This window comes from Pelophylax lessonae (assembly GCF_965119305.1).
Source record: "Pelophylax lessonae genome assembly, chromosome: 12".
In the NCBI taxonomy this organism is placed as follows: Eukaryota; Metazoa; Chordata; class Amphibia; order Anura; family Ranidae; genus Pelophylax; species Pelophylax lessonae.
The window spans coordinates 72,377,428-72,521,606 of NC_138779.1; positions in this window are offsets into that span (position 1 = coordinate 72,377,428).

Consider the following 144,179-nt stretch of genomic DNA (forward strand, 5'->3'; position numbering starts at 1 on the left):
AGCGGAGAACAGAGGAAGAGTTCACATTGGTTTTCTTGTCATGGAGTCTTTACTTAGGCAACAGAAGAAAAAGGCCGATGGTGAGGATGGTGAAGCGTGGTAGTTGCGCTGCCTCTCGCTCCCTCCGGTAGTTCCCGAGCCTCCGCTTCAGCCTCCGGTTTTTCTGCCTCCATCTTCTTCCATTGATGGGTCGGGTGACGCACTTCCTCTTCCGGGTTCATCATCGGTCACCACTGACGCAACTTCTTTCCGAGGCCTGCCTATGGCTGCTGTGGATCAGTCTGACCCTGATGACAACGTCTGGTGTCGTCACGTCCACCCGGTGTCTATTGCCGGAAACGCAAGAGGAAGACAGCGGAGGGTCTGCAAGGGTTCCAGAAGATTTGGTTCGGTCCCCCCATCGATAACGAGCGTCGCAGAACGGGCACGTACTAAGAGGTACTGTTCGTGCTCTGACTTCTTCTATTAGTGACTGCAATGCTTTTAATGTTATACAGGGTGAAGACTTGCCGCACACGGTATTACTGGACGCTCCGAATTTTCCTGGGTTTCAGCAGCCTCTTCAACCGGTTCCGGTTCTGGTGCCACCAGTTCCTTCAAGTCTCCAACCTTCAACGGCTTCTACTGTTCCTGGTGACGCAGCTACTAGAGGTGAGCTTGGTGACTGCACTATTTTAAGACAGTTTGCACACTTGTTGTCAGAATTTTGTACAAAATGCCTCCTATGTCTAATGTTAATGTTTTGAATAATGTTGTTAGTGATCCTGTCTCTGCAGCTGCTTCTACTTGGGATAATGATACACTACCTGGCATTTCACATGTAAATAATCTTGCTGTGTTTGTTCCTAGTTTTTCTGGGCCTGTATCTACTGTTATTGATAAACCTATTCATAGTGCTCTGGTCCCTGAAACATGTTTTAAGGAAGTTTTGACTTGTAAGCTGTCACCCTTAGGATTCCATTTAACCACTTAAGCCCCGGAAGATTTTACCCCCATTCCGACCAGGGGGTATTTTGCGATTCGGCACTGCGTGACTTTAACGGACAATTGCGCGGTCGTGCGACGCTGTACCTAAACAAATTTGGCGTCCTTTTTTTCCCACAAACAGAGCTTTCTTTTGGTGGTATTTGATCACCTGTGCGATTTTTTGATCATGCGCTATAAACAAAAAAAGAGCGTCAATTTTGCAAAAATAGCATTATTTTTCACATTTTTTTATATGAAATTCCCCCCCAAAAAAATGTAAAAATCAAAAATTTTTTAACATTTTCGGCCAATTTGTATTAAAGCGGTTGTATCCCGCTTTTTTTCACTTTTACCTACAGGTAAGCCTATAATAAGGCTTACCTGTAGGTACAAATAATATCTCCTAAACCAGCACGGTTTAGGAGATATTTACAGTGCATGCAGCCGCTCGCGCGAGCGGCGCATGCGCTCTGAAGGTCCGGGGGGACCTTCAATTAACTTGCCGGGAGCTTGCCGGAAAAATCACTCCCGCGCGCATGCGCGGGAGTGACGTCATCGCGGCTCCGGCCAATCAGCGCGCTGGAGCCGTCTCTTCCGGCCAATCAGCGCGCCGGAGCCGCCGAACCCGGAAGAGACGACGAGGGATCATGGCAGCGCCCGCATCGATGTCCGGGGGTCCGTGTCGGGGCTTCGTTTTAAGGTAAGTTAAACATAATGGGCTAGTAAGCGATGCATACTAGCTCATTATGCCTTTGTCTTGCAGGTTTTTTTTTTTTATTTTTTTTTTTCATAGGGTTTACAACCGCTTTAAGCTACCTATGTTTGGTAAAAAAAATTGCAAAAAGCGTATTTTGATTGGTTTGCGCAAAAGTTATCGCGTTTACTAACAAAGGGAAAGATTTTTGTCATTTTTGTTGTTTTTTTTTTAACGCGTAATGGCGGCGATCTGCGATTTTTTTTTTTTGCGGTACTGCGACATTGGGGCGGACAGATCGGACCCTTGACTGACATTTGTGACACTTTTGGGGTTACCAGTGACATTTCTACAGTAATCAGTGCTATATATATATGCACTGTTACTGTAAAAATACACTGGTAGTGAAGGGGTTAACTTTATTTGGGAGGGAGGGGCTGTGTGTATCCCTAGGGGCGTGCTTTCTACTGTGATTGGCTGTGGCTTGAGCTGTAAGGACACTGATCAACGGATCTACATACTAGATCCGTGTGATCAGTGTCTTTACAGCGAGGAGAATGACAGGTGGCTTGTTTACACAAGCTGCCTGACATTCTCCCTCTCCCCCGCCGATCGCAGAGTGACCGGCGGACATCGGGTCCGCTGGTCACACGCGCGGGGGGGGGTCCGTGACCACTCGGGAGTGGGAGCGCGCCACCGGCGGCGTGCGCTCGCTCCCTAGACCCTCACAAGCTAGTGACGTAGCCCTACGTCACTTTGCCTGTGAGGGGCTGACTGCCGACGTAGATCGGCGTTAGGCAGTCGGCAAGTGGTTAAGCAACGCTTTTAGAGGAAAAATCTGGGGGGGGGGGGGAGGACAATTTATTGATTTATTGTCTTTATTACCACATAATAGGCTTCAGCAGAGTGAGACCAAGGACTATGACAAGTCTAACAATGATAAGTCTTAAGTTTTTTCTACATAATTTTAATAATTGGCTAGTGTTTTGGGTGAGAAAGCCTTATTTGTGTAGTGGCCTTTTCCAACACCTTGAAATCATCCTTGAAGCTTACAAAAACTTTCAAGGTTTATCTTGGTTTTATTATGACGAGTCATTCCGTCAAAAATTGTCTGTACATGATTCTTTGAAGTGGGGAACTTTGCGCAAAGGTGTTTGTTTCAGCTTTAATGAAGGGCAATGTAAATGGCCCAACAATTGTAAGTTCAGACATGAGTGCTCCCCCCATTTTGCTGGTTCTCGCCCTGCCTTGCGTTGTTTTAAAAGATTGGCTACAATTAATTCCCAACCTTCTAAGGACCAGCTTTTTCTTAAAAGCGGAAACTCGGGTGAAATTGGAAAGAATGCTTCCGTGGCTTCAAATTTATCAAAATAGTGATGATGCCACTGCTTTATTTTTGGGTTTTAAATATGGTTTTAGTTTACCCTCTTTTACTGGCGTAGGTTGTATGATTCCGCCTAATTTACCATCAGTTTTGAATTTTCCTGATGTTGTTAGAAATAAAATTTTTAAAGAAATTTCTATAGGTAGGGTTGCTGGTCCTTTTCTTTTCCCTCCTTTTGCGAATTTCAGAATTTCTCCACTGGGTGTGGTTGCCAAGAAAGAACCTGGTGAATTCCGGTTGATATACCATCTATCATACCCCAAGAGGCTTTCTTTGAATGATGAAATCGATCCTTCCTTGTGTTCGGTTTCTTATTCAACATTTGAAGATGCTTTGCAGAAGATGACAGGTTGGTGATTCCGCGCTGCTAGCGAAAGCAGATATCAAATCTGCCTTTCGTTTGTTGCCTATACATCCCACAGCTTTTAATTCTTTAGGTTTCTTTTTTGAAAAACAATTTTTCTTTGATAAGTGCCTCCCCATCGGGTGTTCGCTTTCTTGTAATTATTTTGAACTTTTTTTGACTTTTTTAGAATGGGTTGTTTCGTATAAAGCCAAGTCCTCCAACGTTCTACATTATTTGGATGATTTTTTATTTGTTGGGAAGGCAAATTCTTCTGACTGCATGTATCTTTTTACTGAGTTTAAGTTGGTCTGTAGGGATTTTGGTAAACCTTTTGGCTGATGAAAAGTCTGTTTTTCCCACAACTTCCTGAGAATTTTTAGGAATCCAAATTGACACTGTTTCCATGGAATTCAGACTCCCTATAGATAAAATTATTAAGCTAAAATTCTTGCTTGATTTTATTTTGTGTAAAAGAAAGTTTCAATTGAGAACTATACAATCTTTGTTAGGTTTGCTAAATTTTGCTTCTAGGGTAATGCCTATGGGGCGTGTTTTCTCAAAACGCCTCTATCATTCTATTTCTGGTGTTTTATCACCTTCACATTTTATTAGGATAACACATGATATTCGTGAAGACCTCTTGGTTTGGTTTACATTTTTTTGAGTTTTTAATGGTTCCTCCTTATGGCAGGCTCCTTTTTGTATAGCATCCGCTCTTCGTTTATATACTGATGCTTCTGGAGCACATGGCTATGGAGCATTTTGGAACGGGCATTGGTCCACGTCCGCTTGGTATCCGTCTTGGTTTTCAAGAGGTTTCACAAAAAATATTGTTTTGCTCATATTGTTTCCTGTTTTAGTTGCCTTGGGGGTCTCATTTTAGTAATAGAAGAATCTTCCTCCATTCTGATAATAGAGGAGTGGTTTTCGCATCAATTGTTTGTCTTCTCGCTATTTGCCAGTTATTTCGTAGGCCTCTCTTGTCCTCCACATGTTTGGTTTCTAATCTGACACATGTTTCAAGGGCATTGTCTCGTTCTCTGGCTCCTTCTACTTGGCATAATTACCAAGCGGCTTGGGACCTTTGGTGTTCCTTTCTGTCCCAACATGGATTGCCTCAATTTTCTTTTAATGAAAATCTTATTTTTTTTTTTGGACAAATTGATGGGTTCTAATTTGTCTTATTTTTATATATTAAAGACTTTAGCTGGCATCTCTTTTTATGTCGGTATGTCTGGGGCCCCTTGTATGAGCTTTTTCTCCGTCAAGACAGCTATGAAAGGGTATCGTAAAGCTCATACAGCGAAGGTCAAGAGATTCGCTATATCAATTCCGCTTCTGAAGGAATTGTATCTGGCCACTGACTATATATTTGTTTTTCGAAATATGAAGCATTATTGTTTAAATGTGCTTTTTGTTTCTGGTTTTTTTTTGGGGGCTTTTAGAATATCGGAATTTCTAGCTAATAATTTTCATGCCAGTAATGGTTTGGCTTTTAGAAAAGTTTATTTGTCTGGTGATACTCTTCGTATTTTTCTTGCTAGAAGCAAAACAGATCAATCTGGTTCTGGAAAATGGATTGAACTTTTACGTAGTTCGGATCAATCCCTTTGCGCTGTCTCCTTGGCTGAGAGATTTTTATGTCTTCGGCCTGTTGTGGTTGGCCAATTTTTTATGCATCAGCATGGTGTTCCTTTAATGGTTTTTCAATTTAATGCTGTTCTTAAAAAAGTGTCTAACTTACCTGCATTTAGGTCATGTGCCTATTTCATCACATTCGTTTAGGATTGGCGCTGCTACTACTGCGGCGAATATGGGTTTTTCTGAATGATTTATTAAACGCTTAGGTAGATTGCAATCAGACTCATATAAATTGTATATTCGACCAGTGTTTCTCAACTCCGGTCCTCAGGGCACACTAACAGGCCAGGTTTGCAAGAAAACTGAAATACATCACAGGTGATATAATTTGCTGCTCAGTGATTGCAGTATTCTAGTCTGCATCTCCCCAAGGTAATACTTAAAACCTGGCCTGTTAGTGTGCCCTGAGGACCAGAGTTGAAAAACACTGTATTAGACCGAATACCTTCTTGGGACCTGTAAATTAAATAATGTTGATTTGGATCGTTTGTCATTCTTATGTTTTTTGGGCACATAGGAAAGCGGAAAAGAGGAACTACGGCCTGAATTTGGGTTTTGATCCTTCAGATTTCGTGATTTTTTGGTGTGGTGTCAGAGGTATGACTTTAGGAGACTTTTCTCATGTTTTTTATTATTTATTTGAAAAATGGCCTACTCCTGATGTTTTCATTTTTCATGTTGGTGGTAATGATGTTAATTGTAACAAAAATGTGAATGTTATTTTGAACATTAAATCGAATTTGATGGTTTTTAGTTCTTGTCTTCCTAATTGTATTTTTGTTTTTTCCGAAATTGTCCCACGTTTGATTTGGCTTTCAGATACTGCTAAGTATCTGGAGAAGATTTGAAAGCATGTTAATAGGGCTATTTCCAAATTTATGCCTTCTTTAAATGGCCTGTCTTTTAGGCATTCCAATTTGGAAGCTGGTTTAGATGGTTTGTATCGCTCTGATTTCGTTCATTTGTCAGATATAGGCAATGATATTTTTAATTTGGATCTGCAGACCTGTCTTGAGTTGGCCGTGGGCTCTGTGGTGGTGCCATGCTCTAAGGTTATGAGCATGGCTTGTGGGTGTGTTTTTAATTGGTCGTATTTTGAGCTGCTTGGCTAAACTACATGGTTTCATCTATATTTATTAATTATTATTTAATAAAAGGCCGCAGCCTATTATACCCACATGTCTCTTGTCCGATCTCTTTTATTTTTTAAATTATAATTTAGATATTTAAATTTGAGTTAAGATAGCTGTTCTGTCTGTGGCTGCGGTACCATGACAGACGGCTGTGTTTACATCTGCGGGAGATTGCGAGTGGCCGGCGGCCATTGGAGCCGCAGGTCACACGCACTAACTCCCCGGCTAACGAGCAGGAGCGCTCGCCCCCTACAGCCTCCTGAGCAATCGACGTAGTACTACGTCATTTTGCCCAGGAGCGCCTGCCGCGGTATAACTGCGGTGGGCGTGGGTTAAAGTGATTAATCCTGCAAAATCTGTGACTTTGTTTAAGGCCGGGTTTACATATGTATGGCTGCGGTTCCTAGCATGGGGTCCGATTGGGGTTGCTACCTCATCCCTTTAAACCAGGACACACATTACACAGGTTCTGTAGCTGATTAAGGTGGTAATTAAACTCACTTGGTGCCTTATGTGCATTATATCAGCCTCAGAACCTGTGTAATTAATGTGTCCTGGATAAAAAGGGATGAGGTGGCAACCCTAGGTCTGGTGCGTCCATGTTCACCAGGTTTAGGTGCAAATTAGGCTTGAATTTTTGCCTGAATTTGCACCTGAACTGGACCCAGAGATGCACAGGACCTTTTTGGAATGCAGAACGTGGCTGCCCCGGACCTGTGTGATTCAGCTGCATTGCGAGCCGGGCACACTCGCATGTAATGCAAATTGGGTGCGGGTAAACCCACATCCAGATCTCACATATGTAAATCTGGCCAAAGTGTGCATGTGTAAAGCTTCGTACACACAATCAGAATATCAGACGAACTTTTGTTCATTTTTTTGTTGCATGCTAGTCATATCAAAAGTGAAGAGGTTACTTTCATACAAAAATTCTCGTAGGACAGAATTCAACTTCAGAAGTAATATCATGTGTTGAATTGTTTTGTATTGTGTTCTTTCGATTCTAAACATGTGTAGTCTTGCTCTTACAAACGTACGAAAACTACTAATGAAACGAAAACCAGACATTGTGATCACGTACAATAACAATTTTATAGCCTGCACATCCAGTTTTTGTTGTACGAAAATTCGTAATCGACTGTCGAAAGCACCATACTAACAATCTGAAAATTGGCAGATCGTTCGTCGGACTAAATTTTACTTTCGATTTTCTTATCGTGTGTACTGGCCTTTAGAGTTGATGCTGGTTTGAAGGCAAAGGGTAGGCATGCCAAATAGTGATTTGATTTAGATCTTTCTTTTGTTTGCTTACATCTTTTGTTTGCTTGCATTATGTAAACTGATAAAAATAAACAAAATTTCTCTTACGTCCTCCGACAGTCGCCGCCTCTTCATATTCGTCACATATGGGGTATTAGACTTTGCTCCGAAGGAGTAGCTAGGCAACAGAATATGTTAACAATAAAGCTTTAACATATCCCACCCTCAAGGGGTGGTCCCCTCAGTCAATACCCTCCTACTTCCTGCAACCATATCTCAGTTTTAATGTCTAGCTTGTCAGGAGTGGCTGGCTCTCTCTGTGCTGGGACTTTCTGTCCCAGACTCTTTCTTCTTTTTAAGATTTTATTTGAGTTTTTCTCTCTACCTTTAATTAGCTGTTATTTTGTCAGCGTTAGTTAGTTCTTCGGACGAAGAGGATCATGCGGACTGGGTCTCGGGCTGATCCCCCTGGTCGCAGGTCGTGGGTCAGTGGCTTCCCAGTCTGCCATCGAGCGTTCAGCCAGGTAACGCTCCTGGCATAGTGAACGACCCATCCCTGTTCGGTGCAGGGATGATTGGTGAGGTGGCTACCTCACTGGACGCTGTGCGGTTTCTTAACCCCCATTTTGTGCGTCTTGAATTGCGACTCTCCCTGCCTCATGTGCAGCGGCTTGTTCGCCTGTGCGGGTCCCCCACGCCATGTGAGGTAAGTGTATTTATGTGGGGACCTGTCTGTCTGGGGGGGTGTCAGTCTGGGACTGTGTAACCTGCCTCTATTCACACTGCTTGTCTCCCTATCTCTCGGCTGCATGCTGTGGGCTGCAAGGGGGGGGGGGAGCTGTATGACACTGTGTGTGTCAGGCTGGGCAGTGTGAGAAGCTGTGTGCTGTGGGGCATGTTTCTTTTGGCATGTTTGGGCATATACAGCGATCGCTGCGGCGATCTAACATGTTTTCTCATATTGGAATGTAATGTGTGTTTTAATGCACTGTGGAGCGGCGTTTTCGGCGCCAAACGACGCCATTTTGCCTGCACCCGCTCCGGCCGCATGGTTTACATGCATGGCGGCCATTTTCTTGTAGCCTCCATAGGCTTACATAGAGCGCCCTGGCAGCATCACTTCCTCTTTCCAGGAACACCGATCGAGGCAGCAGCAGCGGCGAGGGTCTCCTCAGGTTTTATCCTTCTGTTCTTGCTATCCATTGCCTGTGTTCAGTTTGCATATTCCCTGTGGGGGTCTCATTGTGCTTGAGTGTGGTGCGGTGGGCTGCGCTTGCCGCGCTTGCTAGAAAGGGGCAGTTAACCCTTGGTTGTCTGGCATTACAGGGGCAATGGATTCTCAGGAGGGCAAATTTCCTACAGTATTGGTGGAAAGCCAGGGGACCGCTGTTTCCCCCCCAGGGGGGGATTTAGCCACTATTGTGGCTGGCCTTGCTGCTCAGGTGCAAATGCTGGTGGCTGCTCAATCTACTGAAAGGCCCAGAGTTGCTCTGTCCTCTGATTCTGAGGGTGAAGGTGATGGGGCTGTTCTGGCAGGGGCCTCCTTATCGGGGTCCCGCTTCTCTCTTGATCTAGTGGGGTCTGAGGTGGAGGCTGAAGTTGAGGGGGTCGATAATTCTCCCCCTGGCTCGCCTGAAGAGCTTGCAATCATGGATGAGTTGATTGCTTCCATTAAGCAAATGCTGCGTTTGCAGGACGAAGTGTGTCCCCCCGCTGCCTTGGCGGCTTATGGGACGCAGAGAAAACGCAGGACGCCGCAGGTTTTTCCCTGCAATGCTGATTTTCAGCGCGCTGTTAAGGATCAATGGCGCGATCTGCGCAAACCTTTTGCGGTACCAAGTAAATTCAAGCTGCGTTATCCTTTTTCGCCTGCCACTGATGAACGGTGGTGTGTGCCTCCACCAGTGGATCATGCAATTGCGGTTTTGAACAAAGCCACTGCGATTCCTGCAGAGGGTTCCCCTGTTTTCCGTGATGCCACGGATAGGAGACTGGAGTCTCTTGCCCGTCATACTTATTCTGTTAGGGGGTTCTATGCTTAAGGCTCTGTTTGCTTCTCTCATGGCGGCCCAGGCGATCGCAAGTTGGACGCAGATGCTTAGGCGCGTTCTAGTGGCCGATTCGGCCTCGGCGGCGACCCTGGATATGGTGGATCAGATCCACCAGGGTGTCATGTATCTGTGTGATGCGGACCTGGACCTGATTCCGTTGGCTGCACGTGTGCACAGCGTGGCGGTGTTGTCTCGCCGCCTGGTTTGGTTAAAATGTTGGTCGGTGGACCAATCTTCACGTAAGACCTTAGCCAATCTGCCTTATGATGGGTCTCGCCTTTTTGGGGAGTCCCTGGATGTGTTGATTAAGGGGATCACCGGGGGTAAGAGCACTCTCTTGCCCCATTTCCCCAAGGCTAAGGGGGCTTCTGGGAAGAAGCATGCAAATTTTCGGCCCCCTCAGGGGTCCTTTCGTGCCTTTCGGCCGCACTACAAGGGCAAGCCGTTCAAAGGTCAAGGCTCTCAGAAGAAGCCCTGGTCTGGGAAACAGAAGTCCGGCCAATCCGGACCTGCAGCCCATAACAGTTCGGCCTGAAGGGGCGCCCTCACCCAGTTTTGGGGTGGGGGGACGCTTGCTCGGTTTTCTTCAGCCCTGGTTGGCCCGTGTGCGGGACAGATGGGTTCTGGAAATCGTTCGATCTGGTTACAAGATCGAGTTTCTCTCTCGGCCGGAGAGCAGATTTTTTCCCTCAAATCTTCAACTGTCTCCAGAGCGCCTGCGGCACCTGCACCTGGCGGTGCGGGACCTGAGGGCTCAGGGAGTGGTGGTTCCGGTGCCTCATCGGGACAGGTTTCGGGGGTTTTATTCCAATCTGTTCACCGTGCCCAGAAAGGAGGGCAAGGTTCGTCCGATTCTGGACTTGAAGGCTCTGAACCGCTCTGTGCGGGTTCGCAAGTTCCGCATGGAATCCCTGCGGTCGGTGGTGGCTGCCCTGGTTCCGGGGGAATTCATGGCCTCCATCGATTTGAAGGATGCGTACCTTCACATCCCCATATTCGAGGGTCATCAGAGGTACCTTCGATTTGCCATTGCGGAGGATCACTACCAGTTCGTGGCGTTGCCCTTTGGTCTCGCCTCGGCTCCGCGGGTCTTCACCAAGGTGCTTGCACCGGTTCTGGCATTATTGAGGGCCCAGGGCATTTCAGTCCTGGGGTATCTGGACGACATTCTGGTTCGGTCTGCGACCAGACAGGGTCTGGAGGAGGACCTGTCTGTCACAATGCAAACTCTGCAGGAGTTTGGTTGGACGATAAATTTTCCAAAGTCGACACTGAGTCCGTCGGTTCGTCTCTCCTATCTGGGAATGATACTGGACTCGGTGCAGGCGAAGGTCTTCCTGCCGGAAGACAAACTCAGGACTCTCCGGGAGGAAGTCAGGTCCCTCAGGGACGTTCCGAACTCGTCTCTGCGGACGTGTATGAGATGTCTGGGATTGATGGTCTCGGCCTTCGAGGCGATTCCTTTTGCACAGTTTCACACGCGGGGTCTCCAAGCGGAGATCCTGTCCAGGTGGGACGGGCGACCTCAATCTCTGGATCTTCAAATCTCGTTGAGTCTTCGCACCAGGGAAAACCTTCTGTGGTGGCTCCAGTCCCCGTTGGTGTCCGGGGGCAAGTCGTTTCGTCCGATCTCGTGGACGGTAATCACCACGGATGCCAGCCTGTCGGGCTGGGGTGGAGTTCTGGGCGTTCTGTCCGCTCAGGGGACTTGGTCGGAGGGGGAGTCTTCCCTTCCGATCAACATTCTGGAATTGCGTGCGATAAGGCTCTGTCTTCATCGCTGGACGGACCGGCTGCAGGGTTGCCCGGTTCGGGTGCAGACGGACAATGCCACGGCGGTGGCCTACATCAACCACCAAGGGGGCACCAGGAGTGCCCGAGCGGCTCGAGAAGTGGCCGACATTCTATCTTGGGCCGAGACTCATGTCCCGGCGATAACGGCGGTTCACATTCCGGGAGTGGAGAACTGGCAGGCGGACTATCTGAGTCGCCAGACCCTGGATCAGGGGGAATGGTCTCTCCATCCGGCTGTCTTCCAGACGTTGTGCGTGAAGTGGGGTCTTCCAGATGTGGACCTGTTCGCGTCTCGCCTCAACAACAAGGTGAAGAGGTTCGTGGCAAGGACGCGCGACCCTCGGGCAGACGCGTCGGACGCGTTAGTGGCCCCGTGGCATCAGTACAGGCTGATGTACGCGTTTCCACCGATTCAGTTGCTGTCCAGGTTCCTTCGCAGGTTACACTCGGAACGCAACACAGTGATTCTTGTGGCACCGGACTGGCCTCGCCGGTCCTGGTACGCAGACCTCGTGAATCTGGCGGTCGACGCCCCGTGGCGTCTGCCTCTTCGAGACGATCTACTGTCTCAAGGACCGATATACCATCCTGCTTTACAGTCGCTGGCTTTGACGGCCTGGCTGTTGAGACCGAGGTCCTGAAGGAGAGGGGTCTCTCTCCGGAGGTCGTTCATACTTTAATCAGCGCGAGGAAGTCTTCCTCGGGGAAGGTTTATCACCGTACTTGGAAGGCCTATTTTGCCTGGTGTGAGTCCAGGGGGTTTTCACCCCGCACGTACTCGGTGTCCCGTGTGCTGTCTTTCCTTCAAACGGGTGTTGATCAGCGTTTGGCGCTGGCTACGATAAAGGGTCAGGTGTCTGCTCTGGCCGTTCTGTTTCAACATCCCGTGGCTTCCAACCCATTGGTTGGCACCTTTGTTCAGGGTGTGCGGCGTCTGGTTCCCCCGAGGCGGGATCCTCTGCCCCCTTGGGACTTGAATCTCGTTCTATCTGTGTTACAGCGTGCTCCTTTTGAACAGATCAGGGAGATCTCGTTGTCTATGTTGTCCAAAAAGGTCGCCTTTTTGGTGGCGATCACTTCGGCTCGCAGGGTGTCGGAGCTGGCGGCTTTGTCCTGCAAGTCTCCGTACCTGGTTATTCATTTGGATAAGGTGGTCTTGCGACCTAATCCTTCTTTTCTGCCGAAACGAGTTTCGGAATTCCATCTTAATGAGGATATTGTCTTGCCTTCGTTGTGCACGAAGCCTAAACATCCAAAGGAGGTGAGATTGCACTCTCTGGATGTTGTTCGGGCGATTAGGGTTTACCTTGAATCGACTGAGTCTTTTCGAAAGACGGACTCCTTGTTTGTTCTTCCAGAGGGTCCTCGGAAGGGCATGGCGGCTTCGGCCTCTACCATCGCCAAATGGATCAGGCAGACCATTGAACAGGCCTATGCTTTGCAGGGGAAGGTTCCCCCTGTGCCTGTGAAGGCGCACTCTACTAGATCTCTGAGTACGTCCTGGGCCTGTCGTCATGGGGCTTCTGTAGCCCAGGTGTGTAAGGCGGCGACTTGGTCGACCGTGCACACTTTCACAAAATTCTACAAAGTAGATGTTCAGGCATCGGCGGATGCTTCCTTTGGCCGCAAGGTTCTTAGTGCGGCTGTTCCCTAGGGTCCCTTGTTGGGGACTCCTGGCTGTTGGGATAAGTTTTGTATCCCCTGGTTTTTTGTCTTTTCCTGGGTTGTTGCTCCTGTTGAGCACTTATTTTTGCTGTTGCCCAGCTGGTTTCCTTCCTTTGGTAAGGTTCCTTTCTTTGATGTGGAGACTGCGTTGCCTTTCGGCGCGGATGCGTTTCCCACCCCTCATGTTTGCACTGCTTTGGGACGTCCCCATATGTGACGAATATGAAGAGGCGGCGACTGTCGGAGGACGTAAGAGAAAACGGAATTTTTGTAAAATCTTACCTGTAAAATTCCTTTCTCTGAGTCCTCCGACAGTCGCCGCCCCCGCCCCTCTTTTGGGGTTTGATTGTATACTCTACTGCTATTCCACTAAAACTGAGATATGGTTGCAGGAAGTAGGAGGGTATTGACTGAGGGGACCACCCCTTGAGGGTGGGATATGTTAAAGCTTTATTGTTAACATATTCTGTTGCCTAGCTACTCCTTCGGAGCAAAGTCTAATACCCCATATGTGACGAATATGAAGAGGCGGCGACTGTCGGAGGACTCAGAGAAAGGAATTTTACAGGTAAGATTTTACAAAAATTCCGTTATTTTTTAAAACCTACCTACTTTACAGTATTCCTTCACACCTGCTGAAAATGTTTGCATACTACTGTACATTAGGCCAGACCATGTCATTTTCACTATTATAAAAAACAGAAACAAAAACATATATATATTTTTTTTATATCACATTGTTAGGTTTATTCTGTGCCTATAGTTTTTGATGTTAGTAGTTTTCACTTGGCACTTGGAAAATCAAACTAGTTCTGCTAAACCTGATTATAAAGGGTCAACATCTGATTAGTTGTTAGGAGTACAACACAAAAAACATTACACATTAGGCCTCATGTGCACTGGATGTTATTACAGATGCTGTTTATGGCGTCAAACTTTTTTTCTACAACCAATAAACTCCCCAGCATGTTATCCTTTGTGTCCATGCACACACAGGCTGCTCTCAGCAGTTTTTGGCAGGGGCGTTTTCTGTCTGTAAACAAAGCCGAAAACTAGTGGGTTTTGAGTGGCGTTTTCAGCTGTAAAAACGCTCTAACGTCAATAAACGCAGATAAACACCAAAAAACGCTGCTAACTGGTGTTTTTTGGCGTTTTTTTATTCCCATGTTTTTTTTTTAGGCCTGGGTTCTGTTTCGAGGTGTCGTTCATGGAACATAGCCTGGGTTCACACTGGTGCATGCTGAACACCGCATGTGATTTGCCCCAAAAACACACCGCATTCCTGTGCACATCACATGTGATGCCTGTGAGGTGCAATTTTAGCCATATATTTTGTATGGCTCAAATTGCATCACATTTGCATCAAAATGTTGTAGGACCCTTTTTTCCCTGCACCTAAATCTTATCGCACCCATGCAATGCAATTCTGGCAAGCATTGCATTGTGGGAAAGTCGGAGTTACTAAAATAGCAGAGAGGTGATTTTTAGCTACAAATTACAAAAAAACGCTAACGCCGAAATATGCTGAAAAAATGCTGGAAAACTCTCTACAAAGCTACTGGCGTTTTTATTAGGTCCAGTGTGCATGAGGCCTTATTGGTCACAGCTTCTGATGCAAAAATTGTTAGTCATTGTTGTCATTAGCAACCTTTTTCCTCTTGTCACTATTGTCTGAACGTTAAAATGCAAGTGAACTGTGGCAATGCAAATTACTTGACAAGCAGACCTTGTTTGGCTTTTATATATATATATATATATTTTTTTTTTAGTTCCTGCCTTTTCCTTTTTCTTATTTCCTTATAACACCCCACCCTTAGATCTGATTCATTCATGTCTATTGACTCTCAGTCTATTGCCTGATAAGTTCTCCTTCCTTGTCTGATGGTATTTGATAAGAGTATTTTCTCTTGGAGCTCAAAAAATTTGTGCAGAATCATAGATGAAAAATTAAACCACCATTTAAATCATTAATGACAGATTATGTTCTACACTGAAATAATCTTTCTTTTCATCCTGCTAGAATAAAAGACTAATATGTCATTAGCTGCTATTAGGGGATTTAGAAGGGTATCCTTAGGCATAGAAGGCTGAAGCCAGAAGGTATGCAACTAGTGGCGGCTGGTGCATTGGGGGCGCAGGGGCTCCACCCCCCTATCAATTCGTTTGGCCCCCTAATCTACATGCAGAGCGCTGGATGCATGGGGTGCTATGGGGCTTTTTGTGATTAGAGTCAGAGGCTCTAATAGGCTAAAAAAAGGGTGGGTTTAGGGCGCAGAGCACTGCGCCCTGAGCCCACCCAGTTGTGTGACAATAGCGAATGAATATTCGCTATTGTCACACGGATCCTCTTCCTGGCCAATCAGGAAGCGGGTCTGAGATCGGGGAGACTGAGGGGGAAGAAGCCACCGCCGTCTGCTGCTGCCTGCCCTCCCTCCACATATCCAGGCAGGGTGAGTGAGCCGGCGAGGGGGGGGCGGGTATGGTGTGCGGTCTGCCTAAAATGTCTTAGTCGTACAGTACAGGAAACAGGATCTTTAGTCTTTAACATCTCAATACTGGGCACTTTGACCCCCCCCCCCCCTTCCTTCCTAGGCCAATTTTCAGCTTTCAGAGCTCTTACAATTTGAATGATAATTACGAAGTCATGCAACACTATACCCAAATGAAATGTTTATCATTTTTTCCACACAAACAGCTTTCTTTTGGTGGTATTTAGTCACCACTGGGGATTTTGTTTTTTGCGCTACAAATGAAAAAAGACTGATATTTTTGAAAAGAAAATGTATTTTTCTTTGTTTCTGTTATAACATTTTGCAAATAAGTAATTTTTCTTCATAAATTTTGACAAAAGTTTATACTTCTACATTTCTTTGGTAAAAAAAAACCCAAATCAGGATATATTTTTTTGGTCTGAGTGAAAGTTAGAGTCTAGAAGCTATGGTACCAATCATTGAAAATTCATTACATCTGATGTACATCTCATTTTTGAAAGTAGACAGTCCAGGGTATTTAGTAAGAGGCATGGCAAGATTTTGGAAGTTGTCATTTTTTCCCACAATTCTTTGGAAAATTAAGAATTATTATTATTTTTTTTTCACAAAAATGTCACATTAGCAGGTTATTTCTCCCACACGGCATTGCCGTACTTGCAACTACAACCCAAAACACTACTACGAAGTATGGCGATACTACACATGTGAGACTTTTTCACAGCCTGGCCACATAGATAAGCGCAACATCCAAATAGCACCTTCAGCCATAATCCACGTTAAGACCAAAGCCTTCTCCTGACCCATTTTGAAAATCTGTATTTTTGCTAGAAAATGGCTTAGAACCCCCAAACATTATTTTTGTAGCAGAGGCTCTGGAGAATAAAATGGTGGGTTTTGCAAATTTTATGTCACATGGTATTTGCGCAGCAGTTTTTACACACTAATGCAGAAATACATTTTAATAAATTTCAGTGTACACAGAGATAATAAAATACCCACAATTTTGGTAAAATATGGCGTTGTGCTGGGTTAATAGATACCAAACATATCCCACTTTAAAATTGCACACGCTTGTGAAATAGTGCCAATTTTTGGTTACCAGTTTAGAGTTACACAGGTGGTCTTGTGCTAGAATTATTGCTCTTGCTCTGACGTTTGCGGTGATACCTCACGTGTGGTGCTATCGCTGTTTATGTATGCATACGGGACCAACGTGTGTGTTCGCCTTTACACGCGAGCGTGGGGGGAGGGGGTTTAAATGTTTTATTTATTGGTGGGACACTCGTACACTGACAGATGTTGATAGGCTACCGACAGACATCGACAGATTTTGATGTCACATGGGTACACTATTGCTCTATTGCAGATGTTTTGTGCACTGGTGCAGATGTGATGGGGGACTGACCGATGTTTTGTGCACTGGTGCAGATGTGATGGGGGACTGACAGATGTTTTGTGCACTGGTGCAGATGTGATGGGGGACTGACAGATGTTTTGTGCACTGGTGCAGATGTGATTTGGGACTGACAGATGTTTTGTGCACTGGTGCAGATGTGATGGGGGACTGACATATGTTTGGTGCACTGGTACAGATGTGATGGGGGACTGACAAATGTTTTGTGCACTGGTACAGTTGTTTTATAGAGACACTGGCAGATGTGCACGGAGGCAGGGGTGACAGTGGTGCTTGTTGTACAGTTTGTGGGAGATCTGTGACAGTTCTGTGTGTAAAATCATCCTAACACTGAGAACTGTAAGATCTTTCAGATTTCCCCCCCCCCCCTCGCACTGAGCTCTCACTGAGTTCAGCGGGCAGAACAGTCAAAGAGACAAGCGTTTCTGTTTACATCATGAAGGCTGTGATTGGACACAGCCTTCACGTGATCCAGAGGGCCGATCATAGCGCCCATATCCCGACCTTCTCTTGGCTGTGTCCTGTGATCACAGTCTTCACGGGATCTCGCCGCTGTTTGACCGCGAGGACATGATCGTTCTGAGGGACGTACAGGTACGTCCACTCAGAACGGCGGAGCTCCCACCCGGCCGTTTATATACAGTGGCGAGGTGGTAAAGCAGTATTAAACTCAAAATAAAAAATGTTCTATATTGCAGCTTACCAATCATTAGATATGGTGGCTGCGTTTGTTTTCTTTTTAGGCTTTTTTCCCCCTTTGGTTTTCCCCTGGTGATTTGGCAAGTAACATGCCACCTGTATTAAGCTGGATACACACTATCCAACTTTTGTGGTTAGATTTCCTTCAGATTTACCTTTTCTATGTAGTGCAAGGGCCTGCCAGATTGCATACAAATTGAAAGTGTTTAGGTTTGACCTCATATATGCTTTTGGTAAGTCCAAAGGAAAAAGTCTTCAGAAAATTGTATAGTGTGTATGGCCCATTAGAGTGCCCCCCACTCTGGATAAATGAGCACAGAGGACACAGCAGACAGCAGCATTGGCAGTCTGGGGGAAGGGGAGTGTTAGTTGTACTACCAAATTTAAATTCAATAACAAGTTGAGGCCAAACTCCAGCTCACACTTTATAATCAATTACAGCAAGCAGGTTTTTACTTTTGAGATAAAGGTTTTACATGAATAAATAAATTCTGATCATTGGAAGCAGCCCTGCCAGTGTTCAATGTTTTTTTTTTACCATCTATGTAAATTGGTTCATCTGGAGAACTTGTTGTTTTGAAAAACAACAGACTTAGCCCCGGTTCACACTAGGGCGACCTGTGAGGCGACCTGGTCGCCTCACAGGTCGCCGCAGGTCGCCTCCCATAGGAAAGCTGCGGACCCGTTCTAATGGGAGCGACACAAGTCGCTCCGACCTAGAAAAAGGGTCCGGAGCTTCTTTGGGGCGACCAGGAGGCGACCGCCATAGACTTCAATGTTATGAAGCCCGTGGCGGCCGCTCCGAGGTCGCGGCGCGCTGCTCGCACCGCGATCTCGGAGGTCGCCCCTGAAAGTAGCGTCGCTCCTATGTGAACCGGTGCTTACTGGCCAGATCATTAGATGAAAATAAAAGAAAGCCTCAAAGAGAACACATACAGCCATAACTTCTAAGAAATTGTATGCTGCAAAATAATAAATGTTTGCTTTTGGGTTTAATACTGCTTTACCAAGCAGCTACCTTTTAGGTGACTGGACATGTGCAAAAATAAAAAAATTTGGGGTCATCCCCTATATAACCCCTCCCACTACCACATAGCCTCGATTTTTTGCTAGCGTCCTTACGTGATCGATGTCTCCTCTCTACTAAGAGAGGTTTACCTCTTTCATGTGGGGGTTTTATTATTTGAAAGATTATTCTATCAAGCTTTCTGGCTGACTATAGCCACTGTGGCTTCTGTCTGCAGCTTCTAGAATGGTCGACTCCTCTGCATTGTCTTGGAGGACCTTTGCTGGACCCCCACTGGAATGGAGATGTGGAGCTGGCCAGTAAACTTTCTTCTAGCACTGGATCCTGCATGGGTGCTTACCTTGGCATGTGGTGCACTGTACTGAGTTTACCAAAGGATGCTATACTGTACAGGGCAAAGTCCCATCAGTGGTATGCCAAATGAGGAGGGCAAACTCAGGATGGGGTCTGGTCCCCTCAATCCTGCCCAGATGTAAAGCCCTAGTACGAGGCTGGTGTCCTTTCAAATCTGTCTGAGGGTGCAGGCACTTCTATGCTTAGGTTATGGTTGTGTTGTTGCTCCTGCTCGGCCTCCTTCTGTGGCTTTACTGCGCACACATGTAAAAAAATGTTTTCCTCTTGGTGGTCTCAGCTGGCCCTGTTCTATCTGGGATCACACAGTGCTGCATCACAATCTCTGGATAATTTCTGGGGTCAGCAGCCTACTTTTCCTGGCACAGAGGGCTTCACCATTCTATGTACACAGTAGTGGAGGGGACACTTTGCAGCACACATGGCAGATCATAAGCTTAGGGGCAGATGGCCTCACTAGCTCAGACTCCACACATGGTTCTGGTGGCCTTAGTTTTTCTCAACAGAGCCAAAGTATCCTCTGTTTGGACTGTTGCCTCAGTCAGACACCTTGCTTTCGTCTGAGCATTGCACTGCCCCTTCAACCACACAGCCTATCTAGGGAGGTGTTTTCTGCCACCATGTCTGATTTTTTTTTTTGGGCAGATTAAATTTTCGAGTGTGAGGTATCACAAGCTGCTCCCTGAGTATGGTTGAGCCCTTCTTGAGCTTTTTGTTAGGTGGGCCTGTTGGCGTTTGTTTGCTGTCTTGCCAAATTCTCAGCTAGACTGCTTTTGGACATCCATGGTTAGACTAAAGATATTGGGGTTGAATTACGAAAACTGCAGAGTGCTAAATCTGGTGCTGCTGTGCATGGTAGCATGGTAGCCACTCAGTTTCTAACTTCAACTTGTTCAATTAACCTTTGACAAAAAAAAAAAAAACTGGAAGCTGATTGGTTTCTGTGCAGAGTTGCACCAGGTTTAGTAAATTAGCCACCTGTGTCTTGTACTGTTCGACTAAGAAAAAAAGGATTTTGACCTAGTAGCAAAAATCCTTTTCATGGAATGCGGTACAAGACACAGGTCCCTCCCCTCTGTTTTTATGATCTTCCTATTGCTTGCTACAAAACGAAGGTTACCTAGGAGTGGGAGGGGTTATATAGGGGATGTTTCTGAAGGTATCTACATTTAATCCATGGTTAAACACTAAAGATCCGGTGTCCTGTGCTGTTCTGTACTCACAGAAACAGATTTTACTAGGAAGTAAAAAAAAAAAAAAAAACTACTTTCTATCTGCTTCTCCAAAAGTCAGATTACCTTAACAATTGTCCACCTAAGGTCCAATCAGCTTTTTCTTTTTACTGTGTGATAGTAATACTCTCCTGCCCTGATGGTGGCTCTGTAAGTACAAATATCACAAATAATATTGCATTCTGGAAAATGTGGGCAGTTACAGTGACCGGTTGCCGAAATTTGCCATTGTTTTCCCAAGAAAATATGTAGTAAAATATAAAAAAGGTAATAAATAAATTAAAAAAAACATTTCTGTACAGAATATTGCAAGATACCATCATTTTGTGTATTCAACGCATAACCGTATAACAATTTTTTCATGAGGTTCTTTAAGCCACCCTAAACCATGCAATACTCCTCGTCAGTGTCACATTTATAAATACGGTGATGTGACTCAGCACTCAAGAATAACAAGCATTCATTAATAACTGTATGTGACAATCCCTGAACAATCTAATATGATTTGCGTACGAGTGATAACAGACAAATCTTTGTCATGTCACTGCGGAAGGCAGGGAGAGAAGCTCTGACCCCGGCAAACAGACACCATTATTGAGAACAATTTCCATAAATGTTTTTTTCCACAACCTTACCACAGAGATCAGAAATGTCTTGCCTATATTAGGCCTCATCTGAAAGTCAAACAGAAAACCCCAGGTGTACCTCACACCAATGACCTTCTTTATATTGTTTGTGGTAAAGCTTGAGAACACTCTCAGGGTGTTACTGCTGTCTGTGATCCCATTCTTGCCCACGTAACCACTGTCAGGGTTTGGCTGGACATCAACTCACTTATGAGGGGTTGTAACACTCATTTAAAATGTGTTTATTTTGCCAAAAAAAGCAGATTTTTGCTTAAAGGTGAAGTACAACCAAAGCTCATTTGACTGTACTTCACCTGTGGATCACAGTAGTGCAGTTCGTTCTGCACTCCTGTGATCTGTTTTCAGCAGACAGCGGGGCTGAAGCCCTGACGTCACAGAGCCGACCCAGGCTAGGGAATGATCACGACAATATGGTCGGGATTCGCCCACAACCCTGGAGCGGCACCAGGCTCAGCCTCTCAGCAAACAGCTGAGAGCCTGAGCCAGCTGCTCCTGCCCCCTCCACAGCCCAGCGCACCAGAGAGCCGGGGGGGGGGGGGGCACAGCAGACAGTGGTGACTGAAAGCTGCTCTCTGCTTATGGAGCTCTGAGAACCAAGCCATCAACTGTGTTTACTCGCTCAGTTCTCAGTCTTAGAGCCAGCAGGGGACAGATGCAGCATCACACTGGTGCTGCATCCACCTAGGTAAGTATGATTCTTATGTAGCGGGTGCCTCGCATCTCCTGCGCCGTGCCAAGCTGACCGAGGCTCTCACTGAGGGAAAGAATGCTTGTCAGCCCCTGTGCAGGATTTCTCCCCCCTCCTCCTCACTGACACTGATTTGGTTTGTTATGCTCCCTCCCCTGCATCCTCATTAGCAGGGAGAAGAGAGCCAATCAGGAGTAATCATTAAAGCATTCTGGGGCATGTAGTCCCCACCAAAAATGGCTCCATAGCCTTATATGAGAACAGAACTACACACCCCAGGATTCTCTGGCAAGAGGAGGAGAAGAGGCACCCATCTTGCCTGCTAAGCAGTTCAGTTCACAACGAGGCAGAGGAAGAGACTGGATGCAAGAGAGGTGCTATCTTCCCGGTCAGCACACCACCTTGTTCCAGACATACAGCCTGAGAGAGGGGGATCCCAGGTGCATATCCAGGCGCACCTGTATCGTCTGTGTGAAGCGCTACAGAGTGAGGTGATCCAGGAGGTTCATTTGGGCCTTGACCACAGGATTGATGAGAGGGCACTGCCCACCTGCAGGAAACAAGGACACTGCACGTACACAGATTTATTTCACGTTGCCCTCACTTGCCAGAACCTGGGTCTTGTTGAAGCCCTGTTAAGCAGTCACAGTGTCTGCCTTGCTATCCGGATATCGTCAGCATACCACACTTCCACTTTGTCAAGCAGGAGTTCTAAGTGCACCAGCTAAAGTGGCTTGCCAAAGAAACAAGGCCTCATCCTTCTTCCAAGGGACTGAAGTTATTGGTGCCATACGGGCACGCACACATATACTTAGAGCTCTGTATATGTAGTATATGTGCAGTGTAGTCTGACTTGGGAGTTAAGCCACTAAGCACTGAATTAGGTACAGTGTTTGTAGTTGGGCCTGTGGTGTCAAGGGAGAGAAGAGAGAAGTCTGACATAGGATAAAGTCATTATTCTGCTCTCCTTCTGCCTGGACTAAAAGCGCCAATTTTAACCGGTTGCCGACCGCCGCACGACTATATACTGCGGCGGTCAGCCCCGGCCAGGCAGAGTGACGTATCGGTACGTCACTCGCCTGTCACTGACTTGCGAGCCTATCGCGGGCGGGCGCGCGCCCGCCGAGGCGCGCGCCCGCCGCGGCTCGTTCACAGGCAAGTCAGTGCGTGTGACCGGCGGACTCGATGTCCGCCAGTCACACTGCGATCGCTCCTGTGAAGGGAGAAAGACAGAGCAGCTTGTGTAAACAAGCTGCCTGTCAGTTCTCCCTGTGTAAAAGTAAAGATCTGACCGTTCTACTATGTAGAACGGTTGATCTTTGCTTTTACACCAATAGGAATGTCCCTACACAGTAGAAAGCACGCCCCTAGGACACACTTAACCCCTCCCTGTCCAATAAAGTTAACCCCTTCCCTGCCAGTGTCATTTTTGCAGTAACAGTGCATATGTATAGCACTGATTACTGCAGTAATGTCACTGGTAACCCCAAAAGTGTCAAAAATGTCAGTCAAGGGTCCGATCTGTCCGCCGCAATGTCGCAGTACCGAAAAAAAAACGCAGATCGCCGCCATTACGCGTTAAAAAAAAAAACACCAAAAATGACAAAAATCTTTCTCTTTGTTAGTAAACGCGATAACTTTTGCGCAAACCAATCAAAATACGCTTTTTGCGATTTTTTTTACCAAACATAGGTAGCATAAAACAAATTGGCCGAAAAATGTTAAAAAATTTTGATTTTTACTTTTTTTTTTGGGGAATTTCATATAAAAAAATGTGAAAAATATTGTTATTTTTGCAAAATTTACGCTCTTTTTTTGTTTATAGCGCGTGATCAAAAAATCGCACAGGTGATCAAATACCACCAAAAGAAAGCTCTGTTTGTGGGAAAAAAAGGACGTCAAATTCGTTTAGGTACAGCGTCGCACGACCGCGCAATTGTCCGTTAAAGTCACGCAGTAAAAAATCGCGAAAAAACCCCTGGTCCTTTAGCAGCCAAATCCTCCGGGGCTTAAGTGGTTAAGAAGAGGAAACAAAGCTTGTTTAACCGGTTGCCGACCGCCGCACGACTATATACTGCGGCGGTCAGCCCCGGCCAGGCAGAGTGACGTAGGGGTACGTCACTCGCCTGTCACTGACTTGCGAGCCAATTGCGGGCGGGCGCGCGCCCGCCCCGACTCGTTCACTGACAAGTCAGTGCGTGTGACCGGCGGACCCGATCGTCCGCCGGTCACTCACGATCGCTCCGGTGAAGGGAGAAAGGCGGACGGCTTATGTAAACAAGCCGTCTGTCATTCTTCCCTGTGTAAAATGAAGATCAGACGGTTCTACTATGTAGGATCGTTGATCTTTGTTTTTACACCAATAGCCATGTCCCTTTACAGTTAGAAACACGCCCCTAGGACACACTTAACCCCTCCCTCTCCAATAAAGTTAACCCCTTCACTGCCAGTGTCATTTTTACATTAACAGTGCATATGTATAGCACTGATTACTGCAGTAATGTCACTGGTAACCCCAAAAGTGTCAAAAATGTCAGTCAAGGGTCCGATCTGTCCGCCGCAATGTCGCGGTACCGCAAAAAAAATCGCAGATCGCCGCCATTACGCGTTAAAAAAAAACACCAAAAATGACAAAAATCTTTCCCTTTGTTAGTAAACGCGATAACTTTTGCGCAAACCAATCAAAATACGCTTTTTGCGATTTTTTTTTTTTTTTTTTTTTTACCAAACATATGTAGAATAAAACAAATTGGCCGAAAATGTTAAAAGATTTTGATTTTTACATTTTTTTGGGGGGGAATTTCATATAAAAAAATGTGAAAAATATTGTTATTTTTGCAAAATTGACACTATTTTTTTGTTTATAGCGCATGATCAAAAAATCGCACAGGTGATCAAATACCACCAAAAGAAAGCTCTGTTTGTGGGAAAAAAAGGACGTCAAATTCGTTTAGGTACAGCGTCGCACGACCGCGCAATTGACCGTTAAAGTCACGCAGTAAAAAAATCGCAAAAAAACCCTGGTCTTTTAGCAGCCAAATCCTCCGGGGCTTAAGTGGTTAAAGTTGTTATATTGTGATTCATTGTTTAAGTGCTTGCCTCTGCTTTTTGGGTTATTTACAGTTGTGGAATCCCCTAAAAGCAGCCTGATATAATATATTGAATCACATTGCTGTTGAATTTAATTATTGTTCTTCAGCTAATTTGTTCATGAATATACTATTATTTGCTACCCTTTTTCACAGAAAGCTTATAGTAAAGATATTTCTGTGTTTCCATATAACCTGCGTGTTTCCATTGGTCTTTGCTCTATCACCAGGTGTGCCAGAGGGGCTGAGATTGATCTTGGGGTTGGGAGGCAGAGTGCAGAACCCATCTTACTTAAGCGACTCCTGGAGGGGGGGGTAGCACTACACCTAAAAAAAGAAACAACCTGAACTTCTCTTTTAGGCTCGGTTTCCACTAGTGCGGCTACGAAGTCGTGCTACTTCTAGCACGACTTCGTAGCGAAAGTAAACTGCGGCTTCAGTGAGACTTGTCCCTCATATATAGAGGGAAGTCGCACTGAAGACGGCTCAAAAGTAGTGCACGATCTACTTTTGAAGTCGCCGCAACTGAAGCCGCGGCAGTGGAAACGGGCCCCATTGAAAACAATGGGTTTTGACTTGCTGTGCGACTTGACATGTGTCAAGTCGCACTGCAAGTCGCACTAGTGGAAACCGAGCCTTAATGTCTTGTAAATGCTGATGAGACATACCTTGGCCCACAGCTGTCCCTGATTTCGAGGGACTGTCCCTCATTGCGGAACAATGAACTCTTTCCTCCTCATTTGTCCCTTATTTTGTTCTGATCTATATAGTTGTATACAAAACGCATTACTTTTTATATTTTTAAAGTGTTTTACAGTGCTAAAACTTTCATCCAATTTCTGAACTGTTGCATTTGTAAATTCTGAAAGCCAATGTAAAGCAATGGTAGTGGTTAAAAAAAGCACTTGTGGGTTTAACCAATCATTTTTTTTGTATAATTCTCCTTTAAGGGGGCGTGTGAAGGGGTGTGTCCTATGCACACATCCTTTTTCTAATAGGTGTCCCTCATTCTAATCTCAAAAAGTTGGTAGGTATGGACATAAAGTAAATATTTAAATTTTTTTTTTTTTTTTGGTGACCGCCTCACTTACATGTACAGCGGCTGTGCAGCCTCTCTGCACACTTCCGAGTAGGGGCTGCGCACGCACAAACGCCGCCCCGGCCGTACTGTGATTCATTACAGCACAATCGGATCAGCGGGTGCCAGCCAATGATCACCTGCCGGCACCCCCTGATGGGCTTCGTCATTCAGGGAAAGGGAGCTCTGTGTTTTAAACACAGAGCTCCGAAAAGTGACAGGCGATCTTATTTTTTATTCTCTGCAAAGCAGTAAAAAAAACAGCAAAATTGCTTAATAAAAGCACCACATAATACACACCTTACACATAATTAGGTACAGTGGCAGTATACAGCATTATCACTGATCACTGCATTAGTGTCACTATTGATGCTGGCTAGGGGGTATACTAACTGACGTCAGCTAGTGTCAGGTTGTCTGCCATACTATTACAGTCACACTAGAAGTTGCTGATCACCGCCATTACTAGTATAAAAAAAATAAAATAAAAAAATTCCAGTATCTATACCAGGCGCTATAACTTTCACACAAACCAAATAATATACAGTTATTGGGATTTTTTTTTTTTTACCAAGGACATATAGCAGAATATATTTTGGCCTAAATTAATGAAGAAATTTGAGGTTCTTTAAATTTTTTATTGGATATGCTTTACAGCAGGAAAAAAAATATATATTGTTTTTTTTATTTCACAATTTGCTGCCTTTTTTCATTTATATCGCAAAAAATAAAATACTCAGTGGTAATCAAATACCACCAAAAAAAGCTCTAATTCCGTGAAGAAAATGACATAAATTTCATGTACGTACAGTGTGGCATGACTGCGCAATTGCCAGGTAAAGTAGCACAGTGCTGAATAGCAAAAGATGCTTTGGTCATGAAGGGGTAAAACCTTTCAGATGTCAAGGGATTTTAAGCTGCTGTAAACTACCCCTTGCCTTCCTGAACTAACCTGCGCTAACAACTCCATCCCAGCGTCCTTGATTTGTGAGCCAAGACCCAGCAGCTGCTCTCAGAACTGACTAATATAAATCTATGGGGCTCATTGCCCAGACATGGCCATTGGCCAGCTTCGAAGTTCAAAGAGGACTTCTGATGCAGTTGCAGTATACAGTGCATTAGGATGTGTCTGTGCTATAAAGCTAAGTAGGGAGTTTGATTGGGGATGTTAGTATATGTTAGCAGGAGAGAAGTTCATTTTAAAAGGTTTAAATGTCATTTAAATCTGCAAACTTTTACTGAAAGCAGCATACACCCTGCAGGACCCTACAGATAGATTTTTAACTACTTGCCAAACACAATATGTATATAAACGTTGCGGGTTTCAAGTGGTTTGCCGGGGTTAAGGTTGAAGCCATAACCATAGTATTTCTTTTTTCAGCCAACACATCGGTTTCTCCTTAAAATTATCCTAATGGCTGATTATCCGCTGGATCGCTTTTAGAGACTCCCCCTGCTTCTCTTGACAGGGTTTCTCAGGCTTACCGTTTTTACTGGCGAGCCCGATAAAAGATCTAACAGTTGGCACAGCTGGTCACAGTGATGAACAGAGACCAGATCATCTCTGATCACCTCTATGATCTAGGAGGACTGGAGCAACGTCATGACCACACTTCCGATCTAGGGCAGATGTAAACTATTTTTTAAAGCAAAATATCACATTGTTTTTGTTTTTTCATCTTTTGCCTTTAAAGGTGAAGAGATTTGGTGTCTTATAGATCCCAGATTTCTCCATAAAGAGGACCTGTTGTCCCTTATTTCTATTGTAAGGGTGTTTACATTCCTTGTAAAAGGAATAAAAGTGACCCAAAAAAAATGAAAAAGAAAGGGACCGTGTAAAAATAAAAAATTAAAGTGCACCCATCCCTCCGTGCTTCGCGCGCAGAAACGAAAGCATACGTAAACGGTGTTCCCATCACACATGTGAGGTATTCGCCGCGAACATTAGAGTGAGCGGGAGCAATAACTCTAGTGCTAGACCTCCTCTGTAACTCTAAACAGGTAACCTGTAAAAATGTTTAAAACGTCACCTATGGAGTGTTTTAGGGGCTGTACTTTGCCGCCATTCCACGAGCGTGCATAATTTTAAAGCGGGACATGTTACTTATCTATTTACTCAGTGTGAAGATTTTTCCAAAAAAATGGGGACAAAAAAAAATTGCAACGATCACCATTTTATTCTCTGGGGTCTCTGCTAAAAAGAAAAATATAATGTTTGGGGGTAAACAAAAAGTGTCAGGAAAGGCCTGGAGCTGAAGTGGAATATAGCTGCACCCAAAGTGAATTTTGTTTGTTAGCACCTGGCAGGACTACATACACCTGGATTCGCTGCCAGCAGTAAACTGCATGTTTTGTACATTATTAGGCACTAGTAAATACATCAATCAGTTGTTCCTTGGCTAGGACTAATGATCTGCATTCCACACAAGGTACCTCTGGCAGGACAAGTGCTTAAGTCACTCACATGAGTCTCTACTCATCACAAAGAAATAACTATGCATTACCTGGACAGATATTCACATATGCATCATACTGTACATTGCCATTTGTTTATTATCGAGCATACTATACAGTACATGACTCAGCATAGCTGGTTGAATGTTCATACAAGGATCCCCGCAGGATCAGCATCCATACATATTCCTCTATCTGCTCTCTACTAGTGTTGAGCGAACACGGACTGTATTATTCGTGTTCGTACCGAATAATTGGATTTTTTGTACCCGAACACGTACACGGACACTTTACTGTATGTTCGGGTAAAAATCCGTGTTCGGTCGTTTTATTTCCGGGTTTTGCATGCTTTGGCGCTCTTTTCATGGCGGGCTTTCAACAGCCAATAAACAATCGTTTAACTGGTGTGCCTTAAGCCATCCCAGCCATGCCTGCAAATGTCTCAGTAGCTGTGATTGGCCGTCTGAAGCATGTGACTAAGTCTTTATAAGTTCCAGGCAGCCGCAGCGTCTTCATATTGCTGCTTAGATCAGGGACAGAGCACACATCAACGTGCTGGCTGCTGATTAGGGAAAGACAGGCAGGAAAAAACCATTTGTGTCCGGATAGAATTGAGGGACAGGTCGGAGTGTTTAGGCAGGGCGAGTTGTAGGCATTTTAGGGATAGAGTCTGCTGAATTATAGGGTCAGTGTCTTCTACAAAGTACAATCGATATTGCTGTGTGGGGGGTGGGGTGACTCTGCACTCAATCCTGATCTACGATCTCTTCTCAATCCTGTTAGGGAGAGGCTGCTGCTGCTGAATTTTAGGGAAACTGTGTTCTACAAACTACAATCGATATTGCTGTGTGGTGTGGGATAGGAGATAGGCAGGTGTCAGTGATCCACATCCATTTTTCTGTGTGTGAGCTGCAGTGAACACAATCTTTTTGGGGTGCAGTGAACAACGTCCTTTTTGGGGTGCAGTGAACAAAATCTTTTTGGGGTGCAGTGAACAAAATCCTTTGGGGTGCAGTGAACAACATCCTTCTTGGGGTGCAGTGAACACAATCTTTTTGGGGTGCAGTGAACAAAATCCTTTGTGGGGTGCAGTGAACACAATCTTTGTGGGGTGCAGTGAACACAATCTTTTTGGGGTGCAGTGAACAACATCCTTTTTGGGGTGCAGTGAACAAAATCCTTTTTGGGGTGCAGTGAACACAATCTTTTTGGGGTGCAGTGAACAAAATCCTTTGTGGGGTGCAGTGAACACAATCTTTGTGGGGTGCAGTGAACACAATCTTTTTGGGGTGCAGTGAACAAAATCCTTTTTGGGGTGCAGTGAACACAATCTTTGTGGGGTGCAGTGAACACAATCTTTGTGGGGTGCAGTGAACACAATCTTTTTGGGGTGGAGTGAACAAAATCCTTTTTGGGGTGCAGTGAACAACATCCTTTTTGGGGTGCAGTGAACAAAATCCTTTGTGGGGTGCAGTGAACACAATCTTTGTGGGGTGCAGTGAACACAATCTTTTTGGGGTGCAGTGAACAAAATCCTTTGTGGGGTGCAGTGAACACAATCTTTTTGGGGTGCAGTGAACAAAATCCTTTGTGGGGTGCAGTGAACACAATCTTTGTGGGGTACAGTGAACACAATCTTTGTGGGGTGCAGTGAACACAATCTTTGGGGGGTACAGTGAACACAATCTTTTTGGGGTGCAGTGAACAAAATCCTTTGTGGGGTGCAGTGAACACAATCTTTGGGGGGTACAGTGAACACAATCTTTTTGGGGTGCAGTGAACAAAATCCTCTGTGGGGTGCAGTGAACACAATCTTTTTGGGGTGCAGTGAACAAAATCCTTTTTGGGGTGCAGTGAACAACATCCTTTTGGGGTGCAGTGAACACAATCTTTTTGGGGTGCAGTGAACACAATCTTTTTGGGGTGCAGTGAACAAAATCCTTTGTGGGGTGCAGTGAACACAATCTTTGTGGGGTACAGTGAACAGAATCTTTGTGGGGTGCAGTGAACACAATCTTTGGGGGGTACAGTGAACACAATCTTTTTGGGGTGCAGTGAACAAAATCCTTTGTGGGGTGCAGTGAACACAATCTTTGGGGGGTACAGTGAACACAATCTTTTTGGGGTGCAGTGAACAAAATCCTTTGTGGGGTGCAGTGAACACAATCTTTGTGGGGTGCAGTGAACACAATCTTTGTGGGGTGCAGTGAACACAATCTTTTTGGGGTGCAGTGAACACAATCTTTGGGGGGTACAGTGAACACAATCTTTTTGGGGTGCAGTGAACAAAATCCTTTTAGGGTGCAGTGAACACAATCTTTGTGGGGTGCAGTGAACAAAATCCTTTTTGAGGTGCAGTGAACACAATCTTTGTGGGGTGCAGTGAACACAATCTTTGTGGGGTACAGTGAACACAATCTCATACTTCTGAAGATTTGAGGGTGCTGCCTGTTCCATACTCCTCCTCCTACTCCTCAACCATCCTTTTAGGGGTACAAACAATAGTAATTGGGGCCTAGTGTGGTGGTGTACGTGTGAGATACATACACTTTCTTTTTGATCATATTTTCTATTCCGCTATTCAATTAAAACCTTTGGGGATCAATTAAATTGCGTGATAGTCTGTGTCGGTACGTGTGAGATCCACCTTTCCAAGTTTTTGGGGTTCATCTCATACTTCTGAAGATTTGAGGGTGCTGCCTGTTCCATACTCCTCCTCCTACTGCTCAACCATCCTTTTAGGGGTACAAACAATAGTAATTGGGGCCTAGTGTGGTGGTGTACGTGTGAGATACATACACTTTCTTTTTGATCATATTTTCTATTCCGCTATTCAATTAAAACCTTTGGGGATCAATTAAATTGCGTGATAGTCTGTGTCGGTACGTGTGAGATCCACCTTTCCAAGTTTTTGGGGTTCATCTCATACTTCTGAAGATTTGAGGGTGCTGCCTGTTCCATACTCCTCCTCCTACTGCTCAACCATCCTTTTAGGGGTACAAACAATAGTAATTGGGGCCTAGTGTGGTGGTGTACGTGTGAGATACATACACTTTCTTTTTGATCATATTTTCTATTCCGCTATTCAATTAAAACCTTTGGGGATCAATTAAATTGCGTGATAGTCTGTGTCGGTACGTGTGAGATCCACCTTTCCAAGTTTTTGGGGTTCATCTCATACTTCTGAAGATTTGAGGGTGCTGCCTGTTCCATACTCCTCCTCCTACTCCTCAACCATCCTTTTAGGGGTACAAACAATAGTAATTGGGGCCTAGTGTGGTGGTGTACGTGTGAGATACATACACTTTCTTTTTGATCATATTTTCTATTCCGCTATTCAATTAAAACCTTTGGGGATCAATTAAATTGCGTGATAGTCTGTGTCGGTACGTGTGAGATCCACCTTTCCAAGTTTTTGGGGTTCATCTCATACTTCTGAAGATTTGAGGGTGCTGCCTGTTCCATACTCCTCCTCCTACTGCTCAACCATCCTTTTAGGGGTACAAACAATAGTAATTGGGGCCTAGTGTGGTGGTGTACGTGTGAGATACATACACTTTCTTTTTGATCATATTTTCTATTCCGCTATTCAATTAAAACCTTTGGGGATCAATTAAATTGCGTGATAGTCTGTGTCGGTACGTGTGAGATCCACCTTTCCAAGTTTTTGGGGTTCATCTCATACTTCTGAAGATTTGAGGGTGCTGCCTGTTCCATACTCCTCCTCCTACTCCTCAACCATCCTTTTAGGGGTACAAACAATAGTAATTGGGGCCTAGTGTGGTGGTGTACGTGTGAGATACATACACTTTCTTTTTGATCATATTTTCTATTCCGCTATTCAATTAAAACCTTTGGGGATCAATTAAATTGCGTGATAGTCTGTGTCGGTACGTGTGAGATCCACCTTTCCAAGTTTTTGGGGTTCATATCATACTTCTGAAGATTTGAGGGTGCTGCCTGTTCCATACTCCTCCTCCTACTGCTCAACCATCCTTTTAGGGGTACAAACAATAGTAATTGGGGCCTAGTGTGGTGGTGTACGTGTGAGATACATACACTTTCTTTTTGATCATATTTTCTATTCCGTTATTCAATTAAAACCTTTGGGGATCAATTAAATTGCGTGATAGTCTGTATCGGTACGTGTGAGATCCACCTTTCCAAGTTTTTGGGGTTCATCTCATACTTCTGAAGATTTGAGGGTGCTGCCTGTTCCATACTCCTCCTCCTACTGCTCAACCATCCTTTTAGGGGTACAAACAATAGTAATTGGGGCCTAGTGTGGTGGTGTACGTGCGAGATACATACACTTTTTTTGATCATATTTCCTATTCCGCTATTCAATAAAAACCTTTCTAGGGCAAGATCTTAAATTACAGAAATATGAGGAGACCGTCAAATAAGGGCCGTGGCCTGGGTCGTGGTGCTGCTGGTAGAGCTCCTGTTGCAAGGAGAGGACGTGGTCGATCTGTGCCAGCTACACGCACAAGTGAAACACCTTCCTCAAGTGTGAGTAGGCGACAGAACCTGCATCAGTATTTGGTAGGGCATCATACGCCCCTAGAAGTGATGAGGCCAGAACAAGTGGAGGCGATAGTAGATTGGTTTGCTGCTGACAGTGCCTCCAGTTCCTTCACATTGTCTCCCACCCAGTCTACTGCAGAAAGGTCACAGTTGGCACCTGCAGCCGATGTCCAACCGTCTTTCACCTCACCCCCTTGCAAATCAGGCAAGCAGTCTGAGCCCCAAGCCATACAGCAGTCTCTTCTTCTTTTTGATGACTCTGTCAGCAGGGTTTCCCAGGGCCATCCACCTAGCCCTGCCCCAGAAGTGGAAGAGATTGAGTGCAGCGATGCCCAACCACTTATTTCTCAAGATGAGTACATGCAAGGATCATCGCAGCACGTCTCCGATGATGACGAAACGCAGGTGCCAACTGCTGCGGCGTTCAGCATTGTGGAGACCGACAAGGAGGGCAGGGGTGAAGACTGGGTGGAAGATGATGTGGAGGACGATGAGGTCCTCGACCCCACATGGAATGAACGTCATGCAGGTGACCTGAGTAGTTTGGAGGAAGAGGCGGTGGTCGCACAGAGCCACCAGCACAGCAGAAGAGGGAGCAGGGTGCAGAAGTGGAGCGGCCGTGCCCTAGACACTACGCCCGCTACTGCCCAACGCAGCAAGGGAACGAGCGCACCAAAGTCAGCTCAAAGGAGTTCTCTAGCGTGGAAGTTCTTTAGAAAATGTGCTGATGACAGGACACGAGTGGTTTGCACCCTGTGCAATCAGAGCTTGAAGCGAGGCATAAACCTTCTCAACCTGAGCACAACCTGCATGATCAGGCATCTAAGTGCAAAGCACGAGCTGCAGTGGAGTACACACCTTCAAAACCAAGAAACGTCTCTGGCTCATCCTGCTTCCTCTTCTGCTGCAGTCTCGGCCGCTCCAGCCACATCTGTAGTGATACCGGCACCTGCCACCCCGCAAACAGACGATCTGTCAGCAACACCACCACCTGGGTCACCAACAACCATCTCCACAATGTCCCGTGGAAGCGTTCAGCTTTCCATCTCCCAAACACTTGAGAGGAAGAGGAAGTACCCCCCTACCCACCCGCGATCCCTGGCCCTGAATGCCAGCATTTCAAAATTATTGGCCTTTGAAATGCTGTCATTCCGTCTGGTGGAGACGCACAGTTTTAAAAACCTTATGTCGGTGGCTGTCCTACAGTACGTCGTGCCCAGCCGCCACTACTTTTCCAGGCAAGCCATCCCTTCCCTGCACAACCAAGTGGGGGAAAAAATCAGGTGTGCACTGCGCAACGCCATCTGTGCCAAGGTCCACCTAACTACCAATACGTGGACCAGTAAGCACGGTCAGGGGCGTTATATCTCCCTAACGGCACACTGGGTAAATGCAGTGGCGGATGGGCCTGAGGCGGATAGCAATTTGGCGCATGTCCTTCCACCACCGAGGATTGCTGGGCGCTTCAGTTTGCCTCCTGTTCCTAACTCCTCCTACTCCGCTTCCTCATCCTCTACCGCCTCCTCATCCGGACAGCGTAACACCTTCACCACCAACTTCAGCACGGCCAGGGGTAAACGACAGCAGGCAGTTTTACAACTTGCCTGTTTGGGGGACAAACCACACACCGCGCAGGAGTTGTGGAGGAGCATGGAACAGCAGACAAATGAGTGGTTGCTGCCAGCGAGCCTCAAGCCCGGCCTGGGCGAAATCTCATAGCAGCTCTGGGCCTAGCCGGTTTGACGCACATCCCTTGCCTGGCGCATGTGCTGAATTTGGTGGTGCAGAGGTTCCTTAAAAACTACCCCGATATGTCAGAGCTGCTGCAGAAAGTGCGGGCCGTTTGTGCGCACTTTCAGCGTTCTCACCCTGCTGCTGCTCGCCTGGCAGCGCTGCAGCGTAACTTCAGCCTTCCCGCTCACCGCCTCATATGTGACGTGCCCACAAGGTGGAACTCCACCTTGCACATGCTGGAAAGACTGTGCGAGCAGCAGCAGGCCATAGTGGAGTTTCAGCTGCAGCACGCACGCGTGAGTCGCTCTGCGGAACAGCACCACTTCACCACCAATAACTGGGCCTCCATGCGAGACCTGTGTGCCTTGTTGCGCTGTTTTGAGTACTCCACCAACATGGCCAGTGGCAATGACGCCGTTCTCAGCTTAACTATCCCACTTCTATGCCTCCTTGAAAAAACAATTCGGGCGATGATGGAAGAGGATGTGGCACAGGATGAGGAGGAGGAGGAGGATGAAGAGGTAACATTTCCAAGGCTTTCAGGGCAGTCATTCGCAAGGGGCTCCGAGGGTGGGTTCCTGCACACACAAACGCCAGGGACACAATTGTCCAGCAGGGGCACAGTTCTGGAGGATGAGGAGGAGGAGGAGATGGAACCATGTTCACAGCAGGGTGGCACCCAGGCCAGCTCATGGCCATCACTGGTGCGTGGCTGGGGGGATACAGAGGACACGGACGATACACCTCCCACAGAGGACAGCCTTTCGTTGCCTCTGGGCAGCCTGGCACACATGAGCGATTACATGCTGCAGTGTCTCCACAACGACCGCCGAGTTGCCCACATTCTAACTTGTGCTGATTACTGGGTGGCCACGCTGCTGGATCCCCGTTACAAGGACAACGTACCGTCCTTAATTCACTCACTGGAGCGCGATCGCAAGATGCGCGAGTACAAGCGCACGCTGGTAGACGCCATGCTGCTGGCATTCCCATCTGACAGCGGGGCCGCAGTGGAAGCACAAGGCAGAGGAGGAGGAGGAGGAGGTCGCCAACGCAACCAGGGCACCGCCAGCACCTCAGAAGGCAGGGTTAGCATGGCCGAAATGTGGAAAAGCTTTGTCAGCACGCCACAACAAACAGCAGCACCAGCAGCTCAGATGGAACGTCTTAGCAGGAGGCAGCATTTTACCAACATGGTGGAGCAGTATGTGTGCACACGCCTACATGTAGTGAATGAGGGGTCTGCCCCCTTCAACTTCTGGGTCTCCAAATTGGGCACATGGCCTGAGCTTGCCCTTTACGCCTTGGAGGTGCTGGCGTGCCCTGCAGCCAGTGTATTATCTGAACGGGTATTTAGCACGGCTGGGGGCGTTATAACAGACAAGCGCAGCCGCCTGTCCAGAGACAATGTGGACAAGCTCACGTTCATTAAAATGAACCAGGCATGGATCCCACGGGACTTTTCCATACCTTATGCAGAATAGCAATGGATACCGACCTTACCCACCCATTGTTCCATTTTTGCTCTTTCTCACTCTTTTGGGGTGTACCCTCATTTAAAATTTGTGAAAAGAAGCAGTGTTGGCTACCTCGTCCTCCTCCTCAGGGCCAGATTAACGTAGGGGCTATTGGAGCTGCAGCTCCAGGCCCCTACCTTTTATATAGGCCCCGGGTTGGCCATATTCACTGTTACCGCTCTTCTGTCACTTGTAAACACAGAAGTCTGGCTTCTATGCTCGCTTCCCCAGGCAGCACCCTCAGAACCTCCCCACACAGCGCGAAGGCCGGACAAGGAGGGACAGTTGCCGATGCATGGATGTGTTTATGGGCTTCAGAGACAGCATCCCATGTTGAATTAGGCATGTATGGCTGCACCCTTCCTCCTCTGGGTGCATGGCAAGGCACGGCCCTTAAGGCCCTTCAAAATCCTCAGCACCAAGCCCATGATGCTCTTAATCCGGCCCTGGTCCTCCTCCACCGCCGCTTCCACCTACACCGCCCATAGGTGTGCGCAGCCTATTGCATTAAGGTGTGCACCCCAAAGTTGAAATACACATGCATGTGTTTGCCAGCAGGGAGAGTAATGTATCGGGGCCATGTACCTGTAGGCAAAGAGAAATAGAGCAGAGCAGGTCCGAGGGAGATCTTTCCCATCTCCTCACTGGCAATGCTATGTGCCCTAGGTGATTAGGGTGTGCCCAGGCACACCCGGCACACCCTGTGCGCATGCCTATGTCACCGCCACATCCACCACCACCTCAACCTCCCTCCTACTCCATATGGGCCTCGTCCTTCAGAGATGAAGAAGAACATTGTTTTATTTTTCTGTTTTTTTTTGTTGTTTTAAGTTATTTCCCTATCCACATTTGTTTGCAGAGCACTTGCCATGCTCTTAATTACGTTTTGCTGCCATTTGCAGCACTCTAGCCCTTTCCTTTGGTGTTTTAGAGCCATTTTAGTGCCTTAAAGTTCGGGTCCCCATTGACTTCAATGGGGTTCGGTGTCCGGGAAAAGTTCGGTAAAAGTCCGGGACACGGACCCGGACTTTTTTTTAAAGTTCGGCCGAACCCGTCGAACACGGACATCTAGGTGTCCGCTCAACCCTACTCTCTACAGATTGGCAAAGTTCTAAAATTTAAAGCAGTTGTAAACACTTACACATAGCCAGTGAAGCGACTGGCCTCAGATGATACACAGAGATTAAACAAATTATCCTACGTAAGTTGTACCTGTTTATCTGCAGCGATCTTTTCTCTACATCTTTTCAAAGTGCAGCATTTAAAGCTTGTGAGAGCTGTCAAAAAAGGGGTGGAGAGTTGAAGTTACATTCTGCAGAGCTCAGTGGGGAGAGCTCTGAAAGCTGATTGGAGGAAAGGGATACTCCCCACTCCCACTGCTTGTAAACGCAATCTAGGGGCTAACTATCTGCTAGGATTGTATGATAACATGAAAGCTGACCTCTGACTGTAAAAAACGATACCAGAAAGTGTGCGGCATGCCCACCATTAGACCTCCCAGCATCCACCCACTTCTAATAATGGGCATACATCAGTGTTCTTTTTTTTGCCTTCAGCCCATGGGCTGAAGGAAAAAAAAGAATGTAGCAGATTCCTCCATTCGCATCGATCGATATGGATGAAGAAATCTCTGCCAAGAAAAGTGTTAAAAAATATATGGCAAAGCATAGGGGAGATCAACTCTCTGTGTCCACCCCATCCCCTATGCTTCGCCATATATGCTCTTTTTTTAAAATGCGGTGGTAAAATTACCTTCTACTGCGCTGCAATCATTGATTTACGTATATGCTGAGAGCAAACGTTCTTTCTGTCAGAATAAACAAATCAGTGCTGCAGCTGATAAGCGTACCTGCAAAGCAAATAATGGTTAACAATAGAACACAGTAACAAAAAAACATTACAGTATAACAGTATGTTATAAAGTATAGTAAAAATAGAAAGTAAAAAAGTAGAGTAAGAACAGAAAATGAACTCAATAAAACGACAACTGTTTTTGGCTTTTTCATTTTTTTTTATAACTTTTTTTATACTTTTTTTTTTTTGTAACTGTAAAAAAACTGTTCCAGGCTAGGTCGTTGAAGTCCAACCCTCCCATATTAAGGTTATATTCGTGGACACAGCGGGGCTTCTCAACACCTTTCGCCATTGCAATTTGGACTGTCGTATCTGCGTAAATGGAGGACAAAGCGAAAACATTCCGTGTGTCCCTCCACTTCACTGCAAGCAATTTATCAGATTTCAAGCGGGCTCTCTCCCCCCAGTCTAAGTTGGGAATCTATAAGCAATTGGGGGAAACCCTGGCGATTAGGTCGCACAGTGCCACATGTGCCAATTCCAAAATCAAAAAAGGGGTCTAAAAAGTTGCACGCTTGTATAGAAGTTGTCCACAAATAAATGGTACCCCCTTCCGAATAAGGGTGACACCGAGTCCCAAACAATCTTGCCACTGCTCCCTATGTAGTCTGGGCAGTTGGGAGGCTCCACATTGCTTTCTCTTCCTTCATAAACCCAGAAACTACATCTATAGCCTGTTGCCCTGTCACCAAGCTTATACATCTTGACCCCATATCTGGCACGCTTGCTGGGGAGAAACTGTTTGAAAGCAAGGCAGCCAGAAAATTCAATCAGGTACTCATCCACACAGATAGCTTGTTGGTGCATATACAAGGCTGAAAACGTTCAGTTGAAGTGGTTTACGAGGGGGCGAATTTTGTGGAGCCAGTCATATCCAGGGTCACCCTGAGGATGACAGAGTTCATTGTCACTGAAGTGCATGAACCGCAAGATTTGCTCGTATCTAGTCCTGCCCATGGCAGCGGAGAACATGGGCAAATGATGAATTAGGTCAGTGGACTAATATGACCGCAACTCACTCTTTTTAATAATGCTCATGAGGAGGAATAGGCCCAGAAAAGCTTTAAATTTGGAAACCGTGATACGTTTCAATGCAAATTCTCTGGAAAGGGTCAAATTTGGATTTGCGGCAATTAATTGATCTAAATCGTCATCTAAAATTACTTTGGTCCACAATAGATCGTTAAAGATCTTCCATGAAAAACCGCTCATAAAAATTAAGGAAAGTAAAATTGACTGTTTCCATCTGAATTCCGGGTTGGCCAGTGAATGGGGGAAGTAGGGGCGCTGCAGAAGTGGTGGACTCCCAATCAGGATTTGCAAGCGCATCCGGAAGGACACTATGGGTTCTATGGGCCGGTCTTCGAATTCTTGGTGGCTGCGGGACACTACTTGTGCTAGACACTGCACCAGCTTAAACTGCAATTATGGGACTCGCCATGTCACCAAGTGTTACTGCTGTGCTGGTTTGACTATGACCAGGATGTACTAGGCCACTGGTGCTTGCCAGTTCACCAGAAGGTTGAGCGACACTAGTACCGACACTCCGCTACATACGAGAACCCTGCGGTTGTTGCACCTCAGCAACAGAAGAACGGGGTCCGGTATGCCTGACCTTAACTACTACTCTGTCGTCAGAGCTATCTGTCAGATTGCTGTCTACAGGTTTGTATACTGAGCCTGATTATGTCAGTGATGCTTCCCCATCGCTCCCATCTGTCATGCTCAGAATCGTGTAGGCCTCTTCACTAGTGTACCTCTGTTTTGGACATTTTGGCCAATACATTTATAGGTACCTAGTGTGACTCACAGATAAGAAAGCACCTGGTTGTCAAGGACTGTTTGAACTGCTACCAAAAAATGTAACTGCTAGTGCTAGCAGAGATCAGGCCTGACTCTGCCATTGCTGCAGTTTAATGTGCTGTGTATTAGAAGTGACAGTAATATTCTGATTCTGCACTTCTTGGGGGGGGGGGCGTCGAGGGTCCTAATTGCAGGTGCTGGCAGGTGTCGAGTCTTATCCTGCTAACGCTGCGTTTTGGGGATACTATACTAAACTATTGGAGACCTGCGTATAGTTCTGATCAGATCAAAGATATTGATCCGTTCAGACACTATACTAGTAATGGAGGTGTTTAGAGTGTTTGTGTGTGAGTGTGTCACTGGCAATCAAAGGGTTAAAATGTATTACTAAATATGTGGCAGGCAATCTGACACTGTCCTGAATTGACGCTAATGCTAAAAGATCAGTACTGCCTCTCACACTATCTGAAGTCACAAATGACACTAATACAGTGATCAGTAAATTGTATCTGTACTGTATATAGTGTGCACTGTGACAGGGAGTGAAAGGGTTAATGTCATTCAGAAGTAATAGTACCTAGTTAACCGGTTGCCGACCGCCGCACGACTATATACTGCGGCGGTCAGCCCCGGCCAGGCAGAGTGACGTATCGGTACGTCACTCGCCTGTCACTGACTTGCGAGCCTATCGCGGGCGGGCGCGCGCCCGCCGAGGCGCGCGCCCGCCGCGGCTCGTTCACAGGCAAGTCAGTGCGTGTGACCGGCGGACTCGATGTCCGCCAGTCACACTGCGATCGCTCCTGTGAAGGGAGAAAGACAGAGCAGCTTGTGTAAACAAGCTGCCTGTCAGTTCTCCCTGTGTAAAAGTGAAGATCTGTCCGTTCTACTATGTAGAACGGTTGATCTTTGCTTTTACACCAATAGGAATGTCCCTACACAGTAGAAAGCACGCCCCTAGGACACACTTAACCCCTCCCTGTCCAATAAAGTTAACCCCTTCCCTGCCAGTGTCATTTTTGCAGTAACAGTGCATATGTATAGCACTGATTACTGCAGTAATGTCACTGGTAACCCCAAAAGTGTCAAAAATGTCAGTCAAGGGTCCGATCTGTCCGCTGCAATGTCGCAGTACCGAAAAAAAAATCGCAGATCGCCGCCATTGCGCGTTAAAAAAAAAAACACCAAAAATGACAAAAATCTTTCTCTTTGTTAGTAAACGCGATAACTTTTGCGCAAACCAATCAAAATACGCTTTTTGCGATTTTTTTTTACCAAACATAGGTAGCATAAAACAAATTGGCCGAAAAATGTAAAAAAATTTTGATTTTTACTTTTTTTTGGGGGGAATTTCATATAAAAAAATGTGGAAAATATTGTTATTTTTGCAAAATTTACGCTCTTTTTTTGTTTATAGCGCGTGATCAAAAAATCGCACAGGTGATCAAATACCACCAAAAGAAAGCTCTGTTTGTGGGAAAAAAAGGACGTCAAATTCGTTTAGGTACAGCGTCGCACGACCGCGCAATTGTCCGTTAAAGTCACGCAGTAAAAAATCGCAAAAAAAACCCTGGTCCTTTAGCAGCCAAATCCTCCGGGGCTTAAGTGGTTAAGCACTCTTTGCTGACCATAACATTGCCAATCCCATAATTATTTTTCCATATCTTCCCACAGCCTTTTCCTTTCTTTTTCCAAAGTTTACTCAGAACCTTCCCAGACTGTGTTCACATTAAAGCAGGATTCAAAAGACGAACATTCCATGTACCTGTAAGGTCTTAAATAGATGGGCTTTGGTTTTATGCATTTGATTTGAATTTGAAGTGCACTAATTCCCCAAGCTCCAACACACTTAGTGTGTATAAAAAACAAGACATATAAAAATAGTGCTGCGCTATAAACATAAATCAGATCACTATAAATATATAAAATAATACAAAAGACACCTGAGAAAATACAGATGTGTATGAAAAATTATGCAAACAAGTGCATAAAAAATCATCAATAAAAAAATATACCATACATGGTAAACAAAGAGTGGTCTTCAATATGCAGTACAATAGGGAAAATTCAAATCTGAAACATCTGATAAGGCCACCAACAAGAACCCCCAACAGTATATGTTCACCTGACAGATGGGACCTAAATACTAAGGCAAGTGGAGCCTTATACAACCAAAGATTTGAACAGCAACTGCAGGCAGAAACATAGAATGTGTCGGCAGATAAGAACCATTTGGCCCATCTAGTCTGCCCAATATATCTGAATCCTATGAATAGTCCCTGGCCCTATCTTATATGAAGGATAGCCTTATGCCTATCCCATGCATGCTTAAACTCCTTCACTGTATTTACAGCTACCACTTCTGCAGGAAGGTTATTCCATGCATCCACTACTCTCTCAGTAAAGTAATACTTCCTCATATTACTTTTAAACCTTTGCCCCTCTAATTTAAAACTGTGTCCTCTTGTGGTAGTTTTTCTTCTTTTAAATATGCTCTCCTCCTTTACCGAGTTGATTCCCTTTATGTATTTAAAAGTTTCTATCATATCCCCTCTGTCTCTTCTTTCTTCCAAGCTATACATGTTAAGGTCCTTTAACCTTTCCTGGTAAGTTTTTTCCTGCAATCCATGTACTAGTTTAGTAGCTCTTCTCTGAACTCTCTCTAGAGTATCTATGTCCTTCTGGAGATATGGCCTCCAGTACTGCGCACAATACTCCAAGTGAGGTCTCACCAGTGTTCTGTACAGCGGCATAAGCACTTCTCTCTTTCTACTGCTTATATCTCTCCCTATACATCCAAGCATTCTGCTGGCATTTCGTGCTGCTCTATTACATTGTCTTCCCACCTTTAAGTCTTCTGAAATAATTACTCCTAAATCCCTTTCCTCAGATACTGAGGTCAGGACTGTGTCAAATATTCTATATTCTGCCCTTGGGTTTTTACGCCCCAGGTGCATTATCTTGCACTTATCCACATTAAATTTCAGTTGCCAGAGTTCTGACCATTCTTCTAGTTTTCCTAAATCCTTTTCCATTTGGCGTTTCCCTCCAGGAACATCAACCCTGTTACATATCTTTGTGTCATCAGCAAAAAGAGAAACCTTACCATCGAGGCCTTTTGCAATATCACTTATGAAGATATTAAACAAGATTGGTCCCAGTACAGATCCCTGAGGTACCCCACTGGTAACATGACCTTGTTCTGAATGTTCTCCATTGACTACAACCCTCTGTTGTCTGTCACTCAGCCACTGCCTAATCCACTCAACAATATGGGAGTCCATGCTCAATGACTGCAGTTTATTGATAAGTCTTCTATGTGGGACAGTGTCAAAAGCCTTACTAAAATCTAGATATGCAATGTCTACTGCAACTCCACCGTCTATTATTTTAGTCACCCAGTCAAAAAAATCTATAAGATTTGTTTGACATGATCTCCCTGAAGTAAACCCATGTTGTTTTTCATCTTGCAATCCATGGGATTTAAGATGTTCCACAATCCTATCCTTTAATAGGGTTTCCATTAATTTGCCTACTATTGATGTCAGACTCACTGGTCTATAGTTGCTCGATTCCTCCCTACTATCATTAATGATGCCTTAATTAATGATCAATTTGGCAATAGACACAGCTGCAAGCTGAAACTCAGCTCTAAGAGAAAAAGTCTCATGGTGTAGACCGTAACAGAAATTATTTATTAAAAATATCTATGCACTTACATTGGTATGTTAGCGCAGCAGGCTCATTACAGTACCACCTCGCCTCATATCTTAGTCAAACCACACCAAGGAAAAAACTATAAAGGTGCCCCTGATGATGTCAATATGGCAAAATGCATAGTGTGGAGCCTCATGGACTCAGGAGAGAGAGCATAGTTTTCTATATGCTGCCGGCTTGTACTGTTTTTCCCTTGGTGTGGTTTGGATGTATCATGGACTGAGACTTGAGGGGAGGGAGCGATTTGGTACTTTGATGTGCCTCCTGCTCTGGCATGCGAATGTGTTTGTTAGCACCTGGCAGGATTCACTGCCAACAGTAAACTGCATGTTTTGTACATTATTAGGCACTAGTAAATACATCTATGAGTTGTTTTTTGGCTAGGAATAATGATCTGCATTCCGCACAGAGAACCTCTGGCATGACAGGTGTTTAAGTCACTCACACAAGTCCCTACTCATCACAGAGAACTATCTATGCTTTCTAATACCTGGCATATATTCATGTATGCATCATATTGTACATGCCCATTTGTTTCATAGAGCATACTGTACAGTACATGACTCTTAGCAAAACTGGTTGCATGTTTATACAAGGAACCCCACAGGATCAGCATCCATATACATTTCCCTGCCTACACTCTACAGATTGGCAAAGTTCTAAAATGTAACTTTCCTAAATAGTCTACTCACAACTCATGGTTGAGTTATGGATGATGCTGTATAGTCAAAAGAGGGGGTTTACTAAAGCTGGTGCACACAGAATCTGGTGCAGCTGTGCATAATAATCAATCAGCTCCTAACTTCAGCTTGTTTAACCACTTTACCACCGGAGGATTTTGCTGTCTTACGTCCAGGCCACTTTTTGCGATTCAGCACTGTGCAACTTTAACTGACAATTGCGTGGTCGTGCGATGCCGTACCCAAACGAAATTGACGTCCTTTTTTTCCCACAAACAGAGCTTTCTTTTGGTGGTATTTGATCACCTGTGCGATTTTTACTTTTTGCGCTATAAACAAAAAAAGAGCGTAAATTTTGAAAAAATAATATTTTTCACATTTTTTATATGAAATTCCCCCCCAAAAAAATGTAAAAATCAAAATTATTTTAAATTTTTGGCCAATTTGTTTTCTGCTACCAATGTTTGGTAAAAAAAATCACAATAAGTGTATTTTGATTGGTTTGCGCAAACGTTATTGCATTTACTAACTAAGGGAAAGATTTCTGTCATTTTTGGTGTTTTTTTTTTTAACGAGTAATGGCGGTGATCTGCGATTTTTTTTTTTTTGCCGGGACTGCGACATTGCAGCGGATAGATCGGACCCTTGACTGACATTTTTGACACTTTTGGGGGTACCAGTGACATTTCTACAGTAATCAGTGCTATAAATATGCACTGTTGCTGTAAAAATGGCACTGGCAGGGAAGGGGTTAATTTTATTGGAGAGGGAGGGGTTAATGTATGCCTGGTGCTTACTGATGTGTGTGGGGGGAGGTGACTGAGTGACACAGGGACAGATCGCATGTTCAGCGATGCTGAACCCTGCAATCTGTCACTGTTTGTCACTTAGGAGATCCTCCCGTCTATTTTGCTGGACGGAATCGAGCCACTTTGCCGCAGTACAGTCCCAGTGACTGGTCGGCAAGTGGTTAATTTAGCTTTGACAAAAAAAACCTAGATTGATTTTTATGCACAGATGCACCAAATGCTGTGTGCACCAGTTTTAGTAAATTTTTACAATTGTCATTATAGCAAAAGTATAGAAGATATCTTGCAATAGGGGACACCTACTCTACCTGGCGTGGGATTCCCACCCTTTTTTGACACATTTCCTCTCACCTCCTCAAACAATAGATATGTTCAGCTCCAGGCTTTGCTTTGTTCCTCATTCTGATTGCAGTCTTTAGCCAAAAGATGCCTATCGCTGCCTTAGAGTCCAACATACAAAGAAATGTAGGCCACACACTAAGATGCCCACCATGCATAAAACCCTACTGATTACTCCATCTGCCTGAGTCCCTCCATTCTCTTTGCGCCCTTGTTCAAACTCTTGGTACAGTCATTCTCCTCAGGACTACTACTACATCAGCTTCCAACATCCAAAGAAATGTAGGCCGCATACGAAGATGCCCACCTTGCATAATGTCCAGTGAATAATCCATCTGCCTGAGCCCCTACATTCTTTTTGTGCCCTTGTTCTAACTCTTGATGCAGTCGTCATTCTCCTCAGGTCACCTATCGCTGCCTCAGCATCCAACATCCAAAGAAATGAAGGCCCCATACTAAGACGCCCACCTTGCATAGAAACGTTATAGATCTAATGATTACTCCAACTGCCTTTCTACCTTGCCTTTCTACTATTTCCCAACTCTAGGTGCAGTCTTTCCCCTTAGGACAGCTATCGCTGCCTCAACTTCTGAAGAAATAGAGGCTGTTCACCAAGAGGCCCACACTTTGGCAGTGCCTGCATGCCTTGCTGCCCTTGCTATGCTTGATAATTAGCTATTGCAAGTTAAATGGTTTGACACAATTTAGATCTACAGGACTTTAATTTCTCAATTTCTCTATTTCAAAAAGCAAACACGGAAACACCCTGTAGCCCAAGAGGGGCACAACAGAGTCAGGAATATGGTGCAGAGATCATGCCACTGGTATACCAAGGGGTCACTTTACCAAGATCCCTTTATAATTAAAATTTACAGGGTTTTTTGACTGGCCTTTTTATGTTCAATCTAATTTTTGTTGAAAAAAAAAAAAAAAAAAAACTAGAAGTTTAGCATACAAGGTATTAAAACCTAGATACAGTATAGGCCCCAACAATCTGATGTAAGTACAAAAAAAAAGAGTCACGAAAACAAAGACAAAATTCAGTGGATTGTGCTCATAAAAACAAAAAAACAATATCAAGGAGAAATATAGCAATAGTTTGGCTAGCCTTTAAAATAAGCAGTTTTCTTGACAACAAGTAACACAAACAAAACAACTCATTTCTTTATTGATATACTTTCCCTCATTTTCTGGTCTGGTCTGGTCTAGTATCATACAAGAACAATAATAAAATGATGGTGCAAGACTGTGCTGTGACATTTGTCCATTAACGTCATTCAGAGGTAACAATATCTATCTAAGAACTATTTGCTGACCATGACATTGCCAATCCCATAATTCTCTCTCCATATCTTCCCATAGCCTTTACCTTTACTTTTTTAAAGTTTACTAAGAACCTTCCTAGACTCTGTTCACATGAAAGCAGGATTCAGAAGAAGAATATTCAATGTACCTGTAAGGTCCTGAATAGATGGGATTTGGTTTTATGTGTTTGATTTCCAGTATTATAGAAATAAACATAAGCAACAAGAAATCCCCAAGCTGCAAACACACTTATTGTGTATAAAAAAGGAAACATATAAAAATAATGATACGCTATAAACATAAATCAGACCACATTCAGATGTGTATGAAAAACTATGCAAACAAGTGCAAAAAAATAAATCATCAGTAAGTAAATACTACATATGCAAATCACAATTTATGGAGTCCATATTAAAGTCCCAGTGTGTAAACAAACAGTGGTATTCAATATACAGAACAATTGTGCAACTTTAAATCTGAAAAATCCCTGAGGACCACCACCAGGGACCCCCAAGAGCATATACCTAACTCGCAGATAGGCACTAATTATTAAGGCAAATGGAGTCTTATACAACCAAAGATCTGAAATAGCAACAGCAGACAGATGCCTCTATGGATGATCTATGAATCTGGTGCAGAATGAGAAAAAGCTTTAAAGTGTATACTTTAACAGAAATTGTTTATTAACAACATGTATGCACTCACATTGGTATGTCGGAGCAGCAGGCACATTACAGTACCAAGACGCCACCTCCCCTCAGATCTCAGTTTAACATGCAGCCAAATCGCCCCAAGGGGAAAAACAGTAAAAGGTGTCCCTGTTAATGTCAATATGACAAAACATGTAGGGCGGAGCTTCACAGACTCAGGAGAGAGCATGGTTTTCTATGTGCTGCTAACTTTTACTGTTTTTCCCTTGGTGTTGTTTGGCTGTATAATGGACTGGCGGGGGGGTGGGGGCAGCTTGGTACATTAATGCGTCTGCTGCTCTGACATACTAATGAAATACATCTTTTTAATAAATACATTTCTGTTACGGTCTACACTATGAGGCTTTTTTCTTCTTGAGTTTAAACTTGCGTCTGTGTTTGTTGCCAAATCCATCGATCATCCATGCAGGCATTTACCTGCAGTTACTATTTCAGATCTTTGGTTGTATAAGGCTCCAGTTGCCATATTAATTAGGGCCTATCTGTGCAATGAGCATATACCCTTGGGGGTCCCTGGTGGTAGGCTTAACAGATTTTTTTTAGATTTCAAGTAGCACTATTGTTCTGGATATTGAATACCACTGTTTGTTTACTGACTGGGACTTTAATAATCACATACCCTATAAATTTGAATGTATGGTATTTATTTATTAAAAAATTACAACTAAAGCCAACACTTTTTTTCAGCTTTGAATAGAGTGAAGAGGGTTTAGAAACTCTGTCTGGATTTTTAATTGTTGTCTTTGTTCCTGTTGTAGAGATTCGCTCTTTCCATTTGTCCTGATTATTGTTATCACCAAGAATGAAAGTAAAAGAAGGTCACAAATGTCAAGTTGTAACCAGAATAGGTATAAAAGGGGAAATCTTCCAATGAGAATATAGGTTCTGATGACCCTGGTAGCAGCTAGGAATTTCCCTTTACTTTGTGTTTCACGCACTTTCTGCTGTGGCTATGGGACAGAAAGTTAAAGTAGATGTAAACCCTCACATATACCCAGTGAAGTGAACAGCCTCAGATGATACACAGAGATGAAACAAATCCTCCTACCTACGTTTTACTTGTATATCTGCAGTCTTGCCTTTTTTACACTCTTTGAAAAGTGCAGATCATGTTAGAAATCTTTCTTCCTTATTCAGCAGTGGGTGGAGAGTCTGGGTTTACACAGTGTGTGAGCTAATTGGAGGAAAGTCACACACCGCTCCTCTACATAGGTGGAGGAACGAAGGGACATGCAGAGCTGTAGCCTGAATAGACCAGCTCTCTGCTAATCTACCTCTAAGCTCCCTCCCCAACACAAATTTTCAGCTACTGTAATCCCATGTGTTGGAAAAATTGTCAGAAGTGACTCTGCTGATAACAGAGGAAAGAAGCACCAAAGACAAATGACACTCAGAGCTTTGGAGAGAGATAAGTAAACACTACAGATACACGTGCCTATGTCAGATTTCAGGACACGTATTGGAAAAAGAATGACATGGGTTTTAACCCTACCTTTACGCTAACTAAAATAAAAAAAAAAGTTTAGTCTTCAGTTCTACTTTAAAGCATACCTCCAGTTTTGCCATCACATCAGCGACATACAGTATACAGATTTGAGTTCTGACCGCGATACAGGGACTTCCCATCTGTGGCCGTAACAAAATAAAGTCAGGGTGAGTGCTGCTCGGCTATTTACAGGAACCCTTGTATTTTTATGAATGGATGCAAGGTTTTCTCTGCTTAGTTGAGGTGGAGAAGCAAGCAGATGAAGCCACAATCTCCACCTCAGCCTTTCAGAGAAAGCTATGCATCCATTGATAAATTATAAGGCTACCTTTGAATGGCAGAAAGTTCCCATACTGCTGCCAGAATGCAATGCTGTATATTGTCTGCAGGTGATGCTACATGCAGTTTTACAGCATTGACAGTGGCTACAGGAAATAGTTTATTTGGGCCATCTTGGCCCAAACAAGCTATTTAAAGTCATAGCAAAGCTGAATTCTGTAAGGTAAAAAAAAACCTTCTGCATGCACCTTCCCTCACAGCCCCCCTTAATACATACCTGAGCCCGATCTCGATTGAGTGATGTGTAGAGGCTCTCTCAGCTCTCTCCCTCCTCATTGGCTCGGATACAGCAGTGGGAGCCATTGGCTCCCGCTGCTGTCAATCAAAGCCAATGATGAGAGGGAACAGGGTGGGGGTGGGGCTTGGGAGCAAGCCAACCCAAGTGCCTCCATAGCAAGCAACTTATGATGGGGCACTCAGCGGGTGAAAGGAGCCAGGAGCATCAACGGGGGACCCAAAAAGTGGAGAATCGAGTCTGCTTCGTGCAGAATCATTGCACAAGGCAGGTAAGTAAAACATGTTATCTTAATTAAAGAATAAAAATAAACTAGCCTTTACAATCACTTTAAGTCTGCAGATTTCTAAGCTGTATTTACCTTAAATAAATAGTGAGGATGATAGTTTGATGTTGTGCTTGATCTGTTTTGCATCTCTTTGGATGCAGCACATCCTATTGACATCCGTTTATGATGAAGGCAAAGCAGGTCAGACACAGCCCCTGCTCTGTTTTATGATTAAGCCCATATGTTTGCGTAGCGCTGCGTTCAAAATGAAGCAATCATAAACAAAGCCCATCTATATAGGTCCATATTGAAGTAGAGTTCTGCTTATACCTTAAAAGAAATAAGCAATGTGGTTCTATTGCATATGTGGCCTGAATGGTCAGCGTCATGCAAGTCACAGCTGATGAAGGCATAAAGGGGTTGATTTAGTAAAGGCAAAAAGACAGTGCACTTTGCAAAATGCATTTGCACCAGAGCTTAGTAAATGAGCAGAAGCTTTGCTGACTTCCATCATCTAATCATGTGCAAGCATAAATGCTGTTTTTTTATTTTCCTTGCACGTGACTGGGTATTCTTTGCAAAGTGAAGCTTTACCTCATATACTAAGCTCTGGAGCAACTGCACTTGCAGAGGGCAATTGCGCTTTGCAAAGTGCAGTCTATTTGTCTTTAGTAAATCAACTCCAAAGGCAGTGGCGGCCCATCCATTGGGGGCGCAGGGGCGCCGCCCCCCCATCCATGTGTCCGGCCCCCTAATCTACATGCAGGGCACCGGACGCATGGATTCCAATGTTTTTTTTTTTTAAAGCACGTGATTAGAGCCAGAGACTCTAATAGGCTTCAAAAAAGGGTGGGCTTGGGGCACAAAGCACTGCGCCCTGAGCCCACCCAGTTGTGTGACAATAGCCCCCCCCCCCAACCCATGGAGCACCAGTCGCCACTGTCCAAAGGCTCTTAATACTTTTTCTTACCTAGAGTTTCAGCAGGTGTCCAACATATGCCCCCCCTCCCAATTATTGTTTATTGGAACACAACTTCCACTTCATGACTTCTCTGATTTCCTTCAGAACAGAAACAAGTATGAAACGGCTATAAAGTTTGCTTATTTCCTTGTAATGTGTGTAGTTTACCTACATGTTTTTTTTCCGAAGGAAAAAAGTTTCACTCTAGTATGTCATACTTGAACAGGTTTGAACCGGAGCTGCAGTCTTATGATGTAATGGGACATTTTTCTGTTTTGATCCTGCAGTAGGAGAAGTTTAGTATTGACACCTAGATTTACTGGTTCAAAGAATGTTCACTTTTCTACTAAAATGAGCAAATCCAACATGTTCTTCAAATTTCTTTGAATGATCACATGCAGCTCAGTATCAAAACCTATATCAACCTATATTTAATGTCTGAGTGAGTCATTTATACATTTTTAAGACATTTAATAGCTAGCTGCAGGGTTGCTTTATTGATTTTTGTAGTCAACAAGTGAATTACTAATGCTTTCCACAATCCATTGCAATGTTGCTGAATTTGGAAGAGGAGGACCATTCAGTTGCCCTGTAAGGCCCAATTCCGGTGCTGTGGCTGTAGAAATTGTCTTACTGGCAGCAAGCATGCATTTAGCTTCAACTTTGCTACTTGTTTACATGCTGAGACATTGAAAACAATTCACAGTTCACCAGACGTGTGTTTCCTTTCATTACAAATTAGAATTTGGACAACATTTTTGTTGTTCGGCGATTCGGGTGTTTGAATCTCCAAATGACAATAGAATTCAATTTAAACAAATCAGAAAAGAAATTATAACCAAAAACAACAAATAATTTGTTTCATTTGTTTGCGACTTTAGATAGTTTTATAAGTTCAATAATATGTGTCACAATCTGTCTTGTTATTATTAGCAAAATTCCCATGAAAGTTGCATTGATCTCATAAGCAAGTTACAATGCAAAGTTGCACTGGAAGTCGCACAGCTTTAGTGTCCCAGCAATGTGAACCAAGCCTTAAGGCCCGTACACACGTACCGATCGTCGGCATACAAACGTCGGCGGACGAAAGATCTGCCGATTGTACGCGTGTTAGTATGGTGCCTCCGACAGATGTCTGCGCACAATCCGCGGACAAAAGTCTTTCTTGCAAACATGAAAATTTTTGTATGCCGACACCAGAACGGACGATTGTTCGCCTGTCAGTACACAATTCGGCCGACACACAGCTACAAATCCCAACACGCATGATCAAACCAAATGAGTTCCCGGAAGTATTTTCTCTAGTAAACTCAACATTTTATTCAGAAAGAACTTTCGGCTCGCGGAAGTCCAAGAAATAGGTGAAATGCGGAGCACATGCTCATCTTGATAAATGTGAGAAGAAGGAAGATGCTGCTCATAATGCCATACTTTTCTAATAAAAAGGCATGTGTTCTGTTATGATGAAGATAATGTTTGTCTATTCTATCTGTTCTATCAAATTTTATAATTAAATAATTTGAACTCTTCACCATTATTTTTGTATTTTCACACCAAAGATCTAACTATTGATATGACCCTTTATTCTTGTCTGAATTAATGTCTAAAACATATTTTTCAGGTTATGCACAATATTAAACATGTTAACAAATTCAGATAGGCCATTTTTTATTTTCATTTTCTTTATTTTTTGTATCTCAGCAAAAAAAACCAAAGAAAACATCAATACTTTCCGTATAACTAAACATAAAAAAGGTCCATTTGGACAAAATTAAACTAGAAACTGGCAAACAGGGGTAAAATAAATAATAGGGGGTTACAAAAATTAAAGTTGCTGGTAACTGTAATCAGGTTGCCATGAGGGCAGGTTTGGATCCTGCTGGCCATATTGCCACTGGCCATGTGGCATTTGGCGAGGTGGTGGGTGTTGTGGAGGTGGAGGTGGAGGTGGAGGGCACGGGTGCTCCTGGCATGCATGGCTGTGCTCATTAAGGATCCCGTTTTCAGCCTTTTGCAGCACATCAAGAATAATTTTTCTGGCATACTGACACTGCCTGAGGTCCACCTTATCCAAAATTTTTGCCGTCATGTTGCCGAAGGACTCATTGGCCTCCGGTTTCCGACGTAGGGCTATGGTGGCCTCCTGGATAAATTCATCGGTTATGTCATCCACGTGCTTCCTCTTTTGCCTCCGTTTGGCAGGAGGAGGTGGTGGTGGAAACAGTTCCTCAGGCTCCGCAGGCTCCCCAGGCTCCTGGCTTCAACCTGGCTTCTCCTCAGTGACACTTCCCTGTTGATGAAATGAACAATTGATTAGAATGTTATAGTGTATATAAAAATGCATGTTTGTTATATTATTGTGAACAAATAGCAGACTTTACATACAGTGGCGTATCTAGGGTCTCCAGTGCCCTTGTTGAGGAGCTGTATTTGGCAACAACCCCCCCCCCAAGATCAATGTAAAACTGTAACCCACCCCCCAAAAAAAAAATTAAAGGGCATTAAAAGTTTCTAATTTGCCCCTTGTTTGCCCAGTGTAGAGCTCTCTAGTGGGCAATCATTGTCTCAGGTGTGAAAAAGAAAGAGAGGGTTGAGAGATAGAGAGAGGGAGAGAAAGAGGGGGTGTGAGAGAGAGAGGAGGGGGTTGCAGAGAGAGAGGGGCCTGAACTTGCAGAGGGCTTGATGTAGGGCATTGAGGGTGAAGCAGTGCAGGGAAACAGGAATAAGGAAGCCACCTGCCTTGCTGACCCAGAGTGAGAGACCAGAGACATGGAAGCAAGGATGGATGTATCATTTGCAGGAGCTGTTAGTTTTGTATTAAAAAAGGTTGAGCCAGAGGAATGCTGAGGCTACAGCAGTGTTTGTTAGGACCGGAGGTGTGCTGGGGATGCAGCACTGTTTGTAAGACCGGAGGTGTGCTGGGGATGCAGTGAGAGGCAGTCTCAGTCTCCTGGTCTTTTGGCTCAGCTGCTCTCAATGTTTTACACCTGCATGAAGCAGCTCTCAATGTTTTACACCTGCATGAAGCAGCTCTCAATGTTTTACACCTGCATGAAGCAGCTCTCAATGTTTTACACCTGCATGAAGCAGCTCTCAATGTTTTACACCTGCATGAATCCGCCTGCAAACTGGGGGTTCTGGGGTGTGCAGGCTGAGTGGATTGTTAAAATAAACAATAAAACAATGCCAATGTTTTTGTGACCCACCCCCCTTGGCCTGCGCCCCTGGCGGTTGCCTGTCATGCCAACCCCTTGCTATGCCCGTTTACATAAAGGGTCAATTATGGTTTAGCTTATAATTTTGTTACATGATTACATTTTAGCAGACAATATATTGTGAAATGCCATACCTGAGTAAAACTCTCCTCCAGGAAATCCTCATCCTGGCTTGGATCAACCGACACTGAGCCCTCTGCCGAAGTAGAAGGCAGTGTTGAAATTGACGGCCTGGATTCCATGGTGTCTGCCAGGAATCGCATGTTATCATAGTACCACAGCCGTGGTACATATACATTCCGTGCACCTGCTCCAGACTGGGTGGACTCCTCTATTTTTTTTAACTCCCGCCTGTAGGCAGTGCGAATACTGTTTATTTTTTTGCGTATATACTCAAAATTTGCCCCAGGACAGACGGGCTTGTAGAAGGCCACCAAATGTTCCATGGCCTGTTTTATGAGTTTTCTATTTTTATAATCTGCGGACTTCACTTGCCACAAACACGGCAGTTGCCTGAACTCATCAATAAAACTTATTAGAAAGTTGTGGCTGGTGTAATTGTCCACCATATTGCAGGACAGTATATGCCTGCAAGACACAAAACAACACAAAACATATTAAAATAGCATGTATTTTGGCACATAATAAAGATATTCCTAATAAAAGCTGTATAGGGCCCAAAACACACACTTTCTATTAAAAGAGTCGTACCTTTGTTTGTGGGGAAAAGTCGTGATTCGCCGCTCGATCGTGCTCCAACTCTCGATATGTCCGCTAGCGAATCGTCGGCCGAACGATCTGGCGTCCTTTAAATACAGCGCAGGCGTCAACTCCTCCTCCCGTGGCGGGCTTGTGCAGGGGTGTGTACGTGCCGAAGATCAGGCCTACATGCGACACTCACACCTGAAGCAGTGGAAAAATCTTGTAATCAAGAATAATGTCTCAACAATCTGGGAGCTCAATTAGTGTGGGCCGAAGTGATTGGGCCACCCGAAAATCAAGGGCTACACCCATGTCAAAGCCAGAAATGGTGGAGATGGTCTCCATTTTAGAAAAAATGGATTATGATGGCAAGTTGGCAAATTACGATCGGCCCAATGCCAGGAAAGATGGCATCATGGATAAGGTGGTGGCCTGTTTGGTAAAAAAATTCGGTGTGGAGCGATCGAAAGATCAGATTCGGAAACGGTGGTCTGACCTGAAACACCGTGAGCAGGATCAGCTTTCCCAAATCCATCGGATTTTGAAAAAAAGTAAGTTTTTTTTTTTTTTTTTTTTTTAATCATGCAATATGTTTTTTATAATTTTGTGTATGTTGTATTAACATGTCTAGATTATAATGTCTATGTAAAAAGTTAGATTACTCATTTTAGTTGTCATGTCGTGATTTGATCGATCTATTGTTGATGTTTTAGTATATGACATTAAAAGTCAGGAAGCCATAGTTAAAAATATATGTATTGTGTTGCAACGAACGTTCTTTCCTGCACGAATCTTCTCAGCAAACATTCCTATTAATCACAGATTATTATTCAAACCTTTAAATAGGAGAAAAACGTAAACTCCGTGCCAAACAATGGGAAAGGAGGAGGAGAGGTTTGGCAGCTCCATCGGCAGTTGTGGAAGAAGAGGAGGACATGGGCCCAGATGGTGGCACAGATTCCACTAAAGGTAATTGGTTCCTATGCACTGTCAAACATTAATGTACCATATTTTTCGTAGATAACCATGTACATGTCTTCATATTTGTTACTAAAAGAGCTATCAAGCAGGGCACCATGTCCTAACAAATGTACCTCTTGTGACTTTTATGATATGGCCAATGTTTTGTATTATGTAGATGAAGACATTATGCCTGAGGTGATTCTGGTGGAGCCAACAAGTGACCAGACACCAGAGCAACAAGAAGGTTGGTAGTCACAGATTTTTGTGTAGTGGGATCATAGAAATATGTGTATTTGCAATGATTGTTTAACCTTATATTCTTGTATTCCCTTACAAATTTACATTGCAGATGTTGCATCATGCCAGGATGTGGCATCCCCAGCCATGTCAGAACCCCGATCTCCTGGCAACTTGGCAAGCAGCGTGGAAGCCACTTCCGAAACTGTGGAGGAACCAGGACCAAGTGTCCAAGAGCCAATTGTGTGCCCACGTAGGTTTTTTCAGAATGATTTTTATCAGTGTTATTTTTAGCCTCCAATTTACAACACTAGTTCCCTATGGGAGCCTCTTTATTTGAATGGAAGTTGCACCGTAAGTCGGATCAGGATGCTCTGACTTGCGGGGCCACTTGCGTTGTGAAGATTTTTGAGGGGGAACTACACCAAAAAATTGAAGAACCCACCGTGGGTGTCCACCCCAAGTTTACAACCAGGCCTTTTGTGTGTGGTATTGAGTTTGAGGGTATGCCCACAACAAAAAGACAGCGTGGGTTACCCCCAAAACCCCTACCAGACCCTTATCCAAGCATGCAGCTTGTCAGGCCAGGAAAGAGAACGAGCAAGCGGACCAAACACCCCCTGGACCACAGCAGGACACATGCCCTCAACATGGGGGGGTTTTGTTGCTTTGGGCCAGGGGGCCTCTGCACCGCACACACAAAAGCACCTTGCTCCCATGTAGAGGAGGACAAGGGCCTCATCCCCACAACCCTGTCTGGTGGTTTTGGGGGGTCATGCGGCCAGGGGGTTCCTAGGACTTTGGAAGCAACCTTTAACAAAGGGTGGCCCCCAGATCCCAGACCCCAATCCCTATGTGAATGGGTATGGGGTACATAGTACCCCTACACATTAACCACATAAATGGAAGTGTATGTGAATAACGACAGGAGACGTTTATGAAATGTTCTTAAATATCTTCATCCGGTCTTCTCCACTCTGCTCTTTGGATCTTCTCCTCTCCACTCTTCTGCTGTCCAATCTTCTGCTCTTATGTTGTCTGCTCTTTTGCCCTAGGCTCTTCTTCTTCCTCCTGTCCTCCTCCGATGCTGTTGCCGTGCATTCTGCCCGTCTCTGGTCTCTGCATCTTAATATATATACATTACGACCATGCCCTCACAATGACGTCATCATGCGTTCACACCCCTAATAAATCTATAGTAAGCTCAGGAGACCGGCAGAATCATCAGCAACAGCATCGGAGGAGGACAGGAGGAAGAAGAAGAGCCTAGGGCAAAAGAGCATAAGAACAGGGTAGGTATTAACTCGAGAGGAATTTAAGATTACCTGGACACCAAATGTTTCTCTATTATTATGACCTCATGTAGGTGATTCACATTGACTCATTTTTTTTTTTTTTTTTTACAGACCATGTTTTACATAGTTGCACATTAGCCAAATTGACCCGTGAGGCTCTCCAATGCTGCGCAGACCTGGAACAAATAAAGGAGACTGCAACGGCATTACAAATCAAAATGCGCAATTTTGTGGACATGATTGGCAAATTTTAAGCCACAATTTTACTACGTTTTTAATGTTTGTATTGGGATGTTCCTGATGTTACAAATTTTTTATAATGTTTTATGGCATTTTAATTACACTCAGATGTTAAAGAGTGTACCCAAGTTTGGGAAAAGCACTTTACAACACCCTAACCCTAACCCTAACCCTAACCCTGTGAATGTTTGATACTAAAACATTTTTACATTCAACAATGTGTGTTCAATTCTTTATTAGACTTTCGTTGGGGGGTCGAGGTCTAAAGCTGTGTAAAGAAACACTAAATGTATGATGGCTGTCCTATTCACATATTTACATGTTAATGAAAGCATTTTGGACACTGCCATATGCGAGTTGCTGGAGGTGTCAATGAAATGTTAAAGATACCCCCAGTTTTAACGCATATCACAGTGCGATCTGACATTTCACACAGGATCGGATCACACAAGTTTGAACGACTGTGCGATCCTATCCTGATGCGGCTGAATAAATGCATCATGTGCGACTTTTGTGCGAGTGCAGTGCGAATTGAGCCATACAAACTGTATAGCTGATTTTCGCATGAACATCTGATCGCATGTAATAAAGGAGCAGTGCGCTACGATATTACATGCCATCAGATGTGCAGTGTGAATTGAGACATACACTTTGTATGGCTACATTCGCACTGAACACGCATACAAGTCGTACATGACCCTTTATTTCTGATGTATCTGGATTGGATCGCACAGTGCTTAACACTTGTGGAATACAATCCTGTGCAAAAAGTAAGTGGCGGGTCACCCTTATGCAATGCTGGAAGGCTGCAAAGTCGCAGACTTCCCGCATCGCATAAGTGTGACTCAACACTCAAGGTACTAGCAGTCCTAGGATTCAATATGGCATTGATATTGCCAGTAGCAATCAGTGTAGGGAGATCAGTGTAATCTATAGTGTATTGCTTGTTCGTTGCTCTAGTTCACTTTCCATTACCTATATATATAACACTTTGAGATGAACAATGATCAAGTTTCACATAACACTGACATATCCTAACATTGGTGGGCAGTGAGAAGGATGTCATAAATAGGGATGATCGAACGGTTCGGGTCTACCATCGGTTCGACCCGAACATTGGGTGTTCGAGGTTCGGCCGAATTTAGAACTTTTTGCCCAAAAAGTTCGGAATTCGGCAACCAGAACCGCCCAAAATGCAAGGAAATGGGCTTTAAAAGCCTGTGATTGGACCAGAACCATTAGCAAAAGCCAATTGAGGGGGCAGGAGAATGCTAGGAATGTGATTGGAGTGACTAGGGGGTCCCTAGACCAATCATTAGTGAATACTATATTCATTAGTGAATATAAGATCGCCCCCGCCATATTCCTAGCATTGTTATACTGGACATGGAAGAGAATGGAAGCAGTTCTGTTAGGCTTCTTTCACATGGTCCGCCTCCGCAGGCGGATCCGTGTTGCTCAGCGGGGATCGATCCGCGATCCCCGCTGAGCCGGGCGGATGACAGCTCCGTCTCCGCTTGAAGAGCGGAGAGGGAGGTGTCTCAGCACCCGCTGCCCTCTATGGGGGATCGGAGGAGAGCGGACCGCTTGTCCGCTCTCATCAGATCCGCTCCGCTCCGATTACTGAACGGATGGAAAAATAGGGTTTCCATCTGTCCAGATTTCAGCACAGGATCGGATGCGGATGGCAGCGGGTGTCAGCGGAGGTCACCTCCGCTGACACCCGCTGCCCCATAGAGCTGCATGGAGGATCCGATCAGATCCGCCTAAAAAACTGACAGGCGGATCTGATCGGACCGCCCGTGTGAAAGAGCCCTTAATTTTACTTTAAAAGTGTCATTTAGCTATTTTTAGTGTGAGGAAAGGGATATCTAGTGTAGTTAGAGTGCTCCTTTACACTTAAGTTAGCTTAAAAAATTGAGTTTCTGTAGGGAAAGTGTTAAGTGTAAGGGGACCGTAGTGTAGTGTAGGGTTAACTGGCAGTGACTGCTATGGCAGGGTGACAAAACCCTTCCATAGCAGGGTGACCGCTATAGAGAAAAGATAATTTCTCTGAATAGCTTCATCACACCCATATGGCTTCTCACCAGCCAAGCATTTTTTATGCTGCAGGGGCTGCCACTGCCAGTGCTTTTTTGAGGACATGTTTGATGTCAGACATGACATCTGAACATGTGTATAGGGGGTATATATAGACATATATGTCTGAATATATACCCCTAGACATATATAGGTGTGATAGTAGCAGAAATAAATGCTTGCGCTAATGAAATCATTTACAGTAATATATTTCTGCTACTATCACACCTATATATGTCTAGGGGTATATATTCAGACATATATGTGTATATACCCCCTATACACATGTTCAGATGTTTTGCCTGCCTCAAAAGAACCCAAAAAAATGCCAAAAAAACGCTAGCGTCAAAAAAAAAAAATGCCCAGGTGTGTTTTTGCTGGCATTTTTTGGGGGGTTTTGGAGGCAGGCAAAACATCTGAACATGTGTATAGGGGGTATATATAGACATATATGTCTGAATATATACCCCTAGACATATATAGGTGTGATAGTAGCAGAAATAAATGCTTGCGCTAATTAAATCATTTACAGTAATATATTTCTGCTACTATCACACCTATATATGTCTAGGGGTATATATTCAGACATATATGTGTATATATACCCCCTATACACATGTTCAGATGTTTTGCCTGCCTCAAAAGAACCCAAAAAAATGCCAAAAAAACGCTAGCGTCAAAAAAAAAATGCCCAGGTGTGTTTTTGCTGGCATTTTTTGGGGGGTTTTGGAGGCAGGCAAAACATCTGAACTTGTGCACAGTACCACTATACACAAGTTCAGATGTTTTTCCTGACTGCAAAGATCCCAAAAAAATGCCTTCTATTAAACCGGCAAGGTGTTACAGGAGCGAAGCAAACCCCCTGTCAGAAAGTTTTCTAATACAAACGATCTTTTTTTATGGTTCTGGACATGCTACAGAGCTGAAACTTCACATGTACACATTTTAGACCCCCCAGATCTGAAATCCAAAGTAAAAATCTAAAAAAAATCTCTTTTTTTTTTTTTTTAATTTTTTCAATAATTGGCTTTTTTTATCAAAAATGACAATTTTTAAGAACTTTTTTTTGTGTGATTTTGTGTCTGGGGGGGTCTAAAAGGTGTACCTGTGAAGTTTCAGTTCTGTAGCATATCGAGAACCAGAAAAAAAGATCATATAGGTGTTAAAGTTAAAGGAGGGTCCCGACCCACATCCCTGTTCTACTGAAAAATTATCTTTTTTTTTTTTCATGGTTCTGGACATGCTACAGAGCTGAAACTTCACATGCACACCTTTTAGACCCCCCAGATACTAAAAATCAAAAAATCTCTCTTTTTTTTTATTTTTTCAATAATTGGCTTTTTTATCAAAAATGACAATTTTTAAGAACTTTTTTTTGTGTGATTATTAGTTAATGGGGCATGACCCAGAACCCTAGGCACTTTTTAGGGGCATTTATTGGGTTTTAGGGCTTCAAAATGGTGTCCCATTGATTTCAATGGGGTTCTGAAATCCGAACCGAACTTTTGGAAAATTCGGGTGTTCTGGTTGAACCGAACTTTTCAAAAGTTCGATCATCCTTAGTCATAAATGAACACAACATAACAGGTGTAGGTACTTTGTTAATACCCTAATGTATTATATGAAATATATAGTATGGGCAACTTCTGGACAATGAACACCAATGTAAGGTGACATTAGATGAACCTTGGGTGTGACCTAGTTCTCAATGTGACAGGGTTTGTGTACATTTTGTGGGGTGAAGAAGGCCCTTGTATTTACACCACTGGCTAAAAAATAACACATGGCCATCATCACTTTGGATCAGCTGGTGAGAGACTACAGTCAAGAAACACACTGATGAATGTATTAACCCTTCCAAAGTCACACATATATAACACATGATTAACCCAAATAATTGTGTTTGGCATATGTGCCCAAATGATTATAATCCACAATACAGAATCATTGCAATTTTTGTTTAATGTGTTGAAAAATAATATATCTCTGACATTTATCTTGTGTGTCCAATCTTTAACAAGATTAATGGGTGTGTGACAGTGATTGCTGCCAGGACACAGCTCCTCTCCCCACGAAATAGTCCATATATTCCTGGCGGATCTGACGGGCCCTGTGTGATGCCAATGCTGACCGTCCAACTTCCATTGACGGCATGGACTCCACTTGGTTAGAAGGTTGGGCCTCTCCACTTGTACCTGGCATAGCAGGGTCAGTATCCAGTTGCTGCAATACATAATTTTGTGCATTCCTGCGTAGGAAGTTGTGCAAAATGCAGCAACACAAGACCACATTATCCACTTTGTACAGTGCCAGGTTTATGGACGTCAGGAATATCCGGAACCGGTTGGCCATTATCCCGAAGGCATTCTCCACAACTCTGCGAGCTCTGGACAACCGGTAGTTGTAAATCCTTTGGTCTGGGGTGAGGTTCCTCTGAGGGTAGGGCTTCATGAGATGCTCCCCAAGCGCAAAAGCCTCATCTGCGATAAACACAAAGCTCATACCCTCAACAGTTTGCTCCCTGGATGGCAGGTTCAGAGTGCCGTTCTTTAGACGACGAGCGAACTCCGTCTGATCAATAACTCCCCCATCCGATTTGCGGCCATTTTTGCCAATATCCAAAAAAATAAACTCATAGTTTGCATTAACTATGGCTAGCATGACTATACTAAAAAAACCTTTATAATTATAAAAAAATGTGCCGGAATTCGGAGGGGGGACAATGCGGACGTGCTTCCCATCAATAGCACCCCACAATTGGGAAAATTCCACTTCTCCAGAAATTGATCAGAAATCTCCAGCCATTGCTCTGCGTTTGAAGGAAACTGTGGGGAAAAAATAAAAAAAATAAAATTAGTGCTTGAGCACATCACATTATTAATTACACACACAGTTGTCTGTTAAATGCTTATGCAACTTGCTAAAAAAATATACAACAGGAAGGCAAAGGTTTGGATATGGGGATGTAACATCTACATACATTTATTTTCAACCTCCTATTGTTCTTATATTGTAAAGGGCCATACACACTAGAAGATTCTCTGAAGACTTTTTCGTGCAGATTTACCTTTTCTATGTAGTGCAAGGGCCTACCAGATTGCATAGGATTTGAAAGTGTTTGTTGGACCTCATATTATTTGGTTTTGGTAAATCGGAAGGATAAATTGTTCTGACAATCTTCTAGTGTGTATGGCCCATTATACTCACCAGCTAGAGCTGAGATTTACAAACTACGGCCATCCAGCTGTTGCAGAACTACACATCCCATGAGGCCTTGTAATTCTCTGACATTCACAGACATGACTAGGCATGATGGAAATTGAAGTTCATGAACAACTGGTGGGCCATAGTTTGAAGACCTCTGAACTTGAGCTTTGGTATATGCTGACTTTGAGATTTAGCATGTGGGTGGGGGATGGGTAAGTAAAACTGGGCATTTATACATCAATAAGGGCTTGTGGTCAGTGAAGGTTTTAACATCATTACATAAACATACAGAATCATAGGTGGGAATGGATGGACTGATGTATTTTAGATAAATCATTAACTAGGTACTAAAACATTGGCCAAGGAATAATTGTTTGAGGGAAAGCAATAAAATTAGATAAATTCGACATACTGTTAACAGGCAATGCGTTTAGGGACACATAGGAGAGAATGGTGGGGTGGTTAGTGGGTAATTTTACAAATGGTTAAAGATAATCTACATCTTTACTACTATGTGCATGCGGACAGAGGGTAGTTTACAAATAATGGCCTGTGTCAATTGCTGTACATCCAAAAACATCATAATTCGGGTGAAACTAGTAATACATGTAATGTAATGTAAAAAATCAAACATACCTTGATATAGTCCTTCTGCAAGACCTTGATGATGGCAGAGCAGGTCTCAGGGATGATGATACCAAGAGCTTGGGGGGAGATGCCTGTGGTGAACTTCAGATCCTGCAGGCTTCTCCCTGTTGCAAGATACCTCAACGTCGCAATTAACCTTTGCTCAGGAGTAATTGCAAGCCGCATACAAGTATCCTGCTTCAGAATATAGGGGGACACCAGGGCAAGAAGACGGTAAAAGATGGGATCCGTCATCCTCAAATAATTCCTGAAGTCATCAGGATTATTTTCCTGGAGCTCCCTCAGCAAGGACATATGAGAAAATTGATCACGGTTAAGCAACCAATTTTTCGTCCAGGAGGTCCGCTTCTTCTTCCTATTGCTCGTACGTCGTCTCAGAGCCAAAACTCCAACACTAACGACAGCAACGGACGAATTCACGGTCGCCATAATAAATTCTCGAACGATGTCTCGGAAAATAGCGAAATGTCGTCAACCAAACAAATGCTACCGAAATCAGCGCGAGATGCCCAGAAGGGTCACGGCCAAACACTCACTTCCTCTTTTGTAGCGGCGAACGTGCGTGGAACGTAGTGACGTCATTTTCTGTCGGCAGACAAATGTCCTGGGCAAGTTTTGAGCACTTTTCAACAGACAAACAACAAACACACCAGCCGCGAACATTTGTAGGACGTTCTGTCGGCCGACGATCGGTACGTGTGTACGGGGCTTTAGTGTTTGACGCATCCGAAATGACATAACAACATAACTAACTAATAAGAATTTTCTGAAATAACTTCCTAAAATACAAATTAATTTGGAACAACAAATATATAAAACAAATTCAAATATAGGAAACAAACTTTGAAAACAAATCATTCTAACATAACTAATATAACAAAACAAAATGATTGACTTAATGAATGTATGCAAAATGAAACAAAGCACATTTCTTTCGTCCTGCACATCTCTAGTTTTCACCTTCTGATAATCACAGCTGATGCTTGCATTTTGCTAAATTACAACCACAGAAAACACACATATAGAGATTACACCTTTAAATTTACTGACTGGGACTTTAATAATCACAGACTCTATAAATTTGCATGCATGGTATTTATTTATTAAAAAAGTACAACTAAAGCCAACACTTTTTTTCAGCTTTGAATAGTGTGGAGAGGGTTTAGAAACTCTGTTGGGATTTTTAATTGTTGTATTTGTTCCTGTTGGAGAGATTCGCTCTCTCCATTTGTCCTGATTATTGTTATCACCAAGAATGAAAGTAAAAGAAGGTCACAAATTTCAAGTTGTAACCAGAACAGGAATAAAAGGGGAAATCTTACAATGAGAATATAGGTTCTGATGACCCTGGTAACAGCTAGGAATTTCCCTTACTTTGTGTTTCACTCACTTTCTGTTGTGGCTATGGGACAGGAAGGTAAAGTGGATGTAATCTGCAGTCTTCCCTTTTCTACACTCTTTGAAAAGTGCAGATCATGTTAGAAATCTTTCTTTCTCTGTCGCTCATTGACAGACGTAGTCTTCTTGATTCACAAGAACTGGGTTATGTTGTCTCCGCAGGAGCAGGACTAGGCAGAAAGAAAAAACGTTCTGGCTCCACCTTAGGGGCAGTCCCTGAGGGTATATCCTCCCTCTCTCTGCTACAAGGCATCAGTTTTTTTCTGTCTAGTCAGGAGTAAGGACCTAAGTTCCTTGCTGGGATCTTTTTGGTCCTGGCAAGATTTTTTCTTTAGAAAAAATATTTTTTAGGTAGTTTTCTCCAGTGTTTTTTTCCTGTGAGATCTTCAAGCAAATACGCCGGACTGGGCGACACTAGTGGTCACCCCAGCCGACCTACGAGCGCGCGCAGACCATTGCATTGCGCTTGGTCGGCCGCGACACATTCAAGTAAGTATGCGGGGCCGGGCGACGGGCTGGATGTTGAGATCCAGTGGTCACCCCGGTTTCTGCCTACGAGCGCGTGCAGACCAGAGCTCCGTGCTGGGTCGGCCGCGACGGAGTCCCATTGGAGGGACTGACCTTGCGAGTTAAAAGTCTCGCTTGGACGCCAGGAACCAGAGAGTCGAGGCGTCCGGAGTGGTCCACAACCCCCCACCCCGGTGGAGAGGGTATTGTGAAGAGAGGGTGCCTGTCGGTTCGGTATGGTGAGTAAACGTTCCCTTTTTTTCCTCGTTATGAGGCAGTATGAATTATGGGCCCCTCCATACATGGTCAGTATATATCTGACACTAAAAGTCCCCCTTGTAAATACAGTATGTGTTTGGTGGGAAGTGGACTTGGTTTGAGAGCTAACACTCTACCCAGCAGACTGTAGTATTACAGCTGACATAGGAGGTATAATCCTACCTTAATTGTAGTGTACCTCCTGCAGATCGATAAACCGCCACTTAGCAGAGATGCAGGTGGATGTGCTGGGAAAAACGATTTCGGCAGTCCGCCGCCATTTTGCCGTAGACCGGGTGCATGAATGTCCTCAGGTCACGCCGGCCGCCATGTTTTTGGAGTCTATTGTCTCCCGTATGGGGGCGGCCATGTTTGATGAGCCCAGCTACCTCGTGGAGAGCTGGGAACGCCGGAAGGCGTACACAGGGGGCGGAGCCACGTCCTTCTACCCGGGAAAACTAACACAGCTCTTTCCAGTCTGTAAAAGACAGACGCTGACTGCAGTTGGTTGGAAACTTCTCTGCATCGGGTGGTGAGCCTTGGGGGTCCCTCTCTCTCTCTGTGGGGATCGAGAAGCAGGTACTCTGAGGGGCGCTATTGCGCTAGGGGGAGACACATAAAAAAAAAAGAGGTATTTTTTTATTTAAAAAAAAAAAAAAAAAAAAGTTTTTTGTTTTTTCTGGCAGAGGTGTCCTGAATTAACATGGACCCTGCCACTCATGTATCTCCACCGGATCCCCTCGAGGTGTCTGCAGGATGCTCCAGCACCCCACTGACGGTTGAATCATTGTCAGCTATTATGGAAACTTTTGTGTCCCGGGTGGAAGTGGCTTGTCAGGGACAGGGCGCAAGAAAGCGACCCCTGCCTAACCCCTTATTATCTGAAACTTCGGATTCAGAATCTGAGCCTATTTCTGCAGTTGCAGGTACTTCATCTGGGATTGGTGTCTCGGGTACTGTCTCTTCAGACAGTGAGGAGGATGTTTCTGCATCAGCCATAGCCCAAGAGGAAGCGTTGGTAAACGCACTCATTGTATCTGTTCAAGAAACCTTAAGATTACAGGGTATTCCGTCGGAAATAGCTGAAACTGAAATCCCTTTTGGGACTAAAAAACGCATGAAAGTGGCGAAGGTTTTTCCATTGCCCAAATGTTTTGGCAATCCAATCAAAGAAGAATGGAGTCTGCCAAAACGCACCTCTGCTATTTCTAAACGCATTAACAGGCGTTATCCGTTTGAGGAAACCCTCATTAAGAAATGGACAGAACCACCTGTGGTGGATTCACCAATTGCTAGATTGAATAAAGCCACGGTTATTCCTTTAGAAGACGCTCCGTCTTTTAAAGATCCAGTGGATCGCAAGATAGAAGCTATGTCTCGCACCATGTTTTCCTTGATTGGATCAGCTTTCAGACCAATAATTGCTATTGGTCTGGTTTCGCAGACTGTAACTGAATGGACCAAGTGGTTACGCCGGGACTTAGAAGAGGTCCCTCAGGCGGTATCAGATTTGTTGGAACAAATGATACAGGGGTTACAGTTTGTGTGTGATGCGGCGTTAGACGCCACTCCATTATTGGCGCGAGCATCAGTTTCAGCAGTGGTTCTCAGGCGTACACTGTGGCTAAAAGGTTGGTTAGCCGACCAAGGTTCCAAAAAAGCATTGGCTAATATCCCCTTTTTAGGAGAGCGTCTATTTGGAGCCAACTTAGATGAGATCATTAAGGATCTCACGGGTGGAAAGAGCACCTTTTTACTGCAAAATGTTAAGGGTAAAGGAACTCGTCAAAGACTAGGGCCTTCTTTCTCTGCTCACAAAAAGTTTTTTCGTCCCGCGGGTGAAAAAATGAAGTCCTCCAAAGCTCCTTCAGGAGGCTTCAGGGGACGTTGGTCGGGCAAGCAAAAGCCCGCCCCCTCCAGACCTGAAGATAAACCGTCCAAAGCCTGAAGGTGCGCCCCCACCCATAATTGGGGTGGGGGGACGTCTTTGCCGGTTCCCGGATCCATGGCTTTCCAGAATCCCGCACAAGTGGGTTTGCGAAGTCATAAGGTCAGGGTACAAGATCGAGTTTCGATCTCTCCCATCGGCGCGATTCTTCCCTTCCAATATCCGACTATCCCCGGATCGTTTAGAAGATCTGCGGAGAGCAGTCACGGATTTACTACAACAAGGAGTGGTAGTCCACGTTCCTTGGACAGAACGTTTTCAAGGGTTTTATTCAAACCTATTTACAATACCTAGGAAAGAGGGCAAAGTGCGTCCAATTCTGGACTTAAGGGCACTCAATTCCTTTCTTAACATAAGGAAATTCAAGATGGAATCCATTCGCACAGTAGCAGCCTTCCTGCATCCAGGGGATGTCCTAGCGTCCATAGACATCAAGGACGCCTATCTTCACATTCCCATTTTCGCAGGACATCAGCGGTTTCTACGCTTTTCCGTAGAAGAGAACCACTATCAGTTTGTGGCGTTACCTTTCGGTCTCGCCACGGCTCCTCGGGTCTTCACGAAGGTGTTGGCCCCAATGTTGGCACTACTGCGCCAAAGAGGCATTTCGATTCTAGGTTACCTAGACGATCTCCTGCTTCATGCAGAGTCTCCTCAGACCCTGCTACAAAACATAGAAATTACTATAATTTCTTTACAGGAATTCGGGTGGCTGGTGAACCAGCAAAAGTCATTTCTGGTTCCCACCCAGAGGCTCGAATATCTGGGTCTAATTCTAGACACAGTCAGGTCAAGAGTTTTCCTTCCGGTAGGGAAACTCCGGAAGATTCAATCAGCAGTCCAGTTGTTACTATCCAACAGCTGGTCTTCTCTTCGAACTTGCATGAGGGTTCTGGGGTTGATGGTGGCTTCCTTCGAAGCAGTCCCATTTGCCCAGTCCCATACCCGAATTCTTCAGCAAGAGATTCTTCTCAGATGGAATCGGAATCCGGAATCCCTGGACAATCGGATCCGATTGAGCAAACAGACCAGAGAGTCTCTGGTCTGGTGGCTTCGGTCTCCGATGCTCAGCCAGGGAAAGTCATTTCTGCCAATATATTGGACGATAGTGACCACGGATGCCAGTCTATCCGGATGGGGAGGAATTCTCGGTCAGTTATCTGTCCAGGGACTTTGGTCCCTGGAAGAATCCAGGTTGCCGATAAATGTATTGGAACTGAGAGCGATCAGACTTTGTCTGATTCACTGGACCGAGCAGCTCCAGGGCAGCCCGGTTCGGATCCAGTCGGACAACGCCACGGCCGTGGCTTATGTCAATCACCAGGGGGGCACCAAGAGTGTCCGAGCGGCCAAAGAAGTGGCTTGTATTCTTCGCTGGGCGGAACGATTTGTTCCAGCTATCTCTGCGGTGTTCATTCCGGGGGTGGAGAATTGGCAGGCAGATTATCTCAGCCGTCAGACTCTGGATTAGGGGGAATGGTCCCTCCATCCAGAAGTTTTCCACCAGTTGTGCCTACGGTGGGGCACCCCGGATGTGGATCTGTTGGCATCACGATTCAACAGGAAAGTACAGAGATTCGTGGCTCGCTCCCGCGATCCTCTAGAGAGACCGCAGACGCACTGATCGCCCCGTGGGGGCAATACCAGCTAATGTATGCCTTCCCTCCTCTCGGGTTACTGCCAAGACTTCTTCGCAGGATAGAGGAGGAAGGAATTCCAGTAATCCTGGTAGCTCCGGACTGGCCTCGCCGAGCTTGGTACGCCGACGTGGTCAGACTGGTGGCGGACGTCCCGTGGAGACTTCCTCTCAGGGAGGACCTACTGTCTCAGGGACCCATCTTTCATCCTGCTTTACGATCGCTGGCTTTAACGGCCTGGCTATTGAGACCCAGGTGCTGAAGGACAAGGGATTGTCAGCTTCAGTTATTCCTACTCTAGTTAAAGCAAGGAAAGCGACTTCCAGAAAGATTTATCATCGTACATGGAAGTCCTACATTGCATGGTGTGAACCTCTGGGGTTCCGTCCACGGTCTTATTCGGTTAGTCGAATATTAGCTTTTCTGCAACAAGGGGTTGAGCAGAAACTGGCCTTGAGCACTATCAAGGGTCAGGTCTCAGCATTAGCTATCTTCTTTCAGAAGCCTTTGGCTACTCATTCCTTGGTGCAGAATTTCATCCAGGGGGTGCGACATCTGGCTCCGCCAGTGCGCGCGCCGTTACCACCCTGGGATCTTAATTTAGTATTGTCGGTTCTTCAGAAACCTCCCTTTGAAGATATTAGGGAGATTCCTCTACCTACGTTGTCCCAGAAGGTGGCCTTCTTGGTGGCTATCACTTCTGCACGCAGGGTGTCAGAACTGGCCGCTTTATCTTGTCGTTCCCCATATCTGGTGGTTCATAGAGATAAGGTGGTTCTTCGTCCGAATCCATCCTTCCTACCAAAAGTGGTTTCAGAATTTCATCTGAATGAAGAAATTGTATTACCTTCCCTGTGTCCTAAGCCCAGTCATCCTCGGGAGTTTGCTTTACACTCCTTGGATGTGGTCCGGGCGATCAGGGTATACTTGAAAACGACAGACTCGTTTCGCAAGACGGATTCACTTTTTGTGATCCCGGATGGACCCAAAAAGGGGTTGCCTGCATCTGCCGCGGCTATTTCCAGATGGATCAGACAGACGGTGGTACAGGCTTATTCTATTAAGGGTCGGGAGCCCCCGTTCCCTGTTAAGGCGCACTCCACTCGGGCACTTAGTGCGTCATGGGCCTTTCGCCATCAGGCGTCAGTGGTCCAGGTGTGCAAGGCGGCTACCTGGTCGTCGGTGCATACCTTTACAAAACATTATAAAGTTGATGTAATGGCATCGTCTGATGCCTCGTTTGGCTGCAAGGTTTTGCAGGCCACCATTTGAGGAGACCAGTGGTCTGCCTCGAGGGTTTTTTTCCGTTGGAAATTTTCATTTGAGTCTCATTCTTTGTTTATAATGAGCCTTTAAAACTTGTAGTTTGGCACCGGTTGGGCCTTCTAGATTGGATTTTGATTTCGGTCAATCCCACCCCTCATTTGTGGCACTGCTTCTGGATGTCCCAGTTCTTGTGAATCAAGAAGACTACGTCTGTCAATGAGCGACAGAGAAAATCGGATTTTTGTAAGATCTTACCGTAAAATCCTTTTCTCTTAGCTCATTGACAGACGTAGTACCCGCCCCTCTATCATTGAGTTGGGTTGGGTTAAATTCTCTGTTGCTGCTTTGTGACAGAACTGATGCCTTGTAGCAGAGAGAGGGAGGATATACCCTCAGGGACTGCCCCTAAGGTGGAGCCAGAACGTTTTTTCTTTCTGCCTAGTCCTGCTCCTGCGGAGACAACATAACCCAGTTCTTGTGAATCAAGAAGACTACGTCTGTCAATGAGCTAAGAGAAAAGGATTTTACGGTAAGATCTTACAAAAATCCGATTTCCTTATTCAGCAGTGGGTGGAGAGTCTGGGTTTACACTGCGTGGGAGCCAATTGGGGCAAAGGCACACACCCCTCCTCTACACAGGCAGAGGAACGTAGAGATATGGAGAGCTGTAGTCTAAGTAGACCAGCTCTCTGCTAATCTACCTCTAAGCTCCCTCCCCAACACAAATTTTCAGCTGCTGTTATCTCATGTGTCGGAGAACTTGTCAGAAGTGACTCTGCTGATAACAGAGGAATGAAGCACCAAAGACAAACGACACTCAGAGCTTTGGAGAGAGATAAGTAAACACTACAGATATATGTGCCCAGGTCATATTTAATGAATGGGGTTTACAACCACTTTAAGGAAAATCTCCCCAATGGGACACATATTGAAAATAGAATGACATGGGTTATAACCCTACCTTTACGCAATCTAAAATTTAAAAAAAAAGTTTAGTCTTCAGTTCTACTTTAAAGCATACCTCCAATTTTGCCATCACATCAGCTACATACAGTATACAGATTTGAGTTCTGACCCCGATACAGGGACTTCCCATCTGCGACCAGAACAAAATAGAGTCAGGGTGAGTGCTGCTCTGCTTTTTAGAGGAAACCTTGTATTTTTATGAATGAATACAAGGCTTTCTCTGCTTAGGTGAGGTGGAGAAGCAAGCAGATGAATCCACAATCTCCACCTCAGCCATTCAGAGAAAGCTACGTATCCATTATACGGCTGGATAATTATAAAGCTACCTATGAATGGAAGAAAGTTCCCATACTCCTGCCAGAACGCAGTGCTGTATATTGTCTGCAGTTGATGCTACATGCAGTTTTTGCAGCATTGACAGTGGCAGCAGGAAATGGTTCATTCGTGCCATCTTGGCCTAAACAAGCTATTGAAAGTCAAAGCAAAGCTAAATTCTGTAGGGTAAAAAAACCTTCTGCATGCACCTTCTCTCACAGCCCCCCTTAATACATACCTGAGCCCAATCTCGATTAAGTAATGTGTATAGGCTCTCTCAGCTCTCTCCCTCCTCCTTGGCTCAGATACATCAGTGGGAGTCATTGACTTACACTGCTGTCAATCAAAGCCAATGAGGAAAGAACAGGGCGGGGTGGGGCTTGGGGGAGCGAGCAAACACAAGTGCCTCCATAGCATGTAAATTATGATGGGGAACTCCGTGGGTGGTAGGAGCCAGGATGATCAACCGGGGGGGGGGGGCCCGAAAAGAGGAGGATCGGGGCAGCTCTGTGCAGAACCATTGTACAGGGCAGGTAAGTAAAAGCAGGTCAGATACAGCCCCTGTTCTGTTTCATAATTAAGCCCATATGTTTATTTGTGTAGTGCTACGTTCAAAATGAAGCAATCATAAACAAAGCCCATCTATATAGGTCCATATTGAATTAGAGTTCTGCTTATACCTTCAAAGAAATAAGCAATCGTGTTCTATTGCATATGTGGCCTGAATGGTCAGCATCATGCAAATCAAAGCTGATGAGGACACAAAGGGGTTGATTTACTAAAGGCAAAAAGACAGTGCACTTTGCAAAGTGCAGTTGCACCAGAGATTAGTAAATGAACAGAAGCTTTGCTGACTTCCATCATCCAATCATGTGCAAGCAAAAATGCAGTTTTTTTTTATTTTTCCTTGCACATGATTGGGTACTCTTTGCACAGCGAAGCTTTACCTCATATACTAAGCTCTGGAGTAACTGCACTTGCAGAGGGCAATTGCACTTTGCAAAGTGCACAGTCTATTTGCCTTTAGTAAATCAACTCCAAAGGCTCTGTATACTTTTTCTTACCTAGAGTTTATGGCAGTTGTCCAACATATGCCCCTCCCAATTAATGTTTATTTGAACACAACTTCCACTTCATGATTTTTCTGATTGCCTACAGAAAAGAAGTGGGTATGAAGCTGCTGTAAAGTTTGCTTATCTCCTTGTAATGTGTGTAGTTTACCTGCATGTTTTTTTTCCCCAAGGAAACGTTTTACTCTAATATGTCATACTTGAACAGGTTTGAACCGGAGCTGCAGTCCTATGATGCAATGGGACATTTTTCTGTTTTGATCCTGCAGTAGAAGTTTGGTAATGACACCTAGTTTTACTGGTTTAAAGAATGTTCACTTTTCTCCTAACATGAGCAAATCCAACATGTTCTTCAAATTTCTTTGAATGATCACATGCAGCTCAGTATCAAAACCTATATCAACCTATATTTAATGTCTGAGTGAGTCATTTATACACTTTTAAGACATTTAATAGCTATCTGCAGGGTTGCTTTATTGATGTTTGTAGTGAATTACTAATGCTTTTCACAATCCATTGCAATGTTGCTGAATTTCGAAGAGGAGGACCAATCGGTTGCCCTGTAAGGCCCAATTCCGGTGCTGTGGCTGTAGAAATTTTCTTACTGGCAGCAAGCATGCATTTAGCTTCAACTTTGCTACTTGTTTACATGCTGAGACATTGAAAACAAGTTTACCAGACGTGTGTGATTCATTTCATTACAAATCAAAATTTGGATGAAATTTTTGTTGTTCAGAGATTTGGATGTGTTTAAATCTCCAAATCACATTAGTAACAAATTTAAACAAATCAGAAAAAAATGTTACCCAAAACAATTTGTTTCATTTGTTTGTGACTTTAGAGGGTTTAATAAGTTCAATAATATGTGTCACAATCTGTCTTGTTATTATTAGCCAAATTCACATGAAAGTCGCATTAATGTCATAATCAAGTTGCAATGCAAAGTTGCACTGGAAGTCGCACAGCTTTAAGTGTCCCAGCAATGTGAACCAAGCCTTAGAGTTTGAAGCTTCCGAAATGAAAAAACATCATAACTAACTAATATGAATTTTCTGAAATAACTTCCTAAAATACAAATCAATTTGGAGCAACAAATATACAAAACAAATTCAAATATGGAAACAAACTTCGAAAACGAATCATTCTAACATAACTAATATAACAAAACAAAAATGATTGACTTAATGAATGTATGCAAAATTAAACAAAGCACATTCCTCCTGCACATCTCTAGTTTTCACCTTCTGATAATCACAGCTGCAGGCTGCGTTTTGCTAAACCACAACCACAGAAAACACATAGATAGAGATTACACCTTTGAATACAATGGTACAAACTTTGCCTAAGGCCCTGCGGTGCGCCCGACGGACTCCGTTTTGCTCTGCGGGGATCGATCCGCCAATCCCGGCTGAGCAGGCGGATGACAGCTCCATCTCCGCTCTGTGTGCAGATACGGAGCTGTCAGAGCCCCGCTCTCCTCTATGGGAGGTCTGATGATAACAAACCGCCTGTCCACATTCATCTGATCTTATCCGATCCGATTCTCCAGACGGATCGAAAATAGGGTTTCCATCCGTCCGGATTTCACAGACAGGATCAGATAGCAGCGGGTGTCAGCGGACATACATGGAGCATCCGATCAGGTCCGCCTGAAAAACTGACAGGCAGACCGGAACAGAAAGCCCGTGTGAAAGGGGCCTTAAGCTGGCAATATTGGATTGAATGTGGAGTAAAAATTCTTAGGGATTCTCTTAGAAAAACTCATACAAAAATTCTCAAAACATTTAATTGTCGTTTTAAAGATTGTTTGCTTTTAACATTTGATTTTGGAATGAACAAAAACCACTAACACTGTTAGAAATTCGTTTGTGGAAGAAAAAATTTCCATCCTTCTCCTTAAAATTTTCCCATTACTGCAGTCAAAAACAAATGTTGATTTGACCAACCAATGATTAGTAAAACAAATTAATTTTTTTTTTTTTTAAGAATTTTAATTTGAAATCCTACCCACTGTAGCCAGCTTTACTGTCAATTTGTCTTATGGTTTCTTCCTAAACCACAGGGAAACTGTAACCATGCATCCTTAGTTAGGTTTACCCAACCAATTGTGTGGGCAAATCCAGCAAGCATTTTAAAGTGCTTCTGAATGGAATCTCACGCTCACAGTATTGTGCACTAATGGCACTATAAGAAAATCCTGTATAACAATATTAATAATAATAATAATAAATAGCACTGTGCTGGGCAACCTCCCTCTCATTCTACAATGTATTCAGGAGCAAGGGTAAGGCTGCAGTAGGCTCAGACATGGCAGAGTTGAAGCTATGGAACCAGGGCCGGCGCTCCCGCTAGGCGAACTAGGCAGCCATCTAGGGCGCACTGCTGCTTAAGGGGCGCAGCCACGGCCGCTGGTTTCCCTACTACTGACTGGAAATCTCTTCGTTTTTTTTTTTTATTTGGTTTCCCTACTAGCCTGGCTGCCACCCTAGGTTGACCAGATGTCCACGGTGCTCCATGAACTGGAGCAGGGGGGAGCCATAGTTCTCGCTTGGGCTGCCTCTGGAGGGGAAGGGGGGAGATGGGAATTAGAGCGCCGTCTGATTACAAAAAGCCAAGTTCTTCTGCTTACCCAGCGGGGAGGCTGTCATACAAAGTCCCGCCTCCTGGTCTGGCTCCTACCTATGTTAGACAGAACACTGGTGATGTCTATCATAGGAGCCGGTCCAGAAGGCGGGACTTCGTATGAATGCCTCCCGCCGGGTAAGCAGAAGAACTTGGCCTTTTGTAATCATGCGGCGCTCTAATCCCCATGCACTGGTCACTCTGCATTGGATGGGGGGCACTGGTCACTCTGCATTGGATGGGGGCACTGGTCACTCTGCATTGGATGGGGCACTGGTCACTCTGCATTGGATGGGGGCACTGGTCACTCTGCAATGGATGGGGGCACTGGTCACTCTGCAATGGATGGGGGCACTGGTCACTCTTCATTAACGGGGGCACTGGTCACTCTGCATTAACAGGGGCACTTGTCACTCTGCATTGGATGGGGACACTGGTCACTCTGCATTAATGGGGACACTGGTCACTCTGCATTAACTGGGGCACTGGTCACTCTGCATTGGATGGGGGCACTGGTCACTCTGCATTAATGGGGGCACTGGTCACTCTGCATTAATGGGGGCACTGGTCACTCTGCATTAATGGGGGCACTGGTCACTCTGCATTAACGGGGGCACTGGTCACTCTGCATTGGATGGGGGCACTGGTCACTATGCATTAATGGGGGCACTGGTCACTCTGCATTGGATGGGGGCACTGGTCACCAGTGGTGTATTTAGGTTTTGTGCTGCCCTAGGCCTGACTAAACTTGTGCACCCCCTAATTTAAATATGACCCACCCCTTCCTGTAAAGGACACACCCCTTCCGGTTTATGACCTGCCCTGTCATCTGTAAACCACAGACCACAACCACAGTCTATCAGAGCCCACCGGGGCAGCCTCATCAGTTCCCATAAGTTCAGCCTCATTAGTGCCCATCAGTGCTGCCTCATTAGTGCCCATCAGTGCAGTTTATCAGTACCCACCATTGCTGCCTCATCAGTGGTCATCAGAGCAGCATATTAGTGCCCATCAGTGCAACCTATTAGCGCCCATCAGTGCAGCATATCAGTGCCCATCAGTGCAGCCTTATGTCACTGGATTAGTAAGATTACTAATTTCTTTCCAGATATTTGGACTTGTGTTTGCTGTCACTGATTGTAATCATAGGATTATTTCACGTATTTGTATAATGACTAGGAAGTCCAGAGTCATTATACAAATAAGTGAAATAATCAGTGGTAGCAAACACAAATCCAAATATCTTTAGAAGATTGGAGTAATCTTACTAATCCAGTGACATATTATGATAGCACATATGAGGTGAGCAAGTCCAAAATATTATTGAAATTGTATACAATTAAAAGTGTTAATTGTATATGATGCAATTCAGTAAGCTCGTTCAAGGACAAGGATGTTTAAAGAAATTAAATTATATTTTCTCTTATGTCCTCTAACAGACGCAGCTCTGGAAGGTTTCTTCACTAATGGGTTATGTGCGCCCTCTTCAGAAGTAGCTAGGCAGTGAAAGCTTTCACTAGGCACGCCTTTAGGGGCCATTCTATCCACATGACCCCAGACACACCTGCTCATAGAATCCGTTTCTTGCTGCCTAGCTTAGGAGTATGACCTAGAAATGAAATTATATTATTAACATGATGCCTGTCATACCTGGGGGCGGTGGAGGGTAGGCGGAGCACTAGGATGCAGTGTCAAACTTATTAGCATTGGCGGCCGTCGGGCCAATTGTATTAAGTGTGGTCGGCGGCCTGGGGTCTGTCCGAATGTCCTCTCCGGCTGGTAATATCATACTGGCAGGTAGCAGTGTGACCGCTTTATGGGGGTGCCAGACTGATTTGCATCCTGAACCCTGCCCTCCAGCCCAATTCGGCCCATAAGACTGGCACTATACTAAAAGTGTAGCGCAAGCCGGCGGGGACCCTTTTCGTGAGGGAGCCGGGAGGAGGCTGTTTTTTTTTTTCCTGGGGGGTGCAGCTTTTTTGCTGCCCCCCCCCCCGCAAAGTGCTGCCCTAGGCCTGGGCCTTGTTGGCCTAGGCCAAGATACAGCATTGCTGGTCACTATGCATTAATGGGGGCACTGGTCACTCTGCATTGGATGGGGGCACTGATCACTCTGCATTAATGGGGGCACTGGTCAATCTGCATTAATGGGGGCACTGGTCACTCTGCATTAATGGGGGCACTGGTCACTCTGCCTTAATGGGGCACTGGTCACTCTGCATTAATGGGGGCACTGCGAGTGATGCAAGTATAGGGGGGAGTATGGGGAATGCATGGAGTGTTTTTTTATTTATTGGGGGGGGGGGCACACAAGTAGCTGGTCTTGCCTAGGGCGCAGAATAGTCTAGCACCGACCCTGTATGGAACACATGCAACCTACTTCTCATTCTCCAATGTGTTCGGCAGCAAGGGTAAGGCTACAGTAGGCTCAGACATGGCAGAGTTGAAGCTATGGAACACATGCAACCTCCTTCTCATTCTCCAATGTGTTCGGGAGCAAAGGTGAGGCTGCAGTAGGCTCAGACATGGCAGAGTTGAAGCTATGGAACACATGCAACCTCCTTCTCATTCACCAATGTGTTCGGGAGCAAAGGCAAGGCTGCAGTAGGCTCAGACATAGCAGAGTTGAACCCGTGAAACACATTGGTCCACAGTTTTGCAGGCTCTGATTAAGGGACAGATAAGAATGAATATTGATGAACACCCCATTCAATATAAACAAATATCAGCTTTTGTAGTGCTCAAGTTATATTATTAGTCCCCAACTATATTGTCATTTCTTAGGTCCCTCCTATCTATAGCGAAGAGAGGTAAAAACATGGAACAGATCAAATGACTGTTAGGAAAGCGTAACCTTCCCCACCCACACATTGCAAGATAACTTAATCCTAATTGTTATTGCAACTACTGATCAAGAGGGCAGAAGTAATCTAAAGTACTTTTTTTCACATATTATCTTCAAACTGCTTGTATATGGATTATGTTTCTATGCTATATGCAATATACTGTATGTGTATATATATATATATATATATAATATATATATATATGTATGTCTCATACACATGTAGAGGAGGGGCCACTGGAAAAAGACAGGTTCTCTCACAGTAGTACGAAAGCTGCCAGTCACACAAGCACAGTTCACACACACTGGCATGGTCTAGGGGAGGTCTTTTATTTATACATACAGTGTTTTGAAAAAGTATTCATACCCCTTGAAACTTTACACATTTTGTCATGTTACAACCAAAAACGTGAAATTTATTTTACTGGGATTTTATGTGATAGACCAACACAAAGTGGCACATCATTGTGAAGTGGAAGGAAAACGATAAATGGTTTTCAACATTTTTTACATATAAATATGTGAAAAGTGTGTTGTGCATTTGTATTCAGCCCCCCTGAGTCAATACTTTGTAGAACCACCTTTCCCTGCAATTATAGCTGCAGGTCTTTTTGGGGATGTCTCTACCAGCTTTGCACATTTAACTTTTTGCCCATTCTTCTTTGCAAAATAACTCAAACTCTGTCAGATTGGATGGAGAGCGTCGGTGAACAGCAATTTTCAAGTCTTGCCGCAGATTCTCAACTGGATTTAGGTCTGGTCTTTGACTGAGTCATTCTAACACATGAATATGCTTTGATCTAAATCATTCCATTGTAGCTCTGACTGTATGTTTAGGGTTTTTGTCCTGCTGGAAGGTGAATCTCCGCCCCAGTCTCAAGTCTTTTGAAGACTCTAACAAGTTTTCTACTAAGATTGCTTTCTTTTGGCTCCATCCCTCTTCCCATCAACTCTGACCAGCTTATCTGTGCATGCTGAAGAAAAGCATCTCCACAACATGATGCTGCCACCACCATGTTTCACAGTGGGGATGGTGTGTTAAGAGTGATGTGAGGTGTTAGTTTTCCGCCACACATAGCTCCTCCAGAGTTACCATGGGCCTCTTGGGTGCTTCTCTGATTAATGCTCTCCTTGCCCGGCCTGTCAGTTCAGGTGGATGGCCATGTTCTGGTAGGTTTGCAGTTGTGCCATACTCTCCATTTTTGGATGATAGATTTAACAGTGCTCTTTAAGATGTTCAAAGCTTGGGATATTTTTTTATAACCTAACTCTGCTTTAAACTTCTCCACAACATTTTCCCTTAACTGTCTGGTGTGTTCCTTGGCCTTCATGATGCTGTTTGTTCACTAAGGTTTCCTTAGAAACCTCTGAGGGCTTCACAGAACAGCTGTATTTATACTGAGATTAAATTACACACAGGTGGACTCTATTTACTAATTAGGTGACTTCTGAAGGCAATTGGTTCCACTAGATGTTAGTTAGGGGGTATCAGACTAAAGGGGGCTGAATATAAATGCACACCACACTTTTCACATATTTTTTGTAAAAATAAATTGAAAACCCTTTATCAATTTTCTTTCACTTCAGAATTATGTGCCACTTTGTGTTGATCTGACGATCACGTAAAATCCCCAAAAAATACGTTTACATTTTTGGATGTAACATGACAAAATATGGAAAATTTCAAGAGGTTTGAATACTTTTTCAAAGCACTGAAATTGCATAGATAATCTGATTGAAAAATATACATAATTTCATCCAGTTCAACCCAAATTGATTGAGAAGTTCAACAGGAGAGGTGTTTAGAGTCGTAGGATACTCCAAAATGAGTAGGAGTACAACAGTAGGAGGACAAACTTCTCTCTAAAACCAGCTTTTCTGGAGGCAGTAGGGAATGGCCAGTGTATCTAGGACCCTATAGCAGCAGTCCATAAAACCATTTCTGGCACTTAGTTCTCTTATGGCACTTACACATCTATTAGTCCTCAGCAAGAAGGGGTAGGAGAAGAAAAGCAGCGCCAACTCAGTGTAGATTAAAAGGTTATTTATTACATAAAAACAACGTAGTAACTCACACAGAGGAAATCGTTGATCAGCAAATGGTGATGGTTCATCTGCAAAACTGCAGGGATGTTCGGGAAGTACACTGTGGCGGCCGTGGTCCTGGCTGTGCCGGTGGAGTCCGACACTTCCTGTGTTTCTGGCAGCATTCAGTATCCAGGCTTACATCCAATAGTGGCAGGGGGGTGCTCGCGTTCGGAGCATGCGTGCTCCTTCCTCAGGCCTGACAGTTAGAATCACGCCCCTAGGGGCACATTTAACCCCTTGATCACCCATACTGTTAACCCCTTCCCTGTCAGTGTCATTATTACAGTAACAGTGCATATTTTTAGCACTGATTACTGTAGTAGTAGTTTTGTCACTGGTACCCCCCAAAAGTGTCAAAAATGTCAGTTAGTGGTCCGATCTGTCCACCGCAATGTCGCAGTCCTGCAAAAAATCGCAGATCGCCGCCATTACTAATTAAAAAAAAAAAAAAACACAATATAAATGACAAATCTTTCACGTTGTTTGTAAACGCAATAACTTTTGCGCAAACCAATCAAAATATGCTTATTGCGATTTTTTTTTTACCAAAAATATGTAGCAGAAAACAAATTGGCCTAAAATGTTAAAAAAATTAGATTTTTACTTTTTGAAGAATTTCATATAAAAGAATGTGAAAAATATTGTTATTTTTTCAAAATTGTCGCTTTTTTTTGTTTATAGCGCAAAAAATAAAAAAATCGCACAGGTGATCAAATACCACCAAAAGAAAGCTATATTTGTGGGAAAAAAAGGACATCCATTTCCCGTTGGTACAGCGCCGCACGACCGCGCAATTGTCCGTTAATGTCACGCAGGGCAGAATCACAAAATATGGCCTGGTCATTGAGCAGCCAAATCCTCCGGGGCTAAAGTGGTTAAAGAAAAACGGAAATGGTTTATTATACACAATGCTGTAGCAAACTAAATGTAATTAGGTTAGGGTGTACAGCAGCTTGACGCAATTTCACAAGCTCACTGTTTCAAAACAAACTTTTGGATCAGAACTTTTTATATGATTCTGCAGTAAAAAAATCTGTGGCTCCAAGTTTATTGTTATAGTCTCACTTTTATTATCTTTATTGTTATTCTGAATATGATTATAATACGGGTTAAATGCTCAGAGTAAGCTAGGTGTCTGTGCCAGAACACACAACCCAAACTATTTTATGTATAAAACATCTTATCTCTGCCTGATGGTTGTCAATGCAAACAGTTGTTTCCTCTGTTTAAGCACTTCACTGACGTCAGTGTCTCTTGTAAATTTCGCGCCTTTCATCATTTCAGCCTGGGCACTAAGGACCTGCTGTGCCGTGCCATCTTTACTTAAAGGGCAGGTGCATTTAAAGATTACTCTGTTTTGCGCTGAATCCAGATTTGTAATCATCTCACATTTTGTGCTGTACATTTATCATTAATACAGTGGTACATAAAATTACAAAAATTGCATAGTGTAGACTGGTTTTACAAAGAAATATTTTCATGTGTTGTGTACACATTTTCATAGGACAAAAATGGTGCACATGGGAGATATCTGTGTTGTGTCATACTAATTTGGTTCCACAAAACCTATATGCTTAAACGATGTGATATGTTTGACAGTTTTGAGTAGAGTTAGGTCATATATGGCAGTGGTCCTCAACTCCGGTCCTCAGGGCCCACTAACAGGCCAGATTTTAAGTATTACCTTGAGGAGATGCAGACTAGAGTACTGCAATCACTGAGCAGCAAATTATATCACCTGGGATGTATTTCAGTTATCTTGCAAACCTGGCCTGTTAGTGGGCCCTGAGGACCAGGGTTGAGGACCACTGATATATGGTCTTCCTAAAGTTGAGTTTCTGTGGGTATACTGGGGAGGGGGAGGGGGGGAGTGATTGTCGGGGGTGCGTGCTCTTAAGTGGTGCTGTAAGGCAAAAATATTTAAATCTGATAGATAAGATTATTTGCTTTGGTTGCTCATTTAAAACCCAATTCCAGCCAATTTATTTTAGTAAGAGGTTTTAAGTTCCAACCACCTCCACTCTGGTAAAAAAATGTGTTTTTGTTTTTATTTCTGTCCTGTTGTAAATATTTCCCATTTTCTGCTTGGACAGACGTGAAGGGAAATCTCCCCAAAAGATCCCAATCTTCATAAATAAAAATGATCTTTATTAGGGTATGATTAATATCTCAAAAACCTAGTGCAACGTTTTAGAACCTCTGAGTCCCTTCATCTGGCTAACAGGACATGTCCCTTATGCCTGATGGAGGGACCCTCAGGGGATCCAAAACATTGTACTATATTTTTTGACATGCTAATCATACAATTTTTTTTAGAAGATGGAGATGCGCTGACATATTTTCTTCTGCATTTTCATGGAACCATCCACTTATTGCTTCAACACCCTATGTACTGTACAGTAAACCCCCCTCCATTGCGGGGGTTACGTTCCGGAAAAGTGAAAATCCACGAAATAGAAAAACCCTATTAAAATGCATTGTAGGCATGTTTTTTTTACTGTCACTGTACGTGTAAAAGCATTTTAAGGTCTTTAAACACACTTTTAAAACAATAGAAACTCATTTAAACACATAAAGGATACTGAAAGACATAGCAAGAGCTATGGAAAACACAAAAATATTTCATTTTTAATGATTTATATAGTAAAATAACATTACAAAAAAAAAACGCAATATACCGGGAACGCAAAAACTGAACCGCGATGGAGCGGGGGTTTACTGTATGGGCAAATTACAGTTTGTTGTGCAATGGGGTTAACTGCCCAAACAAAATAATAATAGCATAATAATAATAAGTATAATATATCGATATCATCATAATATATCAATATCAGAAACTTTTCAAAGATATATTGCAGATTGAGTGGCCCAAGCAATGATAATACTTTCAGAATACAAAAAATAATAGTGAATAGCTTGCTAAAGACTTGAAATCACCTACTTAGTTGCTGAACATACCTATTATTTTATAAAGGGGAGACTCATGAGCATTAGTTGCTATGAGTGGTTGACCACCATGGAACACTGCATGTGGCATCTCAATGACCATTTAAAAATGATTTGCTTATCAACTATTTGCAGGGGGTACGGTCTCCTTTTTCGTAAATCAAACTTGCGCAGCTGGCTGGCTGTTGAGACAAGCATTGTCCACCTGCCAACAACATTTGTGAGGGCTTATCCTTTGTATGCCACAAAAACAATCAATACAGTTGTGCTCATAAGTTTACATACCCTGGCAGAATTAATGATTTCTTGGCCATTTTTCAAAACATATGAATGATAACAGAAAAACTTTTCATTCACTCATGGTTAGTGTTTGGCTGAAGCCATTATCAATCAACTGTGTTTACTCTTTTTAAATCATAATGACAACAGAAATAAATTGGTACCCCCTGTATCCACATTTTCCCCTATATCCAAATTTATACTTTAATCAATGGCTAATGTGATACAACACTCTGCTTTGGCAAAACACCAAAGCTACACTATTTCTCAGTTTTACAGACCAAATACCATTGCTCTTCTGGCCTTGCAGCTTTATTGTAAATGCATGAGCACTTTTTTACAAGCAGTAAAATTGCTGGCTAAGACTGGGTCTATGCAGCTTTGAATTAAAAGCCATATACACTGGAAGGGTTTGCACTGGATATAGCTTATGATGCTTTAAAACAACGGACCCATCAGAGTTCTTAAATTGTGTAATGGTCCATTCTGTTTACATGAATAACTGTAGTAGACCCCACAGCCCTTTATCTGGTTCTGCTTCTCCTTAGTGGCATTTAGCTGTACCTTTGGCTGAGAATAAAATGCTGCTCTTTATTAAAGGATAAGTTCACCTTTTGGAACATCTTACATGTTGCACTGCTGTCACATATCAGAATTACTTTACCAGCATATATCTTAAAATTAACAGGGAGCATATTTTGATCATAGCTAGAAGATGAACACAGGGGTTATGTGTTTTTATGTGGTCATTCGTTTCAAGGACTTAAAGCGGAGTTCCACCCTGGGACATTTTTTTTTATAAAAATACCCCCGGGACAGTCAGGGCTAGTGCATTCCACAATGGCTAGCCTCTGATCTGTCCCGGGTTGCACTTACCTGCAAGAAGAAATACTTACCTTGAAAATGTATTCTCCAGCGCTGCCATCTCAGGTGTGGGCAGCTTGAAGCCAGCGCAATCCTCTTCTGTGTCCTCTTCCGTCTTCTTCGGTCCCACGATGCACTGCACCGGCCCCGCCGTCACTTCCGGGGCGGCAGCGTCATCCCTGCACAGCTTCTGGGCATGCCCAGAAGCTGTTTAGCAAGGTATGATGGCGCCTGCACCGGAACTGACGTCGGGGCCGGTGCAGGCGCATTGATTCCTGGGAGCGATGACGTTCAGCTCCCAGGAATAATTGCAAAGCCAGGAAGTGACGAATCGCCGTGGCCGCCGAGGGGAGGAAGAGGAAGTAAGGTAAGTATATTTCTTCTAAACGAGGTAAGTAAAAAAAAAAAAAATTGCGATTATCCATTTGTTTTTCAGGTGACCCGGAGCGAGAAGATGGAGGTAAGTTTAATTTTAGGGTGGAACTCCGCTTTAAGTTTAGAATTTAATCCTGCCTTGCAACTATAGTATATAACAGAGGATATTCTCATACAGATAAATTGCATTTATTTTATATTTTTACAAATGTCAACAATGGCCTCTAAAACCTTCCTAAAACTATCTCATTCCCCCCCCCCCCCCCCCAAGGGCCCCAAAAGACGTCTTTTCCTCTCAACCCCCTGTAAGTATTTCCTTAAATTGTATTCACTGACCCCACCGCTACCTTCTCACCTAAGGAGGACCCTACCTTCCATTAGCAGGCTCTACCCCATTTCTTTGGAGAGATCTCCTTTACTTCCTGCTTGTCTCAGGAACAAGAAGTGTCAGGAAGTCTCCCCATCTCCAAAAATCTATTCCCTACACTATCCAAATTTTAAAAGTAAAAAATGTTTAGCTTTACATACACATTCAATATCCACTCAATATTATACAGGATTTATTTAGCGCCAACAGTTTGTGCAGCGCTTTAAAGAGTAACTCCACTTTTGTTGAGAAAAAAAAAAAAACATTTCCCTATGTACATTACAAGGATTTTAACAAACGTTGTTGCAGATTCCTTTCTTTTGTTATTCTGAAGAAATCCCTGTTTGTCTGTGTCCATGTTGGAGAGTGAATCTAATGGGAGTGGTTTCATAATTATCAATCAGCTGTTACACCTGCAGGGCTCTAATGAGGGAAGCTGCTGGGCCTGCATCCCTTGAGACGCAATTTCCTATTGGGAGTATCCCACCAAAAATTACATCTTTGCTGCAGGGGACGCCTGAAATCTGACTTGTATCTTAGGCAGACTTCAGGGAAAATCAGTGAGCCAATCACACAAGTAGGAAATGATGTTTCTGGGGTGTGGTCAGTACTAGGGATGATCGAACGGTTCGGGTCGACCATCGGTTCGACCCGAACATTGGATGTTCGATATTCGGCCGAATACCGAACTTTTTGCGGCAAAAGTTCGGTATTCGGCCACCAGAACCGCCCAAAATGCACTGGGACAGGAACTGGGCTTTAAAAGCCCGTGATTGGCCCAGAAACGTCTGCAAAAGCCAATGAGGGGGCAGGAGTCTCCTAGGAACGTGATTGGAGTGACTACGGGGACCAGAGGCCAATCAGGAGTGAATACGCCCCACACTATATAAGATGGCCCCGCCTAACCCCTAGCACAGTTATCCAGAGCCTGTTGAAGAGAGTTGAAGCAGTTCTGTCTGACTCCTGCTTGCTACACTACATTTCCTACATATCGAGTGGTTCTAAAGCTCCATATAGCAGAATTGTATTTAGCTTACAGCCAGTGTAGTTAGATACAGCGATTGTGCTGGTTCTTAGAGTTAAAAAAAAAAAAAAAACTTAAGGGACAGTGTCAGTCTTCTGCTGTATGGAGCTTTCTATTTAGTGGAAAGGGATATCTAGTGTAGTTAGGGAACTTTGTACTACATTAGTTAGATTTGAAAATTTAGTTTCTGTAGGGAAAGTGTGAGGGTTCTGTTTAGTGAGCACGTGGCACAGTGCTGCTGTATCACAGCAGGTATACGTGCTTGCTAGGCAGCAAAATACAGTGACAACTTAACGCCTGTTGTTCAAAGCGTTAGGTGCACTGTACAAAAGCCTTTGCAACTGTGCGTGACACGCAACTGCTGTGCTGTATCCAGCGACAACTGTGGGTCGCATAGCAGTGTGCGTTTTTCACCGCACACAGTTGCCAACGCATCAGTGACAACCTAACGCCTGTTGTTCAAAGCGTTAGGTCCACTGTGCAAAAGGCTTTGCTACTGTGCGTGAACCGCAACTGCTGTGCTGTATCCAGCGACAACTGTGGGTCGCATAGCAGTGTGCGTTTTTCACCGCACACAGTTGCCAACGCATCAGTGACAACTTAACGCCTGTTGTTCAAAGCGTTAGGTGCACTGTACAAAAGCCTTTGCAACTGTGCGTGACACGCAACTGCTGTGCTGTATCCAGCGACAACTGTGGGTCGCATAGCAGTGTGCGTTTTTCACCGCACACAGTTGCCAACGCATCAGTGACAACCTAACGCCTGTTGTTCAAAGCGTTAGGTCCACTGTGCAAAAGGCTTTGCTACTGTGCGTGAACCGCAACTGCTGTGCTGTATCCAGCGACAACTGTGGGTCGCATAGCAGTGTGCGTTTTTCACCGCACACAGTTGCCAACGCATCAGTGACAACTTAACGCCTGTTGTTCAAAGCGTTAGGTGCACTGTACAAAAGCCTTTGCAACTGTGCGTGACACGCAACTGCTGTGCTGTATCCAGCGACAACTGTGGGTCGCATAGCAGTGTGCGTTTTTCACCGCACACAGTTGCCAACGCATCAGTGACAACCTAACGCCTGTTGTTCAAAGCGTTAGGTCCACTGTGCAAAAGGCTTTGCTACTGTGCGTGAACCGCAACTGCTGTGCTGTATCCAGCGACAACTGTGGGTCGCATAGCAGTGTGCGTTTTTCACCGCACACAGTTGCCAACGCATCATTGAGAAATATGCCTGGTAGACCAAGAAAAGGCATACGTGGCCCTGCTGCGGAAAGGGGCACAGCTTCTAGGGTGTCTAGAGGCAGGGGTGGACGTGGTGGTCAGTCCTCAGCCAGGCCACCATTTGGATTGTTCTCCGGCAGTGGCCAAGCTATACGTCCACAGTATGTACAGGAGGTGGTGGACTATATGAACAAACCCTCATCATCGGCATCATCTGCAACTACAGTGACCCAGGCAGAGAAAAGTGGTCAGTCTTCTGCAGTTGTCAGAACAAATACAGATGAGTCCATGTCCACCTCATGTCCTCCCTTAGACCCAATTTCAGACATGGCAGAGGAGTCAGCTGAGCTGTTTGACCACAGTGTCGGCCATCTACTCCAGCCTGATGCTCAGTCCTTTATGGAGTCTGATGTTGGGTCTGAGTTTGAGGAGGAGGCAGAGCAAACAAGAGGGGAGAGCAGACGGCCCGCTCCATCTAAGGTCGCACCTGTTGTCTCCCAGGCCAGGCCTGATGCTCAGTCTTTGATAGAATCAGATGTTGGGTCTGAGGTTGAGGAGGAGGCAGAGCAAACAAGAGGGGAGAGCAGACGGCCCGCTCCATCTAAGGCCGCACCTGTTGTCTCCCAGGCCAGGCCTGATGCTCAGTCTTTGATGGAGTCAGATGTTGGGTCTGAGGTTGAGGAGGAGGCAGAGCAAGCAAGAGGGGAGAGCAGACGGCCTACTCCATCTAAGGCCGCACCTGTTGTCTCCCGGGCCACTATACACACCTCATCTTGCTGGGCCTTTTTTGAGACATCCCATGCAGATAAAACAGTTGCGATCTGCAAGATTTGTAAGAAGGGTATAAAACGTGGCAAAAATGTCAACCACCTGGGTACAAGCTGCCTAAACAGGCATTTGACAACCCACCACTCGGCCCGTTGGCAGGAGCATTTAAAGAACCCACAAAAGGGCCAAAGATTGGTCAGTCGGCCTCCTAGTTCTCCTCGCACTCCTCCTCATGCTCCATCTGCTCCACCTGCTCCACCTGCACATCAGTCTGTTCCTGGCCCTGCTATAGTCACTCGTCACCTGTTGGCAGCCTCCACTGGCAGGGATGATGATATAGCAGGCAGTGTCGCATCTACCTCCAGCACACCACCAGCTGTATCATCTAGACGCCAAATTTCGATTCCACACATGCTGGAACGAAAAAAAATGTATACTCCCCGCCACCCACATGCCCAGCGTCTAAACAGTAGTTTGGCTAAACTACTGGCTCTGCAACTATTACCATTTAACCTGGTAGAGTCTGCTCCCTTCCGTGACTTCGCAAAATGTGCAGTTCCACAGTGGCAGGTGCCAAGTCGGCATTACTTTTCCCGTAAGGCCCTGCCATCCCTATACCAACATGTGGAAGGCAATGTAGTGTCATCCCTGGCCAAGTCAGTCAGCCGTAAGATACACTTGACGGCTGACACTTGGTCAAGCAAACATGGGCAGGGACGGTACATTTCTGTCACTGCTCACTGGGTGACACTGCTTGCCAGTGGAAGGGATTGTAGCCAGGGCTCGGTGCTGCAGCCAGTGTTGCCCCCACGTCTGCAAACAGCTGGTGGTGTCGCTGATCCGGGTAGATCGATCACTTCTACCCCCTCCTGCTCCTCCTCCTCTACCTCCTCCATGCCCTCCTCTGCAGAATGGTCCTTTGAATATGATGAGATACCACGTAAACGTTCAAAGGGCTATTCTATGTCTCAGGCCAAAAGGTGTCACGCAGTGCTGCAGCTTGTGTGTCTAGGGGACAGGCAGCACACTGCCCCTCAGATTCTTGGGGCTCTGCAGGCACAGGCCCAGAGGTGGTTGACACCACGCCAGCTGCAGCCAGGGATGGTGGTTACTGATAATGGGTCAAACCTCCTGGCCGCCCTTCGTCAGGGAAAGTTAACCCATGTGCCATGCCTGGCGCATGTCCTGAATCTCGTGGTACAGCGGTTTTTGAACTCGTACCCGGGAATGCAGGATGTGCTAAGGATGGCAAGAAGGGTGTGCAGTCACTTCAGGCGGTCGTACAGTGCCACTGCACGTTTGGCCGAAGTGCAGCGCGAGTTTCACCTGCCGGTACACCGCCTCATCTGTGACATGCCCACCCGCTGGAACTCCACCTTGGCTATGCTGCAGCGCCTGTACATGCAGCAGAGGGCCCTCAATGAATACCTATGCGAGTACGGCACCAGCACTGGCTCTGCGCGCCTGGGCTTCTTTTCACCACGGCAGTGGCTTTTGATTAAGGATGCATGCGCTGTCCTCTCGTCATTTGAGGAGGCCACAAGGATGGTCAGCCGGGACAGCGCATGCATCAGTGACACCCTACCGGTACTGTTTTTGTTGGAGCACACTCTGCGTGGCATTATGGACAGGGCACTGGAGGCAGAGCAGCAGGAGGAAGAGGAGGACTTCCTTGCCTCTCAAGGCCCCCTTTATCCTGAGAATCCTGACCCCATTATGCCTAGCTCCCAGAGGCCCGAGCAGGATCCAGGGGTGGAAGAGGAGGAGGAGGACGATTCTGCGGGAACTTTTGCAGGGTTTGAGGAGGAGGAGGAGGAAGACATGCGGCAATCTGCAAGGCCTAGTTTGACTCCCTCGGGACACTTTGGAGTAGTACGTGGCTGGGAGGAGGAGGAGCCCGTTGAAGATAATGTCGTTATGAGTGACCCCGAGGAGTCAGCTTCTCAGGCCTTCGCTAATTTGCGACGCATGGGAAACATCATGCTCCAGAGCCTGCGAAAGGACCCCAGAATCAAGGCCATTAAAGAGACTAACCACTATTGGTTGGCCACCCTACTTGACCCCCGGTACAAGTGTAAAGTCTCGGAGCTTTTCCCATCCACCCATAGAGTCCACAGGATCAAATCCCTTGAGGACAGTCTCAAGAGGAATCTGGTGAACATGTTCCCCGACTCCCGTAGGGTGCAGGGGCGGGGACAACCTACCATGGATTCTACTGGTGGTCACGAGAGGAGCGTTGGAGAAGGCGTGCGGTTGACGGATGCCTTTCGGTCTTTTTTTAGTCCTCACCGCCCAGGCCTCTCAGCTGCCACATCGCATCGACACCGTCTGCATCACATGGTGGACGATTACGTGAGAGCACAAAGTGACACAGAGGGCTTTTCATGTGACGAATCCGATCCACTGGCATACTGGGTCTTAAGATTAGACCACTGGCCAGAACTGGCCCAGTATGCCATGGAGTTGTTGGCCTGCCCTGCTTCCAGTGTCCTATCGGAACGGGCATTCAGCGCAGCAGGAGGATTCGTCACAGACCATCGAACTAGACTCTCCACCGACTCAGTCGACCGTTTGACATTCATTAAGATGAATCAGTCGTGGATATCAAGCTTTGATGCACCTGATGCAGACCTTGTAGACTAGGCTATCGTTGTGATGTGGCAGTTGAGCCTCAGTTTAAGCCTGGACCATGGTGCCACCCTCAAACCCTCCTCTCATTCTCTTTACGTTCACAGAACCTCATTTTGGTTATGACAAAAACGACAATGTTTGCGCACCTGTTCCACAGGTGCACACCTTTACAATTTTTGGGCCTCCTTCAACACCAGCTCTTTGGGGTTAAGGTGGGGAGGCTATACTAAAACAAAAACAACAATGTTTGCGCACCTGTTCCACAGGTGCACACCTTTACAATTTTTGGGCCTCCTTCAACACCAGCTCTTTGGGGTTAAGGTGGGGAGGCTATGCTAAAACAAAAACGACAATGTTTGCGCACCTGTTCCACAGGTGCACACCTTTACAATTTTTGGGCCTCCTTCAACACCAGCTCTTTGGGGTTAAGGTGGGGAGGCTATGCTAAAACAAAAACGACAATGTTTGCGCACCTGTTCCACAGGTGCACACCTTTACAATTTTTGGGCCTCCTTCAACACCAGCTCTTTGGGGTTAAGGTGGGGAGGCTATGCTAAAACAAAAACGACAATGTTTGCGCACCTGTTCCACAGGTGCACACCTTTACAATTTTTGGGCCTCCTTCAACACCAGCTCTTTGGGGTTAAGGTGGGGAGGCTATGCTAAAACAAAAACGACAATGTTTGCGCACCTGTTCCACAGGTGCACACCTTTACAATTTTTGGGCCTCCTTCAACACCAGCTCTTTGGGGTTAAGGTGGGGAGGCTATGCTAAAACAAAAACGACAATGTTTGCGCACCTGTTCCACAGGTGCACACCTTTACAATTTTTGGGCCTCCTTCAACACCAGCTCTTTGGGGTTAAGGTGGGGAGGCTATGCTAAAACAAAAACTACAATGTTTGCGCACCTGTTCCACAGGTGCACACCTTTACAATTTTTGGGCCTCCTTCAACGCCAGCTCTTTGGGGTTAAGGTGGGGAGGCTATGCTAAAACAAAAACGACAATGTTTGCGCACCTGTTCCACAGGTGCACACCTTTACAATTTTTGGGCCTCCTTCAACACCAGCTCTTTGGGGTTAAGGTGGGGAGGCTATGCTAAAACAAAAACGACAATGTTTGCGCACCTGTTCCACAGGTGCACACCTTTACAATTTTTGGGCCTCCTTCAACACCAGCTCTTTGGGGTTAAGGTGGGGAGGCTATGCTAAACAAAAACTACCATGTTTGCGAACCTGTTCCACAGGTGCACACCTTTACAATTTTTGGGCCTCCTTCAAAGCCAGCTCTTTGGGGTTATGGTGGGGAGGCTCCGCCAACACCAAAACTACCATGTTTGCGCACCTGTTCCACAGGTGCACACCTTCATAATTTTTACGCCTTCTTCAACACCAGCTCTTTGGGCTTACAGTGGTATGGCTCCGCCAACACCCAAACAACAATTTTTGCGCACCTGTCACACAGATGCATATCATTGTAATTTTTTTCCTTACAAAGGCAATTATTGCTTTCATTACCAGCACTTTCATAGGGATATGGTGTCAAGGCATCGTCCGCACCACCAAATGCCCAATTTTTAAGCATCCTTTACTTCTATTCAAAGTCAAGAGACAACAGTATTCATCCAAAACATCTCTAATCTTGTTCACTCTGCACTACATTGTGGCCCCTACCCCTAACCCTCAATGTATCCGTGCATATATGTCTGTTTCTTGTGAGATTTCAAGTTAAAGTGCACCAAACACCATTTTACATGAAATAAAGTGCAATTACATACATCTTTGGACTTCTTGAAACATTTGGTAATAAAAGCCCCATTGTGGAAATACACCCGTTAATTATATGCACATTTAAAGAGACAGCACCTTTTTCCAAAAAAACCTCTAATCTTGTTCCCAGTGCACTGCATTATGTCCCCATCATACACATTGGCTGAGCCGTTGATTAGGAGCAAAAGAAAGGTGCGGTTAAGCAAAAAAGTCATTTTTGAAGGTTTGGTATGCTGTAATTCTGGTTCTGGACATGCTACAGAGCTGAAACTTCACAGGTACAACTTTTAGACCCCCCAGACACTAAATCCAAAGAAATCTCTTTTTTTTTTTTTTTTTTAATTTTTTCAATAATTGGCTATCTATCAAAAACGACAATTTTTAAGAACTTTTTTTTGTGTGATTAATAGTCCCTGGGGCATGACCCAGAACCCTAGGCACTTTTTAGGGGCATTTATTGGGTTTTAGGGCTTAAAAATGGTGTTTTTTGATTACAGAAGTTCGGGTCCCATTGATTTCAATGGGGTTCTGAAATCCGAACCGAACTTTCGTGAAGTTCGGGTGTTCTGGTCGAACCGAACTTTTCAAAAGTTCGATCATCCCTAGTCAGTACACCTTCTGTGTACAGAACATCCCCAGGTAGTCATATTGCATTTTATAGAAAACTACCGAGATGTATATTGAAAAGGAAAGGTAATTTTTAATAACATTCAATTATAATATGACTTGTGTCGCAATTGTACATGCTTTATTATTTTTTCTTTATTTGCCATTTTTTCCCCACAAAAGTCGAATTACCCTTTAATATTTCCCACGGTTAAAGTGATTGTAAAGTCTAATTATAAAAAAAAAATAGCAAACCGGTTATACTTTTATACTTCCCTCCTCTGTGCAGTTGATTTTGCACAGAGCAGCCTGAATCCCCCTCTTCTTTGTCCCTCGTTTCTGCTCCTGGCCCCTCCCTCCTATCGAGTGCCCCTATAGCAAGCATCCTGCTATGAGCTGTTCAGACATGGAGCTGCCGTTTGGCAACGCCTCGTCTCTCTCCTGATTGGCTCACTAACTGATTGACATCCGCGGGAGCCAATGGCACCGCAGCTGTATCTCAGCTAATCAGGAGGAGAGTCCCAGGATAGCCGAGGGACTCATGGACATCGCTGGAAAGAGAGAGGGGCACAGGTAAGTATTGCTGGGCTGGGGGGGCTGCTACACACAGAAGGTTTTTTATCTTATTGCATAGAATGTATTAGAGTAGGACTTTACAACTCCTTTAAGCTGGTTCAGTAATACACCTCTTACAAAATGAGAAGGTATAATGGTTAATATGCAGTCTCTCAGCGACAAAAGGACCAAAAAACAATATTCATGTCCTTCTATGCACGTATAGTGGCCAGCATTTTTCTATATGCAATAATAACACCCCATAAGGCTTTACTTTACAGAAGACTTTCCATAGAAGCTTTACTATTTACAAAACCCTAACCCATAATCATTTTATCCATTTTGTCCAATTTATATCTGTTATATATGTATTCATTTTTCAAGTCTAAACTTCAATAAATAAGTAAAAATATATTTCAACTAAACACTGAACTAGGATATTGGTTGTACAGCTAGAGAGATCAATGTGCCAAAGCACTAGAATGACATAACATATTCTTTTTTTTTTTTCTAATTTTTTATTTTTTTTTAATTCTGTTTATTGAAGTTTTATAGAACAGCATACAAAACAGAGCCACGTGGGCATACCCAGGCTCAACAAACATAGAACCACAAACAACAACCCAAAGGGACAAAAAGAAAAGTAAAACAAACCCCACTAACCCCCCAACGGTGGCGACATAACATATTCTTAATACACATTTTAGCGACAATGAAGCAATACATAGGTCTATAGTCTCACTGCACTTAGCCGCCTTCAAACAAACTATTTGAATATGCACTTGGTAAGCAAACATTTCAGCAGAATGAATGTGTATGGTTTATATCATGTAAATGTTTATGACAAAACTTAACACCACAGGTCTGTGTACTATGGTGCCCTGAGATGTTTGATGTTGGATTATATTGAAACCAAGTTATTATTTAAAGCCAGCTCTTTCTAGAAGCTATCATGCTATATACTAGATAAACCGTATTATTTTGGAATCTATTTAAACATCTTGCACACTCTGTAGACTTGCAATTAGAGTTGTAACCATGTGTGATGGGTCTCCATAGCAAAACTTTTAAGGCTGTCATCCTCTGTCGTCCCCACCTAAACTCAATCCCAAAGCCAATTCCCTCTAGTGAAACAAAACACTAATTTCTATCATATCTATTGTACAGAGGGTCTTACATTATATATACACACACATTACATTTATCTTCATTTATTTGACACATTCTATTTCTATCCGCATAAATCACTATGCAGCCAGATCATTTTGGACCTCCAAGGCTGAGGCAGGCCAATAATTATAGAGACTGGCAGTTATTTCAGATTTTTTGCAGGTCACTAGAAGAAGCTGGAACTAAAAGGCGGATGGAATTATCCAATTACAGCTTTTGGAAGGCGGTTTTTGGAGGTCTCCAGACTGATTGGATTGAGGTGCTCTTAGAGCTTGTCTGCTCTCAGAAACATAGAAACATAGAATGTGTCGGCAGATAAGAACCATTTGGCCCATCTAGTCTGCCCAATATATCTGAATCCTATGAATAGTCCCTGGCCCTATCTTATATGAAGGATAGCCTTATGCCTATCCCATGCATGCTTAAACTCCTTCACTGTATTTGCAGCTACCACTTCTGCAGGAAGGTTATTCCATGCATCCACTACTCTCTCAGTAAAGTAATACTTCCTCATATTACTTTTAAAACTTTGCCCCTCTAATTTAAAACTGTGTCCTCTTGTGGTAGTTTTTCTTCTTTTAAATATGCTCTCCTCCTTTACCGAGTTGATTCCCTTTATGTATTTAAAAGTTTCTATCATATCCCCTCTTTCTCTTCTTTCTTCAAAGCTATACATGTTAAGGTCCTTTAACCTTTCCTGGTAAGTTTTTTCCTGCAATCCATGTACTAGTTTAGTAGCTCTTCTCTGAACTCTCTCTAGAGTATCTATATCCTTCTGGAGATATGGCCTCCAGTACTGCGCACAATACTCCAAGTGAGGTCTCACCAGTGTTCTGTACAGCGGCATAAGCACTTCTTTCTTTCTACTGCTTATACCTCTATACATCCAAGCATTCTGCTGGCATTTCATGCTGCTCTATTACATTGTCTTCCCACCTTTAAGTCTTCTGAAATAATTACTCCTAAATCCCTTTCCTCAGATACTGAGGTCAGGACTGTGTCAAATATTCTATATTCTGCCCTTGGGTTTTTACGCCCCAGGTGCATTATCTTGCACTTATCCACATTAAATTTCAGTTGCCAGAGTTCTGACCATTCTTCTAGTTTTCCTAAATCCTTTTCCATTTGGCGTTTCCCTCCAGGAACATCAACCCTGTTACATATCTTTGTGTCATCGGCAAAAAGACAAACCTTACCATCAAGGCCTTTTGCAATACCACTTATGAAGATATTAAACAAAATTGGTCCCAGTACAGATCCCTGAGGTACCCCACTGGTAACATGACCTTGTTCTGAATGTTCTCCATTGACTACAACCCTCTGTTGTCTGTCACTCAGCCACTGCCTAATCCACTCAACAATATGGGAGTCCATGCTCAATGACTGCAGTTTATTGATAAGTCTTCTATGTGGGACAGTGTCAAAAGCCTTACTAAAATCTAGATATGCAATGTCTACTGCACCTCCACCGTCTATTATTTTAGTCACCCAGTCAAAAAAATCTATAAAATGTGTTTGACATGATCTCCCTGAAGTAAACCCATGTTGTTTTTCATCTTGCAATCCATGGGATTGAAGATGTTCCACAATCCTATCCTTTAATAGGGTTTCCATTAATTTGCCTACTATTGATGTCAGACTCACTGGTCTATAGTTGCTCGATTCCTCCCTACTACCTTTCTTGTGAATGGGCACGACATTTGCCAATTTCCATTCTTCCGGGACGACTTCTGTTACTAATGATTGGTTAAATAAATCTGTTAATGGTTTTGCCAGCTCACCACTAAGCTCTTTTAATAATTTTGGGTGTATCTCATCAGGACCCTGTGACTTATTTGTCTTCACTGTAGACAGCAATCTTAGAACGTCTTCCTCTGTAAAGACACATGCATCAAACAATTCATTAGTCATCCTTTCAAGTGGAGGTCCTTCTCCTTCTTTTTCTTCTGTAAAAACTGAACAGAAGTATTCATTAAGGCAGTCGGGTAGCCCTTTATTCTCTTCTACATACCTTCCGTCCTTTGTTTTTAATTTAGTTATTCCTTGTTTTCATTTCCTTTTTTCATTTATATATCTGAAGAATCTCTTATCCCCCTTTTTCATAGACTGAGCTAGTTTATCTTCTGCCTGCGCTTTAGAAGTTCTTATAACTTGCTTGGCCTCTTTCTGCCTAATCTCAGGCCACCCAAAGGACAACCAAGACGCATTATGTATAATAAATGTACATATATACTGGCTCAGAGAAAGAGCTAGCAGTATGCATTTTCTCAGGATATAGAGTGTGGTAGTACACATCACATATTGGCCCCAAATTGAAGAAAACTGTATACATATTGCTCAGATACCCCTGGGTCCAACCAGGAAGACCCCTACAGTTTAGGTCAACTAAAAGTGAATGTCAAGCCAAAACATTTTTTTCGGAGAAAGAATGGAAAGGTATGGAACTCCTGTCAGGTTTCAACTTATATCCAGGGCTAACTTAGAGAGATGGTTTCACCAGACATGATGTGAGAAGTTAGTGCGTTGCTACTGAAGAGTTACCCTCTCTCAATGCCTGGTAAAATGTTGTCAGCAGGACAGGAAGTGAGAGTAACTCTCCAACAACAACAACAAAGACAGAAAAAAATGCTTTTCTTTAGAAGAGTAGGAGAAGGCTAGAACCGATGTCAGACACTCATTTCTATCTGTGTCTCTGTTGCAGATTTTTTTCTTACTTCCTGTCTGGTGAAACCATTGTCAGCAAAAAAGGAAGTAAGAGAAATTCTCTCTAGTGAAGCTCCTGATAGCAGTAATGCTGTGTGGATTACTGTCTATGTGGATAATACATTCCTCAATTGGGATTTCACTTGCTATTCACAAGCCCCAATTGAGTGGAGGCACTAGTGCTTGTTAGAGATCCTGTCCTGATCACACAGATTAAAAAGACTCTGCTCCTAAATACTACACAGGGGGCGTCATCATACCCCAGTAGCCGCAGAGAGTGAAAAGAATAGCGCTACATGTGTATTTAGAAAGTACCTACTCAAGGCATACAATGCCTTAATTTGTAATTAACAAGAACTGACTATGTTTCCTTATAGCTTCCAGATTCAGATTTTTTATTCCATCTGAAAGCTGGTATTAAAATGTTCAGTTCTAATTGGTTTCTGCAGGTAGCAAAGAATCATTTGCAGAAAAGTGTCTTGTACAAGAACACTTGTTGTTCAACATCAATGAATTAAAATTTATCTTTATGTTAAGTATAATCTGACAGGTAATTATAGGCAAAGGAAATGTTCTTCCTTCATACACTAATAAGCATGGACTGTTCTTAGTGAAGACACTTTTAGACCCCATGCAGCCTGGGTCTTTAGTCCTGGTGCATAGGCCTGTTTTATTTAGTCGTAGAGGGCACAGGTGCACCTGCAAGCCCTGCTGCCTGTCAAAATGTATGGGAGTCGGACAGCTGCTGCACTGAACAAGGCTGGGCAGTGCACTCAGTGGTACTTCCATTTAGGGTGGTATGCACCCCAGTGGCGTATTTAGGTTTTGTGCTGCCCTAGGCCTGACTAAATTTGGGCACCCCCTAATTTAAATATGACCCATTCTTTCCTGTAAAGGCCACACCCTTTTTCTGTTTACGACCCACCCTGTCATCTGTAAATCACAGACCACAACCACAGTCTATTAGTGCAGCCTCATCAGTGCCCATCAGTGCAGCCTCATCAGTGCCCATCAGTGCAGCATATCAGTGCCCATCAGTGCTGCCTTATCAGTGCAGCCTCATTAGCCATCAGTGCAGCCTCATTAGTGCCCATCAGTGCAGTTTATCAGTACCCACTATTGCCGCCTCATCCGTGACCATCAGAGCAGCATATTAGTGCCCATCAGTGCCTGGGGGCAGAGGAGAGTAGGCAGAGCATTTGGCTGTAGTACCACACTTATTAGCATTGGCTGCCGTTGGGCCAGTTGTGGCCAAGTGTGGTCGGCGGCCTGCGGTCTGTCCAAATGTCCTGACCGGCCGGTATTATCATACTGGTAGGTAGCAGTGTGACCACTTTATGGGGGTACCAGACTGATTTGCCTCCGGGACCCTGCCCTCCGGCCCAATTCACCACATAAGACTGGCACTTTACAAAAAGTGTAGCACAAGCCGGTGGGGACCCATTTCGTGCCAGGAGGAGGCTGTTTTTTTTCGTGCAGGGTACAACTTTTTGCTGCCCCCCCTGCAAAGTGCCGCCCTAGGCCTGGGCTTTGTTGGCCTAGGCTTTGTTGGCCTAGGCCAAGATACAGCACTGATGCACCCAGGAAAGAATGACCAGAAAAGAGACTTTTGCATTGTGGGCATTTGTCCCTCAGTGCATACTGTACTAAATGGAAGTAGTGCTAGGCACACCCCTCAGCCCTGTTTAGCCACAGCAACTGTCATTTGACAGGCTGCCAGCAGTGGGGCTGACCCGTACCCTCTGCCTGCAGCTAAATGCCTTGCATGGGATTGTAATCATGCACCCCCCCCCCCGAGTACTGGTATGGCCTGGTATAGTTTAGAAAGGGGGCGTGCTCGCCCCCCCCTTTCCTGGTCTGCCAGGCTGCATGCTCAGGAAAGGGACTAGTGTGGATTTTTGGGGGGAGACCCCCATGCCATTTTTTCTTTACATTTTTGGTATGGGGTTCCCCTTAAAATCCATGCCAGACCCAAGGGGCCTGGTATGGATTGAGGTGGGAACCCCACGCCCTTTTTTTTAAACACTTTTGTATTGCCGGCAATGGCTTGCAGCCAGGAAAATTTATTTTAATATAATTTTTTGTTTTGCTGCAGCAGGTTCTATACATGGTACGGATGCACCATTTTACAGGCAAACTAAGGGGACCCACCAGGCACTATATTTTGAGGTAGGCTGCAGCCGTTAACTATATCCATAAGCGCGGATTTTCCAACTCTTAATCACCAGGCACTATATTTAAAGGAATTTTTCTTTTTTTATTGTTTCACTTTACGCATCATTAAAATCACTGCGCCTTTAAAAAACATCTTTTTAAAAAATTAAAATAAAATTTGCATTGTTACATGTTCCCCAGGGCAGTATCCGGGCCCCCATACTTTAATAGGGTTCGTAGTTCGGTTCCAAACTTTTTCCATGTTTGGGAGTTCTGGTGCAAACCGAACCGAGGGGTATTTGGCCCATCACTACCGTTTAGCAAAAAGGTAAAATTTTATTTTATGGTTAAATATTATTTAAACCTAAAAAAGGGGCCTGTGACCTAAAGTTTTCCCACAGCGTTTGTTGTGTTTACTTTTTTATTAGGGTTATTCTTCTATAATATCCATTATATCAAAACAAGGTGAGTGGAACTCCTTTTTGTATTGGCTGTGGCAAGTGTGCAGACCTGGAAACCTAAAGTGATATTAAAGGCTTTCTTTTTATTTTATTTTTTAACCACTTCAATACAGTGCACTTTCACCCCCTTCCTGCCCAGGCCAATTTTCAGCTTTCAGCACTCACATTTTGAATGACAATTGCGCGATCATGCTACACTGTACCTATATGACATTTTTATCATTTTTTTCACATAAATATAGCTTTCTTTTGTTTTTTATTTCTTACAAATAAAAAGAAAAAAGACAAAAAATTTGGGAAAAAAAAAAGTTTTTCTTATTTTCTGTTAGTAAATTTTGAAAATAAATAATTTTTCTCCTTCACTGATGTGCGCTGATGAGGCGGCACTGATGGGCCCTGATAGGCTGCACTGGTGAGCACTGATGAGGTGGCACTTATGGGCACTGATGAGGATGTACTTATATGCTTCCGATTCCGTCATTCCAGTGATGAAAAGCATCAAGCTGCAACGCACGCTGCCTCGCTCTGGGCCCTACTGTGAACCGCACGCCGACTGCCCCACTTCTGGGAACGGCGCGGCTCCCAGGATAGCTGTGACGGACTACCGCAAGGTACCGTACTCACACAGGAGCATAGTAAGGGCACCAGCCAGTGGCGTACCAATAGGGGGGGCGGGGGGCAGTCCGCCCCGGGTGCCACACATTAGGGGGGTGTCAGTGTGTCAGGGAAGATCAGGGTGACACCCGGGGCTGGCCGCCAGACTGCTTCCACCGCGGAGGAGGAGGAACTGTTTAAAGCAGAGAGGATGTGAGAGACTCACTGTCACTCCCGAGCCCTGAATACACAGCGATCAGCGCTGCCGCAGTTTACTATGCTGGTTAATGAGAAGGCGATTGGTTGCTAGGACCGCCTATCAACCAATCACCTGCTCATTAACCAGCATAGTAACTTCTGCAGTTCCCGCCGAGGCGCCGATCGCTGTGTATTCAGGGCTCGGGAGTGACAGTGAGTCTCTCACATCCTCTCTGCTTTAAACAGTTCCTCCCCCTCCGCTCTCTTTCTAAAAAGGTAGGGGGGGGCTTTGTATTGTAAAGGGGTTATTTTGAGGGGGGGGGCTTTGTATTGTAAAGGGGTTATTTTGAGGGGGGGGCGGGGGGGCTTTGTATTGTAAAGGGGTTATTTTGAGAGGGGGGGGCCTTGTATTGTAAAGGGGTTATTTTGAGGGGGGGCGGGGGGGGCTTTGTATTGTAAAGGGGTTATTTTGAGGGGGGCTTTGTATTGTAAAGGGGTTATTTTGAGGGGGGGCGGGGGGGCTTTGTATTGTAAAGGGGTTATTTTGAGGGGGGGCGGGGGGGCTTTGTATTGTAAAGGGGTTATTTTGAGGGGGGGGTGACTTTGTATTGTAAAGGGGTTCTTTTTTTGGGGGGGTGGCTTTGTATTGTATAGGGGTTGTATGGGGGGGGCTTTGTATTGTATAGGGGTTCTATGGGGGGGGGGGCTTTGTATTGTATAGGGGTTCTATGGGGGCATTTATTGTAGAGGGGTTCTATTGGTGGGGGCTTTGTATTGTAAAGGGGTTATATTGGGGGGCTGTGTAATGTAAAGGGTTCCAATGGGGGGCTGTGTAATGTAAAGGGGTCCAGGGGTAAGGGGGCAGTGTAATGTAAAGGGGTCCAGGGGTACAGGGGCTGTGTAATGTAAAGGGGTCCAGGGGTAAGGGGGCTGTGTAATGTAAAGGGGTCCAGGGGTAAGGGGGCTGTGTAATGTACAGGGGCTGTGTAATGTAAAGGGGTCCAGAGGTAAGGGGGGTGTGTAATGTAAAGGGGTCCAGGGGTAAGGGGGCTGTGTAATGTAAAGTGGTCCAGGGGTACAGGGGCTGTGCAATGTAAAGGGGTCCAGGGGTAAGGGGGCTGTGTAATGTAAAGGGGTCCAGGGGCTGTGTAATGTAAAGGGGTCCAGGGGTACGGGGGCTTGTAATGTAAAGGGGTCCAGGGGTAAGGGTTCTGTGTAATGTAAAAGGGGGTCTCCATACATTTTACACATGACACGTCAATGTTCGTTGCCTGGGGGGGGGGGGGTGCCAGATATAGGATCCGCCCCGGGTGCCAAATGCTCTAGGTACGCCCCTGGCACCAGCTTTTGGACTTTTAACAGTGTTTGCGGAAAAACTTTTTACATAGTGTTTGCAGAGTTTTTAAATAAAGATGGAGTGTTTTTACAATACTGCACTATGAGGAGCCCTCTTCATTTTTTGCCCTCCAAGAGCACACACAGGAGAAGCATAAGGACATCCATCCACCCACTCTCTGGGATTCCGGTCTGCCAGTAAGAGGAGACCCCTAAGCCAATTTTGATCTCTAGCCGGCATATGCCAGCGTGGATCAACATCATCTGGTAAGTGTGCAATCTTACCACATCCTGGCGGTGAAGTGGAGGGTGCCACCATTAATGCACACGCATATGCACAGTCACCTGATCCAGTTGATCCAATTTTGCACTAAGGATTCACTCATATATGCACTAATTTGTGTCTTCACTGCCACGGACTTTATTACTATTTATATTATTTAAACTTAAGCACTTTATAGTGGCACCATCTGTTGCTATTTTTTTGCACTTCGTATATTGCACTAAACAAGCACGCTATATTGGCCTTTTACAAGCACCTTATATAGCACAGTAACTATTTATTACATATTTGATGTACTGTTAATTTTAAGCTAATTTGCACAGTTAACATATTGGACGATTTGCACAGTCAGTATTTATTTATTTATAGTGATATGTGTACACTTGGTGAGAGGATTTAGCGCTGTTTACATTCATCCATTTCTTCACATTTACCTTTAGGGGTTTTTTGAAACAGCTGCTTATCCCCCAGGCCAGTCTCTAAAAAGGAAATTAAACCCCAGGGCGCGAGTGGTACACTACAGCTTCACTTATATGCTGCACTGAAAGGTGGCACTGATGGGCACTGAAAGGTGGCACTGATGGGTACTGAGAGGTGGCACTGATGGGCACTGTGAGGCAGCACCGGCGGACAGCACTGAAGGGCAGCACCATCAGTGCCCACAATCAGTGCCCATAGTGCTGCCAGTCAGTGCCCATTAGTGCCTAGATGAGCAGGCACTGATGGGCACTGACTGGCAGCACTATGGGAACTGATGGTGGGCATGGTGGACACTGATGGTGGGCATTGATTGGCACTTTATTCACTTTTGTGTAATCAGGGCACAGGAAGAGCTACTGATCTAGCAACACGACGCGGCCGGGTCATTTGGGGGGTGTTTGTACTATACTGGCATTTTAAACCCCCTTGAAATGTATTAGTCTGTCAGTACATGACGATTAATCGATGGGGGGGCAAAATTTTAAGGTCACCCATGCTCCGCCCCTTTTCAACAATGTCATTATACTTATTTTGAGTATTTATTTTTAAAGAGCAAACAGCAGCATTTATTTTTAAAGCATTTTTTAACCTAAAAAAAAAATGATCCTATTCCCTTAAAGCGTGTTATACAGCACAGTGCTTTGCTGTGTAATTTAGCCCCTTCTATCACTTAAAATACTTGGCTGATCCTGCCTGGCTATGTCCCCCCCCCCCTCCCCTCTGTAAACTGACCACGGCTGAGTCCTGACACTATGTTCAGTTTACATGCCTGGGTCATCCTATGTGCCCCTGTGTCTGTGTTTTATAAAAATAAGCCATTCTTTACAAGTTTTCAGAGCGCCACTCATTGCTCACATGACCCGCCGCCTTCCTCCTCCTCTATCCTCCTCTTCCCCTCCCGAATGACATCAGTGAGGAATCCTCGGCCCCGCCCGCTGCAGGCAGCTGTCAGACAGGGAAGGAAGAGAGAGCCGACAGGTCACGCGAGCGGTGCTCGGCCCTCTGAAAACTGACTTATTTTTTTTTAAAACACATACACAATTGGAAAAAAAGTGGTTGGAGATAAAAGGACCCTCAAACACTCGCCCAGCACTAGCTGCCAACAGAAGATACCCTAATCAATGTTGAAATAAATAAGTAATACTTTAAAATTTAAAATAATGGTCTGTGATAGCAGCTACTGTAATTCAAACAGAAAAGTAAAGCAAATGTAAAAAATACTGCAACAGTGAAAATAGCAGCACCAATCACATTCAGCAGCGCTATGTATGTATGTATGCACATAACATATATCATGATGAACTGTCCACATATAAACGTGCAGATAAATAATGTCCTTATGTCTCTCTACTGGTGATAAATAATGTCCTTATGTCTCTCTACTGGTGAGTATGTTAATCACAATGCACTCCCATAAACTTCACACCAAGTGGTTCAACAAACGGTGGTACTCCTAGTGCTTTGGATGGATCAGATACACATACACAGACACACAGGATTATTAAACAGAACACGCAGGATGCTATAAAGTGGATTAACAACCACTTGCAAGGGGAACTTGAGATTCCGGGGGGGGGGGCATTTCCCCCCCCCCCGCCCCGCCCCTACCTGTGGACGCCCATGACTGTATATACCATGGTTTGTGAACTCTTTAACTGTCCTACAGACTAAATAAAATACACTTATTTGGATTATTTCCACTGAAGAAATGTAGCAGAATACCCTTTGGCCTAAATATATGAAGAACAATTATTTATTTGCAAAATTGTATGACAGAAATCAGAAATGAAGAAAAACACGCTTTTTTAAAAAATTGTCAGTCTTTTTTGGATTATTTAGCAAAAAATAAAAAACCCTGTGGTGATAAAAACCACCAAAAGAAAGCTCTAGTTGTTTGAACAAAATGTAAAATATGTAGTTAGGGTTTAGAGTTGCATGACCGTGCAATTGTCATTCAAAGTGCGACAGAGCTGAAAGCTGAAAATTGCCCTGGGCAGGAAGGGGGTAAAAGTGCCCTGTATTGAAGTGGGTATAGGACCTACCCCTGGTAAGGTGTTAGTACACATTAAGCTAGCATGTGGTGTGGGAAGAACAGGTTTGCACTTTATTATTGATTTAAATGTGAGCAGAATGTATTTATTCATATGGTTTGCAGTGTTCTTGTTCAAGGTGTCACACTGTTTTGAGCCATTTTCTTTTGAGTTATACTAAGAGGAGAAAACCTAAGGAATGTTGACCCGATGACTTACCTAGAATGGAATATGTGGTTTTAATTGAGTTAATTGGTATATTCACATGTGAGCACAATATAGATATGCTTGTTTCCATTTATGTATTTATTTTTTATTTGCTAATTCTTTTTATTGAAATTAGAAATGGGGAAGATTTACAAAAGAAAGCCTGTTGGGCATACCCAGGCTTGGGAAAACAAAATACAAAATACACAAAATGTTAGTAACCAATGCTAAGGTAACCTTAGGTAATGCCTAAGGTAACCAATGCCTAAGGTAACCCAGTTGGTGATTTTGACAGTTTATTGGACCCATTTGGGTGGATTGGAAATCTGGTAAGAGGCTTGGAAAGTCTTCCGCAGAATAATATTCACCTTTTATAATTGTTCCTGAAGCACTGGATATTCTCTTGAATTGTTGAAAGTTTATTACCTGCCTGTCTGTACTCTGCACTCTGCAGATTTGAAGAGATGAATAGTATCCCGCGCATGTGTAGGGATGACATCATTTCAATCTGGCCAATCAAAATGGTTGAAGTTTGGGAACCCAGGAAAAGACCAGCTGAAGATATCAGAGGTCTATGACGAAGCTCCAGGACACCACATCGTTGGAGTGGAGGTGAGTATATTTTCCCTTTAAAATCTCTAAATATTCAATCCCTATACACATACCATCCCCACATTTTGAGTTTAGGGCCACTATGAAGCCCAACTATAGTCCCCCGCAAGCCCTGATCCATTTTAAATTCATAAAAAGTTCTGAATAATAAAGCTTTTACACATATACACTAAAAAGTAACTCCGCAGTGATGACATACATAGTTACATATATAGTTACATAGTTAGTCAGGTTGAAAAAAGACACAAGTCCATCCGGTTCAACCAAAAAAAAAAAAAAACAGTATTGAAAACCCAACCATACAATCCCATATATACAATCCTATACCCGCTATTGATCCAGAGGAAGGCAAAAATAAACCCCAGCAAAGCATGATCCAATTTGCTACAGCAGGGGAAAAAAATTCCTTTCTGATCCCCCGAGAGGCAATCGGATATTCCCTGGATCAACTTTACCTAAAAAAAATGTTAGTACCCATTTATATTGTGTACACCTATGACATTGTCATTGCTTTTTAAAAACACATCACATTTTCTTCTGTATTATTTTTATCTTATTATATTAATATATCACTTTACCCAGCTCTACCATATTGACATATTTATGGTCTACCACTAATAAGTATTTTTTTCCCAGAACTTTAACAATTCCACCTCAGTTCAGTCCCTCTGAAATACTAATTGACATTGCCATTGCACTTTTTATTTCATAAATCTTTTAAATTAGGACTTCCATGATTGATTTCAATTAAAAATATTGCACATTTTCTATACCCAGATCATGAATTATTGAACAGAACACTCAGTTCTATTAACAAAAAGTATTGTACAGAGCTATTCCAATTAGAATCCATCTCTTTAAGTTGAATTATATATAAATGACATATTATAATTGATGTATGTTAGGACAAATACAAGATGCAGAGAACTGGTTTCCACCTTATAATTAACAACGATGTTTTGCAGATAATATTATGATTAGATACCTGTTGATTTGATTGAACCAACTTATTAACTTCTGTTTCGGATGTGGATTAAGTATGTATTTCAGCACCTCTATCAGACTTTTAATACAATTCTTGCCCCTTTGTGGAGACGAGACCCTGGTTTGCAACCACAGGTACCAACCTCAGTTTTGTTTTTAATGGAAAAAATGGCCAAAAATCCTGAAAAAACTTTTTTTTTTTCACAGTCACATTATCATTAAAGATACAATTTCACTTTGTATACAGTATCTGTGGTAATAACACCGTACTAATATATTTTAGTACTATAATTGTATGTATAGTAACTAAATATAACCTACCAACGTTTCTGAGGCCTCCTACATACAGCAAGATTTAAACTTAGCATGTAAACATTACTCTGAAAAACATTGGATTCAGAGAGCATTTATGAAGCTTCAAAGGGATTTCTAAAAGCCTTTATAGTGTCCATTAGCTCTTTGGGTAAAACTGCTAAAGCCAACTAAAGCTTGCAAATTAACTTTTCATTCAGTGCTTCCACACTTGGGCTGAATGGTGCTTTAAAGTCCAATTCAACTTTCAGTTTATATAATCAAAATGCAATGCAGGTGCATCAAATCAAAAGGTATTTAAAGTCTTTCAGTTCATCTTCTTTGGCAAGCAGCCACGGCCTGAGTAAAAAAAAAAGCCTGTTCCCTGCCAGCATACTCTAGAGAAGGATCATTGCTCTCTGTTTGAAAGCAGTGGTGTCTCTGCAGAGCTCCATAATGCCTAATTTAAAAATGAGAAAACTATCAACCCAAATCTTTACCTTTTATCTTCAGTAACACTAGCAAAACTAATCCTGATCAGAGTAGGGGAAAAAAAAAATTATTGTTTTATTATATATTTTTTGTCTTTAGATTATATAGAAAATAAAATAATTCTTGACAATACTGTCAAAAGAAAATCTTATTTTCCCCCAAAATGATAAATGTCTTACTTTGGTATCATATGTAATAAAGCTATTGCTGAATCAATAGACCCATAGTGGAATTGTAAACATTGCTCTGATCCAGGTGGGAATAAATAAAACTCTAGGCTATTGACAAATTAATTTGATTTCTACATTAGAAGTGTTTCTTTCTACATTAGTTCTGCAATAAAAACATTTCTGTGTTTGATTTCTTCATTAAAAACATAAAAAAATCTGTTGTAAAAGTAAACATTTTCTATTTGGAAAAAAAATCTGAATTCATTAGGAATTAGTATCACGTACAAATTAAAATCCTATACATTCTATATAGGGAATTGCAAAATAAATGACATACAAGAAAATAAAGGGAAAAAATTACTTATGACAATATAAACTGAGATAGCCCATTGACTAAGCGAACTTGATATAAATGAGGAAGAGGCTTTATATGTTTGTAAATCAAAGGAAATTAGATACATATTTCCAGGGATTAGTGAACATGTGAATAAAAGAAGGTGCGCGAACCAATAAAATAAAGTGTAAAAGCAGCACTGTGAAAAAATCAGAAATGCAAAAGTGTGTACCATATAGTATGTTACAAAAGTGCGCTAATAAATCAAGAGAACAAAAATGTCCATATAAGTTGAAAAAATAAAAGTGTCCATATAAATATAGATATTTTCAGAGTGAATCAAGTCCTTTATAACAACAAAGAAGTGATCCCAAATATACACAAAAAATATGAATAAATGGTGAGTGTTGAACGTGATGAAGAGTAGATGATTTAACCTCTTCCCAGCAAACAATCCAAATACGTGACTGTAACACAATTCAGTGATGACACCCAGTGATGTGTGTGGACTCTTACCACATGTGAGAGAGATGAGAACGTGTATGCAAATCCAATTGGCCAGCTAGATGGAACAGGATCCCAACTGGAATGGATAGATCGTCAGCTCCTCGGTTTAGGGGGATCTGTGGGCTTCCAGGGGTGAGAATGCCACCAAGGAGATCACACCAAAAAGAGAATAGGACTGATAGTGCATTACCTCCAAATTTATTATTAAAACAAGTGGAAAGACACTTACACAAATCCAAACGATATACAGCATATGTTCAAAATGGTCACGGGCGCCTGCAGAACGATCCGGGACTAAATAGCAGCACGGCTGGCTTCCTCCTACGCGTTTCCACTTACAAGTCGACTTCTGGGACTGGAGCTACAGCCGTGCTGCTGTTCTCTCTCATAAATGCCTTGGGAAATGGAGACTTCCGGGACGGCCGTAGCGGGGACCCGGAAGTGCAATGACGCACTTCCGGTGACATCAGATCCTCTTCCAGCGGTCCCTAACAGGAAGTACTCATCATGACACCGGACTACAACAAAAAATGTCTTTCCACTTGTCAGATAAAGTTTTTGACTAAAATGTGCAAAGCTTTATAAACATTCTTTTTACAAAAAAACAAGGAGGGAGAATCCAACTGTATTTTCTCTAAGCATTCATCAGGACTATGTATTTTAATAGGTGTAGCATAATGTTAAAATTAATTTCCAGACAAGTGAGTTATTTTACAAAACTTGATTAGGCCTAGTTTACACTTGTAGTTGGGGGGTAAAAATTGAGCCATATTTTTACCAGCCCCCAACTGCCCCCCTTAAGATGCAAAGGCACACAGGGGGTACAGGGGGTATACACATGCAGCAGCTGTGATGCTTGCATGAAGGTAAACATTATCCTGCATTATTGTGTATTGTGTTAGAGCAGTCCTTTAATTTGAAATAAAAATGTCTGTGTACACTGAACTTATGCGTGATCCAATCAAACTTACTTGAGACGAAGTCTCCACAGCGGGCTTTATTGGGGAGACTGGTTGAGGGGATTCCGGGACATGCGAAACGTCTAATCAGCTTCATCTTTACAGCAGCCAAGAGATCTATAGCTCGCTCCTGGCAGTCGCCAATGATCCCGTTCGATTTGCTGGAGGCTAAACTGACCTGGATCATGATTAATGAAAGAATGGCAGCCATCCTTAAGGTTAAGCTAACCCTCTTTGGAAAAATATGGGAGCCTTGGATGAAACACCTGTGAGGGCCCCCATGATCTTGAGGGAGAGATTCTGGCTCCTTACATGGAGGAGCCACTGACTGACACTTGGACACAGACACCTTCCTTTCCCTTTACTTTGTTCCCACCCTCCTCTATCCCCTCCTCTTTCTCCTTTAACTCTTCTTTGGTATTGTTGCTTATCCTTTGTCCTAATTAAACATATCATTATATAACGCCTCCTGTTGGAGGTTACAAAGACAAACCGTTCAGAAACATGATCGTTGGAAACTTTAATGAATACTGTTGAGGTGTGGGCTTGGGGCTGGATGTGCTGCCCTCTGCCCTAGGGTACAGTTTGTTCCCATGGGGGTGCCGGGGGTGGTGGTTGACATGTTCTGGTTGGGCCTACACTGTTAATGATTGCCTTGCACAGATTCACCAATGAAAGACATAAAACTCTGTTGCATTTCTACAGTGTGATAGATGTTCAAAAGACAAACAATGTATTGACAGCTATAAAATGTTCTGTACACTATGATGAAAATTCAATAAAAATATTGAAACATAAACTTACTTAAGACTCATGAACTGAAAACAGCCCAGGGTCCATGGTATAATAACACCCTACTATCAAGACCTGATATCAATTGCATGTCCTCATAGCCGTTTTAAAAGTGCAGTAAACTTTAAAGATTCATACTTGTGTTCCCTGAAACTGTTTGCTGCAACTAGCACTGGGCAGTGACCCCTGGGATTGCACCACCAGGAGGTAACAGGTACAGGAGGGCTACTGTGGGAAGACCGAAGGTCTGGGTCAACAATTAGGCAGTAAACTAGGCTGGAGATGAGAACAGTGAAGTTCAGGCAGGGTCTGGGCAGGCAGCAATTAAAGGGTAATCAGACAGTCCTGGTTGGACTGAAAAGGAGAAGGAAGAAAACAAGAGAATAGTCAGGCAATCTGGATCAGCAACAACAGACTACTGGCTTTAATATTATAGCTCTTGCTCATGGGTGGCTGGTTTGAAAACCATTAGAAAGCCTGTAGCTTAAATACCGTTTGGGTCAGAGAACACACCTAGCATCATTCCGGGGAACTCTAGAAGTCATGGCAAGTACCATTGGAAGTACTGGCAGGGATTTGGGGAGTACCATTGAAAGTATTGGCAGGGATTTTGGAAGTTCTGGCAAGGAATCTGCAAGTACAATTAGAAGTATTGGCAGTGATTTTAGGAGTATCATTGGAAGTAATTGCAGGGATTCTGAGAGTACCATTGGAAGTACTGGCAGGAATTCTGGAAGTCCTGGCAGGGATTCTGCAAGTGCGATTGGAAGTATTAGCAAGAGTTCTAGAAGTTCTGGCAGATGTTAGGCAAGTTCCATTTCACAGTTCCATTTTGGCAAGGATTTGGAAAATGTTGTAACACCTAACCTAATAGAGGTCAGAGACTGGACTCAGAATGCATGCCCTCTGCTTCCACCACTGGCCTTTATCGGGAAGTTCACTTCTGTTACTAGTAGCTTTACTGGTCTGGAAAGCATTTTTCTTTCACTATGTAAGTGTTATGTAACAATTCTACCAGAACTAATGATATGTTCGATAACCTTTACTTGTAGAAATAGCTGTTTATATAACCATCAGTGTTAAAGCTATTAGTGGGATGTGACCTATTTGCTGTCAAGGAGGAAAGGGTAGATCAGCAAGTACTCCCAAGGACAGCCTGTCATTTCTATGAATGTAGTTCAATCAACAATTATTTTCCATGAAAATAAGAACCTGTTGCTTATAAGTGCATGGCTGACTCCACCCTAATTAGCATTTTGTTAGAGCTAAATACAGGCTGCACTTAGCCATCTGATACCCAGCCCTTATACATTCATTGCAGAATCATCTAAAATGTCTTATGGATTATTTATCTTTCTACTGTAAACTATATCCAGCATTACAGTGTGTATGGAGGAATCATTTTGTTGATTTAAGGACTGTGCTACCAAAAAATGTAGTTTTTTTTTAAATGAAGAATGGCTCCTTTTACTCTTGTAAATTATCATTTATCAAAAGGGAAAGAGGAAGTCATAGGGCACCTGATTGTAGACCAATGTTTGACCTCACTTGTAATGCCTTGTTAATATACAGTATCTCACAAAAGTGAATACACCCCTCACATGTTTGTAAATATTTTATTATATCTTTTCATGTGACAACACTGAAGAAATGACACTTTGCTACAATGTAAAGTAGTGAGTATACAGCTTGTATAACAGTGTAAATTTGCTGTCCCCTCAAAATAACTCAACACGCAGCCATTAATGTCTAAACCCCTGGCAACAAAAATGAGTACACCCCTAAGTGAAAATGTCCAAATTGGGCCCAATTAGACATTTTTCCTCCCCAGTGTCATGTGACTTGTTAGTGTTACAAGGTCTCAGTTGTGAATGGGGAGCAGGTGTGTTAAATTTAGTGTTATCACTCTCACTCTCTCATACTGGTCACTGGAAGTTCAGTATGGCACCTCATGGCAAAGAACTCTCTGAGGATCTGAAAAAGAATTGTTGCTCTACATAAAGATGGCCTAGGCTATAAGAAGATTGCCAAGACCCTGAAACTGAGCTCCAGCACAGTGGCTGAGATGATACAGCGGTTTAACAGGACAGGTTCCTCTCAGAACAGGCCTCACTATGGTCGACCAAAGCAGTTGAGTGCACATGTTCAGCGTCATATCCAGAGGTTGTCTTTTGGAAAATAGACATATGAGTGCTGCCAGCATTGCTATGGGGTTGAAGGGGTGGGGGTTCAGCCTGTCAGTGCTCAGACCATACGCCAGACACTGCATTAAACTAGTCTGCATGGCTGTTGTCCCAGAAGTAAGCCTCTTCTAAAGATGATGCATAAGAAAGCCTGTCAACAGTTTGCTGAAGACAAGCAGACTAAGGACATGGATTACTGGAACCATTTCCTGCGGTCTAATGAGACCAAGATAAACTTATTTGGTTCAGATGGTGTCAAGCGTATGTGGCGGCAACCAGGTGAGGAGTACAAAGACGAGTGTGTGTTGCCTACAGTCAAGCATGGTGGTGGGAGTGTCATGGTATGGGGCTGCATGAGTGCTGCTGGCACTGGGGAGCTACAGTTCATTGAGAGAACCATGAATGTCAACATGTACTGTGACATACTGAAGCAGAGCATGATCCCCTCCCTCCGGAGACTGGGCCGTAGGGTAGTATTCCAACATGATAATGACCCCAAACACACCTCAAAGACGACCACTGCCTTGCTAAAGAAGCTGAGGGCAAAGGTGATGGACTGGCTAAGCATGTCTGCAGACCTAAACGCTATTGAGCATCTGTGGGGCATCCTCAAACGGAAGGTGGAGGAGCGCGAGGTCTCTAACATCCACCAGCTCTGTGATGTCATCATGGAGGAGTGGAAGAGGACTCCAGTGGCAACCTGTGAAGCTCTGGTGAACTCCATGCCCAAGAGGGTTAAGGCAGTGCTGGAAAATAATGGTGGCCACACAAAATATTGACATTTTGGGCCCAATTTGGACATTTTTACTTAGGGGTGTACTTAGTTTTGTTGCCAGCGGTTTAGACATTAATGGCTGTGCGTTGAGTTATTTTGAGGGGACAGCAAATTTACACTGTTATACAAGCTGTACACTCACTACTTTACATTGTAGCAAAGTGTCATTTCTTCAGTGTTGTCACATGAAAATATATAATAAAATATTTACAGAAATGTGAGGGGTGTACTCACTTTTGTGAGATACTGTATCAGCATGTTTGTGTGTGATAACATGCACTTTTGAAGAAGCTGCAAGTGCTGATCCAATGCTGGTTTTCCAGCATGCCAGTTTGATATAAGTCATTAGACCGGCTGTTGGACAGGCTGCTGTACATACAGGCTAAAGGGAGAGAACCACAAGTGCCAATATAAGTGTAGTAGTAAAACACTTTAATATAGGATAAAAACATTCTTACTTCACAACAGTAGCAGCTCAGCATCCAGGAAGTGACGTCACGGCCCTCGGACGGACGGAGCCTCTTTAGCCATTGGTTCAGGGAAGCCTCCTGCCAGCACACAGGAGATCTCCATTCCCAAGCACAGAGGTGACCATTACCTGAGGGACCCCCTTGATGTCTGATGCCCTGGACCACACTCATTTTGTGCTACTCTTGTGAGTAAGAATGTTTTTATCCTGTATTACAGTGTTTTACTACTACACTTAGATTGGCGCTTGTGGTTCTCTCCCTTATGTTTTTGATGACAGAGCCGCTTCTCTCTTCACCGCCAGCAGCCGTCACAGTGTACAGATACCCCATTGGAACTTTTCTTGCCTTCTCCATTTCCCCCCTTGTTAATTGTCTTACCACGGAGTGCCTGAGTATTATTGTTCATCTGTCTTGCGCCAATACCCATTTGTCTGTACATACAAGCTAAATGTTGGATGGTTTCTGTTGAACCAGCCAATACTGGCCGATATTTGGCCAGTGTGTACCAGCCTTTACTCCACACAAAGGGGAAGTTTTTTTCATCAAACATGCATCATACTTCACTGTTGCTAGGAGCAAATGTGAATCAAATAAAATGATATATGGATCTCTCTATCTGATTCATTACAAGATCTGCCCACCTTATGGTGGCTACACATTTCAGTAAGTGATATATTTATTTTCCGATCAATGTCTCCTGACAGGAATCATTGATCAATAGACGACAACACAATTGATTGATATGCCACACGCAGGAAAGTGCCATTAGATAGATAGTTGAAAGATACAATCGTAAGTTATCTATCATATCTTTGTTTGGACCATGCTACTTTGTAATCTGATTGTTCAAAATGCAATCACATTTTTGACCAAATTGTCTTTTCACCAATCAAATCAATGTTATAAACTTAACCAAAATCTAAATCAAAGGTATGGCTATTCTATCAGTTTACAGTGAAACAAAAAAAAACAGAGTAACAGTGAAAACAACAAAAAAATGATACAGCGCAAATAGTGAAAAATGACATCCTGATGACATCATCACGAAACATGTGTAGGGCGGAACTGGAAGCCATGACGTCTGCACGCAAGTGTGATCTCGAATTGCATTGTGGGAATCGTAGTTCTTAAAGATCCCGATTGCTATACATACTTTTTGGTGTGTTTTTAACTATTAAGTATACCATCAAGGCTTGTACACAATACGAGCCTGGTCCTCTGTTTTTCTTTACTCTTGGGGGACCCTAAACGATGGAGAACCTATCTGTGGAGGTCAATTGGAAGATATTGGATCATAACAGTTAGGTTTCACTCACACAAGCGTTTTTTTACTTCTCTACATAGGGAGTCACATATGCTGTAGAAAGCCTAAATGTATACTGAGTGAAAGCACTCCTGGGGTTTTCTCTTTAGATATCCAAGTTGGGATTCATGGAGACCCTATTTTGGATTCACTATATTTGGTGTGGGACTTACTTTAATTTATGCATGAACTTTTTATTTATTTATGGACTTTGACTTTTTCATTTATGTATGATTCATGTGTTTCACTATTTATGCATTTATGTACTTTCATATTTTCTGTTAGTGTTGTATGCTATTGTTTTTGAGTTTATGTGCTTTATAATCTACAGTGGGTACGGAAAGTATTCAGACCCCCTTAAATTTTTCACTCTTTGTTATATTGCAGCCATTTACTAAAATCATTTTTAAGTTCATTCTTCTTCCTCATGAATGTACACATAGCACCCCATGCTGACAGAAAAACACAGAATTGTTGACATTGTTGCAGATTTATTAAAAAAGAAAAACTGAAATATCACATGGTCCTAAGTATTCAGACCCTTTGCTCAGTATTTAGTAGAAGCCCCCTTTTGATCTAATACAGCCAGGAGTCTTTTTGGGAAAGATGCAACAAGTCTTTCACACCTGGATTTGGGGATCCTCTGCCATTCCTCCTTGCAGATCCTCTCCAGTTCTGTCAGGTTGGATGGTAAACGTTGGTGGACAGCCATTTTTAGGTCTCTACAGAGATGCTCAATTGGGTTTAAGTCAGGGCTCTGGCTGGGCCATTCAAGAACAGTCACGGAGTTGTTGTGAAGCCACTCCTTCATTATTTTAGCTGTGTGCTTAGGGTCATTGTCTTGTTGGAAGGTAAACCTTCGGCCCAGTCTGAGGTCCAGAGCACTCTGGAGAAGGTTTTTGTCCAGGATATCCCTGTACTTGGCCGCATTCATCTTTCCCTCGATTGCAACCAGTCGTCCTGTCCCTGCAGCTGAAAAACACCCCCACAGCATGATGCTGTCACCACCATGCTTCACTGTTGGGACTGTATTGGACAGGTGATGAGCAGTGCCTGGTTTTCTCCACACATACCGCTTAGAATTAAGGCCAAAAAGTTCTATTTTGGTCTCATCACACCAGATAATCTTATTTCTCACCATCTTGGAGTCCTTCGGGTGTTTTTTAGCAAACTCCATGCGGGCTTTCATGTGTCTTACACTGAGGAGAGGCTTCCGTCGGGCCACTCTGCCATAAAGCCCCGACTGGTGGAGGGCTGCAGTGATGGTTGACTTTCTACAACTTTCTCCCATCTCCTGACTGCATCTCTGGAGCTCAGCCACAGTGATCTTTGGGTTCTTCTTTACCTCTCTCACCAAGGCTCTTCTCCCCCGATAGCTCAGTTTGGCCGGACGGCCAGCTCTAGGAAGGGTTCTGGTCGTCCCAAACATCTTCCATTTGAGGATTATGGAGGCCACTGTGCTCTTAGGAACCTTAAGTGCAGTAGAAATCTTTTTGTAACCTTGGCCAGATCTGTGCCTTGCCACAATTCTGTCTCTGAGCTCTTCAGGCAGTTCCTTTGACCTCATGATTCTCATTTGCTCTGACATGCATTGTGATCTGGAAGGTCTTATATAGACAGGTGTGTGGCTTTCCTAATCAAGTCCAATCAGTATAATCAAACACAGCTGGACTCAAATGAAGGTGTAGAACCATCTCAAGGATGATCAGAAGAAATGGAAAGCACCTGAGTTAAATATATGAGTGTCACAGCAAAGGGTCTGAATACTTAGGACCATGTGATATTTCAGTTTTTCTTTTTTAATAAATCTGCAACAATGTCAACAATTCTGTGTTTTTCTGTCAGTATGGGGTGCTATGTGTACATTCATGAGGAAGAAGAATGAACTTACATGATTTTAGCAAATGGCTGCAATATAACAAAGAGTGAAAAATTTAAGGGGGTCTGAATACTTTCCGTACCCACTGTATGTAATCACTTATTTGCATCTAATTTTTGTTAGCACCGTATCTTACAGAGATAGGTATTCTATTGATTTAATCCAATTGCACATGAATCAGATAACAAAACTGAAGTGTGTATAGTCACTATAAAGGCCCGTACACACGTACCAATCGTCGTCATACAAACGTCGGCGGACGAAAGATCTGCCGATTGTACGCGTGTTAGTATGGTGCCTCCGACAGCTGTCTGCGCACAATCTGCGGACAAAAGTCTTTCTTGCAAACATGAAAATTTTTGTCTGCGGACACCAGAACGGACGATTGTTCGCCTGTCAGTACAGAATTCGGCCGACACACAGCTACAAATCCCAACACGCATGATCAAACCAAATGAGTTCCCGGAAGAATTTTCTCTAGTAAACTCATCATTTTATTCAGAAAGAACTTTCGGCTCGCGGCAGTCCAAGAAATAGGTGAAATGCGGAGCACATGCTCATCTTGATAAATGTGAGAAGAAGGAAGATGCTGCTCATAATGCCATACTTTTCTAATCAAAAGGCATGTGTTCTGTTATGATGAAGATAATGTTTGTCTATTCTATCTGTTCTATAAAATTTTATAATTAAATAATTTGAACTCTTCACCATTATTATTTTGTAAACAGCAAAGATCTAACTATTGATATGACCCTTTATTCTTGTATGAATTAATGTCTAAAACATATTTTTCAGGTTATGCACAATATTAAACATGTTAACAAATTCAGATAGGCCATTTTTTATTTTCATTTTCTTTATTTTTTGTATCTCAGCAAAAAAAAAACCAAAGAAAACATCAATACTTTCCGTATAACTAAACATAAAAAAGGTCCATTTGGACAAAATTAAACTAGAAACTGGCAAACAGGGGTAAAATAAATAATAGGGGGTTACAAAAATTAAAGTTGCTGGTAACTGAAATCAGGTTGCCATGAGGGCAGGTTTGGATCATGCTGGCCATATTGCCACTGGCCATGTGGCATTTGGCGAGGTGGTGAGTGTTGTGGAGGTGGAGGTGGAGGTGGAGGGCACGGGTGCTCCTGGCATGCATGGCTGTGCTCATTAAGGATCCCGTTTTCAGCCTTTTGCAGCACATCGAGGATAATTTTTCTGGCATACTGACACTGCCTGAGGTCCACCTTATCCAAAATTTTTGCCGTCATGTTGCCGAAGGACTCATTGGCCTCCGGTTTCCGACGTAGGGCTATGGTGGCCTCCTGGATAAATTCGTCTGTGATATCATCCACGTGCTTCCTCTTTTGCCTCCGTTTGGCAGGAGGAGGTGGTGGTGGAAATAGTTCCACAGGCTCCTCAGGCTCCGCAGGCTCCCCAGGCTCCTGGCTGCAACCTGGCTCCTCCTCAGTGACACTTCCCTGTTGATGAAATGAACAATTGATTAGAATGTTATAGTGTATATAAAAAGTCATGTTTGTTATATTATTGTGAACAAATAGCAGACTTTACATACAGTGGCGTATCTAGGGTCTCCAGTGCCCTTGTTGAGGAGCTGTATTTGGCAACAACCCCCCCCCCCCAAGATCAATGTAAAACTGTAACCCACCCCCCCAAAAAAAAATTAAAGGGCATTAAAAGTTTCTAATTTGCCCCTTGTTTGCCCAGTGTAGAGCTCTCTAGTGGGCAATCATTGTCTCAGGTGTGAAAAAGAAAGAGAGGGTTGAGAGCTAGAGAGAGGGAGAGAAAGAGGGGGTGTGAGAGAGAGAGGAGGGGGTTGCAGAGAGAGAGGGGCCTGAACTTGCAGAGGGCTTGATGTAGGGCATTGAGGGTGAAGCAGTGCAGGGAAACAGGAATAAGGAAGCCACCTGCCTTGCTGACCCAGAGTGAGAGACCAGAGACATGGAAGCAAGGATGGATGGATCATTTGCAGGAGCTGTTAGTTTTGTATTAAAAAAGGTTGAGCCAGAGGAATGCTGAGGCTACAGCAGTGTTTGTTAGGACCAGAGGTGTGCTGGGGATGCAGCAGTGTTTGTAAGACCAGAGGTGTGCTGGGGATGCAGTGAGAGGCAGTCTCAGTCTCCTGGTCTTTTGGCTCAGCTGCTCTCAATGTTTTACACCTGCATGAAGCAGCTCTCAATGTTTTACACCTGCATGAATCCGCCTGCAAACTGGGGGTTCTGGGGTGTGCAGGCTGAGTGGATTGTTAAAATAAACACTAAAACAATGCCAATGTTTTTGTGACCCACCCCCCTTGGCCTGCGCCCCTGGCGGTTGCCTGTCATGCCAACCCCTTGCTATGCCCGTTTACATAAAGGGTCAATTATGGTTTAGCTTATAATTTTGTTACATGATTAAATTTTAGCAGACAATATATTGTGAAACGCCATACCTGAGTAAAACTCTCCTCCAGGAAATCCTCATCCTGGCTTGGATCAACTGACACTGAGCCCTCTGCCGAAGTCGAAGGCAGCGTAGAAATTGACGGCCTGGATTCCAAGGTGTCTGCCAGGAACCGCAGGTTATCATAGTACCACAGCCGTGGTACATGTACATTCCGTGCACCTGCTCCAGACTGGGTGGAATCTTCTATTTTCTTTACCTCCCGCCTGTAGGCAGTGCGAATGCTGTTTATTTTTTTGCGTATATAATTAAAATTTGCCCCAGGACAGACGGGCTTGTAGAAGGCCACCAAATGTTCCATGGCCTGTTTTTTTAGTTTCTTATTTTTATATTCTGCCGACTTCACTTGCCACAAACACGGCAGTTGCCTGTACTCATCAATGAAACTGATGAGAAAGTTGTGGGTGGTGTAATTGTCCACCATATTGCAGGACAGTATATGCCTGCAAGACACAACACAACACAAAACATATTAAAATAGCATGTATTTTGGCACATAATAAAGATATTCCTAATAAAAGCTGTATAGGGCCCAAAACACACACTTTCTATTAAAAGAGTCGTACCTTTGTTTGTGGGAAAAAGTCGTGATTCGCCGCTCGATCGTGCTCCAACCCTCCATATGTCCGCTAGCGAATCGTCGGCCGAACGAACTTGCGTCCTTTAAATACAGCGCAGGCGTCAACTCCTCCTCCAGTGGCGGGCTTGTGCAGGGGTGTGTACGTGCCGAAGATCAGGCCTACATGCGACACTCACACCTGAAGCAGTGGAAAAATCTTGTAATCAAGAATAATGTCTCAACAATCTGGGAGCTCAATTAGTGTGGGCCAAAGTGATTGGGCCACCAGAAAATCAAGGGCTACACCCATGTCAAAGCCAGAAATGGTGGAGATGGTCTCCATTTTAGAAAAAATGGACTATGATGGCAAGTTGGCAAATTACGATCGGCCCAATGCCAGGAAAGATGGCATCATGGATAAGGTGGTGGCCTGTTTGGTAAAAAAATTCGGTGTGGAGCGATCGAAAGATCAGATTCGGAAACGGTGGTCTGACCTGAAACACCGTGAGCAGGATCAGCTTTCCCAAATCCATAGGATTTTGAAAAAAAGTAAGTTTTATTTTTTTTTTTTTAATCATGCAATATGTTTTTTATAATTTGGTGTATGTTGTATTAACATGTCTAGATTATAATGTCTATGTAAAAAGTTAGATTACTCATTTTAGTTGTCATGTCGTGATTTGATCGATCTATTGTTGATGTTTTAGTATATGACATTAAAAGTCAGGAAGCCATAGTTAAAAATATATGTATTGTGTTGCAACGAACGTTCTTTCCTGCACGAATCTTCTCAGCAAACATTACTATTAATCACAGATTATTATTCAAACCTTTAAATAGGAGAAAAACGTAAACTCCGTGCCAAACAATGGGAAAGGAGGAGGAGAAGTTTGGCAGCTCCATCTGCAGTTGTGGAAGAAGAGGAGGACATGGGCCCAGATGGTGGCACAGATTCCACTAAAGGTAATTGGTTCCTATGCACTGTCAAACATTAATGTACCATATTTTTCGTAGATAACCATGTACATGTCTTCATATTTGTTACTGAAAGAGCTATCAAGCAGGGCACCATGTCCTAACAAATGTACCTCTTGTGACTTTTATGATATGGCCAATGTTTTGTATTATGTAGATGAAGACATTATGCCTGAGGTGATTCTGGTGGAGCCAACAAGTGACCAGACACCAGAACAACAAGAAGGTTGGTAGTCACAGATTTTTGTGTAGTGGGATCATAGAAATATGTGTATTTGCAATGATTGTTTAACCTTATATTCTTGTATTCCCTTACAAATTTACATTGCAGATGTTGCATCATGCCAGGATGTGGCATCCCCAGCCAGCTCAGAACCCAGATCTCCTGGCAACTTGCCAAGCAGCGTGGAAGCCACTTCCCAAAATCTTGAGGATCCCGGACCAAGTGTCCAAGAGCCAATTGTGTGCCCACGTAGGTTTTTTCAGAATGATTTTTATCATTGTTATTTTTAGCCTCCAATTTACAACACTAGTTCCCTATGGGAGCCTCTTTATTTGAATGGAAGTCGCACCGTAAGTCGGATCAGGATGCTCTGACTTGCGGGGCCACTTGCGTTGTGAAGATTTTTGAGGGGGAACTACACCAAAAAATTGAAGAACCCACCGTGGGTGTCCCCCCAAGTTCACAACCAGGCCTTTTGTGTGTGGTATTGAGTTTGAGGGTATGCCCACAACAAAAAAACAGCGTGGGTTACCCCCAAAACCCCTACCAGACCCTTATACAAGCATGCAGCTTGTCAGGCCAGGAAAGAGAACGAGCAAGCGGAACAAACACCCCCTGGACCACAGCAGGACACATGCCCTCAACATGGGGGGGTTTTGTTGCTTTGGGCCAGGGGGCCTCTGCACCGCACACCCAAAAGCACCTTACTCCCATGTAGAGGAGGACAAGAGCCTCATCCCCACAACCCTGTCTGGTGGTTTTGGGGGGTCATGCGGCCAGGGGGTTCCTAGGACTTTGGAAGCAACCTTCAACAAAGGGTGGCCCCAGATCCCGGACACCAATCACTGTGTGAATGGGTATGGGGTACATAGTACCCCTACACATTAACCACATAAATGGAAGTGTATGTGAATAACGACAGGAGACGTTTATGAAATGTTCTTAAATATCTTCATCCGGTCTTCTCCACTCTGCTCTTTGGATCTTCTCCTCTCCACTCTTCTGCTGTGCAATCTTCTGCTCTTATGTTGTCTGCTCTTTTGCCCTAGGTTCTGCTTCTTCCTCCTGTCCTCATCTGATGCTGTTGCCGTGCATTCTGCCCGTCTCTGGTCTCTGCAGCTTAATATATATACATTACGACCATGCCCTCACAATGACGTCATCATGCGTTCACACCCCTAATGAATATATAGTAAGCTCAGGAGACCGGCAGAATCATCAGCAACAGGATCAGAGGAGGACAGGAGGAAGAAGAAGAGCCTAGGGCAAAAGAGCATAATAACAGGGTAGGTATTAACTCGAGAGTAATTAAAAATAACCTGGACACCAAATGTTTCTCTATTATGACCTCATGTAGGTGATTCACATTGACTCAGTTGTATATTTTTTTACAGATCATGATTTACCTACTTGCACTTTAGCAAAACTAACCCGTGAGGCACTCCAATGTTGCTCAGACCTCGAGCAAATCAAGGAAACAGCAACGGCATTGCAATCCAAAATGCGAGATTTTGTCGACATGATTGCCAAATTTTAAAAAGTTTTAAAGACATTTTTTATGTTTTTATTGGTTCCTTTTCTTACAAAAGTTTTTTAATATTTTATGATATCTTGATGGCACTCAGTTGTTAAGAGTGTACCCACGTTTGGGAAAAAAACTTGAAAACACCCTAACCCTAACCCTAACCCTGACCCTAACCCTAACCCTGTGAATGTTTTGAAAAAAAAATTTTGTACATTCAACAATGTGTGTTCCATTCTTTATTTGACTTTCGTTGGGGGGGTCGAGATCTAAAGCTGTGTAAAGAAGCATTACATGTATGATGGCTGTCCTATTCCCACATTTACATGTTAATGAAAGCATTTTGGACACTGCCATATGCGAGTTGCTGGAGGTGTCAATGAAATGTTAAAGATCCCAACCGTTTATACGCATATCACAGTGCGATCTGACATTTCATACAGGATTGGATCATACAAGTGTGAACGACTGTGCAATCCTATCCTGATGCAGCTGAATAAATGCATCATGTGCGACTTTTGTGCGAGTGTAGTGCGAATTGAGACATACACTTTGTATGGCTACATTCACACTGAACACGCACACAAGTCGCACATGACCCTTTATTTCTGATGTATCAGGATTGGATGGCACAGTTCTTCAGACTTGTGTAATACAATCCTGTGGAAAAATTAAGTGGTGGGTCACCCTTATGCGATGCAGGAAGGATGCAAAGTCGCAGACTTCCCACATTGCATAAGTGTGACTCAACACTCAAGGTACTAGCAGTCCTAGGATTCAATATGGCATTGATATTGGCAGTGTAGGGAGATCAGTGTAATCTATAGTGTATTGCTTGTTCGTTGCTCTAGTTCACTTTCCATTACTTATATATATAACACTTTGAGATGAACAATGATCAAGTTTCACATAACACTGACATATCCTAACATTGGTGGGCAGTGAGAAGGATGTCATAAATGAACACAACATAACAGGTGTAGGTACGTTGTTAATACCCTAATGTATTATATTAAATATATACTATGGGCAACTTCTGGACAAGAACCACCAATGTAAGGTGACATTAGATGAACCATGGGTGTGACCTAGTTCTCAATGTGACAGGGTTTGTGTAAATTTTGTGGGGTGCAGAAGGCCCTTGTATTTACACCACTGGCTCAAAAATAACACATGGCCATCATCACTTTGGATCAGCTGGTGAGAGACTACAGTAAAGAAACACACTGATGAATGTATTAACCCTTCCAAAGTCACACATATATAACACATGATTAACCCAAATAATTGTGTTTGGCATATGTGCCCAAATGATTAGAATCCACAATACTGAATCATTGCAATTTTTTTTTAATGTGTTGAAAAATAATATATCTCTGACATTTATCTTGTGTGTCCAATCTTTAACAAGATTAATGGGTGTGTGACAGTGATTGCTGCCAGGACACAGCTCCTCTCCCCACGAAATAGTCCAGATATTCCTGGCGGATCTGACGGGCCCTGTGTGATGCCAATGCTGACCGTCCAACTTCCATTGACGTCATGGACTCCACTTGGTTAGAAGGTTGGGCCTCTCCACTTGTACCTGGCATAGCAGGGTCAGTATCCAGTTGCTGCAATACATAATTTTGTGCATTCCTGCGTAGGAAGTTGTGCAAAATGCAGCAACACAAGACCACATTATCCACTTTGTACAGTGCCAGGTTTATGGACGTCAGGAATATCCGGAACCGGTTGGCCATTATCCCGAAGGCATTCTCCACAACTCTGCGAGCTCTGGACAACCGGTAGTTGTAAATCCTTTGGTCTGGGGTGAGGTTCCTCTGAGGGTAGGGCTTCATGAGATGCTCCCCAAGCGCAAAAGCCTCATCTGCGATAAACACAAAGCTCATACCCTCAACAGTTTGCTCCCTGGATGGCAGGTTCAGAGTGCCGTTCTTTAGACGACGAGCGAACTCCGTCTGATCAATAACTCCCCCATCCGAATTGCGGCCATTTTTGCCAATATCCAAAAAAATAAACTCATAGTTTGCATTAACTATGGCTAGCATGACTATACTAAAAAAACCTTTATAATTATAATAAAATGTGCCGGAATTCGGAGGGGGGACAATGCGGACGTGCTTCCCATCAATAGCACCCCCACAATTGGGAAAATTCCACTTCTCCAGAAATTGATCAGAAATCTCCAGCCATTGCTCTGCGTTTGAAGGAAACTGTGGGGAAAAAATAAAAAAAAAAAAATTAGTTCTTGAGCACATCACATTATTAATTACACACACAGTTGTCTGTTAAATGCTTATGCAACTTGCTAAAAAAATAAACAACAGGAAGGCAAAGGTTTGGATATGGGGATGTAACATCTACATACATTTATTTTCAACCTCCTATTGTTCTTATATTGTAAAGGGCCATACACACTAGAAGATTCTCTGAAGACTTTTTCGTGCAGATTTACCTTTTCTATGTAGTGCAAGGGCCTACCAGATTGCATAGGATTTGAAAGTGTTTGTTGGACCTCATATTATTTGGTTTTGGTAAATCGGAAAGATAAATTGTTCTGACAATCTTCTAGTGTGTATGGCCCATTATACTCACCAGCTAGAGCTGAGATTTACAAACTACGGCCCTCCAGCTGTTGCAGAACTACACATCCCATGAGGCCTTGTAATTCTCTGACATTCACAGACATGACTAGGCATGATGGAAATTGAAGTTCGTGAACAACTGGAGGGCCATAGTTTGAAGACCTCTGAACTTGAGCTTTGGTATATGCTGACTTTGAGATTTAGCATGTGGGTGGGGTATGGGTAAGTAAAACTGGGCATTTATACATCAATAAGGGCTTGTGGTCAGTGAAGGTTTTAACATCATTACATAAACATACAGAATCATAGGTGGGAATGGATGGACTGATGTATTTTAGATAAATCATTAACTAGGTACTAAAACATTGGCCAAGGAATAATTGTTTGAGGGAAAGCAATAAAATTTGAAAAATTCGACATACTGTTAACAGGCAATGCGTTTAGGGACACATAGGAGAGAATGGTGGGGTGGTTAGTGGGTAATTTTACAAATGGTTAAAGATAATCTACATCTTTACTACTATGTGCATGCGGACAGAGGGTAGTTTACAAATAATGGCCTGTGTCAATTGCTGTACATCCAAAAACATCATAATTCGGGTGAAACTAGTAATACATGTAATGTAATGTAAAAAATCAAACATACCTTGATATAGTCCTTCTGCAAGACCTTGATGATGGCAGAGCAGGTCTCAGGGATGATGATACCAAGAGCTTGGGGGGAGATGCCTGTGGTGAACTTCAGATCCTGCAGGCTTCTCCCTGTTGCAAGATACCTCAACGTCGCAATTAACCTTTGCTCAGGAGTAATTGCAAGCCGCATACAAGTATCCTGCTTCAGAATATAGGGGGACACCAGGGCAAGAAGACGGTAAAAGATGGGATCCGTCATCCTCAAATAATTCCTGAAGTCATCAGGATTATTTTCCTGGAGCTCCCTCAGCAAGGACATATGAGAAAATTGATCACGGTTAAGCAACCAATTTTTCGTCCAGGAGGTCCGCTTCTTCTTCCTATTGCTCGTACGTCGTCTCAGAGCCAAAACTCCAACACTAACGACAGCAACGGACGAATTCACGGTCGCCATAATAAATTCTCGAACGATGTCTCGGAAAATAGCGAAATGTCGTCAACCAAACAAATGCTACCGAAATCAGCGCGAGATGCCCAGAAGGGTCACGGCCAAACACTCACTTCCTCTTTTGTAGCGGCGAACGTGCGTGGAACGTAGTGACGTCATTTTCTGTCGGAAGACAAATGTCCTGGGCAAGTTTTGAGCACTTTTCAACAGACAAACAACAAACACACCAGCCGCGAACATTTGTAGGACGTTCTGTCGGCCGACGATCGGTACGTGTGTACGGGGCTTTAGACTATGCACTACTTGAAACACAAGGAGAGCACTTTACATCCCATCTCCTGTTGTCCATCTGCATTCTGTTCCTGTATATTGAAAGGAGTTCTTTGAACAAGGTTATATATGTTTTATATGTTATCCCCCCCCCCTCATGTTTGACCAGTGACTTGGTTACAGAGGTAAGTGCCTGATGCTTATTTAGTATTGATTTTCCCCCCGTGCTGTGCTCCCCTGCATTTCTTTCTGGAATAAATCCACTTACTGCCCTGCTGTGTACTTACATTATGGCAGAGATTTGCTGGATCCTCCACTGTATAGCTATGCACTCAGGACACGGGCAGGATAAAAGCACAGTGATGCTTCCTTCTGTCTCATGCACTTGGTCATGTGAACTGATATCACCCGATCAAGCACAGCGGGTGCATGTGGAAGCGTGCCTGGTCAAAAAATGAGCTGCTAGTGACCTGTCAATGTATAAAAGAGTAAAATGATGGCTAGCAGCAAAATAATAGATACACACAGAGACAAAAAAGGCAGAGCTGCACACACTGCTCCCAGGTAATATCATTTAAGGTGCGTTCACACCAGCATCTGTGTTACAACGCAGCAGCTGATGTGTGGTGCGGTCCAACCGGATCAGCACAGCGCTGATGTGCTAATCTTGACATACACTGCAATGTTCACTTTTTTTTTTTTTTTATTAACTTTATTGAAATGTCAGAGCCACAACGCAGTGCAAAGCAATGGATTGCCTTGCACTAAGCTGCGATAAAAAAAAAGTACTGCACACAGTACTGTTTTTCACCTCCTTCCAAGTAAACAGCACGGATGGACGAAACTTGTATACAGATTACCCCATCAGTGCCTGCAGTTTATTGGTTGCAGTAGCTGTTCAAACAACAAATCTCTACTGGCTCCTTTGATTTTCAGATTGTTAACCTGTGTGATGCCAGCAGGGCAACCCATAGGTTGGAATGAGAAGAAATTGATCCGTACATAGACAGTGCTAGATGAACCGCACATAGCAGCAACTGGTATTTATTGATCTTGTTTATACATGTGCTTAATAAAACCCTTTTTAATCAATGACATGATGCAAAATTGCACAGGAAGGGATAAAAGTGACATGAAACACAGAATTGTATTCTGTTAGTCTATTTCTTGGGGTGTTACCTCTCTTCTTTAGGGATCTATCACCAAAGGAACAGAAAAAAGAAAGAAGAAGGCGCTCTCCTAGTGTGGTAGTGTCAGTTGGAGATGTATGTAGTACACGTGTGACAAGTACAGGCTCATCTGGATAGGTGACAATAAAATAGAACACTGCTAAAGGCTTACAGGGATATTGTGAAACTGTCCCCTTATACGCTAAGGATCAAAGAAAATCCTGGATGTGGTCCCTTATGTTTTCATCCTTCTCGGATTCTGAAATAAATTTTCACCAAGTCCTTTAGCAGGCTAAAAAGTAAATTTTTCCTATCCCAGCCCTATCCCCTTAGCCATATATCACAAATTGTATTGTTTTTCTTACATTAACATCTTTATGTAATGAAAATGTTTTCAATTTATGTTCTTGAATGGCTGCTGACTATGTATTTTGATCCCTCTTCTCCATGTTTTGTTGCTGTATTGTGTAGAAAGGATCATTGAAGGGGTAAACCTTTGTGATTGCTGCTGTGTTGTTGAATAATAATGGGCAGGAGGCTCTATAACGCACTTTGGCACAAGGGATGGCTTATTACAACTCGTTCCTACACAAGTATTACAGTATATACATCCACACAAATGTTTTACACATATATATTTATATATATTACAGTATATTTAAAGTTTTACCACAGTATGGGTATCTTGCATTTAAATCTATATAAAGTTATTGAGCAAGAGTATGCAGCCTGCAAACAAACCACTAAATGTTACCAATAGCTGCCACTAGAAAGGGTAACTAAGCATTTGCAGTGGGACGGCTATTCTGTGAATGGTAAGGGGGTAGGAAGGGGAGCTGGGAGATTTTGTAAGTGCTTGTTCACACTTGCCTCTCTTGGTCTCTGAAAAGCAATTCACCTTTGTTGTATTGCCTCCTTGTTTGGTTGGAAAGATTAAAGCTCAATTATGGGCAAAATCTACTTTTTTCCTTCCTCCCCCACCCCACCCCATTTTAACCCATCCTGCTAGGTGCTAAATTTTCCTTTCTTGGTGAAGCCAGGTATACTCAACTGAGTCCCCCATCCAGGTCCCTTACTGACTCTGTTTCCTTCTGCAGGGACTGCTAGTTCAACAGCACACATTAACCTGTGCCGGCCGGTCTCCTTTAACCCCCTTGGTACATTGCAGTGTTAATTTTGATGTCACATTTCGATTTAGTTTTATTCATAGTCTTTTGACTAAGATGAGCATCTCAATTACATTTTATTCAACCAAAATCGAATGGGTTTAGTTAAATTGTAATGCATTATTTAAGCATTTCTCTGGAATTGCCAAACTCATTATATACTCCTGGAGTAAAAATCTAATAACATATTATTATTTATGGTATTAAGGTTGGAACATGCACTACAGACACAGATTTAGCCATTGTGATATATAACCAGTGTTAATTTTTAGGTCAAATTTCGATTTAGTTTTAGTCATAGTCTTTTGACTAAAATGCCATGTTAGTTTTAGTCGTATTATAGTCATCTGAATTGTTTTAGCTTATTAGTAAATAGTCTTAAATTCGTAGATGGAAAATATTTTTATCGACAAAATTAACACTGGTACAATGTCTGTCCTCTTGTGGATCCTAAGAGGAACCCTCCACTGGTCAGCCAGTGGAAATTGTCAGCATAACACTAGCAGTGACCTGGACACCCAGAAGATGAACCAAAGCAGGATGTACACAGATAGGTGAAGGATGTGGCAATGGATGATCATGTGACCTCAACACAAGGTAAGTGAAAACAGGGAATTTAAAAAAAGGAGGTGAAGGGCGTTCATTTTATTCTGGAGTTGAGCTTTACTCACTCAAGGTTCACTTTCTGCCCTGCAGACATAACAGATGAGAGAAAAAAAGTAGAGGAAATCCCGTCTCAGACAGTTGTCACTGGAGCAATTGGAAAATTTTCCATCTAATCCTGGTGACAACTCAACATTTTGGGTTTTTGCCTTACTTTCATAATCACTGGGACACATATAGAGAGCAAATCCTCCCAGTGGGGATACAAAGAGCAATGGAAACTTGAGAGTTCTAGTTTTCCTTACTATATTCCTAAACTGAAAAAAAACATTTCAGGTATAGATACACTTTGAATACCATTTTGGATTCAATTTTAGTGAATGTCTGTAATGCATGAGTGTGTGCCAAGTGAGATATTGTGTCAAATTGTATTGTGCTCTGCAAAGCCATATTTCTTAATGACACCCCAATACACCTAACCACAATATGTGTGTTGCATCGCACCACAAGGAGTAGTAACCTATGAACATGGTTTGTGGTGCAGTGCGATTTAAAACAAAAGGGTCACGCACTTCTTCGGTGTGATTTAGAAGCGGTAGGCAGTCCATTCAAATTAACGAAGACTCACAATGTAGAAAACTAGAGCGCAATAAGAAAGGCTTGGAAGGGAATGAATCCACTGATGCTTCTGAAAAAGACTCAACAAGGGCTTTGAGTCTTTTTCAGAAGCATCAGTGGATTCATTCCCATCCAAGCCTTTCTTATAGTGCTCTAGTGTTCTACATTGTGAGTCTTTGCTATTGACTCTCATCCCCATGGAGAGGTTTCCAGAGCAGCTTAAGTTATATCAGGCTATGTTATTCTGCCATCACCTTCCAGCAGGCGCCAGATCGTTTTTTTTGTGAATTAACATTCAAATTAACTAACTACCCTACCACAAGACACGGTCATTCGTGTAAAAACGTGCAGCATCACACTTGTGCTGGTCCATCTCACACAAGTGAACCGAGCCTTACAGGGAATGTTCTCACAATTGTTACCCATGGTTGTAAGTTATAAAAATTCATTTTGCTTGTTGAAACCAAAAAGAATTGTCATCACTGTGGTAAACAATATAATTCTCCAACGATGCGACTAAATACCTGTTTGACAGTCCTGTGATCTAAAGATGTGAATGGCTAAATTAGCCCAACACACAGAGATGTTACGTAGAGACGGTCATTAAGTTTACAGCCTTGTGGCTGAGATATCCTCTGGTGCAGGATGAAACCAGAATTTTATCACATGAATAACGTAGGAAGTGTAAAGGTGAACTAGCCAGTGATGTCAATTGAAAGGATTGGCAATCAATAAGAGAAAAACAATAAAAAAAATGTTTTCCAACTAAGGAAATTATCGGTGGTGCGAACACTAAAATTGGGTCAGTAAAATGGGTTTTCCCCATGGTCACATGGAACTGGCAATGTACACAAGCCTGACTATGCTGAATCACAGTCTGGGGCACATCTGAAGACACACAGATACTTGTGTTTACAGCATATCAAAATAATGTATGCTTATGTTGACCATGGGCCCCTGGTTTATTGTTTTCCTATGATTTTAAGCATTTTACTTTTTTTGGCAACCATAACAAAATTAAACAGGGTAAGTAAACCTGGGGAAGAGTGTCCTCTGTTACTATGCAGCGTTTTGGAATATCCCATGCCCTAACCCCACTCCTGTTTAAAGTTCTTCAAGTAATAAATATTAAAAAGATATCCCCTAGACTGAGTTTTTGTAGCCAGTGTGCATTGACTAGTGCAGCCTTTTTCAACCAGGGTGCCCTGGCACCCTGGTGTGCCTCCTGGGTTCTTCAGGGGTGCCTTGGTAAAAATTGCAAAAAAATGGCCACAGGTTTTTACTTTGTAGAATTACAACCCATGGCACTGTGAGGGTCAAGACACTGGCACCCTGATAACCAGTGATATGGAGAATGACGGGTGCTTGCACAGCAACCTTATTTAGTCCTCCTCATCCCTTTTCCATCAGCACTAGGGTCACATTAGCAAATAACAGAAGAGAAACTGGGGGAGAAGAGAAACCCTAGAATACTAGTCCACACAGTTTACAATAGTGGAGGAATAAATCATTTCTAATGTTGGATGGCCCATGTGTATGGATGTTGCTGCGTTATGTAAAACTATTTGTTTAGGGGTTTTTTTACATTTTAAAATGGGGTGCCTCGAGATTATGCAGAGTTTTTAAGGGTGCCACAACTGAAAAAAGGTTGAGAAACACTGGACTAGTGCTTGTGGGGACAGGCAGCCTTTGTACTAAATTGGGAAGAACCAACTTTTACCACCAGCGCTACACTAGCTTTGTACATTTTTAGTATAGAGTTTACTATCCCATTAGGATTTCAGTTACAAAGAAGGTTTAATTTTTTAATGCCTTTTAAATATAAGCCCTTTTGCCAAATGTACGCAAGGGACCACTTAGAAAAGTGTTTCTTTAATAGCAAAGAAAGGAAGAAGGTCTAAACCATGCTGAAAAAAAAAAAAACAAGTTGAAAACACAATCCATCACTAACAAATAAAACTGGCTTTTCTTGACTAAAGTAACCACTTTTTTCAGCAATTTAGCACTTTCACGCTTTTGATGAATACTGTTCACAATATCAATTGACAGTGAAAAGTATCAGCCTTTACTGAGCTCATTACTCTAAAATCACCAAGGAATTGCTCCAGAGTTGGTGCTGAAGAATGGCTGGGGCTGCCTCTGTGCACTGGGAAATGAAACGCTGAAGATGAAAATGGTGACATCCACAGAACAGTCATTTTATTATTATTGGAGACATGGACTTGAATAATAAAGTCTGTCCTTTTTTTATGTGTATATGTGAAAATAAGGAAAGAAGAATACAATAGAGTGCATTGGAATAAAGCAGACTGCAAATTAATTGACAGAATGTCTGCCCTAAAGTCATTATGTTGGCTGCCATTGCTGACCTCTCTTTTAGTAAACGTTACCTGTCTGTATCTCATGGTAATACTTTGGCTACAACTACAGATAAGGAATTCCAACACAGCAATTTACAGCATTTATGTTCCAGGTGTGTGATCTAAAAGTATTAAATCAAACCAGGAGACTAGCTTTTTCAGAAGGAAACTAGCAGCCCCCATACTTTACTCATGACAGGTGCTCTTTAAAGGAAAATCCCATAGGAAATTTCAAAAACCGTTTTGGATGGAGACTTTTGAATTGAATACAGATGCAAACAGTAGCTAAGGATTTATGATTTGTTTTTTAGGATCAAGTTTTGAGTGTTCTGTGTGTTTAACTACCTCCTTCCCAAACCTATTTTGACACTTTGCTCCCACATGTAAAAATCTACGTTTTTTTTTTTTTTTTGCTAGGAAGTTACTTAGAACCCCCAAACATTATATATATATATATATTTTTTTTTAGCAGAGACCCTATAGAATAAAATGGTGGGTGCTGCAATTTTTTTTATGTCACATGGTATTTGCGCAGCGGTTTTTCAAATGCTTTTTTGGAAAAAAAAAACAATTTCATAATTAAAATAAAGCAAAACAGTAGTTCGCCCAATTTTTTTGTATTATGTAAAAGATGATGTTACACCGAGTAAATAGATACCTAACATGTCACGATTTAAAGTTGCGTCTGCCCATGGAATGGCGGCAAACTACAGTGTCTACAATTGTCTATAGGCGACGCTTTAAACGTCTTTACAGGTTACCAGTTTAGAGTTGCACAGGAGTTCTGGTTCTAGAAATATTGCTCTCGCTCTGACGTTCGTGGCAATACATGTGAGGTGCGATCACTGTTTAAATATGCGTGCGGAACGTAAGCACGGTGGCACATTTGAACGTAAGCACAGTGGGACTTTTTTTTTTTTACACTTTTTTTTTTTGGACTTAATTTATTGCTATCACAAGGGATGAACAAAATCCCTTGTGAGAGCATGAGCCGTGACAGCACGGGCCGTGACAGCATGGGCCGTGACGTGCCTCTTTTTGGAGAGATTCGGGGTCCATTAGACAGACTTTTCTTAAGGTCAGAATCATTACTGTAGATAGTGTGTTTCAGTTAAAACACGTGATGGCAGCAATTGTTTGTGCGTATTAAGAGTTCATTGCAGATTTACTCAACCCCAGTGATGATCACTCTCAGCCTGCTGGCACTTAGATTGTTGTCCCGTGATCTGAAAAATCTATGTGTAGGGTTAGGCGTTGCCACACTGTGGACTAAGATACGTATACTATGGTGGGCATGGAGAAAGCTGGGCTCCATCACTGTCTACTATTTCTCTGCAGGGTATTCTTATACATATATCAAGTTTAAATGGTTCCTATAATGTTTCATAGAACTAAGGGCTTGTTCACACTTGACTAAATTTCTAACACTTAACAAGCGATCCCATAGCGTTAATATGGGAGTTAGATTTGCGTTAATGAGCTTTAGTATGGGCGTTAGACTGGTGTTTTACAAGCATTAATGACGAGGTAAAAATGCTCTCCAAATGCCTTATGGGCAGTTTTGAAGCGATTGATGAGTGTTAAGGTGCGTTAAAACTGCTCCACAAATGCCTATTCCATTACAGGAAATAAACTTATCTTAACGCCCAGCAACCACACCGCAACTGCCTGAATGGGAGGTGTTGAAAGGCTTCAAGCAACCTTCAAGGCTTGAAGCAACCTTTTTAACGCCTCTATAACGCCTGCTTTAAATGCCAGTGTAAACTTAGCCTTACACTAACTATTGACAAAATACGAAAGTCAGAAGTGCAGTTAGAACCTGGCAGTGTATAACTGCAACAGATAGTTCCATCTTGCCAGTTTGACTATTAACCTGAGAACAAACGAGCAGAAGATAAGACATGGTGCCCACAGCTACGATGGTCATTACCAAAATTCCTACCTTTCCTTATATAGGGTCCCTATGCATGCCGGGTGTACACTCTCACCTATACCACAATCAAAAGCAATCTCTGTAGATGTTTTAGGTAGCTTCTGGTTATTCGAGTGTTACATACTATCAGGCCTAAAGCTTTGCATTATGATAAGTTGTACACAAGCAATAACATTCTCTAGGAAATGCTTAGAGAAATTTGTTATTAATCACTACCAATGTGACATAACTCTCCATAGTGGATAACGTGCTGTACACACACTACAACAGATCTGTTCAGCTGCCATACGTATCATGCTTTTGATAACATCTGAACAACAGTTATTATAAGATTATCAATTTGAATAGTACAACCGTTTATTTTAAGCTACTGTATGTGTTGTTCTGAAACACTGTTACTTCACTTGTGTGCATTTAATTACTTGTTTTTACATGTAAATTGCTGAATATTATGTCATCTCTGAATTGCCATGATAATATCTCTGAAATTCATTCAATTCTTTAAGGTTACATAAGCTACATAAATACACTACTAGAGATTATAGTAACATATTGCATAGACTATGAGGATTCGATTATAAGGCAGGGATGATGAGCAAAGGGCAGTGACCATATCAACTGACCAGGCATCACTTTATGTATACTTGCAGCAAGAGATGAAATCTGATTGGTTGCTATGGCTTAGGCTTGACACTGGTATTAGATAAAAGTTCATGTTCAGGCAATGGAAAAAGATGGAGGTCCTAGGAGGAGGTGCCCCACAGACCTTGTTGTAGTAGTCTATACAAGAAAGGAAAAAGTAATGGAACAGAGATTTCTACCTTGTCCAACCAAACTTTTCCTCAGATGAGCCCCAGTAGCCAATGTCTGCAGAACCCCTATAGACGTTATATGGTTGGCTGAGGCATCTAATGTGATTTTTTAGCTTATATAACAGGCCGTGTATGCTTCATTTCTTACCCCAAAAAAAAAAAAAAAGCTAACGTTCCTAGAAAAAAAAAACTAAAAAAATATATATTTTACAACATTAGAGGACAGAACACTTGCTTAGTGGTTAGCACTTCTGTCTTGCAGCACTAAGGTCCTCTGTATGAATCCCAGCAAGGACACTACATGTTCAAGGGAGTACTGGGCCAGGGGGCAGGGGAGCAATTGCCCCCTGGGCCGCTATGATTCCCCATAAAAAGGCTGCACTGCTTCTGCCACAGACATGCCTAAAGGATTCCTGGTGAACAGAACTAAAAAGTCCCTGCCACTGACCTACTGAGTGCGGGTTGAAGACAAGAACAGAGCACAGGCCTCCCCCCACCAGCATGGATGGTGTAAACTGTGTCTGAGCAGAAGCTGGTCCCATGCCCCACTGGAGACTCTTCTTCCCCCCGGCCAGCCCCAACCGAGCTGTCTAAGCTCCCCCTAACCGCCCTCTGCTGGCCAGGTCAGGAACCTGGATTCAGCCGGTAAGTAGAGAGTATCTGGAGCAGGGCTTCAGCTTGGAATGAGGGTCAGGAGGAGAACAGGAATAGGGAGAGTGGAGTGGGGCTGAGTCGCTGCACCATGGGCCTCTGGTTTCTACTTCCCCCCCCTGTACCTGTTTGGAGTTCTCCCTGTGCTTATATATCTTCTGGATTCTTTCTTTCCTCCCACATTCCAAAGACATGTTGGTAGGTAATTGGCTCCTGTCTAAAAAAAAATGGTCTTAGTATGTGCATGTATGCATGTGAGGTAGAGACCTAAAGCTAGCCATAGATGGTTCCAAATCTGGCTAGTTCAGCAGGGGGGGCGGCTGAATTTTGATCCATCTATGTCCGTTCCCGCTAGAGAAAAGTTGATCTAATGATTGGCTTCTCTTGAATGGCAATGTTGGAAATTTTTTATTCGATCAGTACTGCAGGGGATTGATCAATGTATTCTGACAGTGGAGGAGTCCCACTGTCAGAATACAATAGCTCAGTGCGGAGGATTCCTTCATCCATCTTGAATATGTGGATGGGGAAATCTGTTTGTTTCCATCTATGGCCAGCTTTAGATTATAAGCAGGGCAGGGATTGATGTGAATGTGCAATATGTAAAGCACTGTGTAAATTGCTAGAGCTTTATAAATACCTGTAATAAATAAATAATAAGTGGAGCTAAAGTCTGCTGGATGGGTTCTTTCACAGCACACTTGCATACAATGGCACACTTACCTCCTTTTGCACCTTCCTCCAACAATAATAGGTCTAGGCTCTTGTTGCCTCACCATCTCCCATCATCATCCCATCACCCGTGTCACTCCTTTTTGGTCACTGGGTGGCCATTGATGATGAAACTCAAATGCACACAGGAGTTCCCTGCACCTGGCTCCATACTCTGCATCTTACAGGCTGGAGCTCAGGAAAGTTGGCCTGGAAGGATCCCACCACAGGAGGCAGTTGGAGGGATTCATCCGTAGAGGCAGCAGGAATTAGCAAGCAGAGACAGTGAGTGGATCAGCATGGTGCAGGGACAAGACAAGGGGAGAGACCGTCAGCTGTAACAGTGCTCTCTTGAAGACCGCGGTGTGCCAAGTCTTTATCTAACCTTGCCCCAGGGAATTTCTATGTGTGTGTGCAAGTCGGGCAGGACTGGGAGGAAGAGCAGTCAAGCATGGATGGTGGCAGCAAGGTGGGCTAGCATTCTGCAAGCAAGTGGAACTGGGATTAGTGGCCACAGGGAAGTAGAAAGGACTGTGTTATGCTATTCACTCCATTTGTACCATTTGGACATTTTCAAGTTGGGCATCCCATAATTTCCCTACCACATCCAAGTTATCATCCCCTAATAAAATACCAAAACAAGCCAAGGACAGATTTTTTGTGTTGGAGTGAATGAAGGAAATGTTAAGTGCCTGGCACACAGCACTGGGGGAATCTTAACTCAGCAGCTTTCATGAGGGGTGTGCTACACCCCAAAAAAGGGACGTTGTATTTCTCTTCTGCAAAAAAAAAAAAAAACTTTTTCGTAGCAGATTTTATTGTGTGACTAGTTTTGTTTTAACACATATTGATAAAACCTTTATTCCCATTTATTATTTCTACTAAGGAAATATCATTTGCAGGAAATGGCCACTTCATGGGAGGTATTATAATTGGTGTTTAGTCTTAGTAATGGTTGCTTTGCGATAACCTCAGAAACAGGAATGAGACAAATATTCTGCACCCTCAGCGTTTTCTTCCCATTTAGGTTTGTGAGTCATATGATGAGGAAACCACTTTAAGATCTAAAGAGTCTTAATTCAATCAACTATTACAGCCTTACAAATCATTACCTTGCCACTGGGTAACCCAAATGAGGAATTACTTACATACGGAAATCACTCAAATCTCGTCTACAACAAACTGTACAAGGAAAAAACATACAGTAAACTATTGTGGCACTGGGAATGGGAGGTGGGTAATAAATAAAATTGTTACTTTTCCCTTAAAGCGACTAAAGTCTCCTTTTATAACAAAAAAAAAAAACAACAACAAACATGTTATATATACTTTCCTCCTCTGTGCAGTTGGTTTTACACAGAGCAGCCTGGATTCTCCTTTTCTCGGGTCCTTCGTTTCCTGCTCCTGCCCCCTCCCATCGAGTGCCCCCACAGCAAGCAGCTTGCTATGGGGGCATCCGAGTCGAGCTGCAGCTCCGTGTGTCCATTCAGACATGGAGCTGCCGTTCGGCCCTGCCCTTTCCCTCTCTTGATTGGCTCACTGGCTTTGACAGCCATGGGAGCCTATGGCGCCGCGGCTGTATCTCAGCCAATCAGGAGGGAAAGTCCCAGCACGGCCGAGGGACTCATGGACATCGCCGGACAGAGAGGGGGCACAGGTAAGTATTAGGGGGGCTGCTACACACAGAAGGCTTTTTATCTTCATGCAAGGAATACATGAAGATAAAAAAAAACCTTCCTGACTTTAGAACTCCTTTAACGAAAAAAATACAGGCTTAATTTAAATGTAAACATAATAGCACTTTGGCATAAAAAGCAAAATATAACTCCAGAACACACAAGGTCTCATCTATCTTAGTCTCGTTGGGACAGTCGTTATTAAAGGTTGCTAAAAGCAGAGGTAGAGCATGGGGACAGGGCTGTTGTTAGAAATCTTGGGGCCCCTTACAGACTCCCTGACAGGGCCCCCCCCTCTCTCTCCCTATTACTGCATTAAAGTAAGAAACTTTTTGACTTTAGAACCACTTGAGGCTCCATTTGCAGGTCTACAGGTGCTGTACCTTCAATATAGAAGTGCTGTAAAGTTTAGCTGTAACTTGTGTCGCCTGCCTGAGTATTAGAATCTCTGCGCTGTGCCCTCAGCTACATTCCTGCTCTGTCCCCCTCCGGCCGCGCGTGTACAGCCTCTGCCTCCTCAGCAGTTGCTGAAGGAGGCAGGTAGATCACTCCGCCGGGAAAAGACAGTGAACGGTCAGCCGAGACAGCACACAACGGCACCGGCTTTATCTGCCTGCGAGCCAAAAAAACCCCTCTCTGCTGGACTGATGGGGCCCAGAGGAATGTCTTTTAAGGCCCAGCAAACCTAGGAACTTGGCTCAATCCAGTAATCTATGTAAATCTGCTGCACTATAATAGATAAATGATAAAGTTGCCTGGGCCTCCCTGTTAAGTCAATGAGGCCGGGCCCGGTACAGGAGAACCGGTTGTACTGGTTTACCCTTGACCCTGCCTAGGGATGACCTCTTCATGTGGTGATGCTCTTTCATTGTCTATTTAGCAGGCTGGAAGCAAGGAGGTGACCAGCCTGTAATATATATCTGAGAAGAAACAGAGAAGAGTGACCACAATGATTTTGCTATCCAGCAGGGATTACGAATCAGAATCACAAATATTTTAGCAGGCAAAACAGTTCACATTTAAGTATTTAGTTGTTTGACTGAAATCAATTACTCATATCATTCACTGTATAGAATCTCATGGCTTTTATTTCATATTAGGGAAAGTAAAACCAAACAGATTATGATGAGGAGGGCTAAAAGAAACCTACACTGAACCATTATGACGCACATTAGAGCAATCCTAAAATATAATGTATCTTCATATCTCACTTCTAACACAAATCACACTTTTTTTTTTCTTTTACGTCTGTGGAGTAATTGTAAATCCTGATCTAAAGGGTTAAAAGGAAGAAAAATCTAAATCTTTTTTTTTTTAATGAATTTCTGTTTATTGATTTTAAACAAGAAAAAGACACAACTAAACATAGGCGCCATGCTGGGCAAATACAGCCGGCAAGAAGCCAGCAAACCCCCCCCCCAGCCCACCCCCACCACACCCATCAACCAAGGCTCTACCCATAAGGCCCATCACAATAGACAGATAAGCCTCCGAGGAGGCTTAAACACCTCAGGAGATTCCCAACACGCCTACAGCTTCACAGTAGTGCCACTAGGATATAAAAGTCGTTTGACAGCATATTCCAGCACCCACCCTTGGATACAGTAATAAAATACAATAACCGTCACCGTGCAACATTCAGTCGAGGAAATCTTTCAGCAGCAGAAACTTAACAGCAGCATGGACAGACAGTTTAAATAGGATACTCATGACCGGTCAGCAGGAGGTCGAGGCCGGGGAGTCCAACCATAGCCTCCAGACTTTATCAAACTTGCGCGGGCAACCCCTATTCAAGTATGTAGCCTTATAGAGCGGAGTCCCCTTGTTCACTAGACCCTTCCAAAAGAGGACGGTTGGAGGTATCGGTCTTTTCCAGAGTAGGAGCAGGGCCTTACGAGCATAAAAGAGCAGCAAGCTCAATAAGGTGCGGAGGGGCCTAGTGGGAACCAATCTGAAAAATCTAAATCTTATAGAATCATTTATTCCAAACTGCACACAACAGTTTCAGCCTCATCAGTGCAATGCATAGAAACAATGGCTTTTATTGAGAAGGCTTAAGGGGAGCAACGAGAAAGGGTGGGCTAAAAGAAACCAAAAAAAAAACCCAATGTGAAGAACAGCAGAGCTCAAAAACATCTGCAAACCACTGCTTGGGGTCATATTCAACCCAGCTGATCGTGGATAACTGAACTGCATAATTCTACTAAGATCAGAAAGATAGAAACATTTAGAAAGAATATTTTCAGGAAAATAAAAAAGTGAATTTGTGACTCTTCAGATTGAACCACCTCTAGTAGAAGATCAACGAATTGGTTCAAGAGTGGATTCAGCATTACCACTATGCTCCACTGGAAGCCATATATGTGTTATCGTGTTTCCCCAAAAATAAGCCCTTATAAGGTCTTATATTAATTTTGGCACAAAAAGACACAATAGGGCTTATTTTCAGGGTAGGTTTTATCTTTAATGTGCTGTCTTCTCTCCCTCCTTGCCTATCGGGAATCCCCTGTGTGGACCTGGTTTAATGTTTATAAAATCCTAGAATCTACTTTATTGGTGTTTTATATAATGTCCAGTGTGTGTTTCTGTAATAGAATAGTGTGAAATACCTTAGGTAGCTGATCTCCCGCTCTGCTGTCCTTCTCCTCTCATAGCTGTCAGAGGGGGATCTCAGCCCCTCCCCTCTGCAGTGTTCAGAGCGGGTCACAGAAGCCCAGAGTATTAGATTAGAATTGTGTGAAATACCTTCGTTACAGCGCCACTTGGCGCTTCCGTGACCCCCAGCTGTCAGCGGGGGGAGAAGAGGACAGCAGCGGGAAATCAGCTGAGTGCCGAGCGGCGCTGTAACAAAGGTAATTCATACAATTCTAATCTAGTACTCTGCACTTTTGTGACCCGCTCTGAACACTGCAGAGGGGAGGGGCTGAGATCCCTTAATGACAGCTATAAGAGGAGAAGGACAGCAGAGCGGGAGATCAGCTGAGCGGCGCTGTACCAAAGGTATTTCACACTATTCTATTACAGAAACACATACTGGACATTATATAAAACACAAATAAAGTAGATTCTAGGGTTTTAGAAACACTAAACTAGGGCTTATTTTCGGGGTAGGGCTTATATTGCAGCCCTCAGCGAAAATACCAGTAGGTCTTATTTTTAGGGTCGGTCTTTTTTTTTGCGGAAACACGGTATTAATAAAATGCATGACAATCTAGAAAAGCAATTCTAAATCAGGGTTTTGTGGAACCCTAGGATACCTCTAGAGTTTGCTAGAGGTTCCTTAAGCTGTGGCTAATTGACATCTCATTTGATGGTCCTTGCATAGTTCTGAAACAAACACCATTTGGCAGAGCCAGCGGCATGACACCGATTATCTTTTTAGTGGTCTGTAAGAGTGGCATTTTAATCAACATTGTAAGGGGGCATTTTTGCCACTGACCACTAATGTAAGGGGCATTTATTCCCTTACCCCCATGAATTGATTTTGACATAGGTTCCCCTGAGACCTAAAAATAAATAGAGGATTCCCCAGTGGTAAAAAGGTTGAGAAAGGCTGATCTAGGTGAAAGTGAAAAGCAGAGTTCTACAAATTAAGAATTTGTCCACTCTCAGACGCTGCTGATCAGATGTGACTTGATGGTTCTGCCATCATTCCAGAATTCGCAAACTCTTATATGGCTAATCTGAAATAAACTCCTAGGTGGTTTGCTTTCCAGCTTGGTCCTTGACCACTGAGAAAGGTTTATACCATTGAGATCTAAGGGAGGTAGGTAGGGGGACTAGACAGGGCTGCCCTCTTTCGCCCTTTCTGTTCTCCCTGATGATTGAACCCTTGGCTATTGCATTGCGTGCGTCTCCGGAGGTGGGGGCGCTGGAAGTGGGCTCCATTAAAGAGTGCCTGGCGCTTTATGCGGATGATATGCTTTTATTTTTGAAGGATCCCAATGCTTCCCTGTGGGCGGTATTCATTATCCTGGACACTTTTGCAAAGTTTTCCGGCCTAAGGGTTAATTGGGATAAATCCACCATGCTCCCTATTGATCCTGGTGCCATTGCTGCAGCTGATGGAGCGTTGCCATTGAAATGGGTGACTGAGTTCACCTACCTGGGAGGGTGGCGGACTATCTCAATCTGAATCTTCACCCATTGCTGGAGGTCTTTAAACGCAGGGCGGAGGTGTGGCGCGACTTACCTTTGTCGGTTCTGGGGCGCATTAATTTGGTGAAGATGAAACTCCTCCCTGTCTTTCTGTATTTCCTTAGAAATTCTCCGGTGTGGGTCCCACGTTCTTTCTTCCGCCGCGTTCATGGCCTGATAGGTTTCTTTATCTGGGGTACCTCTCCTCCTAGAATTGGTATGCAGGTGTTACAGGAGCCCTGGGGTCAGGGGGGACTGGCTTTACCTGATTTTTATAAATATTTCCTGGCCGGGCAAGGAGTGGTGGCCCGGCGCTGGCTTACGGGGGACGATGGGGACTCTGCCACAGTGCTGGAGGCGGCTGTTTTGGGCTCCTACGAGAGTCTTCGACTTTTACTGCATCGGGGGTCCAGGGCTAAATTTGAGCTGACGGGAACGATGCGTTCCACCATCAAAGCCTGGGAACAGATGCAGGTGCTGGTGGAGCCAGGAGCAACTGGTGTTTCCCCGGCCTCCCCATTGTGGTGGAACCCCAAGTTTCCTCATTTTGCCTCAATCCCTGATCCTGCCCTCTGGGCCGTTAAGGGGGTGAAGTTGCTGGAGGATATTGTCTCTGGTGGGGAGCTGTGCACCTTTGATGCCCTGAAGGCGCGTTATGATCTTCCAAATAGGTATTTTTTTCGCTATCTTCAACTTCGCCATGCATTTGTGGCACAGTTCGGTTCCCCCCGAGTTGTGATTAAAGCTTCAGCTCTTGAAACGGCGATACAGGCGGCGGATATGCGGAAGCCCCTCTCGGAATTGTACAAGGAATTGTTTGCTACCACTCCACCTGCTGTACGTAGGTGTCGGGAACGCTGGGTAGAGGAGGTGCCTGACCTGGATGGTGATGACTGTGATGATATGTGGAGTTCACCCTTCGCCTACCTAGTCTCTGCGAGGGACCGCCTGATTCACTTTACATTTCTGCATCAGATTTATTACACGCCGGCGAGGCTGGCACGTATTTATCAGACGGCCTCGGCGGAGTGCTGGCGTTGTTCGCATTCTCCGGCGGACTTCAGCCACATCTTCTGGGGGTGCCCGGTGGTCAAGGACTATTGGGCATCCGTCTTAGCTTGCATTGTGGAGGTGGTTAAGATTCCGGTCCCCAGCTCCGTGGAGGTCTGTCTCTTGGGGTTGGTGGATGGCTTGGCCCCTGCGAGGGCCGTTCGTACTCTGGTCAGTTTACTTCTTTTCTATGCTCGCAAGGCCCTGCTCTTACACTGGAAAAGTCCCTTGGCTCCCACGATCCTCTTTTGGAAGGGCTTAGTTAATAAAGTGACTCCGCTCTATAAGGCTACGTATCTCAGTAGGGGATGCCCCCGCAGGTTTGATAAAGTGTGGAAAACATGGATAGACTCCCCGGCCTCGACCTCCGTTGCTCAGCTTTAGTGTTTTGTGTGCTGCTGTTCAGGGTTGTCTGGGGGGGGGGGGGTGGTCATGCCAGTTGGTGATATTCTCATATTCATTGTGTACTTGCTGCATATGTAGAAGTCTCTCTATTTTTTGAATAAGGCATGGGGTTGCTGATTATGGTTTCTGTGCTGGACTAATCTATATGTTCTATGACCTTGCTCCTTGATAGCTGGAGCAGACTTGAGGGGTATCTTTATTACTGATGGAAGCTTTGTTTTTACGCTGAACGTGCTGGGTGGAACCTTGAAGTGGGGGGGTGGGTGGGGTGAGGTATGGGGGGGGGTTTGACCTGTTGTCACTGTTTGTGCTTGTTGCCCTGCGTGGCATTGTCTTGTCTGTTTTTATGTGCAAAATTTCAATAAAAACAAATTTTCAAAAAAAAGAGATCTATGGGCAAACCTACGTAAATACAGTATGATGCAATATCTGCTATATCTTTATGCTGAAGACACCAGTGATCTACTTGCTTATTTTGGGCAGTTTAACAACAGTTCATCTGCACTAACTGTCCATTTATTAAATCATACCCCTGTTTGTGTATCTATGAATTGTG